The sequence below is a fragment of the Cornus florida genome, unplaced genomic scaffold, assembly GCF_030987335.1.
Source record: "Cornus florida cultivar Cherokee Brave unplaced genomic scaffold, ASM3098733v1 CherokeeBrave_3.0.0_Hap2_Chr07, whole genome shotgun sequence".
Taxonomy (NCBI): domain Eukaryota; kingdom Viridiplantae; phylum Streptophyta; class Magnoliopsida; order Cornales; family Cornaceae; genus Cornus; species Cornus florida.
The window spans coordinates 77,747,071-77,891,249 of NW_026775577.1; the positions used below are offsets into that span (position 1 = coordinate 77,747,071).

The 144,179-nt window shown below is 36.7% G+C and overlaps 4 protein-coding genes across 4 annotated transcripts; 3 read left to right on the forward strand and 1 right to left on the reverse strand.

Annotated features, from left to right (window-relative positions):
- The first annotated feature begins 7,533 nt into the window (after positions 1 to 7,533).
- On the forward strand, positions 7,534 to 8,439 carry LOC132266328 (uncharacterized). Its single transcript, XM_059767183.1, has 2 exons — positions 7,534 to 7,785; positions 7,873 to 8,439. The coding sequence occupies exons 1-2, from the start codon at positions 7,534 to 7,536 to the stop codon at positions 8,437 to 8,439; spliced, it is 819 nt and encodes a 272-aa protein (XP_059623166.1).
- Positions 8,440 to 8,672: 233 nt separating this feature from the next.
- On the forward strand, positions 8,673 to 9,931 carry LOC132266330 (protein ALP1-like). Its single transcript, XM_059767184.1, has 4 exons — positions 8,673 to 8,821; positions 8,908 to 9,404; positions 9,486 to 9,510; positions 9,580 to 9,931. The coding sequence occupies exons 1-4, from the start codon at positions 8,673 to 8,675 to the stop codon at positions 9,929 to 9,931; spliced, it is 1,023 nt and encodes a 340-aa protein (XP_059623167.1).
- Positions 9,932 to 28,635: 18,704 nt separating this feature from the next.
- LOC132267323 (uridylate kinase PUMPKIN, chloroplastic) lies at positions 28,636 to 60,604 on the forward strand. Its single transcript, XM_059768469.1, has 7 exons — positions 28,636 to 28,987; positions 46,632 to 46,779; positions 46,888 to 46,941; positions 58,334 to 58,425; positions 59,249 to 59,475; positions 59,709 to 59,885; positions 60,146 to 60,604. The coding sequence occupies exons 1-7, from the start codon at positions 28,770 to 28,772 to the stop codon at positions 60,253 to 60,255; spliced, it is 1,026 nt and encodes a 341-aa protein (XP_059624452.1). The 5' UTR covers positions 28,636 to 28,769; the 3' UTR covers positions 60,256 to 60,604.
- Positions 60,605 to 73,898: 13,294 nt separating this feature from the next.
- On the reverse strand, positions 73,899 to 75,184 carry LOC132267324 (protein MKS1). The gene has a single exon (XM_059768470.1). It carries the CDS (start codon positions 74,995 to 74,997, stop codon positions 74,335 to 74,337), a length of 663 nt encoding a protein of 220 aa, XP_059624453.1. The 5' UTR covers positions 74,998 to 75,184; the 3' UTR covers positions 73,899 to 74,334.
- Between the last annotated feature and the right edge of the window lie 68,995 nt (positions 75,185 to 144,179).

Genomic DNA, 144,179 nt, shown 5'->3' on the forward strand with positions numbered 1-144,179 from the left:
GTACTGCAGACTCTTGTGATCACTAAATAATCTGAAGGACTCACCCAACAGATAATGCCTCCAAATACGTAAGGCAAAGACCACTGCTGCCAACTCCAAATCATGTGTTGGATAATTAAGCTCATGAGGCTTAAGCTTCCGAGATCCATAAGAAATCGGTCGCTCCTCCTGCATCAAAACACATCTAAGACCCTGTAACGAAGCATCCGTATAGACAAGATACTCTATCCCGCTCTGTAGAGTAGCCAAAACCGAAGCAGAAGTCAACTTCCTTTTCAGCTCATCAAAAGCTCGCTGACAGTGCTCATCCCACACGAACTGTACACCCTTCTTGGTCAGATGAATGAGTGGTCCTGCTATCTTAGAGAACCCCTGGATGAACCGACAATAATATCCTGCCAAACCGAGAAAACTCTGAATCTCGGTAGGTGAAGTAGGCTGTCCCCACTCTACCACAGCTGAAACCTTGGCTGGGTCAACCGCTATCCCCCTTTCTGACACCACGTAACCCAGAAACTTCACTTCCCGCTGCCAAAGTTCACACTTCTCGAACTTGGCATATAACTGGTGCTCACGAAGCGTCTGCAAGACTATGCGAAGATGTCTAGCATGGTTATCCTCAGACTTAGAATAGATCAAGATATTATCAATAAAGACAATGACAAACTGATCCAAATAAGCCCAAAAGACTCTGTTTATTAAATCCATAAACACTGCAGGTGCATTAGTCATCCCAAACGGCATGACACGAAACTCATAAGAACCATATCTCGTGAGAAACGCTGTCTTAGGAACATCCTGCTCCCTAACCCTCTGTTGATGATACCCAGAACGCAGATCAATCTTAGAGAAGTATGTGGCTCCCCGTAACTGATCAAATAAATCATCAATCCTGGGTAGAGGGTACTTGTTATGAATAGTAACCTTGTTCAACTCCCTGTAATCTATACATAGGCGAAGCGAACCATCCTTCTTCTTCACAAACAGAACCGCTGCTCCCCAAGGTGATGTACTCCTACAAATAAAACCCTGGCTGAGTATCCCTCAGCTCTCTCATCTCCACTGGTACCATCCTATAGGGTGCCCTAGCAATAGGCGCAGTGACTGGAGCTAAGTCTATCACAAAATTGATCTCGCGACTAGATGGCAACCTTGGAATCTCCTGAAATACATCCGGAAAATCCTGTACAATCGGTATGTTATCCAATGATACAGTAATCCCCTCCTCCGTTTTCTCCTCCACATGGAACAAATAGGTACTACCGACCCAGCTAGAACGTGGTATAGCGACGACATACATGTCCTGACCAGGTATGGTAAACACAATAGACCTATCAAAGCAATTAACTTAGGCATGGTAGTAAGACAACCAATCCATCCCAAGTATCACATCATAAGTGTGCATGTCCAGGACCAATAAGTTGGCTAGAAATCTGAGTCTGCCAATATCTAGTGTCACAGGCCCATCACTCTCATGTATAATAGCTGTATCGCCCAATGGTGTAGAAATACCTTGAGGTCTAGTGCATACCCTCGTCTTCATCCCAGATAAAACAACAAAAGTCCTAGCTACAAATGAGTGTGTAGCACCCGTATCAAATAAAACACGTCCATGAAAACCATGTATAGGAAACTTACCCTCAATAGCCTGAGGTGCCTGCATATCCTGTGGCTTAGGGTTGTACACCCTGCCATAATGTAACTGCTGCGGTGTCTGTCCCTGAGGCTGCGGCGGTGCCGGTAAAGCCAGATGTGTTTGTCCCTGAATCCGTGGAACCTGTGGAACTGGTAAAGGCACTGGCGCCCTCTGCCCCTGCTGCACATGATGTCCCTGTCCTTGTCTCTGTCCCTGTCTGGCTGTAGGACACTGCCTGGAAGTGTGACCATACTCTCCACAAGTGTAACAACTACCCTGGAAAGTACCAAATGGCCTCCTATGTTGGTTAACCTGTGGCTGACCCTGTCCTGCCTGTGGTCCCCTATTCTACTGTCGCTGAACAAGTACCACATACCTGGGAGCATCCGAACCACCCTTGTGCTTCTTCCAAGGCTGTTGTCCCTGGAATCTACCCTTGTCATTCTATCGGTGTCCGTTCCCATTCCCTTTCTCAGCTGACTAGTTAGCAGAGTCTCTGTCACCCCGTTTCTCACCCTTGGCCTATCGGATGTCCACAGTCAACTGATACTGCTGTAGAGCGGCGTCTACCACCTGAGCATAGGTAGTATAGGCTGGACTACCTGTAATAGTTCTCTTGATAGACCACATCAGTCCCTTGACGAAACTGTTGCACTTCTTCTCTTCTGTATCCACCTCCTCCAGTGCAAAGAGAGACAAGCGTGTGAACTGCTGCTCATACTCTGCCACTGTCATATTCCCCTGCTGCAGATTTAGAAACTCAGTCTTCATAGCTGCCTTAACTGCATAAGGAAAGTACTTTTCATCAAAACGTGTACTGAACTGATCGTAAGTCAAAGCCATCCTCTCCTCTGCGGTGGTAACTGACTCCCACCACTGTAGTGCATCCCCAACTAGCTTGAATGTAGCAAATATCTGCTTCTAAACCTCTGTGCACTAAACCAAGCGAAGATGTCGCTCGATATCCTGTTTCCACTGGTGAGCTGCTCTCGCATCGGTGGAGTCTGTGAACTCAGGTAGACTCCCCTTTGTGAAAGAGCTCCTAGCCTTTTTCCAAGAATCCGTCAGAACCACTAGTGCTGGTACAGGTGCCTGCTGAACCGGTGGTTGATTCCGAAGTGCAGCTGTTACCCCAGCTTCTATAGCTTGAGCAACGAGGTCATTGAGGTGAGGAGGAATCTCTGGATCTCTAACCTGGTCCAGAGTCTGCTGAACATTCTCCTGTTCCTCCTGAAACTGACCCATGTTATCCTGAAACCCAGGTATTTGCTGCTCTTCCTCCCTCTGCTGATGCCGTAGGAGATACTGTTGCCTACGTGCCGCCCTCCTCTCCTTTTTAGATCCTTGCATGTTCTATCCGTTTCTGGCGTTAACCATCTGTTAACACGAAAAGACAAACATCAATACCATTTCTATACGAACCGTAAGGAATACAATGAATCCTAAACTTAAGCTCTAATTAAGAGAAAACGATACGCGGAAGACTTAATACGAAACATCCTAGAGACACTTGAACCCAGAGTGCTCTGATACCAATTGAGATACCCCTCGGATCCGAGACCTGGGTTGATCAGGCCCAGGCCCAAATTAGAGGGATATCAGACAATTAATATGTTATAACGAACACGGAATACTAAATGAAATAAGAATTAAATTTTAAAAGCTGAAAGAAAACTAAAAGATAACCCTTAATAATTTAAATACATATAATTCGATAATCCAAAACTCCATAAGTTAAACAACTCGGGAATCCATCTCCAGTAGACCCCTAATAAAAATCCCAAAACTGAATGAAAGTAAAGCTGAAGATAAAATCCAAATCTATTATCTGGAAAGAAATCCTACATCGTTGGTAGAGTGGAAGACCGTCTCTGCTTAGCACGAACAAGCTCAATCCTGGAACTGACGTACACCTGAAAAAGAGGAGTGGGTCAGGCCCACGAACAAGTTCTATCATACTACAATCCAAGCAGAGACTCGATACGCATGTACATACTAAATAGTTTAACAATAACTAATAATCCATACATAAATATATCCACACTACTGAACTCTCGCTAGACTATGAAGAGGGTCTCAACCTGAATAGAAAGTATCACACAAAATGCACCTGAGTGGGCATGAGTACCTAAACCTAAACAGGGTATACCTCAACCCTCATAGCCAGCTACACATCCAACCGCATATACGCCCCCTAACCGTCGACTCTGAGACTCAAGCTCATGTCACGGAAACATAAAAATATATTTAAATTCCGTTCCTAACCATATACAAGAAATCCAGTAAGTCGTGCGGTGTATTCAACCGCACTAACTCATATATATAAGGAGGATTTTATTTAATAACCCGTGTCCTTATTCCAAAATAGGTAGGACTTAGCAGTTCTGTTTTTAAGCTAATCCAAACCTAGTATGACACCGTCCCATACCAGTGCATACAATCCCATCCATCCAACAATTGATAAAGTATCGACCACAATAATAACTATATCAACAATTCCATATTAAGCATATTAAAATATATCATCAAACATGCTTAAATAATACCAACAGTGGATGAAGTATTGACAACCTATATATCAGTATCAACTACTCCATACTAAGCATATTAGAGTATATCAACAATCATGCTTAAACAAAAACCATTGCATAGTAGCCATTATTAGCTCACACCAACAGTATTTATAATTAACTATCAACTCCCAGTATTCACATAATTAACAGACCTGAAGTAGCAGTACCTCATCAATTAATTTTGTGGTGAGCATAAACACTATAAGCCATTAACATATTTTAAAATCCCAGTCTGACCACCAATGCACTACCTGCTAGAATCTAACGATCAACTAGTCTCTAAACAACCTAAGCACGACATAGATTTTTATGATGCTTATTCAGCACCACCATACCAAATTAGCAGTGATTAAATCCCTCTCATAGAATTTTCTAACTTATGGATGACAATTAATAAGCTAAATCCTCACAGTATGGAAGTTCATTAAAACTTTGTATACAGATTTACATAATTGACAACTAAGAGTTTGTTCATAAATTAACTGTCCGTTAGAGTTTAAAGTTTACTCTGGACAACCCTTTAAGCATCCATTACAACACCTTTTCTCCTTTGAAACTTCATACAACCCAACAACCATGGCTTCCTTACTAAAAATTGAAAAACAAAACAACAGAACGTAAAAAAAAACTGGAAAAACAAAAGAGGAGGTGGCTCAAAAACCCTTGGAGCCGCCTCCAAAGGCCTTGGAACCGCCTCCAAACCAAGAAGAGCCGCCTCCAAATCCAAGAGGAGTCGGCTCTCTCCCTCCTCTGCCTCGTGTTCTCCTTTCCGGCATCGTCTATTCCTCCGACACTACGCTGTTTAGGCTCCTATAAACTATAACTAGATCCTAGTAGGTTCCAACCCTTGTTTAAGTCCTTCTTACATTTACTAACATGGATTTAAATAGAAAGCAATGCAGGAAAGTTTCAAGTTTACACAGTTTATCAAATAAAACTTACGCCCAACAGTTTAAAATCATGGAAACAGATATTATATATTGTTTTTTTTTTTTTTTAAACATGTAATTCATCCTGGAACTATATAAGTATGCAAAGAACACGAAGCCTAAAGGAGAGAGTTAAGACAGAACTTGCCTTTGAGATCTTTGTTCAAAATCTCTACACCGTCTTCTAAGATCTCCGGCGAACTCAAATATTGTAAAACTTCCTCTGTTTCTCTCTCTGCTATTTCCACAGACGTGTTTTGGTTTTATTTGTTTTTTAAAAACCCTAAACAGACGTCTACTATATATTTATAGAGTTATACCAAATCCTAAATTAATTCAAGCCCCAACTGAAATCCTAACCGGCCCAAAGAAACTTAATTAAAACCTACGTCGGCTACAAACGTGACTTCTAAAACAAAACCCTAATTAAATACAATTAAATCACGACAATTAACAATTAAATTAAAACAATTAAACCATTATATTAAATTAAATTAAATTAATTCAATTAAAACAACTAAATTAAACCACTTAAACAAAAATAAAGAATTAAATACAACAATTAAAAAAACAAGTCATAATTCAAGTAATAAAACATTTAAACACGTCATGCAACTTAAACACCAATTTAAACAAGTAACAAACACATGATTTAAACAAGTAACAAATATATCAAATAAACAATTAAATAATTAAAAATTCAATTAAAAGAATAAATTGAATACCAGGACTATCCTTTTGAAATTAGAGGTATTACAGAGATTCTCTGATGTGTATAGTAGTCCGTTTGCACTATTAAAAAAAAAAATGGTTATTGATATTTTTGCATAATTGGTCGTAAAAGAAGAGAGTAAATACATATTTGTATAAATGACTGTTGTGAACTTTGTTTTTTTTTTTCAAACTTTTCTTTTTCCTCTCTCCAATTTGGCTTGGTTGTTTAATTTCATAGTCTGGCTTATCCTTTTAAATTTCTTCTTTAGGTGTATGCATTACATGTGTATTGTGCCCCCTAGGTTCTTCTTTTTTCTTTTTCTTTTTTGGATTCTTTATGTACAAAAACAACGGTCTTAAGATACCAATTTAATATGTAAATGGAGTGGAAAAATCAGAACTTTCATTTAGGAAGATGCCCCATTTTGGTTAGGGCATTACAACATTTACATGCATATAGCACAAGTTTGAAATGCTATGTTAATCTTGTTATATATTTGTTTTGGAACTTTTTTTTGTATACTTTGGTGGACGAGCTGACTTTCCCTGTGTAGTCTATTTTAACATAAATCTTCATCTGGGTTTATATATCTACGGCTGGAAGTTTTTGGACTTGTCACCTAATCTATAATGAAGTTGACTTTGTGTATATATCAATATATATGTTGGTGATGTTGCAATTCTAGGCTTGCTATCAAATCAAGGTTTTATGATTGAAGGAGGCTCCATTCTTCTGCCTCCAGTTTCAAATGCTGTATCTTTGTTCTGGCTTTTGGAGTAGGGTATTTGCTTTTTTGCTGTCTCGAGAACGTGTAGAATTTGCTTCTCGGGATGATTAGAAAGCGGAGAGCAATTAGGAAGTGTTGTTTCATTTAATTCACACCAATACCCTACGTGACCATGCTGTGTTATATGGGCTTGACCTTCTAATGTGAATGGTATTGATATGATTCTTAGATGCTTAAAATGTTTGCCACTAGGTCTAGGCTTTAAGATCCACATCTGGCTGGACTATCAGGTTGCAGATTAGATATTTATTGATGGCTCGATGCCTCAGTCGACTTCCTGTTATGAATCGTTATAATTTCGCTTTTAGTCTAATTTCGCATCCCATTTTTTTTTTGATAAGTCTAATTCCGCATCCTTAAAATACATCTAAGAAGAATCTAGTTATATGTTGTAGAGTCAGACTCTGATAGTTCCTTCCAATTCTTCTTTCTTACTTGTACTCCCAGTTAAGTTAATTTGCCGATTTGCCCCCCCTTTTTTTTAGACAATTTGTGGCTGGTCAATTTAATTGGATTACAATAATGTTTGCCCTGGTCTTGAAATGTCCGTGCACAAACTGGGGCTTCAAATACAGCAGTTCAATATTAAATCATGAATGCTTGGTTTTTACTCACTTTGTTATATTTATTCACATATATTAAAACAATGTATGTGGAGCCCGCTGCCTACTCTTGTGTGTCTTTTCTTAGAGTTTGATTCGTTTTGCTATTGCATTTCCAATTTAATATATATATTTTTTTTGTTATTAATTATAGTGTTGTTATTAATATGTTAGATGGATATGAATGTGGAACAATGCGGTGATAATCTCACAATTGAAGAAGTGGCTGAAGTTACGAATGATGGAAAATTGTTATGAGATGAGTCACTCATTGAAAAATTCATGAATATTATGGTGGAAGAAGTTAAGGCTAATAATCGTAGTGGCACAACATTTAGTAAAAGTGGTTGGAATAATTTGGTCAAAGAAATGAATGTTCAAACAGGGAGAAAATTTTCTTTAACCCAACTTTGGAATCAGTTTAATGGTTTGAGAAAAATTTATATCGAGTTTAAGAAATTATTATCGGAGACTGGCGTGGGATATAACCATGAGACGGGCATGGTTATAGTTGAGGAAGAGAGATGGGACAGGTTATGCAAGGTTAGTAATTTAATTATTAGTCCTAAATAAATAATAAAACCTTGTATATTATTGGCTATGTGATTAATATTGTGACAAAATTTGTAGGTTGTTGCGAATGCAAATAAGTTTAAAAGGCATGGATGTAAGCATTTTGACAAGATGTCGACTATATTTGGGGACACATATGCAACTGGGATGCATGCCCACCCGTCCACTACAGCACCCCCCGTAATCATTTTGCCCACTCCCAATGATGACGTTAATGAGGAAGGGGGTTGTGAGGTCAGTCCCCCACCTTTACGTAAAGGTAAGAAAGCCAAAAGAGATGCTTTATCTCCTGGTATAGCTGCACTCTTGTCAAACATGAATAAGAATTCTGAGAGGAGAGCCGAGAGAATGGAAGCTGCAATAAAGAAAGCAACTAAAGCATCTTCTACTTCTACTCGTGTATCTTCATGTGAGAAAAGAGATGATGAAGTTCTCTCTTCCTCTAAAAAGGATAGAGATTATGAAATGTTTGATGCCTCCATGCTCCTTTTACAAAAAATACCTGAAATTGAGATGGCCCAATTCGCTAAGGTATCGAAGTTATTACATGATTCTGAGAAGTGGCAGAAATTTTTTCTTTCGGCACCTGAGGATGTAAGAATTGGTTGGGCACTAAATGTTTGAGTTTTTCTTTATGGATAATTGTGTTTTGTGTCATCGTTTAACTTATTACTATCTCACATTTGGATGACTGTAATATCTTAAATACTTTTATTTCTTGGATGCCTGTTACTACTCAAATACTTTAATACCATTATTTAAATGTTTGTTATATTATTTAAATGTTTTTTTTATTATTGAATTGATTTGCTTATTAACTTAAATGTTTTGCTTGTATTAAATCTTTAAATAGGGCAATGGATATGTGGAACAATATAAGAAGAATAATTCAATTATATGACGATGAGGATGACAATGAGAGTGTCTTAATATTTGCTGCTATTTTAGAAGAGCAGAACTTCTATCAAAAGAGCCGTTGTAGGAATTTAATTTTACAAAGGGAAGCGTATGTTATGGAGATTCTAAACGGCCATAGAGAAAGATGTTATGAAAATTTTAGGATGTACCCTGAAGTTTTCAAACATTGTGTAGTACCCTGAAAGGTATAGGGCTGAAGGATTCTAAATTTTTAACTATATATGAACAAGTGGCAATCTTTTTGCTCACTTTATCTTATAATCAAAGGAATCGTGTTGTAGCAGAGAGATTTCAACACTCCACTGAAACCATTTCCAGACACTTCTATGCTGTGTTGCATGCAGTATGTCAGTTGGGCACCCATATCATTGCCCCTCCTGATTTTTCTATGATTCCGAATAAGATTAGAGGGTCTCCTCAGTTTTACCCTTACTTTAAGCATTGCGTTGGAGCTATAAATGGAACCCACATTACTGTAACTCTGCCAGTAGCTACACAACTTCCATTTCGTGGTAGAAAGGGTTATACCACACAAAATGTAATGGTTGTATGTGACTTTGACATGAGATTCACATATGTGCTAGCTGGGTGGGAAGGCTCTGCTAATGATTCGAGAATTCTAAAAGAGTGTATTGAGAACGAGGCAATGAATTTTCCAGCTCCACCACCAGGTATTATAATCTTACAATTTCACTTAATGTATGGTTAATTTATCATAGTGTATATATCTTTACGTATTCTAAACATTGCAGATAAGTATTATTTGGTGGACTCAGGGTATGCCAATAAGCTTAGTTATTTGGCCCCATTTTGAGGTCATACTTACCACTTTTAGGAATACCGTAGGAGTAGACCACCCCGTGGTCGGGAAGAAGTGTTCAATCATAGGCATTCATCTTTGAGAAACATAATTGAGCGATGCTTTGGGTTGTTGAAGATGAGATTCGCTATTTTGAAGGCAATGCCTCCTTATAAGTTTTCAACACAAGTATTGGTTGTAATGGCTTGTTGCACATTACACAACTTCATTAGAAATCAATATCAGCCTGATGATTTATTTGATGGTGACGATCCTCCTCAAAGTGATGGTGAAGACGATGAGATTGTTGAGCATGTGCTTCCGGCTCAGCTTCGAGAAATGGATCTGTTGCGTAATATTATTGCTAATCAAATCTGGAATTCTCTTGGGCACTCTTGATCTTCCTAAAACTGATGGTATGTTTTTTCTTTTATATGTAATATATTTGTTGCTTTTGTGGGCTTGTAATATGTATATATGTATTATATATCATTTTTGCTGTTATAATTTTGCTTTTATTATTACTGGCTGATATTGTTATTAATATTTTTCAAATTAAATTCTACCATTGCAGATATGAAGTGTGTTGATACTCTCTTGAAGGTGATGTGTGCTGTCATGAAGATGACATGTCCTACTATTGAAATTTGTTCCATGGAAGTGAAATTCGTGTTTTTTTAAGTATGTCTCCTGTAAAATCTTTTGAGTTTTTCTGATACCTTCCTAACAGTGAAGGAAAACATAAGGAAACATCTTTTTATTTGTTAAGCATCTTTTTCTTTGTTTTTTAATCCTATTGTTGAAATTTGTAAATGAATTGTGTTTGAACTTTGAATTATATCTCCTGTTTAATTTAATCTACTGTTTAATTTGTTCTCAATTTCTTTGTCAATTTTCCTAAAACAGAAGAATGAGTATGATTTGAGAAACTTCCTTGCAAGCTTCCATTCTAGCAGGGTGTTTTTTTTTTTTTTAATGACTCATTCATAGATGTTTTGTGAAGTTTGACTCCAAATAGATGGATTAGAAATGAAAAAGGTGATCTTAATATCTAGATTATAAGAACACTATAAAAAGATGGAACTCTACATGTCAAATTATATATATATATAAAAATATATATATATATATGTTTGTGTGTTCAAATTTCAATATATTTATTAATATATATATATACTATTTATATAGAAATAAATTTATAAATATATTTAAAATTTATAAAAATAAATTAAAAAATATGATAACCAAACATATTTTTTGTTTCTGTTTTATTTTTTTTTTACAACAGTTGAAGTTACCAAACATGTTTTGTTTTCAAAATTCTTGAAATGCATGGCTTACCAAACATGTTTTTCATGTTTCTATTTCCAACATTTCCAAAACAAAACATCATTCCCAAATGTACTTCCGATTTTTGCCAAAACACTTCAATAGTAAAAACGTTGTTTCTATTTTAGCCAAAAACAAAACAGTTAAAGTAAAACGCATGCCAAACGGGCCCTTAGTATGCTAGATCTACTTCTTGCATCTAATCTAACTTTAGAACAGTAAGTTGCTTATCTCTAGTCCTCTGCTATGGCCAAGGACCCCGTGATGATATCTTCACGTGCTCACGAAGTCCAACTATTTGCAATTTTCAATGCTTGAATGAAAGCGGTATTTACTTTTTCATTTTTAATTCTTCCCTTTTGATTTTTGTTTTTCATTTTTAATTCTTCCCTTCTTATTTTTCTCCTTTGATAACTTAACACTATATTTTGACCCACTTTATTTTTATATATTTCAGGTTCTTAAAAATTCAAGTCTCGGGTTGAGGATTTGCAACTTAGAGACTTATTTATCATCCATTCTTGGTTTATTTCAAAGTAGGACATTATTTTGTCATTTGTTCTTAGTATTATTTAATATGGGTTATCGGTTAATGGATTATGGTTAAGGGGTTCTTGAATTATGGGATTCCCAAGTTATACCTTTTGAAAAATTAATAGTAGTGGAATTATTATCTATTAGAAATTCTTTCAATGATTTATTTATTTTATCCTCTTTGAAATCCGTGCTTGTTAAATATTAATTTTTTTAATATCCTTGTTTTTTTAGCGTGGACTTGATCAACCCATATCTCTGAAATTAGGGGATATCACAATGAATTGGTTCTTCACTTTTCAAAACACTTAAACTTACTTCACACTTAAGTGAAGTACCTCAAAATGATAAGTATACTAAAAAGTGTCTGTAGTGACTGCACAACAACAATGACATTAGGTTTTTACAAGGAAAATCTCCCTTAACTAGAGATCAAAAACCTTGATTCCTGGCTTAACCAGTGTGAATCCACTAGTTGTGTTGTAAGATGATACACACCCAGATGTCTCACACTCTGCACACCCTTGTACAAGTTGAAATTCTAGCTTTCTCATTCTTTGCACGCACACACACTTTAGCTCACCTTTATGCATACTGCACTCCCCCCATCCTAACCACCCTTTTTTGGACCTCTTGAGCTCACACAACTCTTCAATTACATGAAAACCTATATAACTATATCATACGATAGGGTTTTACAAATGATAGGATTGAATACACATCTCAAAGATGAAAACACTTGAAGCCCTAATTCAACTTCTGTAGAATCTGAGGTTTGAGATGTCAATTCACAAATAACTAACTTGCCTTGTAGATACAAAATCATAAACAACCTCTGCATAGCTCAGAACATGGCATGCACAGTCTCAATACATCAAAATAGACTTACTCAACGGATAAAATCAATGATACTAGCAAGGTAGGTCAATTATTAGCTCAGATTAGAATCAAGTTTCAGCTCAATTTCTTAAACAGTGTTCAAGCCTTTGTGATTTCTTCAGAAATGAGGTTTAAACTGTCAAATCCAATTTCAGATTCAAATTGGACTTAAAATAAATTCTCCCAGACTTCTCTTAACAAGATACACTTGCATAATGATACTCACAAGAAAATATATCTAGGGAAGGCATGCCATTTATGTAATATACTTGAGCATACTAGGTATAAAGGATCAAAATCAGGAATAACTCTTGCACAACTCAGAACCCATCATACACTTACTTCAGGATAACAAAATAAACTTGCTCAAGTAGAAACCACAATTAACACAACAAGATACAACAATACAAACTCTGCTTAAGACTCAAATTCTGCTGAAAACCCTAACTAGCTGGTATAAAGTGTCAAGATCAGAAATGGTCAATTTTCAGCTCAGACCTTTACTTGCACATCCTCAAAATAGTATAGTCATTTAAATGATAAGCATAACAACAATATCAAGTAACAAACAGTAGCAATGCATCAATAAATTAGCTAAAATTGAGTATATTAGTAGCAATGCACCAATAAATTAGCTAAAACTGAGGTTTGAGAACTCATAATGAACTGCAGTGAACAAATAGGAAATAACAAGTTTTATTTTATTGGATACAAAGGGTGTTTAACCATCAAAAGGAAAAAAAAAAAAGGAGAAATTGATGATTATTTGTTTTAGGACTCAATTTGTAGAGCATAAGCAGTGGCAAAGCTACATTGGGACCAGTGGAGGTAATTGCCCCCACTGAAATTTTATTTTATTTGTATTTTTTACACATAAATTTTAATAATTGTAAAAGTGCCCTGCTAAACTTTTAAAATATTCATAAAAAAAACCTTTAAAAACTTACAAAAGTCATAATAATTCTTAATTGTTTTTTTTTTTTTTTTAACTCATTTGCCCAACAAATTTTTCAAAATTTAGAAAAGATCTATGTTTCAGAATCAAAATTTAGAAAAGACTCCTCATTTGCTAAATATTGACTTTTCTTTTATTTGTATTTTCTATATGCAAATCTTGATAATTATAAAAGTTGCCCAAATTGAGCTCCTAAAAAATTCAATAAAAAAAAACCCTAAGAAAAACAACCAAAATTCACAGAGCCCTCTCATTTTTTTTAAATCATTTGCCCCACAAAATTTTAAAAATTTAGAAAAGATCCACGTTTTTTCTCCTCTCGGCTTCGCAAAATTTGAAGAATCAAAATACAGAAAGAATATCACCGTTGCTATTTATAAGTATTATTTTGGTTCAAAATTTTCTTATCATATTGATGGTTGCCCCCACTAAACTAAATTCTTAACTCCCCCACCGTATGTAAGTGTGGTGATTATCAAGTCAACAGAGAAAGTTAATTGTATTTGGGTATGTGGACACACATGTTTGTGTTGGGAAACGTGCAAGATTTAAAAACTTTTCGAGGGATTTTAATTCATAGATCTTGATTCATCACATAGAGATAAGTTTTATGCAAAAATAAAACATGATGTATCATTCAATTAAAAGATTGAATACTTACATCAAGGTTTGAGTAAACCTTAGATCTCTCCTCTAAAGTGAATGTTCTCACTTATTGTAGATCCCTTTTGCTAGACACCTTTTCCATGGATCTCCATCTTCTTGGTAATGGTCTTGCCTTTAGGAATCACTCATAAGCCTCCATGAATGACCTTGGAAAATTAGTCTTGTGGGAGCCTCCATTAGATGAGAACACTAACCCTAATTTTCTAGAGAGAGAAAATTTATTTCTTTTTCCTTCTCATAAAAATCACCCCCAAAATATACATAGACCATGTATATATATAGGCAACATAAAGATAAGGAAAAGAAAACTATAAATCTTTCTCAATTTCTAATTCACATATCTCAAATCTAATATGATTCCAATATCAAATTGGGCTATGACTGAGAATCCTTTGGGCTTATTATTTTTATTGGCTACAATGAATTAATAATTGGCCCGGTCTATGGACCCAATTAAATTAATTCATAAATTAATTTCTACTCCACTAAAAGAAATTAATTGAACTCCAATTAAATAATTAATAACCTCTAAGTCAATGTTGCACTTTGACCCCTCTATGCATAATTAGTTATCGGATAAATAATGCCATCAATCCGACTACTTAATTAATATATTTATTTTGGTATCTTTGATTATTTTTGGCTTGATCACAATAAAACATTTGTTTGACAAAAATAATAATTTAAATAAACAAATATATAATAAATCATTTTGCCTAAAAACACACGAAGGCCTTCGAATTTACTTTGTGATCAACCATAATCAATACAAAATAAATACAAGTAGCAATGGTGCAAATATCGAAAATATAACCCTCTAACTATTAATTACATAACTACCCAAAGTGTCGGTCTAAGGATCCCGAAGAATCCGCCAAACAAATCAAAGTAATTATTAATTAATAAAAGAGTCTATAATTTTCTCATGCTTAAGAGTCAAATGCCATGACGGTGATAGGGAGCAATTGCATACGACGGCTCTCGCAATATATCTCAACTTAACGCAGATCCAGTTCAAATCTAATTTAATTATGAGTCCATCCATAATTACCGACTATGAACCATTTATAATTACTATTTATATATCATGCATTGATTGCCATCACATACATATATATAAATATTTCTTGTAATCACAGGGACACTATCAATTTCATAGTGAATCGAAACATAATACATTGAAATTACCAATTATATAATTTATAAATATTTCAGATATGTCAGGAACATATGTCACTATAATCCAGATAGGAATTTGCTATGCCAGGACATATAAACCCCAACAGCTCCTACTTGCCCTCATAGCTAATTTAAATTGCATCTAACTCCAATGTTATCCAGGTGATGATCAAAACTATTGATCGATGACACATTTGATAATGGATCAACAAAGTTGTGTTCCAATGCAATGTTCTAGCTACAAGTACATTTTCTTGCCGGACAATATCATGTAGAACATGATACTTCCTCTCAGTGTATCTTATTCCTCTATAGAACCTTGGGTCATTGGTTTGGACTACTTCTGCACTATTGTCACAACATAGCTCAATAGGCAGGCTAGTATACTCCACAACCTCTAAATCAATGAGATCAAACCAATAGGCTTCCTTTGCCGTCTTTAAGGCTGCAATAAATTCCACCTGCAGGTTTGAGTCAGCAGTTGAAATCTGCTTAACAATCTACCAACTGATCTCCCTTCCATTAAGTGAACATACACTAAGTCATGAAGCTCATAGTATTTACTTCTGATTGAAAATCAGAACTAGCATACCTGACTAGGACCATATCATCACATCCATAAATGAGTATGATATCATTGGTTCTCCTTAGATACTTAATGATATTTTTCACAATAGACCAGTTGTCAAGTCCAGTATTGGACTGATCTCTACTGACTATCCCTATTATGTAGCGGATGTCCTGTTTGGTATAAACCATGGCATATATGAGACTTCCATATACCAAAGCATATAATTCCAGTCTCATTAACTCAATCTCCTCTGCTAGCCTTGGAAAACTACTTACTAGAGAGAGTAATCCATATCAATAAAGCAAGAACTCATTCTTTGAGTTATGCATACCAAACCTGGTCAAAACTTTATTAATGTAGGATTATTAAGATAAGCCTATTTTCCTTTTAACCTGATCTTGCAAAAGCTTGATCCTAAGAATATAGCTTACGTCTTGAAAATTCTTCATTTAAAAGTAATTGAACAACTACCTCTTTATTGATGACAAAACTTCCACATCTTCTAAATGAGTAGGATGTCATCAATATATATAGAATCAGAAAAATAATGACATTCCCTTGTACACTCATGATTTATTCACTAAGAAATCTTCTGGTATCTTTTTGTAGATTAACTTGCCTTCCACAGGTATCACCTTACTAGAAAGTTCTACAAGATCCCAGAATTTATTAGAATACATAAATTCCAACTCTGATTTCATAGTAACTCGCCAAAACGATCTGTATCCATATCGGTTCACGCTTCCGTGTAGCTTACTGGGTCCAACTCATGTTTAACAGGGATGTCCATAACGGTCTCACCTAAAAACATGATTTTGTCGGATTGGATAATTATCCTCCCACTACATCAATGTACCGATGAAGGAATCTGTATACTAGATGATGCTGACACATCAATAGGGAATTCATCTGTAATTCTAAATCTCTATACAAAGTGTGTTCATATGTGGTACATCTGGTACTCATACCATATTCTCTAACACTAGGCTACTAGGTATGTGATTCATAATATGATTCTCCTATAGATAAACAGTGAGTGTAAACAATCAACTTTTATCATTGATATCATAAAATAATCCGTCCTAGTGACTTTTAGAGTAGCTATCAAATATGATCTGTTTCCAACTTACTTGTCCATATCAAGCGCACATGTGCAAGACTACCCCATATGTGCATGTGATTCAAACTAAGATTTAGTCAAAAACACAGCTCAACGGTATCCTTAAGACAGACTAAGATGGAATGCAGTTCATAATGCGCATCGATGTCATTAACGCTAAACTCTTAAATGAAAGAGATAATGTGGCATAACTGATCATAGATCTAACCATGTTAAGTGAAATTCTGTTATTCCTATTTGACACCTAAATGCATTTAGCGTCAATTGCGGAAAACTGGTACACAACACCCTCATTGACCATATAGTCTTTGCACTATCCCAAGAAATACTCATATCCTCGATCAGATTGAAGTGTCTTGATAAGTTTACCTAATATGTGCTCCACATCAGTCTTAACCTTCTCAGAATATACCAAGAGTTTAAGACTTGTGTTGCATCAGATAAACTTATCCAAAACGTGAGTAATCTTGCTTAGATATTCATAAGACCACAAGTGTCAGTGTGTACCGACTCCAATTGTCCTTTATGTCTATTTCATCTGGCTGATTAAGCCCTTAGAGTTATCTATCCTTCAAAACAGGATTCACAAGTTTGGATTAGGCTCCTCTACCTCACTAGATAATAAACCTTCTTTGACCAATCTTTGAATCTCATTTTGATTGATTACAACCCAATAATAGACACTAAAAATACAATAAGTCAGGAATAACAATTTTTCTCTTAACATTCAATCTAGAAGATGCAACATTAGTTTCTACATCCTGCAAATCTTAAGAGTTTGTGATTATAGTATATTAACCATTTTTCAATGCACCAGAAGCAATCGCATATCTATTCAATTTTATAAAACCAATTTTACAAAATAACAACACAGTTTTTATAAACCACAAGTGAAACAAAAATAAGATAGCGTCTAACTTCTGTGCATAAAGATAGTTCTCTAATACTAATATCCTCATACTCTCTAATTTCAGATGTAATACTCCCACTGACTTAGCTACAACCTAGACATCAGGTCAAGTACAAATATATTCCATATCATCGAGGCTTTTGGATTCCTGAAATCCTTGCAACGAATTGCAAAAATGTTTAGTGGCTCCAGAATATATCCATCAGGAATTAATAGATACAACCACATAACATGGCTCAATGATTAAATATATATTTTCCTATGCCACGTCATTGCTTAGACAGTTCGTCCTTTAGTGTCTTCGTTAGCAGCAAAAGAAATAATTTAATTTGCCCTCAACATACACTGCCTTATTCTCTTTAACTTTTTGGATACCCATGTTTTGTGCTAGCCTAGTCCTATTATCATCCTTCTTTTTTGCTTTGCCCGTCCACTTAGGCCTAGAAAAAGATGGTATAGACTAGGTTAGATTGATAGGAACGTCTATACTCTTGATTATCCCTTCATCTGTTACCAATTCTATAAGAATACCAACGAGTGTGAACTCAAACTGATTCCTTATTTTGTTCACTCTAATAGAGTTGAACGAGTTTGGTAACAAGGCAATAATCATGTCAACTTGAAATTTACCACCCAAGTCAGCCATATTGATCTCCAGCTAATTTTTAAATAATAAACAATCATTTTTCAAAAATCGATTTCATACTGGAGTTCCTTAGGCTATCTTGATGGTATTAAATTTGACACAGTATTTAGGCATATCCTCTATCTAATCTAACCAAAACATCTCATTGACATTTAACATGATGCTTAAAGAAAATAAAATAATGCAAATGTTAGCTTTGGAGCACATTCGAGATAAACTCTAGAATATTGCACCAAGTCATATCATTTGCCTCACCAAGTCATATCATTTGCCTTATCTAATTTATTAAAAGCATTAATATCAAATTCAGTATCTTAAAGTAAAAAGATTAGGTTTAGGAGTAATAAATACATTTTGTACCACCACGTTGTGAATAAAATATCTAAGTTTCTTTCCCAGTCATTATAAATGAAGTCCAATATCATAGAATATGTAAGCAAGCAGATAAAATGAATTAAACATAATAAATATGAATATAAATGCATTCATACAATATGCAAGGTGAATTATTAATACTGTCATGCATATTTAAAATTAAAATGAGTTTGTTAACCACATAATATAATAAATCTCAATCGAACAAGAGATCATTATCATTATTGGTGAACAATCCCTTTTAATTAATGCGGGGCCCTCAACTCTATAGCATAATAAATCAACCAATTAATATGTCAATAACTTATCCTGTTGGAGGAGTTCATTATTACTATTGTTGAGATTCATCTACTATTAGGCGAGCACTTCCATTAAAATAGTATATGGGTTCCTTAACCACTGCATGAAAAATCGGATAACCAATACGCCAATAACTTATTCGGTTGGCGAAGTTCATTATTGCTATTGGCGAGCAAATCCCATCATCTCCATATCTCTTAAGACAATGCCTTGTCTATCTATATGAAATGATTCCCGGTTATGTTTAGCCTTTCTAAAATCACCTAGTGTAGACCACTCCGTTGGGGAGTTAACACTATTGATTTTAGATTGATTGTATAACATTATTAATGCTCTAATGAAAAATAAAACATTAAATATCTTATCATTATAATCTAGACTTTTTAAATCATGCGTAGGGCCTTATTTTTTAAAGATCTAATTACAATGAATATTTAATATTATTATTTTTATGAGACAACCATTCTTGTAATATTAAGACTCTTCAAATCATGCGTGGAGCCTTGTTTTTGAAGATCTAATTATAATGGTTTTAATAACGAAGGCCATGGGGTAATGTATAAAAATCCCCGCTCCTACTCAATTTTTAATCATTCATAATGATATAATGCATGCAAAACGTCTTGATTTTAATCCAATTAAATTTAGAAAATATTTGGACTTAAATGATTCACTAATATTTAATTTGAGACACACTTCAAAAATAATTTACAAAAATAATTTTTCGTTTCCCAATAAGTGCCCTCTGATTAATTAGTAATCAAATCCAATTAATTTTCAAAATTTAACTAATATAAATCAAGTCATTTAATTAAATATTATGAATCCAATGCATGAATAATAATTAATCAACAATTATCTATCACATGCATCACATAGATCAATAAACAACAGACAAAAGCAAATTAAATGGCCAATGGAATCAGCTTTTAACATTTAAATACTATTCTTGTTGTACGGGCGTCTACCAACGGCTTGTTCACACCTGAAAGCAACAATTACGCGCCTGGAGAAGCCAAATAACGCCTAGGACGCGCCCGAAGGTAATGCACAAGAAGCTACGCGCCTTGGAAGGTTCCCAGCGCGTGCCACGCGCTCCCACGCACTTGCACGCGCTTGAGGGAGTTTGATGCGCATGGCACGCGCTCCCACACGCGTTTAGGAGTTGCCTGCGCGTGCCACGCGCCAGCACGCGCCTCCTGGCACCGCAAAGCTAGGCGCGTGTGATACACGCGCTTCTTCATTTGAATTGCACCATATGCACTATATTCACGCCCACACTTGATTAATCGCTGTCACCAATGAAGATCTGATGGTTGCTGGTGCGCGCGCATGTGGTCCGCGCCGCACCGGATCATCAACCCACCTTCCTGCGATACCCTTGCCGCCGGTGACTCTCCGGTCGCCGGAATGTCACCGATAATTTCAGAAAAAAATTAAAAAATTTCTAGAAATTAAATTAAGGCCCTAAAAATACCAAAAAAATTCTGAAAAAATTCTAAAAAATTCTGGAAGCCTAATTTAACCCTCTTGGACCTTCTTAAAGCTTCATAGCATCTTTTGATGAAGATTATATGGCTTTAAAAATATTTACAATTTGAAATACAATGGAAAAAATTAAATTACATCATTGAACTTTTAAACGGCCAAATCAAAACCTTAATTACATTCATCCAAAGATAAAATTATATTCAATAAACCTATAAGCTTCATCCATGGCCCAAACACACATCATCATCCATTCACAATTATACATACATCATCATGTATCAATATATTAAATCATACATCAATATATATATAATTTGGATCCATGATGATGATTTTCATAAAAACATGATCTCTAGTAATGAATCAAACCATGTTCTGATACCACTGTTGGGAAACGTGCAAGATTTAAAAACTTTTCGAGGGATTTTAATTCATAGATCTTGATTCATCACATAGAGATAAGTTTTATGCAAAAATAAAACATGATGTATCATTCAATTAAAAGATTGAATACTTACATCAGGGTTTGAGTAAACTTTAGATGCTTTCACTTATTGTAGATCCCTTTTGCTAGACACCTTTTCCATCCATGGATCTACATCTTCTTGGTAATGGTCTTGCCTTTATGAATCACTCATAAGCCTCCATGAATGACCTTGGAAAACTAGGCTTGTGGGAACCTCCATTAGATGAGAACACTAACCCTAATTTTCTAGAGAGAGAAAATTTATTCCTTTTTCCTTCTCATAAAAATCACCCCCAAAATATACATAGACCATGTATATATATAGGCAACATAAAGATAAGGAAAAAGAAACTATAAATCCTTCTCAATTTCTAATTCACATATCTTAAATCTAATATGATTCCAATATCAAGTTGGGCTATGAATGAGAATCTTTTTGTAATACCCCTAATTTAAAAAGGATAGGTTTGAAATTTATTTTATTGTTTAAATTATATTTTTATTTATTTAATTATGAATTGGTTTGTTTTAATTGAAAATTTATTTAAATTTATACCTTGTTTTAGTTTAATTGTTTTCATGGTTGTATTTTGATTGCATTTAGTTATTTTTTTTAATTAGGATTAAATGCTTTATTTGATTTAATTTAACTGTTTAATTGATTTAATCTAATTTAATAAAATGGTTTGATTAATTTAATTTAAGTGGTAATTATTTTAATTTAATTGTATTTTTAAATAGGGTTTTGTTTTAAAAGTCAGTTGTTGCCGACGTAGGTTTTATCAGGTTTCTTTGGGTCGGTGAGGATTTTCAGGAGGGTTGGAATTAATCTAGGGTTTAGTAAAACCCTATAAATATATGTGAGATGTCTGTATAGGGTTTTTAGAAAAACAAACAAAACCCTATTCACGTCTCTAGAGATAGAGAAGCAACATAGTAGTTTTGCAGTGGGAATCGTCGGAAAGCTTTAGAGACGGCGTAGAGATTTTGAACAAAGATCTCAAAGGCAAGTTCTAACCTTACTCTCTCCCTTATACTAGTGTTCTTTGCATATTAAATTGGTTCCAGGTTTATTATATGATTTTAAAACAAAAATAGATAGGCTATCTGTTACTAGGACGCAAACTGTTAGTCTTAGGTTTGGTTTGATAAACTGTTAAAGCTTGGAACTGATCTTGCATTGTGCTTGGTTAAATCCATATTAGTAAGTATAATCAAGGCTTAAACCAACATTAGAATTTACGGGGAATTACTTAGAAATTTCTGGTAATCAAAACGGTGATCTGTAGAAGGGTTTAAACGTAGCCGGAGAAGAGAACACAGAGCAAAGGAGGGGGAGAGCCGGCTCCTTTAGGGTTTCGAGCCGGCTCTACATGCTTGGAGGCGGCTCCAAGACACTTGGGAGCCAGCTCCAAGGCCATGGAGGCGGCTCCAAGGTTTTCCAGAGCCTGCTCCATTTGGTTATCTCCAGTTTTCCACGTTCCGTGAGGTTTTGTTCCAGTTTTCAGTGAGATGGCTTTATGGAGATTGATTTTCTAAGTTATCTAAATGGAATGGTTACTATAATGGATGGTTTAACAAGGGTCTGGAGTGGGATTAAGTTCCAAGGTATTAAAGGTTGCACCATGATTTTTACTAGTTTTCCTACACTCCATTTTGCTTGGTCCTGAATGTATTTTCATGTTATAATTTCTTCATTATGTTAAATTTTTATTTTAGTTCAATGAAATTGATGAGTAATGATTTTTTAATTAATTCTATATCATGTTGGAAATCAATGGAATTAATTTTTAGTTACAAGGTTGAGGTGTTAAAACAGTTGGAGTTTGGGATTGCATAAACTGCTAGTATTAAATTCTTGTGCGAAGTTTATGTTTTAATTAATTTTGGTAACTGAGCAATGAATTTAGTGGACTCTGGAATTAGTTGGAATCTAATTTAAACATCTAAGACTCTTAGGATTGAAACACAGTTTAACAGAAACTCACCGGAGTTGGAAACAGAAGAACAGAGAAGAAACGGCTTAAGTTTTCAAAGAGACGGCTCATAGAAGCAAAAAGAGCAGGCTCTTTGCAACCAAAGAGCAGGCTCCAAGCAAAGAAAGAGCAGGCTCTTTCCCGAACTTCTAGTGTGACGTATTCTGTGACTTGTTTGGCTACGGAACTCGGATTTTGGATTTTTCAGAAGCTGTAGGAAGCTATACTTGGGTGTTTTGAGATGTTCTAAGTCTAATTAACACTTGTGAGAGTGGATTAAAGTTTAATAAGCCAGTAGTTGTTTATAGCTTAGACATTAGTAAGCATCGACGAAAGTTGTCATTGTAGTGTAGAGGAATTATACTTCTACTAAATTTAATTTATATTCTCTGTGGATGGAAAATGGATTAATATGATGCTATTAATAGTGACAAGCATGGTAATTAATATAGTTAAGGTTATTGTACTTGTCATGGATTCGTGGACGAGAAGGATGAATTATCTGCATACTCAGTAATATGATAATTTATAATGGAGATATGGGATGAATATGATAACTTATATATTTATTTTATGTTCATCATGGTATTAATTGATATGTCTTATGGTTTTGGTTTGTCAATTACCGGAGTAGGCATGCTAGTCTATATCTCTATTTATGCTTATTACGGTTCAGTTGCTATGTGCATTGTTTATGTATGGTATCAACTATTGGATGGATTGGATTGTATGTACCGGTATGGGACGGTGACATACTAGGTTTGGACAACACAAGTTGCTAAGTTCTACCTATTTGGAATGAGGGTACGGGTTATTAAATAAATCCTCCTTATATGTATGTAAGTCGGTGCGGTTGACTACGCCGAACGACTTAATGGATTTCTTGTGGATGGATGGAATTGGAGTTTAAATATATTTTATGGTACCGTGACATGAGCTTGAGTCTCAGAGTCAACGGTTAGGATGCGTATATGCAGTTGGATGTGTAGCTGACTGTGGGGATTGAGGTATACCCTGTTTAGGCTTAGGTACTCATACCCACTCAGGTGCGATTTGTGTGATGCCTTCTATTCAGGTTGAGACCCTCTTCATGGTCTAGCGAGAGTCCAGTAGTGTGGATATATATTTATGTACGGACTATTAGCTATTGTTGAACTGTTTAGTATGTACATGCGTATCGGGTCTCTGTTTGGATTGTAGTAGGATAGAACTTGTTCGTGGGCCTGACCCACTCCTATTTTACAGGTGTACGACAGTTCTAGGCTTGAGCTTGTTCGTGTGGAGCAGAGACGGTCACTCATTCTTCCGACGATGTAGGATCTCTTTCTAGATGTTCGACTTAGATTTTATCTTCAGTTTTACTTTGATTCAGTTTGGGATTTTTATATTAGGGGTCCACTAGAGATGGATTCCCGAGTTGTTAAAAGATTGGAGATTTTGGATTGTAGGATTTTAAGTTATTAATATTTTAAGGTTTTTATTGAGGATTTCTTTTATAGTATCTTTCCGCTTATTCTTTTATTTCTTAAATCATTTTTTTGTAATCTGTGTTCATTTAAAATACTTTAATTGTTTGATATTCCCTCGGGTTTGGGCCTGGGCCTGATCAGCCCGTGTCTCGGATCCGAGGGGTATCACACTTTTGGGCTTATTATTTTTATTGGCTACAATGAATTAATAATTGGCCCGGTCCATGGACCTAATTAAATTAATTCATAAATTAATTTCTACTCCACTAAAAGAAATTAATTGAACTCCAATTAAACAATAAATAACCTCTAAATCAATGTTGCACTTTGACCCTTCTATGCATAATTAGTTATCGGATAAATAATGTCATCAATCCGACTACTTAATTAATATATTTATTTTGGTACCTTTGATTATTTCTGACTCAATCACAATAAAACATTTGTTTGACAAAAATAATAATTTAAATAAATAAATATATAATAAATCATTTTGTCTAAAAACACACGAAGGCCTTCGAATTTACTTTATGATCAACCATAATCAATACAAAATAAATACAAGTAGCAATGGTGTAAATATCGAAAATATAACCCTCTAACTATTAATTACATAACTATCCAAAGTGTCGGTTTAAGGATTCCGAAGAATCTGCCGAACAAATCAAAGCAATTATTAATTAATAAAAGAGTCTATAATTTTCTCATGCTTAAGAGTCAAATACCATGACGGTGATAGGGAGCAATTGCATACGACGGCTCTCGCAATATATCTCAACCTAACGCGGATCCAGTTCAAATCTTAATTAATTATGAGTCCATCCATAATTACCGACTATGAACCATTTATAATTACTATTTATATATCATGCATTGATTGCCATCATATACATATATATAAATATTTTTTTGTAATCACAGGGACACTATCAATTTCATAGTGAATCGGAACATAATACATTGAATTCACCAATTATATAATTCATAAATATTTCAGATATGTCAGGAACATATGTTACTATAATCTAAATAGGAATTTGCTATACCAGGGCATATAAACCCCAACAGTTTGATAAGTGATGCTATGAAAAGAGGATGATCAAGTTTGTTGGCATTTAAATTCAAAACGTGGAGTTTTGAATTTTAACATAGTGGAGGTTGCAACTGCCATTTAACAACCTTCAACTGCCGTGAGATGTTTATAAATCAATGGAGAGATTTCGTGCAAAGGATCGATCAAACATCTAAATTTACTTTCTTACAATGTAGCCTTAGGCTTTATTTGGTTAGATAGAATCAACTAGAAAAGAAAGAAAATAGAAAATTTTAAATTTTTTTTATAGTTTGGTTAGATAGAAAAGGAAAAATTCTAGAAAATTAGGATTCTTGTAACCCTTTATTTTTTCCAAAATATTTCCTTCACAAAACACTGGGAAATATTTGTGAAAGTATATTTTTTTATTTAGTGTTCCTATTTTACCCAACAACTTCCATTAATATTATTTTACCCAACAATTTCATTTTATATTTGAAAACAACAACATTTTTTTACTAGGTTTCAAAGAATTGGAATCCACTAACAACTTTATCATTGATAAATTTTTAATTAACTTGACTTCCATTTCTAATTGTTTTTCATCATGAATAATAATAATTCAAAAGATCTAAATTAATTGAAAACTTCATCATTTTTTAATATATTTTATTACTAATTCTTAATTTTTTATTATTTTATAAAATAAGAGTAATTTATGTATCCAAACTATAATATGATATTTTTCTACAATTTTCTTGAATAAATTTTCTTCCTAACCAAATACATACTAGAAAATCAATTTTCTTTTCATTTACTTCACTTTTCTTTTCATTCTCTAGTTATTTTCCTTTCTTGCTATTTCCATTTAACCAAACAGAGCCTTATTCTTGTATAAGAATTATATAAGAAGAATAGTGATACTTGTACTGATTTGTTACAGTGAATTACCTAACTGAATGTTTCTTATTGATTATTGGATTAATTACAACGATACCCCCTGAGGTTTGACATATTGATAGCCATATACAACTTAAATATTTTTTTTGGACAAAGACACCCCCTATGATAATTTTGATCCAAACAAATCTTTAAAACATTAGAAATGACGAGATTGCCCTTTAAAATTTAATTCATTTTTATTGTGAAATATCAAAACTCATAAAAAGTCAAATTTACCTTTATATATGAACATTATATACATTATTGCATATATATATATATATATATATATATATATATATATAAGGAAGAGCAGCAGGAAAGAGAGAGCACCAAATGGCACTAGTCGCCACCACCCTCATCGACGTTGGCATTAGCCGCCACCACCCTCATCGATACCACCACACCCAATTCTCCAACCTCCGCCCACCACCTAATTGAAGATAACCTATATATATATATATATATATATATATATATATATATATATATATATATATATATATATAAGGAAGAGCAGCAGGAAAGAGAGAGCACCAGATGGCACTAGCCGCCACCACCCTCATCGACGTTGGTATTAGCCGCCACCACCCTCATCGACACCACCACACCCAATTCTCCAACCTCCGCCCACCACCTAATTGAAGATAACCTAAGAAAAAACCCACTCCTTCAATTTCACCCACCACTGCCCTCGATGTCACCCACCACCACTCTCACCACTGCCTTCGATCTCACCCACTCACCACTGCCTTCGACTCGTACCATCTCTCATCAACCACGGTGCTGCCACCGCCACTATCTCTCATCAACCACGGTGTTGCCACCACTACCATTTCTTTGCACCTACTGCCACAACCACCATCTCGTCGAATTGTTCCACCTCTTACCACCATTACTCATCACCGTCATCGTCCACAACTAGAGCTACGACCACCCCCAAGTTTTGCTTATTCCCTTTCTTACACACACACACACACACACACACACATACATATACATAGATAATTGAAATTTCTTCTTCCTTCTCTTGCACACACACACATACATAGATACATATACACAGACGCGCACACATAACCACACCCCACCAAAAAATTGCACAGAAATTGGGGTTTTGTAATTTCTCCATCAAAATGAGGACAAATAATTGAAATCGCCACCACCACAACCACATATCTAAGCGCAAACGAGCCATCACTGTTGAGGACGATGACAACGACTCAACCTTCCTCGACCTTTGCCTCATCAAAGCTATCAACATATCCCAAAACGGCGTCGTAGGGCTATGATATCTCTCTCTTTCTATTTTGTATTTTGTGATATTTGATAACTCTATTTCAAGCACCATGGTGTTGGGTGTGGTGGCGGATATGGTAGGGCTATGAAATGGGTGGTGGTCGGTGTGAACTAGTCGTGGCGGGTGTGGTGGCTGTTGGTTTGGTTACTAGGGTATTTTGGTTAGTTAAAAAGAATTGTATTGGATAAATTGGTAATTGAATGTGTCAAAGAACAATAATGTCAATTCACAATGTGTAATGACCATTGGGGTGTCTTTATTAACTTTATCAAACCTAAAGGATGTCTTCGTCCAAAAAAGAGTTAAGTTGTATATGGATGTCATTATAGCAAGCCTTAGGGGTGTCATTGTAATTAACTCTTGATTATTTATGTAGAATATAAGTAAGTGGAGGGTCCTACTTCTTGCATAAATGATCAATTAAATTAAATTAAATTTGTTTGGTAATTCATTGCAACAAATCGATACAAGTATTATTTTTTTAAAAATTCTTACAAGCTCCTGAAAAATTTAAGGCCAAACAATCTTATAAAAATTTGTCATCAAATTAGCAGACTAAGACTCGGGGATTTTATAGTTTTTCACTAAATTATTAAAAAAATCACAATAAACATAATAAACATGGTAAGTTGATTGGGCTTCTTTAAGGGGGAGGTCCTATGCAATTGCGTAAGTTGCCTAGGGTTTGAGCCGCCCTTAGCGGCTATTCTTTGGACTTCTATAAATGACACGCTTATTTGAGTGTTAAATGGTTGAAACGTCAAATATATAGATATATATATAAAGGAAATAGTACTATCGAATAAAGGAAATAGAAAAAGAAAATATTTTCGTAAGAAAAAAAAATTTGGATTTTTCAATTCTCATTCAGGCACGCAGGAGATATTATTATAGAAATAGCACTTTCCACCAGAAAACGACATAATCTAAAAAATCCATAAATGAAGAGGAGAAATCACAATTTTTTATTTTTGTGAAAATAATGATTAAACAAAGCGTCCATAAATTGAAAGCAAGTCTGGCAGTGCGAATTGATAACTCGTTGTGGGGATTATTACCTGTGTGACTCCTCTTCTGTTTTCGGTTTTAGTTTCTGATGGCGCTATCTACTTCCTTTGGCCGCCCCATTTTATCTCAAAACACCGTCTCTCCTCAATTTTCTTCATCTTCACCTTCACCTTCCCCTTCTCTGTGTATCTTCAAACCCCACCATTGGAACCTAACGATGATGGGCTATCAGAGCTCGTATGGACGAGTGGTAATTAATTGCTCTTCTTCTGAAATGGGTTCCACCTCAGACTCCATGAATATCAGGTATCAGTGCTCACTCTTCACTCTTCATGTATGTGTATATGTGTTATGCATTCATAAGGTATGATGTTGTGTTTATGAGGGGTAATGGGTTGTTTATGAACTCTGTAAATGATTATGGGTTTTGGGTGCTTGTTAAATTTACTGTATGAAATGGTTTGAAATTTCAGGTTTTTCATGACTTTTGAGCTGGTTTTTGTGAAGAATATTTAACTTATTCAAAGAAAATTGCTCTTGTTTTATTTGAGTATCCATGATATATGAAAAATGCACATGGCCGTCAAGGTTTTGAGAATGGAATGAATGTGGGACTGGTATATGTTCGTATTTCAGAAGTGATATTATTTGATTTGCTTGGTAATTAAGATTGCAAGAGGAAGGACAACAAGGATAGTTAATGGTGTGTCAATAAGGAAGTATTTAAAAAATATATATACACACTAATACACACACAGGGGTCTCTCAAAGTTAGAACCAAGGTTGTTCTAGTGAGTGATGACTTCTGTATTTGACAATGATATCCTTGACTGGGAAAGTACCAGATCGAGGTTTCTAGATAGCCAAAAAATTGAGGGGTCCCTGTTTCTCTGAAAGTTGGCACTCAATGTCAGGTGGAAGGTGCTTTTAATCATTTTGAGGAGTGGAATTGTTATGAGCAAATTGCATGTATTATTGTGCTATAAATATAACAAATTTATGTTTGTGAAAATGGACTTTAATCCAACTACTATCTGTGTTGTGGCTAATATGTTTAGATTCGTAATTGTACAGATGGTTTATTTTGGGTACGTTTGTGCAAACCGAATGTTTATTTTGGTCAACTGCAACTGGATGCAGTTTGGAAAAACACAAATCGCTGTATTGCCAGACACAAAATTGTGGTTTGGTTAAAGCTGCTTAGGATTTTTTCTGGCCTAAAAACAGCTTTTAAAATGTGGATTTGGGAAAAATTTCCCCCCTTTGTCCTTGCTCTTCATGGTTTTTAAATTTATTTCAGTAATGTCCACCACATAAACCCACACCAAACCCCTATTCGGCTTGTCTTCCTCTCTTCTCTCTCTGTTGTGTCTGGCATATGCTATGGAATTCAAATGCAGCCACTTTCCACTAGCTGAAACTGACTCAGATATCATTTACCTCTCCGATAGCCATGTTTGTGATAATCTCAAGATAATTTTTCTTTTTTGCTTGATAGATTGATGTGGTTTTGTTTTGGGTAGCCTATTTTCATGTTTAAGATTTTGAAAAACTATATATAATTAGTTTTAAACTTTTTATGTAGTCTACAATGGCAATGTTTTCCTTTTAGTATTTTGTTGCTTTGTTGGGTTATTTATCTTGAGCTTATCTGAGCAAACTTAGATGTTATCAACCAGTCAAGTAATCACATATCACAAGTTTAAAATTCACATTTCAATGTTATTAATAACTTTTATATGCATCCAGCGAACAAAGAGTCTATTAGTTCTAATGGGCGACAACATTTCATGAACATAGCAGCCGAACACAAAATTGATTACCAGTAGAATCACATATGCGTAACAATCAGTAGAATCGCATATAAAATTGACTTGTAAACTTTGTTAATTTTTTTTGGTTTTCACAATCGTGGTCGGGACAGGAGAAGGAGATCAATGTTTGTGATCAACTTTAGCCGGGGGAGGTCAGAAAGAAATTTATGGTGGCAGGGGGAATTAGGGAGAGGTGTTATGAGGTTTTATATTAAGAGTTGAAAAATAAGTAAATAGGAAATTTAATGAGAGATAAATATTGTAAGTGAACGATTGGTAACTGTGAGAGGGTTTGGAACTGAGAGTTACTTCCCTATCACATGCTTTTCATGAATTTGAGTTTACTTGTACAAATGTATTAAAAATATCATCAATTAGATAGTCCTATATATATATATATATATATATATTTGGTAAATAAAGTATCCTTCTCCTGAAAAAAAAAAAACATGTACGTAAAAAGACCATCAATGAAACATATAGTAAGGATTTTTCATGTGATAATTTGAACTCTCATTATTTCATCATAAACATTTCATTTTGTAAGTCCATTTAGCAAAGCTCTATAACTTTTTATTATTTGAGTGTATATTTGCTCATCAAACAGTGAAAAATAAAAAAATTGTAATCTTTTTCTCCATTGACCTAAACTTCAATATAAATTTCATATCCCATATGAAATCATCTTTCTAAATTCAACAAAATTCGTTAAAAATCTTTACGACACAAGAAAAGTCACTGCTTTAGCATTCACGTCAATTATGTTATGTCTGTTTATTCTGCACCCATGTGAAAACAATCCTTACCAGCACTGCAGCTGTCATTGTTATTTAAAACCTTGATTGGAACTAAAGCAAAGTAAAAATGTATGGTAGAGAACAAGTTCTTAATTCGTTGCCCTTGTGCTTGAATTGGTGTTTTTGGATGGAGAAGAACTAGTGCATTTTAGAAGGATTAGAGTTGCTTGTTGTGAAGTTAAAACATTTTCTGGTGAGCTTCTTGTACCATTTGTCATTGGCTATAATAAAGTTACTCAGTTCCAGAGAAGCCTTTACTAATTTTTGGGAGAGCCATAATTGTAGTTCTTGTGTAGGTTGATCTCCATTTTGTTCAAAGCTTATGCATGCTATGTACATCCCCTCCAAAACTCTTTGATGGATTAGTTTATCTGTCACAAAGAACTACTGTTTCCTTTTCATTTTTTTGGTTCACTTTTTGAAACATACTAGACTATCTTTCAAACCCCCCCTTCTCTCCTCCACACACACACACAATCTCTCTTTCCCTCCTTCGCCACTATTCGAGTTCTTTACAAAATTCTCACGGATATTTGTTTCAATTAGCTATTGGAGTGAGTTATTCAACTTATTCCAAGGGACTGACATCTGCAGCACTTGTCCTTATCTTTCATAAAAATTAGCTAGCCTCTGGAATGTGAAAGGCAGAGCTTTTGGTATAATGAAGTTCTCTTAAGCAGGGTTAGATGCCTGAGATAATTGCAGTTTGCTATTGAAATGGGCCTCATAGCCTACATTCCCTGACTTTCCCAGTTAGGGGAATTTATGCAGGGTTGGTTGCTTGTTGCATGAGTAGACTTCACAACCAATAGCATCAAATTCATTACTTGCCAACTGGTGCAAACCAAGTTCCATGGCAGGTTTCTATGTCATCATCACCTAGTATCTTAAGGAATGTCACATCAGTTTAGAGGGTTAACATCAGAATGGAAGAATAATTTTAGAGCTTGATGAGAAATAGATATCTATAGAGATGATTTATTTAGCTGGAATTGAGATTGCAGGTTCAGCTGCATGTACAGTACAATGGAATTATAACCCCCATTGAATAAGGAAGGAAAAAAGAAGATAAGAAGAAACCTGGAGTCAAAATAATAATAAAAAAAAGAACTCCAGAAACATGATTGAGATCATGTTTATTGTGTGTTCAACAATTTGATCTGTCAATAGAAATAAAATAAAATAACAAAAAGATAAGAAGAAACCTGAAGTAAAAAAAAAAAAAAAAGTAAACTCTAGAAACATGATCGAGATCAAGTTACATATTTAACAATTTGATCTGTTAATAGTTGAGAAATGTATACTTTTTCCTCACTATAAATGGTCGTGCTGGTTTTCTCCCTCTCCCTCTCTCTCTCTCTCTCTCTCTCTCTCTCTCTCTCTCTCATTTTTTTTTTGGGCAACTTTTCTTGTTCATTTAAGTATTTACTTAGAGTTGAGACAATGCGCCCTCCTGAATAAGAAAAAGAAAAAGAAATGTTTAAGGTTAATCAGGAAGAGTGTACCCACCTATAACCTATGTAAATGGTTTTCTTGTTCACCTAAAGCCTTCACATCTAATTTAAAAACTGCTGAGGTTAAAATTTGTTCTCCATTGCTGCTTTGAGGAGTGGTTCCTCTCATTATATTGTATGATTATGTCCAAAGAAATCATAGGTGGTTTGAGTTCTGTTATCATGCCTCAACAGTGTCTCTCCATCTCAATCTTGTTATAATTTTGTTTCATATGTTGCCTTCTTTATTATCGATGTTTTCTACACGTGTTGGCAAAAGTTCCAAATCGAATTCCATGGTCTTGCTTATGACTCTCCACAACGCTTGGGTTCTATTCACCACACAAACATAAAAAATGCCATTAACTAGGGCTTGTCGTGGCCATTCAAGATGTTGGAAGGGGGAGAACAGGCATTATTTTGCAAAAAGTGGTTATCAGGCTTAAATCTGTTTGTCATACTTGTACACACAAATTTCGTAGTTTGCAAATAAAATAACGAAAGATGGGGCAAATAATAATTTTATTAATTTATGAAATTTGAGTACAATCCTCTGAGGTATTCTTTGCAAAAGAAAGAAAATATTCTCTGATTCGATCTCCTTTGTTGGTTGGATCCAAGGCTGTTGGAGCTTGATCTTAAATCCGGCTATTGACAATCTTCTTCAAGTATTTGTAGTTGAGGAAGACTGCCGATGATTTTTGATCGAGGGTTGACGAAGCTTGATCTCGAACAGTGTTGTTTGATGATTCTTCAAACTTGTTGAATTGCAGGGAAAGAACGGAACGATTTTGATGTGCTTGTTGTTCTTTGTTGAATTTGCGGAAGAATGGCACTGTTTTGATGTGTTGCTTGTTCTTTGTTGAATTTGAGGAAGAACGACACGACTTTGGATTGGATGTGCTTGTTGTTCTTCGTTTTCAGAGAATTTGTTGAATTTGTGGAAGAACGACACGACTTTGGATTGGATGTGCTTTGGTTGTGCTTATTGCTCTTCTTTTTAAAGGATTGGGTGTTGGGGATGAATGTCGGCTCTGTATTTTACTCTGGATTTCTGGACTTCTGAGTCTCTGAATTTCTGCACTTCTGAGTCTCTCAATTTCTGGACTTCCTCTTCCTCCATGCCTCTATTTATAGGCTTTTTGGATTAATAGAATAATGACATGTGTCCTCTCTTGATAAAGACATAATTATAACTGGGCCGAGTCGGTTATATTGTGATAATTATCCATAAAAATAATTATTTCAAATATATTTTATTAGGAATAATTATCTTTTGGGCTGGACTAATTAAATAATTTAAGTTGACCAAGTGTCGACACACAAAAATGGCAACCTAGGTGGCAGCCACTTCGGCGTTGACATGGGCAATGAAAAGAAGACAATTTGACCAACTCATGGTCCAATTTTAGGTCGACACATGGCAATGATAGATGATGAACAAAATTCTAACATGTGGACATTAGAGGAAGCTACACTTGTGCTAGTTGAAATATTACACATGGCAGAATTAAGAAGGGACAGCTGGCCATTTTAGTTCAGCCAGATAATAGGGACAGCTGGCCATCTTAATTCAACCACGAATAAAGCCTTGTTTGAGCCTAGAATGAAATTAGCCTATGAATACCTTAATGGATAAGGTAGTTCCTATAATTAAGGAGGCAATTGGCCAATAAAGTTTGCACGTAGAAGAACTCTTACAAATTACAAGGGAAGTGGGCCAAGTACTTGCTAAAGAAGGTGGGATAAGTTGGTTCCTAAATTTAAGGAGAAAGTCAGAATTTTTGTCAACTATAAGCACCAAGAGAAGTCTTATTTTAAAGGGAATGATGTTGTTGTTGCAGAACGTGGTATAAACATATATATACATTTATATGTATATATATATATTCGAACAAGCAGGCAAGGATGTGGGACATATGGCATCGCTGGAAGAAGACAGCAGTTCGTGGGTCTGGAAGTTGAACTTCTGCCGCTGGCAATGGGAATTCTTGGATAGTTTGCTTCCTATAATCAAGGAAGAGATTGGCTTAACAAGTTGGACATGTATGAAAACTGCTATGAACTACCCAACTCAGTTTAGAAGTCCCTATTAACAAGGAGTTCAAAATCAAGGAACAGCTAAGGAAGGTGGTTCCTAAATTCTAGGGATAATGGGATCGTGGTTTGTTGCAATGGACAAATTCTATTTCAGAAAAGGAATAAATCAGCAATAATTTAAAGATGTGGTACACACACACACACACACACACACACACACACACACACACATTTTCAGATAAGCAGTTGAAGGAACGTGGGATACATGGCAGCAGTGGAAGAATGAAACAGTTCGTGGGTCTGGAAGTTAGGATTCTCTCATTGGACATGGGATAAGTGTCTTGTAAAGAAGAAATAGGCAGTTACTTTATAGGACATGGGTCCTTCTTGTAAGGCTTGTAATGCCTATAAATAGTGTACTTAGGACTACATTTCAAACTCTCTCAACGACATCAATCAACATTCAATACCTTGTATTTCAATTCAAGCAATTTCAATACTCAATACAAGTCCTTTCAATTCCTTTACATTCATGCACTTACTTTCAGTATTGCATTTCAATTTAATAGATAGCATTGTAGTCTTAACTAAAAGTCCTTTCATTGAAGGCAAATCCAAAACCTCACAATTGCTTGATCATTCCAAAAGGATCTTCCTTTTTGTTTGACCTCTCTGAATCTTCCGAGATTCTGGAACGCCTGCACATTCGAAGTGTCCCAATTTTGTGGAAACACCAAGTTTGGCCAATTAAATATGAGACCCATATTTGATGGACCAACTTGCAAAGGAAAAAGTCCATGAAATTTTAATGTCTACAACACTGAAGTTTTATCATTAAACCAAGCAATTGCCCTTATAGTTCTTGAAATTTTTTCTAAGGTTCTCCACTTGGTCTTATGTCTGAAGCAAAAAAATGTCATTTTTTGTTTAAATCAAATTTTTTGTGTTAAAATTGAAGCACAGTGGGATTCATGAGGATTTGTACAATATTGTATGAGTTGTCACGTTGTACAGTATTGTATGAGTTGTCACACGTGTACAATTAGTATTGTATGAGTTGTCACACGTGTACAATTAGTATTGTATGAGTTGTCACTTCCCTTCATTACCATATATAGAATTACCATGTATAGGGTTTAGTTCTCCACTCACCTACTCCCGTAGCTTATCCTATATAAACACCATTGTGTTATTGTATGACTCACTCAATAAGATATACGTCTTCATGTATTCTCTTTCTCTCTCTCTCTCTCTCTCTTTCAACATGGTATTAGAGCGGAAATCAATCCCTCTTTAAATATTTTTTTAGTCTTATTCAGACTCCTATCTTGATTTCATCTTGGCTTTCTCTCTGCAATCTCTCCTCAGTGATCTCAGTTCTCGTCTTGGCAATCTCTCTTGGATCCCTCCTCGGCTCTCTCCTCGATAATTTCTCTCAGGTTCATCTCAACTAGATCTTGGTTCTCTTATCTCGGCTCCCTCTCGCTACTATATCTCATTTGTTCGGCAGCTCTTGTGATGGATACTAAGGAATCCCATCTTCTTGGGTCAATCACCATCACCAAACTGAAAGGCTCGAACTACCTTCAATGGTCTCAAGCCATAGAGGTGTTCTTACGGGCTCGAGGAAAACTGTCTTATCTTAAATCAACCAAACCCACCAGTGATGAAAATATTATTGAGGCTTGGGAGAAAGAAGATGGACTTGGTTATGAAACAGCTTGGAGCTTGAGATCTACAACAACGTGTCATTCCTAGAATCTGCCAAAGATATCTGGGAAAATCTCGGGGACATGTATTCTTCAGAGAAGAATAATTCTTGTTTTTATCAGTAGTACCAGGATATTTTTAATCTCTAGCGGGGAGATCATTCTGTTGAAGATTATTACTCAGAACTGAAGGGCATGTGAGAAGAATTGAATATCTACCAACCATTGACTACAGACATAGAACAACAAAAACGACATAGGGAGGAGTTTCGGGTTGCAAAATTTTTATGTAGACTTAAACCCGAACTCGCTCGGATCAGTTCGCAGATTTTGTCTGGAAAAGAGATACCCACATCAAGTGAGACTTTTGCTTGAGTTCGAAGAGCATCTATTCATGCCCCTGTGATTGAGAAGGATAACCACACTGCTCTTGTTGTTCCTACTGAGCGACATGATACATACTCGTGGCGGCAGAGGGGGTCGCAACAGCAAAAAGTGTACTCATTGTGGCTGAAACAATCACTATGTTGACTTCTGCGGGGCTCTTCATGGTAAGCCAGCTTGGGCTAATCAAGCTTCGGTTTCGGAGGAGACTACTCCCACTCTTGCGAATGAACAAGCCGTTCTCTCTAAAGTCGATTGTGATTCTCTGGTAAAGCGTGAGCGTGCAAATCAGCCCTTCTCCACCGCTACTAATGTTACTTCAGGTAATACGTGTCTCTATGCTTCATCTTCTATACCTTGGATCATTGATTCAGGGGCATCTGATCACATAATAGGTAACCCATATCTTTTTTATGATATTTCTCATGTTTTCTTACCATCGGTTGTTACTATAGCAAATTATGCCAAATCACCTGTTCATGGAATTGGTACTTTCCACACTTCGGGTCTCACTTTTTCACCAGTTTTATATATCCCTCAATTTCATTCGATTTATTGTCAGGTCGCAAAATCATATCAGATTTAAATTGCTCAGTTACTTTTTCTCCTTCCTGTTCCGTCTTTCAGGATCTCAAGATGAAGAAGACGATTGGTGGGGGGTTTGAGAAGGATGGTCTTTACTTTCCAGCTAACTACTGCTCTGACAGCCTACATTCCACCTCCCATTCAGCTTACTAGTGGCATTGCCGCCTTGGACATCCCTCTTCAAATAGTCTTCGAGCCTTGGTACCTTCTTTAGTTGATTTTTCTAAGTTTAATTGTACTACTTCCGAACTTACTAAACATCGTCGGGCTACTTTTAAGTCTCGTTTTGATTAAAAAAGTTTAAAACCTTTTGAGTTACTACATTCGGATTTTTGGGACCAGCTCGTACTATTGGTTTATTTGGTGCTCGTTATTTTGTGTTATTTATTGATGATTATTCACATTTAACTTGGGTTTATATTCTTAAAGATGGATCTCAAGTATTCTCTGTTTTTCAATCCTTTTATGCTGAAATTCAAAATCAGTTTGATGCAAAATTACTTGTTCTTAGAAATGACAATGCCCTTGAATATAAACTTAATGTTTTTCAAACGTTTCTTGAGTCAAAGGGCATTATCCATCAAACATCTTGTGTTCATACCCCCTCAACAAAATGGAGTTGTTGAACGGAAGAATGGCCCACTCCTAGCTATCGCTACATTTTTGGGCAGATGCAGTTCTGGTTGCTACTTATCTTTTAAACCGCATGCCTTCTAGGGTCCTTCAAGGAAAATCACCCTTCCAAATGATGTTTTCTGACAAAAATCCTTTTTCCATTCCTCCAAAGGTGTTTGGGTGTGCCTGTTTTGTTAATAATCTAAGCCCGGGACGAGACTAATATATTTTCTTAGGTTATTCTCGCACTCAAAAGGGATATAAATGTTACAGTCCAACTATTCGTAAACAATTTGTGTGTGCAGATGTAACTTTCTTTGAGGATGTTCCTTATTATTCCCAGGAAGGCAGTCGTTTGGAGGACTCTATTCTTCAAGAGTCTATTCTTCAAACTCCAGTTTTTTATTATGACATCCCACCAGCTCTTCGTGTCTATGCTCGTCGCAGGAAAAGAGTAGTTAATCATGTTCCAACGACTGAAGAAGTAAACCAGCCTTGCCACTTCCACCAGTTGCTTGGAGATTCTTCCAGCTCTCCGGACTCTAATCTTGATTAACCTATTGTTGTTCAGAAAGTTAAACGATCTTGTATCAATCACCCTATCTCCAATTTTGTATCGTATAAAAAATTGTCTTCCTCCCTTTAAGCTTTTTCTTTGTCATTATCCTCTATTGCTCTTCCTAAGTCCTATAGGGAGGCACTTGCTCATCCAGGGTGAAGGAAAGTTATAGAAGAAGAAATAAACGCTTTAAAATTGAATTATACTTGGGACCTTGTTTCTAAGCCGATACTCAGGTTGTTGGTTGTCGTTGGGTTTTTACTGTAAAATAGAAGCTTAATGGTACTGTTGACTGTCTCAAAGCTTGAATTGTTGCTAAAGGCTACACTCAGACTTATGGCCTTGATTATACTGAGACGTTCTCTCCTGTGGCCAAACTAAATTCTATTTGTGTGATAATCTCTCTTGCAGCTAATCTAGACTGGCCACCTCATCAACTTGATGTTAAAAATGCCTTTCTTCACGGTGACCTTACTAAGATGGTCTATATGACTTAACCACCTGGGTTTGAGTATAGGGGGAGTGTGTATGTCATCTCAAGAAGTCTATCTATGGCCTCAAACAGTCCCCTCGTGCATGGTTTGATAAGTTCAGTAAAGCAGTGGTAGCTCATGGTATGACCAAAAGCCAGGCTGACCACTCTCTCTTTTTTAAGAAAACGAAACGGGTATTGTGATTCTTGTGGTGTATGTAGATGATATCGTTATTACAGACAATGATAAAGATGGGATACAAGTTCTAAACCATCACTTGAGTTCTAGCTGGCTTACCAAGGATTTGGGCAAACTTCGGTATTTTCTAGGAATTGAGGTGGCTTGGTCAAAACAAGGCATTAGTCTTTCTTAGCGGAAGTATACTCTTGATCTTTTACAGGATACTGGATATCTTGGTTCGAAACCTGTAGCTACACCCATGGAGACTAATGTAAAACTTAAGGTGGATGATGGTGACCCACTCGATGATCCAGAGATGTATCGGAGACTTGTAGGTAAACTTATTTACCTCACAATCACTCGTACAGACATCTCTTATGCAGTCAGTGTTGTGAGCCAGTTCATGACTAGTCCTCGGGTACCTCACATGGAGGCAGTTGTACACGTCTTGAAGTATCTTAAGGGTGCTCCGGGACGTGGTCTGCTTTATCGATCTTCTGGACATCTCTGGATTGAGGGATATAGAGATGTAGATTGGGCGGTTCTCCTTCTGATTGATGGTCCACCACGGGTTATTGCACCTTCATAGGAGGAAATCTAGCAACTTGGAGGAGTAAGAAACTGTCAGTTGTGGCTTGTTCCAGTGCTGAAGCAGAGTATTGTGCCACGGCACGCACTGCTTGTGAAGTTACTTGGTTGAAAACTCTTTTACAGGAACTTGGGATTTCAGTCCAGTACCCAATTCCTCTCCATCGTGACAATCAGGTAGCTATTTATATTGTTAGCAATCCAGTCTACTATGAGAGGACTAAACACATTGAAGTAGATTGCCATTTTATTCGATCTAAAGTTGACTTAAATGAGATTGTTACACCTTTTTTCCTTCTGGTAGACAACTGACAGACATCTTCACTAAGGCGCTTCCCAAGAACTCTATTGATTCCATATGTAGCAAGACGGGAGTTATTGACATTTACTCTCCAGCTTGAGGGGGAGTGTTGTACAGTATTGTATGAGTTGTCACGTTGTACAATATTGTATGAGTTGTCACACGTGTACAGTTAGTATTGTATGAGTTGTCACATGTGTATAATCAGTATTGTATGAGTTGTCACCTACCCCTCATTACCATATATAGAATTACCATATATAGGGTTTACTTGTTCTCCACTCACTTATTCCCGTAGCTTCTCCTGTATAAACACCATTGTATTATTGTATGACTCACTCAATAAGATATACGTTTTCATATATAACACAGAAATTGGGAAAAATTGAAGTATATTTCATAACTTTCTAATACAAAGCAGCCCGACCTTTATAGGCTGAATACAATCAGATCAGAATCTAGTAAATTAAGGAATATACAACCAAATCCCTAAGATCAGGAAATAAAATAAGTCAACCTAAACTTTAATACACCAGCTATATTAGCCTATAATTAGTACAAAATCAGACGGTTAATACTTTCCAAATTTATCTAACAATTACATAAATCAAGTAATTCTCCAACACTCCCCCTCAAGTTGGGGAATAAATATCTTCCATCCCCAGCTTGCAGACAATTCTTTGAAATGCAGGACTGGCTAACCCTTTGGTTAGTACATCAGCTAGTTGTCCTCTTGTTGAGACATACGGAGTGCAAATTAGTCCATTATTGAGCTTTTCCTTTATGAAGTGGCGATCAACTTCCACATGCTTGGCGCGGTTATGTTGCACTGGATTATGTGCAATATTGATGGCTGACTTGTTATCACAATATAACTTCATCGGCCTCTCAACTGAAACTCCAAGATCCTTCAGGACTATTTTCAACCATAATAATTCACATATTCCTAAAGCCATGGCACGAAATTCAGCTTCTGCACTTGACCTTGCAACTACTGGCTGCTTTTTGCTCCTCCATGTAACAAGATTCCCACCTAGGAAGGCACAATAACCCGAGGTTGATCTTCTATCTGACACTGAACTTGCATAGTCCGAGTCTGTGTAAACTTCTAAGTTCAAGCACAATCCTCTCTTGAACAATAAGCCTCGACCTGGACTAGATTTTAGATATTGCAGGGTTCTGTATACTGCTTGGAGATGTACTTCCTTTGGGTTGTGCATAAATTGGCTCACTACACTAACTGCATAGGCGATGTTAGGCCTGGTGTGAGACAAGTAGATTAATCTTCCAACAAGTCTTTGATACATTCTTTTGTCAACTGGCTCATCATCAACAGCTTCTCTAAGCTTATGATTCGGTTCAATGGGAGTCTTCACGGGCTTACAGCCTATCTTTCCTGTTTCTTTCAGTAAATCAATCACATACTTTTGTTGTGAGACGAAAATTCCTTCTTTGGAGCGAGCAACTTCAATTCCCAGGAAGTATTTCAGCTTGCCTAGGTCCTTTATTTCAAATTCCGTGGCCAGCTTACCTTTAAGAGTTTCCCTTTCAACTTGATCATTGCTAGTGATAATAATATCATCTACGTATACAATGAGGACTTTAACTCCCCCTGAGTGTTTTATGAACAGAGTATGATCACCTTGACTTTGTTTGTAACCCATTGCTGACATTGCTCTTGTAAACCTGCCAAACCAAGCCCTGGGGGATTGCTTCAGTCCGTATAGTGCCTTCCTTAGTCTGCATACCCTATTCTTCTTCGGAAAACTGAATCCTGGAGGAGCTTCCATATATATTTCTTCTTCAAGATCTCCATGCAGAAATGCATTTTTTACATCAAACTGCTGTAAAGTCCAATCAAAGTTAGTAGCCAAAGACAATAAAATTCTTGCTGTGTTCATTTTTGCCACTGGGGCAAAAGTTTCTTGATAATCAACACCAAAGGTCTGGGTATATCCTTTTGCTACTAGCCTCGCCTTGTACCTTTCAAGAGATCCATTTGCATTGAATTTTACTGAAAACACCCATTTGCATCCCACAGTTTTTTTTCCCTTTGGTAATTCGATCATCTCCCAAGTCTTGTTCTTTTCCTGTGCGCCCATCTCAACTTTCATGGCTTGCTTCCATTCCCTGCTGTTTAATGCCTCAGACAATGTTTTAGGAACGGTTATTGAGTTTAGATAAGTAAGGAAGGCTCTATGTGAGGGAGATAATTTTTTAAAGGAGACAAAATGAGAGAGTGGATGTTGTGTACACCTTCGGGTACCTTTTCGAACTGTAATGGGTAGTTCTAAATCAGTCTCATCAAACACAAGAGTGGAATTGTTTACCTGATTAGTGTTTTTCTCTTGAGTGGTTTCTGTCCCAAGCATAGGTTCTGACTTTTGGGCTTACTTCAGATTAGTCTTGCCTCCCTTCCTTCTCGAAAAAACTTGAAGTGGTTTAGTGACTACTGGATTGATTGATGGAGTTGGATTTTTAGGAGGAGATTGTGGTTGAGATTCAGGAGATGTCACACTTGGATTTTGAAGTGGAGGAATATCAGAACTGGGATCGGAAGTAGGTAGTGAAACCTGGGAATGAATGTGATCCGGACTTGGAGAAGCCGCGGTAAGAGGGGAACCAAAGGAAACCGAGGCAGGAGCGGTTGCAGAACTTGGACTCAAAGATGGTGGTGACAATTTGGGCATAAGATCGAAATCGAGGACATCTGCATCATCATCCTTTTCATCACTTGTTACCTCCCCCTGAGGAGAAGGATGATGAAAGAAACTCTCATGTTCAACAAATGTGACATCAATTGAAATGTAGGTTTTCCGAGTAGGCGGATGGTAACATTTGTAACCTTTTTGAGTTGAAGAGTAACCTATAAAAATACATTTAAGTGCTCGGGGATCAAGTTTGCTTCGATTGTGTGCATGAACATAAGTAAAGACAACACACCCAAATACCCAAGGAGACAACCTGTTTGGAGTAAGGAAGTCTGGAAAATGATGTGAAAGTATTTCCCAAGGACTTCTAAACTCTAAGACTTTGGTAGGTAATTGGTTGATGAGATGAGTGGCTGTGAGAACGGCTTCCCCCCAAAAATATTTTCGAACTTGTCTTTGAAAAAGAAGAGCACAGGTAGTTTCGAGAAGATGTCCATTCTTTCTTTCGGTCACCCCATTTTGTTGGGGTGCGTCAATGCATGAGGACTCATGAACTATTCCCTCCTGATTCAAATATGGTAAAAGAATTTGGTTAAAATATTCTCTCCCGTTGTCTGTCCTCACCCTTTTAATTTTCACCCCAAACTGTGTTTTTATCATGTTATGAAATATTGGAAAGATATTGGCTACATCAGATTTTTGCTTTATGAGAAAAGTCCAAGTAACCCGCGTACAATCATCTATAAAAATGACAAACCAACGTGCCCCAGAATAATTAGCAACCCGTGAAGGACCCCAAACATCACTGTGCATCAAATAAAAAGGAACTGATGATTTATTATTGCTCAAAGGAAAGGAAACACGTTTGTGTTTGGCAATTTTACAAATATCACAATGAAGTTGTTTCAAATCAACATTTTTAAACAAAGAAGGAAACATAAGACTGGGAGTTCTAAAGGAAGGATGACCAAGCTGAAAATGATGAAGGAGAATTTTGTCTTTATTTGTGGAGGAATCAGACATTAGCACAGATGAACAACCAACTCCAGTACTCACTTTTCCACTCATGGGCTCGAGACAGTAGAGACCATCCTTTTCTTTAGCATGCCCAATCGTCTTCCCCAAAGCTCGGTCCTGAAACACACATGAATTTTTTGAGAAAATAAGAGTGCAGTTCATATCCTTGGTGATTTGTTTGACAGATAAAAGATTGGTTGTCAATTTGGGCACATGTAAAACATTTTTAAGACACAAGGAAGGTCCTAAGGATATGTCCCCCTGTCCTGCAACAGTGACTAAATTCCCATCAGCTATGGTGATCTTTTTATTACTAGGGCATGGTTTATAAGAAGAAAAAGATTGGGATGAGTTGGTCATATGGTTGGTTGCCCCTGAGTCGACAATCCAAGAGTGTGGGTGGATTAAAACATTATCTGGGACACTAAGAGCATGAGAACCAGAATACATACCAGAAAGTGCTAATGAATAGGCACCTGTAGGTTCTTCGAGTGAATCAAGAAGGGATCGGAGGCGATCAATGTCTTCCTTACAGAATTCTCTACTGCTGGAATTCGGTTGATCACTGGTATTATTAGTGCTATTTTGTGCAACGTGGGCTTGTCCCTTTTGCTGCCAGCTTCTTCCTCCGGAATTCCGGTTTGACTGATTCATGTTTTGTGGCCTTCCATGTAGCTTATAGCAGGTGTCCTTCGTATGACCAGTTTTCTTGCAATAGTTACATACTAGATTCTCTTTGAATGTCCTCTTCGGGTCAGATTTCTTATAATCAGTAGTAGCTGAAGACTTCTTCTCCAAAGTTTGCTCACTAGCAGCGGTTGTAAGGAGTGCCGATCCTTCCAATGGTTGCGAATCCAACATAACTCCTCTCCTGCTCTCTTCAGCACGAATAGTTGCGATTGCTTCATTTAGGGAGGATAATCCTTTCCCCAAAGTCTGAACTCTTACAGTATCGAATTCCCGATTAAGGCCTGCTAAGAATTCAAAGATTCGGTCTTTTTCTATGAAAGCCTTCAACAACACAGCATCCTCGTTGTTCTTCTTCTCGAGAACCTGGTAATAGTCCAACTCGTACCACAAATTTTTCAGGGTGTTGGCATACTCTGTTATAGTCTTGTTCCCTTGTTTTGTAGCAGCTAGCTTCACCTTGATCATGTACACTTGGGCTGCATCATTTTTCTTCGAATAAGTTTGTTTGATCGCCTCCCATATCTCTTGAGCGGTTGTCAAAAACATGACAGTATCACTTATGTCGGGTACCATAGCATTCCATAGCCATGACATGACCATTGAGTCTTCTTCGTCCCAACCAGCAAACTTTGGATCTTCCTTCTTAGGCCCTTTTCCAAGAAGATGGTTGAGCTTGCCCTTCACGTTTAGAAAGGTTTGAACAAGTTGAGACCACTTTAAATAGTTCGTTCCATTCAGCCTATACGCAGCTTGAATGGTCTGTAGATCTCCAGGAACCTGTTGTTGGATTGTAGGCTCTTCCGATTGAGAGCTGGTTTGTGTAACCTCTGACATCTCGTTTTTTTTCTTCTGTAAAAAACTAAACTCCAAGCTGTTATGAAATCTGTAAATGATGAAATATTTTATCCCAGAAAGAGCACCTAGGGCTCTGATACCATAACACAGAAATTGAGAAAAATTGAAGTATATTTCATAACTTTCTAATACAAAGCAGCCCGACCTTTATAAGCTGAATACAATCAGATCAGAATCCAGTAAATTAAGGAATATACAACCAAATCCCTAAGATCAGGAAATAAAATAAGTCAACCTAAACTTTAATACACCAGCTATATTAGCCTATAATTAGTTCAAAATCAGACAGTTAATACTTTCCAAATTTATCTAACAATTACATAAATCACGTAATTCTCCAACAATATATTCTCTTTCTCTCTCTCTCTCTCTCTCTTTCAACACTTCTCATATTACAGATTGGCGTGCTACTCATCTAATATTTTTTGCAAGTCGAATAATAATCAGAATACTTACATGAGAAGATCAGTGGGAGTTCACTGGGGACATATCTGATCTCCTCGCTTTGATTTAACAAATTAAAATTCTAAATATGCCCTTTCTATATGCTATCTAGTTATTTTACGTGGTTTTTCTATTTTTGATATTTATTTTGTGTATAGTTTAGGATTGCAAAATGAATTTCAAAATATGAGATGTTGGACGAGAAAAAATGTGCAGTTCTCAATCCCAGGCTATGATTTTGTCCCTTAACTACATATTTTTCTTTGCAAGCATCATATGTTGTTCTTTGTGCTATAAGTACTGAATAATGTTCACCTTGAATGTTTATTGTTGGAGGACTTGATGCCCTTAAAACTGTAGAAGATTTGTTTCTCTTGATTCATCTCTCAGTTTGAATTATGTGAGACAAGTATTCATTGATTTTCTGTGTAGTTGTTTAAAGAAGAGATAATGATCAATATTCTTTCTTCAGACTACATAGGTCATGATTCTGTGAACTTTGCCTTGGGTATTTTCTCTGTTTTCCATTTGGAATTTTAGACATTACATAATAATTCTCTTTCTTGAGATCACTTAAATACTAAAAGTCTTGAATGTTGGACATTTTTCTCCATAAACCGTTGGATTTAGATGTTATACGACAATATTTTATTTTGCACACAATTACATATTCTATCTTTGGATATTTTGCTTCTGACACTGCATTTTGGTGCTATCTTTTGGTATCTGCTTTATTAATTTCATGGTTTTAACAGGCAGTCTCAATTATCTTCTATATCTCCTTTTGGTATGAAATTGAATGAAGCTAGCACATCCAAACCCTCGTATAAATGGCAGAGGGTGTTGCTTAAAGTGAGTGGAGAAGCACTTGCAGGAGATCAAGCACAAAATATTGATCCAAAGGTCAGAATATGAAAGAAAAACATGCTTAACACTTTGGGATATCTTTACTCTTTTGATGGTTATGGGAGTCCTTTGATGGTTACAAGAGGCATCTATGTTCCAATGTAGGTTACAATGGCCATTGCAAGGGAGGTTGCATCTGTGACTCGGCTTGGGATTGAGGTAAATCTTTATCCCCTGCTTCTGGATAAGAAGTCTACCAATTATTGTATAATTTTAGATTATGAACTATTTTCATGTTTAATATTGGCAATAAAACTAGAAAGCTGGAGAAATGCGTTACAATCAAAAGGTTTAAAAATTGATAGGACTAAAATGAATTATATGGAATGTAAATTTAGTAAAGACCTGGATATTGATATTATATTGATCACATGCTTCCAAACCAAAAGATTATTCACAGTGACCATTTTTTTTTTCATAAGCAGGTATTGTATTGACCTCAAAAGATTTGGCAATCAGTACAAAGGGATCAGTGGGGGCATTCCCCTACATTACAAAATCAGACATAACAGAAAAATACCATTTCCAGTACATTGCAAAATGAAACCCACCCCATGCTCCTACTACATACAACCCAAAGCATCCAGCAATCTAAACCCATCAGCGTCAATCACTTGAAACCAAGTGGTTCTAGCAACCTCCACAGCAGATCTAACTGTGCCCTGATGATATCTCACCTCTCCCCCCATAAAGCCCATAAAACAGCAGTGAAAACCAGTTTTGTGAATCTAGCCCTGCTAGTATCCACCCTTGTATTCTGCATAAACCAGTCTAGCAACTGAGCAAAAGAATTACACACAGGAAGTGTCCAACCCATCAAGTCTGCAAACCAGGTTCAAACAGTCTTAGCAAAAGAACAGGTAACTAACAATTTGTCTCTTGAATCACTACCATCATGACAGAATGAGCACACAGCAGCCAGCTTAAGCCCCTGATGCGACCCGAGCATGTGCACAAAATAATGCACAACACTTTGAGTTTGGACATTAGTGTCAAGTGGGCATCATACTTTAAATTTATAAACCGCTTAACACCTATTCTATGTAGTATGAGTGAGAAGGGATTGTCCCAAGAGATTATACGTGTTGGAATTTAATTTTGACTCTAATGTATCAACTGATTGCAAAGGAGGGTTGGGTTGGTTGATTACACTAATGTGCAATGTAATTAAAATGCAAGTAAACTAAACTAATGAGAGATAGGGATTTAAGAGATATGAAGAGAGGTTTAAGGGTGTTGGAATCACCACTAAGCTCGTATAATTAACTACTTGATTTCCATTAATGGGGAATACATGGTTGCAATCTAGATGTGGCCACGAACATAAACACAATTTGCATGTAAAAAGTGTGGACTATCTAATGCAAGTTTGAATTGTTTACCTAACTAACAAGTAAACTAAGTGTACAACAACCCACCAAGACAAAGGCATAATCCATCAATTAGTTACATAGTTATTAAAAGCCCAAGGCGCATCGAGGCACTAAAGGTCCCTTGGAGCTTAGGCGCGAGGCGCACGGCGAGACGCCAGCCTGAGTGATGTGAGGCGCACAAGTAAAATTTTAAAACAATAATTCTTAGCAAAAATAACACAATTAAACAATGAACATCCAATAATAAAAACACTAAATTAGTCTAAATATATCACAATTAAACCAATAAAGCAACTAGAAAAATAGAACAATTAAACTAATAAAGCTATTTATTCATAAGAAAGATTCAAAAAAAGTAAAACATAAACCAATTAACCATATATTATAAATTTATACTTGATGTCTTAAGCAAAAGCTATCATTTGACTCCAAAATAGATCCATCAAAAGATACTTAGTAGCCTACCAAATCTATAAAGTATCATAGTCAATACTTAGTAGCCTACCAAATCTATAAACCAAGAAACAAAATATCAGTTTCAGTTTTGAGTTTTGACAAGGACTCCTAAAACCAAAGTTACCAAACAATCTTAAGGGACCTAAATATCATCCTCTTCACCAAACAACATAGTCTCATCATCGTCCCCATCAAAAGATTTGTAACTCTCAGCATCTTCTTCCTCTTTTGTGTCCTCAGAGTTTACCTCGTCATCATCTATGATTCGTAGTGAAGACGAGCATGAAGGTGTTGTCCTCTTTGTTGCCCTTGGAGCTTATCTTGATCTTAAATTATGGCTGGACTCTCCAGCCCCAGTAGCTCTAGCAACTGCACCCCATGTCAAAGAGTCATCTTCAAACACTAACTCATTTTCGGCATCTACATCTTCATCCATTATTCTAACCAACCAACCAACCAAGAAGTTGAAAATGATGGGAAAAAATACAACGAGAAAAAAAAATACAGGCCAGAGAGAAAAAAAAATATATATATATATATATATATATATAGCAAGACACGGGAGAGGTGTAGATGAAGAAAAAGAAAGAAGAAAAAAAAACAGAGACCCACAAGAACAAACACAGAGATGGAGAAAAAGATAGAAGAAAAAAAAATAAAAGAGACCCAGAAAAAGAAAGAGCTAGAAAAACACAAAACCAGATATATAGAAAGGAGGAAGAAAAAAAGAGAACCAGAAGAACAGAAACAGAGATGGAGAAAAAGAAAGAAGAAAAAAAAAAAAAAAAACAGATACGGAGAAAAAGATAGAAGAAAAAAAATAAGAGACCCTGAAAAAAAAAAATATACCAGTCTACTAGAGACCCAGAAAAAGAAAGAAGAAAATCAGAGAAATAGAGAAGAAGAAAAAAAGAGACTTAAAAAAAAAAAAAAAAGGCGAGATATAGAGATTAGAGCAAATGAAGAGAGAGAGAGAAGAGGAGAACTGGAGAAGGAAAAAAAAAAAAAAAAACACAAAACTGACCTGTTAAGTTGATTCGGTGATTCCTGGCCGGATGGAGGCAACTGGTAGCCCTCTCCTCTTCTCTTCTCTTCTCTCTCTCTCTTTCTTTCTCTCTTCTCTCTCTTCTCTTCTCTTTCCCACTCCCTCACTTCTTTATTTCTGCTGCAGCCTTTGCTCTTGACTGATTTGTTTTGTTGACTATTGGGAGACAATGGGTTGCTAAGTCACAAGAAGACAAATTTTCATTTTGTACTTTAAGTTTCCATTTTGTACTTTCAGTTTCCAAAAGCTGTAACCATATATATATAATAATATAAAGTAAACAAGCAAACACAAAGTACACGTAATACATCAAAGAAAACACACAAACAAATTATAAAAGGAGCACAGAATATATGAAGCGCGCCTCTTAAAATATCCAAGGCGCAACCCAGGCGCGCGCCTAGTGAAGGTCGTTGCGTCTGGGCTAGCATGAGGCGCATAAGGTGCGCCTGTAGGTGCCTTAATAACACTGATTAGTTAACAAATGTATCTAATGAGAGCTCACATCAATATAGAGAATCATGGAATTTGCAATAATAAGTATGGAGTATCAAATCAAGCATAGATTGTCTACTTACCTGCAAAACATTAATTAAATTCTAGAACAACCCATCAATTGTAAGCATAATCCATCAAATTAATTTACAAACCCATTCAATGAAAACCATGCTTAGCCATCACTAAATCCTTAATTAATCACACATAGACATGCAACCAACATAGAGAATCTAGCGTAGAGATCAATTCCCAAATAATCACACATAAGACAACATGTAATTAAAATAGAGAATCATTAGGAAAAATTAAATCAACAATCACAAGGCTAACCACTAATTACAACAATATATATAAATCCCCAAAAATAGAAATACAAGGGTTTAGATTACATAAGACTTGGAGCTTATCCAAGCCCTAAGTGAAGATCTAGCCCATGGTGGTAGAGGTGGTCAAAGGTGTCAACAAGGTCCTCCTCTAAGCATGGCATCATCATCATCTTCTTCTTCTTTGAAGCTCTTTAGAGAGAGAGTGTGTAGATGTTCTTCAAACCCTTGTGCCTTCACTTCCCCCTTTTCTTCTAATCCTAATTTCTAACCTTTCTAGAGAGAGAAAGCTAATGAAAATATAAAAATTACAATGTAAAATATGAATCTCCCTACAAAAATGGTTCAATCCCTCATTTATACAAGGCTTTTTGAGCCCAAATAGGTCAGAACTCGGCTTAAGGATCTCCCCTTTCAAGCACAGCCCGAGTTGGTTCGAAATGAGCTTTAGATCTGCTTTTTTTGGAACTTCTGCGAACAGTTTGATTGATCCAACCAACAATGTGATCGATCACACATCAGGTTGGAACCATCGATCGATCCAGGCTGGAACCATCGATCGATCCAAGCTGGAACCATCAAACAGGAAATTTTCAACTTCAGCCTCCTTTTGCTATAGCTTCTCACCAAGACTCAGTTTGACTTCCTAAAGGCTGTAATAGACCCTTTTTAGCCTCTTTGAACCTTATTGACCTGAAATAGACAAAAACACAAATTAGAACTAAAACGGGAAAGTAAGATAGATGAAAGGATTAAAATACCCTAACTTAAGTGCTAAAATGTGCAATATTTGAGCACTTATCAACCCCTTCTTCAGCAGATTAAACATGGAGGGATGCTTGTCTTGAATAATTAGACAAGCTATGAAACAGCACCTAGGTCTCCCCTTATTCCAACATAAACTTCTCCAAGGGACTAGAGCATGCGTACACCTGCTCCATGTTCTTTTATAAGAGAAAGCACCACCATCCCACTGTAGACAATCAATGCCATCGTAAATGTTCGGATTGGAAATATATCCCTTAACCTGCTGCATGTAATCCTCACATAAGTAATTTAAGTCTCATCTCCCTGTTAGGATTTGTATGCCCTAGCATAGCGAATTCTTACTCGGATCTTAATGAGAAATGACATTTATGTATTATAAAATTGCTGAATGCTAATGTATTATGTTTTTCGATTCATGATGGAATTGAATATGTCCACTTAGTTGTAAGCTAAGAAGCACGGATACGGATACAGGACACGAATACGACACGATACGGCAAATCTAAAAAAATTAGGACACGGACACGGCGGGGATACGGCGAATAGTGTGTGTGTATATATATATATATATAGTACTTTAAAAATTACTGAGTGTTACTATTTTTCATCAACCTCACAATGGAAAAAAATACACAAATCATAACTCATAACTAATAAACTATAAAAGAACAATGTTGCAGAGTTATAAAACCAAATAAAAAACAAGACATTAGAATAATAACTAATATCATTTAATCATCATTGCAACTTTACTCCAAATACAAAAGCATAGACAGAAAGGACTATTAACATTCATGATTGTTTAACATTCAGGACTGTACTGTTAGCACTTAGCATTCACAAAAACTTAAAGACTAGTCCCCAAAAAAGATACAAAAACAAGTCAGTGTACTATCATCTATTCCCATCCGTCATTTGACTTAGGACTTTACCATTTACAATACCAAAAGGATAGTCCAAAACAAAAAAAAGAACATATCAGCATTCATCTATTGTTGTTCATCATCAATTGTCGATGAATCTCATCATTATTAACACTTCCATCATCGGTAAATAATACCGCCTCTAATTCCGGCTCATCAAGTGAGAGGTTTGCAACCTCAAGCACCCCAACATCACCAAATGAATCAAATGCATCTCCTCCAATATCCCACATCTTAGTTCGTCCTTCATTGTACTGTGGGGTTCTCCTTGACAGAAGACGGAGATTACTATGAATGAAAACCAAATCTTCAGCCCGTTGTGGCGCCATCTTGTTCCTTCTCAATGAGTGAATAAAAGAATAAGTACTCCGGTTCCTCTCACAACATGAGGAGGAAGAAGGTTGGACAAGCAACTTCAATGCTAACTCTTGAAGCAAGGGGGCATATGAACCATGCACAACCCACCAACTTTTAGGATCCATGGTATATCTATCACATATAGAATCACTCTCCCCAAATTCCCCCGAGTTTGATGAAAAATTAGCATACTCCAATTGGACTTTTGAACACTCTTGTGGGTCACTAAAGTATTTTTTAAGGCACCTTGTTCTCTCTTGTGAGACCTCTAAATCCTTGTGTGGTGGGACTCGACTTCGGTCTTCACTAAGCCACACATCACTATAGTACCTAAAATAAATAAGAGAATGCATTTAATTCATAATTTAATTTCCTTAATTCTAAACTAAGATTAAAACTTCTTTAGTTTACAAATTAATATCTAATGATTTACCTTGGATTTAGTGAATCTGCCAAGCAATGAAGCGTAGTATTGTTCTTGTTCCAACGCGCTACAAGTATCCCATGCACCACTTCATAAAAGGAAGAACTTTCACTTTGTCGTTTTCTTTCATACCTATATATTGCCATCTTCACTTTTTCAATCATTGTATCCCACATATCATAAACTAAGTGAAGACAAGGCTTATCGGTATCACAAGCCCTTAGCATGTCATAAATAGGTGAAGTAAAGGAAAGGATATAATCAATCTTTCCCCACCATTGTTCATCCAATAGCTTCTCTCTCACATAATCGGCCTTTCTTACATCATCCTCCCTATAGCAAGTCCACTTGTCACTTATGACCATTGCTTGGAGACCACCTTTTATAAGTTTAAATCTTTTGATCATCACAATAACAGAAGCAAAGCGTGTTTCCGCAACCGAAAGCAACTTTAAGCTAACAAACTCATTGAAAATAGCTAATCTCATTGAATGTTTCATGATGAAATTCTTTATTATTGTAACCTCATCAACATAATCAAGAATCCAACCACACTCTGCATATGCAGTTTCATTCTTTTCCACGTTTTTTGCAACACAAATATTTTTGAGGGCAAGATTAAGAGTATGGACCACACAAGGTGTCCAAACAATGTGAGGGAATTGCCCTTCAATTAGTTGTCCAGCGGCCTTGCAATTTAGGGCATTGTCTGGAATTACTTGGATCACATTTTGGGGGCCAACCTCATTTATGACTTCCTTCAACAAATTGGGAATGAAAAACTTGTCTTTAATTCCACCGGAACAATCAACAGCTTTCAAAAACATGGGACCACCTTCTGTCACAGCCATAAAATTAATTAAAAGCCTTCTTTGTGGATCACTCCAACCATCACTTGCAATGCTAACACCCTTTGCCTTCCATGTACCCCTAATTGGTTGCAATAATCTATCAATATTTGCCTTTTCTTTTTGAAGTAGAGTGGTTCTCAATAGATTATAACTCGGAGGCAAATAACCTGACATAGGATTATTTGCAGCATAGTTGTATGAACTCACATAATACGGGTTTCTTGCTAGATGAAACAGCAATCTTGCCGAATAAAACATCCTAGCAATCTTTGAGTGCAATTGTCCCCGAGCCTCATTATTAAGTGCCTTCTCAATGGCACCCCCACTTGCCTTTATTTTCTTTGGTACATAAGCCTCTTGAGTGAGACTAATAGTACCACCCAAATGATGCACTAGACGGCGGCAAAGGAACTTTTTTTGGTTTAGAATTTTTAATTCTCAATTCGGCTTCTTCGATTGCTTTTTGCATTTCTGCAATATTCTGAGATGTGACTTTTGGGCATATGCGAATACCCATACCAGTGTTCTACAACAAGTGGGCTTTAACTCTTGTATAAGACCCCCTGAATTCGTTATTACAAAAGTGGCATTTGAATAAAAAATTTCCTCCACCTCCAATTTTTTCTAATTGTGTGACATAGTTCCAAAGTGGTTTGTTCTCATCTTGTTTGAATTGAGGAGTACTACTAGCAACTGATGTAGACAATGACATGTCTAATTCCCTGGACATAAAAAGAAAAGAAAAGAAATCCATACTTACAGCAGTCAGCAAAGAAAGAACAGTCAGCAAAGAATGAATAAATTCCTATTTGATCATAGATTCACAAGTCATATGCAACAGCTGAAATTAAATCAAAGATGAAATCCTATTCATTTACGGGTCAATAAGTCATACCAACTGAAATTAAAGCAAGAATAAATACAACAGAGAAGAAGAAGAAGAAAGAAATTAAGGTCTGTGAAAAAGGAAAAACACCAGAGAAGAAGAAAGAAAGAAAGACGGGTTTGTGAAAAATGAAAAAAAAAAAAAACAACAGAGAAGAAGAAGAAGAAAGAAATTGGGGTTAGTGAAAAAGGCAAAAAAAAAAAAAAAAAAAGAAGAAAGAATTTGGTTTGTGAAAAATGAAAAAAAATAAAACAAAGAAAAAGAAAGAAATTGGGGTTAGTGAAAAAGGGGGGGAAAAAAAAAAAGAGAGAGAGAAAAGAAGAAGAAAGAATCTAGGGTTTTGAAAACGGAAAATGAAAAAAAACAAAGAAAAGAGGAGGAAGAGGAGAGAGATAGAGAGAGACTGACCTGGAGGCTGGAGGGAGTCGCCTTTAATCGGTAGCAGGAAGTTGCAGAGCTTCGTCACTTTGAGAGAGCAATCCAGACGTCCTTTGAATCTCATCTTGTAATAGTGTAATGACTAGCCTTAAATATCTATTTCTTTTGTTTAAAATTACATATTAACCTTGAAAGTTTAAAATTATTATGTTCTGACCACATAAGTAAAAATTGTTAAATAATTTTATATGTTTATACTTTAACCCAACTTTCTTTTAAAAATTATCTTTTAGACCCTCGAAAATAAGACACGCGTGTCAGACACACACCCCTGGCGTGTCGGACGCGTGTCCGCGGAGTGTCCGTGCCGTGTCCGAAAATTTTAAAAAAATAAAAAATTTCAGACACTTTTTTTGGCTTGTACGACACGTGTCGGGGCGTGGCCGAAGCGTGTCCGTGTCAGATATGTGCCGGACACGGATTCTTTGCCTATTTTGGAGTGTCCGTGCTTCTTAGGTTGTAAGAGATATTTATATGTATGTGATGACGATCAATACTAGAACGTAAATAACAATTATAAATAGTTCGTAGTTGGTAATTAAGGATGGACTCTTAATTAACTAAGATTTGAACCGGATCCGTGATAGGTTGAGATATATTGTGAGAGCAGTCATATGCAATTGCTCCCAATCATCGTCATGACATTTGACTCTCAAACATGAAAGAAGTATAGATTCTTTTATTAATTAGTTATTACTTTAATTTGTTCGGAGGAATCTTCAGGATCCAATGACCGGCACTTTGGGTAGTTATGTAATTAATAGTTAGAGAGTTATATTCTCAATATTTGCATCGTAGCTACTTATATTTATTTTGTATTGATTATGGTTGATCATAAAGTAAATTCAAAGGTCTTTGTGTGTTTTAGACAAAATGTTTTTTATGTATTTATTTACTAAATTGTTATTTTTGTCAAACAAATGTTGTATTGTGATCAAGTCGAGAAATAATCAAGGAGTCAAAATAAATAAATTAAATGTGCGGTCGGATTGATGGTTACAATTATCCGATAGCTAATTATGCATAGAGGGGTCAAAGTGCAACATTCACTTGGCGGTTATTTACTATTTAATTGGAGGTTAATTAATTTCTTTTAGTGGAGTAGAAATTAATTTATTAATTAATTGAATTGGGTCCATGGTATAATGGACCGGATCAATTATTAATTCATTGGAGTTAAGAAAATAGTAAGCCCAAAGGATTCTCACCTATAGCTCAACTTGATATTGGAAGACCCATTAGATTGGAGATAGCACTTTAATTATTAGAGATTGAAAATTACTTTTGACACACCATGTGGCTATATATACATGATGACTTTGTATTCATTAGTTAGCTTTTTGGGCACCATTAATGTGTGAAAGAAAAATATCTCTCTCTAGAATATTAGGGTTTGTTCTCTCATCTAAAGGAGGCTCCCACAAGCTATAAGTCTTCCAAGGGTTTCATGGAGGCATATAGGTGATTCCTAAAGGCAAATCCATATTCAAGGAAAGAGGTGGCTTAGATATTCTAGATCAAGCTTCTATAAGTGATAGTCTTCACTTTGGTGGATTGTTTTGAGCTTTTCTCAAACCTCTATGTAAGTTTCCTAAACCTCAAGTTTTCATCATCTTCTTCTTGTGTAAAAGAAGCTCCTAGAGATGGATCAAGTTCTTTTGTTGAAAAGCCCTCTTATATTTTGTAAAATATCCATTTCCCTAACACTCTATCATGTATTGGCACCTGCAGAGTAGCATCCCTAGGGAAAGGAAACCATCTGACAACCCCATGACCAAATCTCTGCAAAAGAGTAAGGCCATTGCACCAAGGATCATGAAACAGACTTAAATTGGACTGAGAGCCAATTTTATAGGAAGTATGATCTCACATGGTGTCCCTTACAGATAAAAGACGCTTCCACACAGCAGGCTGACAAGTATGAGGAATAGCATTCCAATAGGATGCATTCTTCATGTAAGTGTTATAATAGCAGCCCACCCCTAGGGTGTCTTTCCTTTGAAGCAGGTCCCACACCATAGAGCAAGCAAAAGCTTTCTGAATATCAGCAATGGATCTCACACCAATCCCTCCTAGTAGAATTTGAGCAGGTTAGACAAAATGGAGTCAAGCTAGTGGGATTTTATGCAATAAATGAATAACAAATAAATTAAAAGATATTTTTGTATCGAAAATTTATCAAGCCGATTATTTTATATGGTTCATATCCAAGTTGCATCAATCAAGTCAGTTTATGAAGGTAAATCTTTTGAACAAATATAAAATTCCTCCTCAATTAACGTACCTGAACCTTCCCAACCAACAGATACAAACATAGATTTCATCCTTTCTCCCATAAAGCTTCTTTTCCTGAATTTTAGCTCTTCTCTTTCTTATTTATTCTTACTATTATCACTTTCTAAACCGGGCTGACAGAATGAAACCTTAATGTATCTGGTTCATATGCCTGGAACAAGAAGGTTTGCCAAAGTATTGAGCTTTTGGGGGGTGGGATGAAGACTTAGGTGGTATGGACATATCCAAAGAAGACCGGTACATGTTCTGGTGAGAAGAGGGAGATTAATTTGGATATAAGGTAGGGTGCAAGGGGGCGACCAAAGTTAACATGGGATAAAATTCTAATGAAGTTTTTAATTATTACTTATAAAAAAAAAGTGATAAAATGACTAGAAATGATTTTAAAAAGGTTGAATGTAATGGAGAGGTGACTATTAATAGAAAAGAACGGAAAAAGAAAAAATGTGTCCGACTCCATTAATATGAGATTAACTCAAGGATGATGATGATGATGTTATATTGGCAATTCCTGCACGTTTATATATGTTTTTGAATATAGTGACAAATTTATAATTTACGCGTTATTCAGTGTTCAAAACAACTTGGACTATGGGGATTAACGGGGAAGATTATAAATTATTTGCATGAGGTTCTAGAATGAAGTTAAGTGAAAGGCAATTCATATTCAGGAGAAAGGGAGAAGTAACATTGTAGGTCGTGGCTCTAAAATTGTTCAGATTAAGTGGTTTAATAATTTGGGGTTCTAGCCGCATCATTCTCTGCATTATTGTATTAACTCATGTATTTCAAAACTTCATGGAATTTTTGTCACAATAATCATAAAATGAAGTAAAATCTATTAACTCAAGAATTGGAAGCTTCTTTTTTAGTGTTCAAATATAGTAACTGAACATAGTTGGAAAATGTTTCAGGTTGCAATTGTCGTCGGTGGGGGAAATATCTTTCGTGGATCGTCTTGGGCTGGAAGTAGCGGTCTTGATCGTTCTTCTGCTGATTACATTGGGTATTCATCTTATTTTGATTTAAAGCTATCCTGTTATGAACTATTATTGGTTATTTATGCTGGTTTGCTGCTTATAGAAGGCTTTACCATGTTGCAAGTCATATTCTAATGCGTAATGGGTTGGTTTGCATAGGATTGAATTCTATATGTCTCTCTTCCTATTTATATATATATATATATATATAGAGAGAGAGAGAGAGAGAGATAGAGAGAGAGAGAGAGAGAGAGAGAGAGAGAGATCACACTACCCAGTCTCCAAGGGCAAAAATGTGAAGAGTTATTTGCTAATTAAGATTATAAATAGTCAGTTGGATCTTTTGGTACATGCTGGAGGTTGGAACCTGAAATGCTGCTAAAAAATATAAAAGATGTAAAATCCTGCAGCTTGCAAGTGTTTGAATAATTGCTTCCCGATCCTCCTGCTATATATAGAACTTTATAATTGTCCTTTCTTTTTGGGTATAGCCTGCATTGGGTATGTAATTTTGAGCTGGAATGATAACTTGCAGAAGTTTTTCTTTTCGAGGGTGGGGGAGGAAAGGGGATGGCTGGTTGTAGTGGGGAAGTTGATTTTATCTATATGTTTGGCTTTGTGCATGTGTTATTTAAAGCTTGAGTGGTACCTCCTTGCAAAATGTACTCCTTTTTATTTATTTATTTTTTGTGTGGACGGTGGGAGGAGACAAGGGAGGGCTTGGTGTGTAACTAGTTGTTAGACAGTCGACATTATCCTTCTCTCAAAATTGAGCGTTGTCTAATTATGAAGATGGCTGCCATTCAAATTGCTTCTTCACCTCTCTAATTGCATTACCCTATTATTCAGGATGTTGGCAACTGTTATGAATGCTATATTTCTGCAAGCGACAATGGAGAGCATTGGCATCCCAACACGAGTCCAGACTGCATTTCGCATGTCTGAAGTTGCTGAACCATACATACGTAGAAGGGCTGTTAGGCATTTAGAGAAAGGTAGGGTTGTGATTTTTGCAGCTGGAACTGGAAATCCATTCTTCACAACAGATACTGCTGCAGCCCTTCGTTGTGCAGAGAGTAAGTCCTTTTCGGATGCTATATACTGTACCTAGAGATTCGGGGATGTGCCTGAATTTTAAATATGCGAACTGTACCTGAATATTTTACCAACCCATATTTTTTTCTAACATATTCACAATATACTTGTGAAAATTACCAAATTTATATTTTATCTGGTAACTAATAATTCTGCATGGGTTAATAATTTTTTTTTTAATCTGCACTAATTTTGGCATTCATTTTTGATCCAGTTAATGCAGAAGTAGTGCTGAAAGCTACAAACGTGGATGGGGTATATGATGACGACCCCAGGCATAACCCAAATGCTCGCCTTCTCGATACTTTAACATATCAGGAAGTGATATCAAGGGATCTTTCGGTGATGGACTTGACGGCTATTACTTTGTGTCAGGAGAACAACATTCCTGGTATGGCTTTCGTAAGATGTATCTTATCGATTGTTTTGTTCAATATTATTATGGTTTGATATCTAAGAATGGACATTTAGATGGTGGCACTCTTACAAATGATGGAATATGTTAAAAGGTTGCAGTAGTATAGGGGAAAAGTGTTGACACATCTAAAAGAAAGATTGTGTCGAGGGTATGATTCTTTTGCTTACAATTAAAATAAATATCAGATGGAAAAAAAGCACTAATTGCACTAAGCTTGTGTTTTCCTCGTGCAGTTGTTGTGTTCAATCTTTCCAAACACAGCAACATCTCAAAAGCCATCATGGGGGAAAGGGTGGGCACATTGATTGGAGCAACCTTGAATTCAGCTGCAGCAATGACTTGATTAGGAGGGTTTATACGACGATGAAGGTTGGTTTTTCTTCTTGGTTTGGGTTCGAGGTTGTAGCTGCCAAAACAGTTCATCATCGAAACTTTCAAGGTTGGAGTTTTGCCATGGAAAGCATAATGTAGTATGCATTTGAAGATTGAAGATGAAAAATGAACACAGCAGTGCTAAATGTGAGCATCCAAGTTAGCTGATTGAGATGTTTATTGATGCTATGTAAAATATCTTGTGGAATGCAGAATTTTGTTCAAGTGTCTTTATCCTTTTTTCTGAACTCAAATTGCAGTGTCATGAAAAGGGTAAATTACAATACATGTTTCTGAAATGGCAGCTTTGATTTTCATTAGCCATGAAAAGGGTGGGGCATGTTTGGGGTTGTGGAACTAATAAATAATTTACAGAAGGGAGCTTAAATTGCCATGATATATGTAATATTTTAGCAACACAAATACATAGTGCATAGAAGCGTCACTTAGTAACAGTGTAAAGGGATGACCAAATGGGCAATAGCGCGCCTCTGGAGGTCAGGGCGTAAATAATAATAAAGTTGTAAATAGACCGGTTGGAGAGAAAACTTTATGAAATGTTCATCTCTAACCTAATTTTAATTTCGATTTTTAGCCCTAACCACTCAATTCACGTTAACCCATCTTAAACTCAATTTGAAACTCGGGTTGAAATTTTGCGTTAGGAAGTTAGATTAATTGACTTGTCTATAACCGATCTCCACATTTAAAATTTAAAGTATTAAGATTACTCCAAAATAATAATTTTTTATTTTTTTTAATCAACGGGGGGGTAACACGGCATGGTGCGTGTGAGTACCAAGTACCAATTAAGGGGAAAAAAAAAACACAAAGCAACATTTTTTGCAAAGCAAAAAAAAAAAAAAAAAAAAAAAAGAAAAACTTAATAAATTTCTAAAAAATTGTAAAAAAAAAATTAAGAAATAAATTCTCTTAAATGTTAACATACAATAAATTAAAATTTAAACAAAAAGAAGTCGAAAAGAAAAAAAGTGATCATAATTTGAATATTATATATAATATATTTAAAATAAAAAATATGTAAAAAAAAAAAAAAAAAATTTAAAATTCGGGTTCGGGCAGGGCTACTGATACTCCACAACTCAAGTCCGACCCTAATTAAGTTCGATTGAGATTTTTCAACCTACACCCAATTGTAAAAATGGTTGCTCAAACTCATGAAAAATTGGGCTGTCTTGAGTTGAGTTCGATTGGTCATCCAAATTGGCACTCTAATAATAATATATATATGTATATGTTTTTTCTTCGTGAATGTGTATATATTTCAGAAACAAAGAAGCATTAAAGTACATAGAAGAGAGATCCAAAAACAAGGACTTAAAAAAAAGAAAAAAAAGAAAGGTATTTTCATAATTCAATGTGGTAAAAAATTCATTACCAGCATAATTAATAATTTAACATGTAACCTATGCAAAATTAAGCATAACATGTTATCTAGGTAATTAAATTACAATTTTGGCAAAATTAATAATGAACATTACATCTTGTCAATTTGGTGTCAATTACAAATTTGGTATTTATATTCCACAAAAAGTAAACGAAAGGAACAGGGAAGGAAGAGAAGAAAACGTGCTAGACCACTGACCCGATGTACAATCTCATGGCCCACCAAGTTGCAAAAGGTCACTAAATAATTCAACATTTTTTTAAAAGAAAGAAAAAAAAAAAAAAAAAAAAAAAAAAACCTAAATGTAAATTTCTAAAAATTATAAAAAAAAAAAATTAGAAAATTAATTCTCTAAAATGTTAACATACAATAAATTAAATTTAAACAAAAAAAGTTGAAAAGAAAAAAAGTGATCATAATTTGAATATTATATATAATATATTTAAAATAAAAAATATGTATAAAAATAATATTAAAATTCAAGTTCGGGTTGGGCTGTTGATGTTGCGAAATCAAATAGAAAATACAAGAAATAGATCAAACACACACACAATAAGAACACATAGATTTTACTTGGTTCACCCAAAATCTAGAGTTACGTCCAAAGGTTGTAGGGATTTCACTATGATGATCAAAAATAGCGACGGAAACAGATAGTTTAGAATGAATAAATATTCTCGCACTAGGGCAACATAATAAGTGCGGCAATAACCCAAATACCCTCCAAAAAATTCTAGTTGGGGGTAAGCCCCTGAACCCCCACCTTCGGGCAGGGGGGCTCTGCCCCCTGCAACCCCCCCGCTAACTTACCGCGAAGTTGAATCTGCGAAATTGGGGCTTGGTGTACAGTATCTATAAGGCTCTACACTACCCATCAGTTGATACCCCAACTCAAGTTCAACCCTAATTAAGTTCAATTGAGATTTTTCAACCTATACCCAATTGTAAAAATGATTGCTTAAGCTCATGAAAAATTAGGTTGGTCTTGGGTTGAGTTCAATTGGCCTGCCCAAATTGCACTCTAATTAAAAAAAGATTTTTTTTTTTTTCTTCCTGAATGTGTATAGTATTTCACAAACAAAGTAGCATTATGTGTTTGGTAAGGTTTATTTGGAGGGATAGGGAAAGGAAAGAAAAGAAAAGAAAGGATAGAGTGGGAATGTGTTTGGGTGGGTTAAGTGGGGAGAAAAGAGAGGAAGAATTTTTTTTTTCTTCCTGAATGTGTATAGTATTTCACAAAGAAAGCAGCATTATGTGTTTGGTAGGGTTTATTTGGAGGGATAGGGAAAGGAAAGGAAAGGAAAGGAAAGGAAAAGAAAGAAAAGAAAAGAAAGAATAGGGTGAGAGTGTGTTTTGGTGGATTAAGTGGGGAGAAAAGAGAGGATAGGGAGAGATAGCTATCCCCCCCTATCCCTCATTTGGTTTCTCTCCCAATTTGAGAAGACAGGGAGAGAAAGAATAGTGAAGTGAGTGATTAATTAGTAATACCAAAAATACCTTCAACAAATCAATATACAGAAATGTGTGAAGTGGTTATGGAAGAGTAGAACAGTAATTTGGTCACTATCCTTTCTTTTCCTTTCTCTCCTCTATCTTATTCAAACAAGAATCACTATTATTTCTTTTCTTTTTTCCCCTATCTATCCAAATACGAATAAAAATTATTATTATCTGAAGATACAAGAAATTCCTTCCATCTTTCTCTCTCTAGAATTCTTGCATTTCAACTAAAAAAATATCTCTCCTTTCTTTCCATTACTTCTCCTATTTATAGATATTTACAAATGTTGATGGACTGCTGGATCTAGGCCCGTTCCTCCATGAGTCCTGGTCATCTTTGATGGGCTTATTCGCGTTCGGCCCATATGGCAGTGTCTTTTTATGGGCTTGACCCATCTGTATGGACCGGATGTCGCGTTTGCAAGTCATATCCGGCCCATGTCATCTCGGGCCTCCTCAACTGCCCCCATAATTACCCCTTGTTTAATAAGGGGGTAATTATTGAAGGCGTCTCATCATGACGTTGACGGCTCGAGAAACCCACATGGGGGAACGGACGGTCAGATCCAGAATTAATGTTCCGGGGCTCGATGAATTTCTCGCCTTCCTGACGCTTCGGCCCTCGGGTCCCCCTCGCCTTTATAAGGCTCTAGAATACCACTTCATGCCTTTTTACCGTCTCCATCATCAGTCAAATCTCTCTCTTTTTAGAACAGTGCTAAGCTTTTTCCGGTGAAATCCTTCAAGAGTCATTCTTCCAGCGGTCTTGCAGTGCTCTTTGTTGCTTTCTACCTCAGAGGTTAGTTTTGTTCCTTTTTACTTTCGGCAGGCTTCTTTTTACCCTTTTAGATCCTTCAAACACTTCCACCATAGTTGTAGATCTAGATGTTCTTCGTATGATACTTAGACTTCCTGACAACATCCAAGTTAGGGTTTGCCCTAAGGATGTTAATATTATGACCGGTGCCGGCCTCCTTCCCGGCGAAGTTTTATTTTCAAACCTTCAACTGAATGTCGTTAGGTTCCCTCTGCACCCCTTCTTTAATTATGTCTTCAATAGACTGGGGATATCCCCCCTGCAGGTAAACCCCAATTTCTTTAGAATCATATCTGTTATGCTACTGTTGATTCGTGACAGAAGTCTGGACCTTGACCTCATAGATCTTTTTCTGTGTTATAAGGTCAGTAAGATCCGAACTAACGAGCCTTTCTACCACCTCTACCCGATCGACAAGATGTCCATATGTACGGACACAATCAAATCTGAAAAGGGTTGGAGGGATAACATCGTGGGCATTAGTGGGGCCTGGTCTTCGCTGGCTGCAGAGGATTACCCAATCCCGAGCGCCTTTGGCGTTTGTTCTGTTTCCTCATATAAGAAATTCAAATCTCACAAAAACGATTGTCCCTGCGAAACATGTGTTCCTCGCTTTTGTACTTTCTTATGCCGCTCCTTAGGAATACCTTGTGATGACTTGAGCTACAGTATTTGCAGGGATAGGAGTAATTACTTGAAGAAATACGTTCTGAACGATATTCCTTCCTGCTCAGACCTCCTCACTTCAGACAACCTTCTAGCGCTCTCATCCCTCGGCTGTACCATGAGCAGGCTTCAGATTCCATCCTTTGGCAGGAAGAAAAATACTCCCCCAACCACTTCTGCTGCTGGGGCAACCTCCTCTCCTGCATCAGCCTCTTCCTCAGCCACCATCTCTGACACCATCCCGAGCACGGTGGCTATTGATTCTGTTGTCAGCACCCCTGCTACCAACCCGAGCGCGTCTCCACAAATCACTACAACCCCTGCTGCCGCTGGGGGCGCTCGGGACAAAGAACGAGGCAAAAGGCCTCATCCTGACGGTGGAGTCGACCCTGAGGAGGAACCTCTTATAAGAAGGACCCGGGTCTCTGGGCCGTGTGCTCTCTTGCATCGTCCAGTCAGAGCTCCTGCCTCCTCCGGGCCTGTTGCAGCTGGTGCCTCTGCTTCTGCTTCAGCCTCCCCTTCTCTTCCCACTTTACCACCATGGGCTCCTCGGTACACCCGAACGGATGGGACGTTCGTGAAGCCGAACGAGACCATACTAAAGGATGGCCAGACCGCCATGGCGTATTATAGGAGCATGTGGACTCCGAAAGACCTTGAGGCGGCGAAAGGTCTATCCCAGAAGGATGTGTTCAGCCGCTTTCCCCAATCTGCCATGGAGGTGACTTTTATTTTCCAACTCATGAATCCTCTCATATTATTTGGTCTTGCCTTCGTCCGACCAGACTATCGGTTTAACCATTATTAATGTATATCTATGCAGACTTTGTTCGGAATGATGGCTATGCAGAAGCAGGTTGAAATGGGGAACGCCAGGGCCCGTAAGTTTTCTGATAGCCTGGAGGTGGCCAATAAGGAAAACGACCTTCTCGCCAGCAAGAATACCGAGGTATTGGCTCGGCTTGAAAAAACCGAACAAGAAAGAGATGTCTTGAAGAAGGAAAATGACTCTCTTCAGGATGAGAAGGATGCCCTCCAGCTTGAAAAGAGTGTCTGGCAGACTGAGCGTGATTCAATCAGAGACGAATAGGCAGAGCTCCAGCGCCTTCTGGCTGATGAACAGTCTGCTCGGATGGCTTTTGAGAAGAGAGCTCTGGACGAGCGTACTGCTCTGATTGATACCATCAGCAGAGTGAACGGTGGGATGCTGGCTCTTCATGCTCGGTTCTCAAGGGTCGGCGCTCTTAGATATGCTCAAGGATTCCGAGAAGGTTTCTCCGACCGAGTTCCGGATGAGGGACAGACTAGCTCAACTCCAGATGAGGTCGATAAGGATTTAGGGATTGACCCTCTGGGGGTCTATGTTGACCCAGAACCCACCGAAGCGGAGCACATATTTGATGAATGTTAGGACATTGCTTCCTCTAGGATCACTACAGCTCCTCCTACCGCTCTGCCTCTAACCGCTCCTCAATTGTCAACTGTGGTATCTCCCATAGCCACTGCTGACGTTGGCCCCCAGCAGAATGACTCTGTTATTCATCTTGATTCCCCACCTCGTGAGGGTGAGATGGCTGATGGAACTGAGGAGGCGGACCGGCATAACCAGGAGGCTGTCGGTACTGGGGCAGCTAGCTAGGACTCCTCCGGACTCTTCGATTCCATACTTTTTTGTAACAATATGACTTGAATACTTCATTTTTTTGTAAATCCAATGCTTATCATGAATGAGATGACATAACTCTTTTTCTCTTTTTCCTTTGTGTTACGCTCTGTTCAAACCCATTTTCAATATATATATACCTTTTCTCTCTTTTTTTTTTTTTTATATTAACTTTGTCGCGTGCTTGTTTATGGCAAGTGCTTGGCGTTCGGCTTGTGGTGCCAACTGCCACTTATCTTGCTTAAGTGCCTGGCGCTCGGCTAGAATGCCACTTGCCACTTGGCTTTTCATTTTTTAGCAAGTGTCTGGCGTTCGGCTTATGGTGCCAGCTGCCACTTATCTTGCTTAAGTGCCTGGCGCTCGGCTAGAATGCCACTTGCCACTTGACTTTTCATTTTTTAGCAAGTGTCTGGCGTTCGGCTTATGGTGCCAGCTGCCACTTATCTTGCTTAAGTGCCTGGCGCTCGGCTAGAATGCCACTTGCCACTTGGCTTTTCATTTTTTAGCAAGTGCCTGGCGTTCGGCTTATGGTGCCAGCTGCCACTTATCTTGCTTAAGTGCCTGGCGCTCGGCTAGAATGCCACTTGCCACTTGGCTTTTCATTTTTTAGCAAGTGCCTAGCATTCGGCTTATGGTGCCAGCTGCCACTTATCTTGCTTAAGTGTCTGGCGCTTGGCTAGAATGCCACTTGCCACTTGGCTTTTCATTTTTTAGCAAGTGTCTGGCGTTCGGCTTATGGTGCCAGCTGCCACTTATCTTGCTTAAGTGCCTGGCGCTCGGCTAGAATGCCACTTGCCACTTGGCTTTTCATTTTTTAGCAAGTGCCTGGCGTTCGGCTTATGGTGCCAACTGCCACTTATCTTAAGTGCCTGGCGCTCGGCTAGAATGCCACTTGCCACTTGGCTTTTCATTTTCTTTTTATTTTTAGCAACCCATTGAAGAGGAAAGTTATTTTTATAAATTTCAGGAATTTGCACATTCATACGTACTTGATTGACAACAAACAACACCCAATAAAGCCGAAACTTAGCTTTTATTGGTAGTACCTATTCAGAGACATGGCATTCCAGGGCTTGCTGACCAACCTTCCCGCCATGGTTTCTAACGTATATGCTCCCTTGCCTATGACTTCTGCAATTCTGTATGGGCCTTCCCAGGGTGGCATCATTTTTTTGACTATCCCCACCTTTCTTTTCAGAACCAGATCGCCAGGGGCAAAATCTTTGTGTTTCACTCTTTTGTTGTGACTATTCGCCAATACTTGCTGGTATGATGCTAACCTTATTGCTGCAGCGTCCCTCATTTCGTCTATCATATCGAGGTTCAATCTTAACATCTTGTCGTTCTGATCTCGACTCCATGCTAAGCTTCTAATAGTTGGGACCAAGTGCTCAACCGGCATAACTGCCTCGGTACCATATGCCATTGCAAACGGGCTCTCCCTAGTCGGCCGCCTTGGGGTGGTTGTGTAAGCCCATAGGACGTTCGGGAGCTCATCCAACCACTTCCCTTTATGGTCCTCCAGCTTCTTCTTAATGCAGGCGAAAATTGTTCTGTTTGTAATTTCTGCTTGTCCATTGGCCGGAGGATGACTTACTGCAGCTAACTTATGATTAATTCCATACTCCTCCAGCAGCTCTCTTACTTGCTTGCTGTCGAGGTTCGTGCCATTATCCATGACTATTGATCTTGGAACGCCGAAACGGCAGATAATATTGTTCCAAATAAATCGTCTCACATGAGTCTGAGTCACGCTAGGATATGGTTCTGCTTCCACCCACTTAGTGAAGTAATCCGTGGCCAGTAACACATACTTGTTCTGAGCTCTTGCCGTTGGCAGAGGACCGACCACATCCATCCCCCATTGCGCGAAAGGCCATGGCGAGGCCATTACGTGCAATTCCTCAGGTGGTTGGTGGATCAATGGTCCATATCGTTGGCATTTATCGCACCTTCGAGAGAACTCCTCCGCATCTCTTGACATGTTCGGCCAGAAATACCCTTGTGTCATTGCTTTATGCGCTAACGATCTTCCCCCAGAATGATTGCCACACACACCTTCATGAATAGCTCGCAATACCTGCTGCGACTCTGCGGGGTTGACACACTTCAAGTATGGGCCAGAGTAGGATCTTCTGTACAGCTGGTTATGCACGATGGCGTATTTTGTAGCATTCTTTTTGAGTTTCCTAGCTTCATCCCTTTGCATAGGCAAAACGCCATCTCGAATATAAGTAATGATGGGGTCAATCCAACTCGGTTCATACGGTATGACGTTGACTTGCCAAGGGTCAGAGTCCAAAGGTTCTTCGAAAATAAATGGCTGGGTTAATATTCCTATTGGAATCACCCTCGCCAATGTTTCACCGGAACTCGAAGCACTACATGCTAACCGGTCCGCATCTGCGTTTTGTTCCCTCGGTAACTGTATGAATTCAATCTTTGCAAAGTCCTTGGCTTTATGTAGAACGGCAGAACGATATGCCTCCATCATGTCATCCTTGGTCGCGTACTCACCATTTACCTGCCGAACAATCAACTGTGAGTCACTATAAACAGTCAAACTTCTGGCCTGTAGCTCTCTGGCCAACTTTAACCCATTCAGCAACGCCTCGTATTCCGCTTCATTATTGGTGGCTCGGAACTCAAGTCTGAGTGGTTGACTCAAAGAAGTACCCTCTGGGGTTTGCAGTTTAACCCCAATTCCAGCCCCCATCTGGTTAGAGGAGCTATCCACATAAAGTTTCCAAGAGCCGCACCTGAGGTCTTCTTCCGTATCTTCAGAGTCACATTCTAGCAGGAAATCGGCTACCGCTTGTCCTTTGACAGCTGTTCTCGGCTCATATGTTATGTCAAATGAACTTAACTCTATGGCCCACTTTGTCATTCTGCCCGAGAGTTCTGGCTTGTGCATAAGCACTCTGATTGGAAAAGTTGTTAGAACAGCTATAGGGTGGGATTCGAAATAATGCCTCAACTTTCTTTTTGCATTTACCAGTGCAAGTATCACCTGTTCGGCCTTCGAGTATTTTCGTTCTGCCTCGGTCATTGTTTTACTGACATAAAATACCGAGTGTTGCACGCCTTCCTTGCAACGAATCAGAACGGCACTTGTCGCAACACTAGATACTCCAAGATACAAAAATAACTTTTCTTCTGGATCCGGGGCTGACAGGACTGGTGGATTCTGCATATATTCCTTCAAATGGGTCAATGCTTGTCGTTGCTCATCTCCCCAAACTTGTCTTCCATGACTCCGAATCGTGTCAAAGAACGGCTTGCAGCGGTCTGACAATTTTGAAATGAATCGACTTAATGCAGCTATTCGTCCTGTGAGGGCTTGCACCTCTCTGATCGTCTTTGGCTCGGCATTCTTAATCAAAGCCTCTGCTTGAGCGGGGCTAACTTCGATGCCTCTGCGGTTGACCACGTGTCCCAAAAACTGACCGAAACTCACACCGAACGAGCACTTGGTTGGATTGAGCCTCATCCCATATCGCCTCAGCACATCAAATATATCTTGTAGATGTTTCAGATGATCATTCTTCTTCCTACTCTTTACCACCATATCATCAATATAGACTTCCACAATCTTTCCTATTTGATCCTTGAAAATTTTGCTAACAAGTCTTTGATAAGTTGCTCCCGCGTTCTTTAGTCCGAAAGGCATAACTTTGTAGCAGTATGTCCCTCGCTCGGTTACAAAAGAAGTTTTTTCTTCATCTGCCGGGTCCATAGGGATCTGATTATAACCTGAATAAGCGTCCAGAAAGGTTAAGCGTTCATACCCGGTGGTAGCATCCACCATTTGATCAATCTTTGGCAGCGGGAAGCTATCCTTCGGACATGCTTTGTTCAAATTGGTGAAATCAATGCATACTCGCCATTTCCCATTCTTCTTCTGCACGACAACGACGTTGGACAACCAATCAGGGTAGTGTACTTCTCTGATAAATCCCGCATCAAGCAGCCTATCAACTTCCTCGGCTATGATTTGGTTGCGTTCTGGAGCAAATCTTCATTGCTTCTGTTTTACTAGTTTGAGGTTGGGATTGACATTCAAGGAATGACAGGATACGGAGGGATTAATTCCAGGCATGTCTAGGTGACTCCATGCAAATACATCGACATTGTGAGACAAGAAGTCAGCTAGCTCTTGCTGCTCTTCCCTGGTCAGTCTTATTCCTACTCTGGTAGTTCGTTCTGGCCTGGACTGATCGATCTGCACATCCAGAAGGGGCTCTTCGGTCAAGTCAACTGACTCCTCCACCCTGTTCTGCTTGGGCGGAGGTTCCTGTAATTGCTATCTGGGGCTTGCCGGTCGGACGGGCGCCTTCCCTTTCCCAGCATACTTTAGTGTGACGGAATAGCACTCTTTGGCTGCAACCTGATCCCCACGAATGTCTATCACCTTATTTCCATCGGGTCCGAGGCACCTCATGACCTGATGCAAAGTTGAGGGTATTCCTTGGACTCTGTGAATCCATCCTCTTCCCATCAGGAGATTGTACGAGGGGTGAATCTCTACAACCACAAAAGTTTCCATAAGAGCTCATTCTGCAGCTTGAACTTCTACTTCCACCATTCCGACGGGCTCCACCCTCTTGCCATCGAATCCTAACAAGGGATTTCCAGTGGGCTTGAGCCTCTCTGGTTTAATCTCGAGCCGATCAAATGTGTCCCTTGGCATGACATTCGCACTGCTCCCGGGATCGATCAGAACTCTGCGCACCAGGCAGTCCGCCACTGTCAAACTGACTACCAACGGGTCTTCATGGGGGATTTGAACACGCTGCAGGTCTGTCCTGTCGAACTTTATCTGTATCGATGTGATCTGCTGGTGTAGAGTATTCACACTGCTGACCCTTTTCTTCATTTGTGCCTGCCGTAGGCGCGCTAGGAGCAGCTCATCTGAATCTTCGCTGGGCTCGGGTCGACCGTGGATAGCATTGATTATACGAACTGGTTGTGAATTGTGGGAGCTTTGTTTATGGCTCCTTTTTACTTGTTCCATCGGTCGATTCTGCTCTGTCGCCGAGCCTTGAACATAACTCGCGAACTCCCCTCTAGCTATCAACATCTCCACTTGCCTTCTCAAATTCCTGCATTCATTAGTCTGATGACCGAAATCGGAATGGAAAGCACAATGTTTAGTCTGATCCCTCTGTTCGAGGGGTTGCCTAATTAGCAGTGGTGGATGAAACTTATCTTTGTTCTCCTGATATAGCCTCGCTAGAGTGACCTTCAGCGGAGTGATCAGCTTTTCCTCCCTGAACCTCTTTTCTGCCTTCCAGGAGGTCTGACGCTGCGGCTGAGCCTGCTTCTGCCTGATCTTTGCCTTGGACTTTTCCTCGGTCGACACGAGCGACGCTGTCCGAGCATTGGCTGCCTCCTCTTCTTCTAGGCGCACAAAGCCGTCGGCTCTTTCATTGAGTTCATCCATAGTCGTCGGCGTGTTCACTACCAGACTGGTATGGAACGGAGTGCCACGTGTCATGGCTAACTTGAAGGCTTGAACCGCTGTAGAAGGGTGGCATTCGATCACCATACTCTTAGTGAGATTAAACCTGGTGAGAAAAGCCTGGAGACGTTTATCTTTGTGCTGTCTCATTGTGAATAGGTTTGAGATGTCCTTTGGCGGACGCTTGTTCCCATAGTACTGACTTATGAACCGATCGCACAGATCTCAGAAGCTACCAATGGAGCTCCTAGGCAAGTTCTTGAACCAGCTGAGCGCCGGTCCAGCTAGGCTTGTAGGGAAACATTTGCACATTAAAGCGTCGTTTTCCGTATTCAGGGCCATCTTCAACTGGATATGGTACACATGATCAATCGGATCGGTTGTTCCGTCAAACAGAATAAATACTGGCATAGCAAACTTCCTTGGATGCGGGGCATTCAGGATCTCGTCAGTGAATGGTGAATCAACCGTTCGAGCCACGGATCAGAGTGCTTCATTCTCTCTTTGGCGCCCAGTGGTAGCTCTGTGAGCTACGGTTCTGCTCTCCGAACCGCGATGAGTGATTGTAGCCATGGAGGGCCGGTAGGACGGATCGAACGACCGTTCCTCTATGAGCTCTCTTTGCCAAGGCGACGCAACTTGGCGGCGATCAACCTCTATCACCTCCTCTCGGTTGAACCTTTCCCGATGCGGATCGAAGGTCGTGGCTTCGTTCTGTCTGATCTGCTCATGTCGCGGATCAACGTGAGTCGATCCTTCGTGATCCTCAACTCGACGAGCATTTGGCGGCAAATCATCCATCCTCCTTTCATCACGGTGGAGAGCTGACTGACTGTTCTCGTCCTGCTCGCCTTGATGCGCGATATTAGATTGAACACCTCCTTCTCCGGCCGGAGGTGGACGCGAAACCGCGGGCATTTGCTGATGTTGCATTCCAGCTTTCAATTCTGCATTCTCTTTTTTGAGAGCCTCGATCAAGTTCATCAACTCCTCAAGCTTTGTTTGCTGGACAGCCTCCATCGGATTGGAGCTTTCACCTATCATTATTCCTGAACGGAGTAAAGGCATTAATCTCAAGTTCACGAGTAGATCCGAGCTTCGTGAGTGGGAATTTTTCAGATCTGGTTTCGAATTCTCCGAATTATGCTCACGGTTGACGAGATCTGAATTGTCCGAATTCTAAATCCGTCAGATCCTGCCATAATCGAACAACTCGTTGTTGCGTAGATCTGAAGCCACTTCTGCCAAAGCAACAGGAACTAAAATTCCTCCAGAGTAGGTCACAATCGCTCAGATCTGGATCCAACTCCCAAAGATCGAGTCTTGATCACCCGGATTGGTCTGAATCCACGCGATATTAATCATTGATCAACCAATCTTCCATGATTCCCACAGACTGCGCCAATTGAAGATACAAGAAATTCCTTCCCTCTTTCTCTCTCTAGAATTCTTGCATTTCAACCAAAAAAATATCTCTCCTTTCTTTCCATTACTTCTCCTATTTATAGATATTTACAAATGTTAATGGACTGCTGGATCTAGGCCCGTTCCTCCATGAGTCCTGGTCATCTTTGATGGGCTTATTCGCGTTCGGCCCATATGGCAGTGTCTTTCTATGGGCCTGACCCATCTGTACGGATCGGATGTCGCGTTTGCAAGTCATATCCGGCCCATGTCATCTCGGGCCTCCTCATTATCCTTCTTTTTTTTTTTTTTTTTTTTCTTTTCTCTCCTAACTAATACTTACATTTTTTTTTTTTATCCAATCTATCCAAACACACACTAAAGTACATAGAAGAGAGATCCAAAAACAAGGACTTAAAAAGAAAGAAAAAAGAAAAAAAAGAAGAAAGGTATTTTCTTAATTCAATGTGGTAAAAATGTCATTACAAGCGTAATTAATAATTTAACATGTTACCTAAGCATAACATGTTATCTAGGTAATTAAATTACAATTTTGGCAAAATTAATAATAAACATTATTATTATTATTTTTACAAGGCAAAAAAGATTAAAAATTAAATTAATAAGTGGAAAAAATCAAAATTCGACACTCTCAAAATCCACAAAAAACATAACTAGCGGACTATCCAAGCATATACTTAATAATGAACATTACATCTTATCTATTTGGTATCAATTACAAATTTGGTCTTTATATTCCACAAAAACGTAAACGAAAGGAACATGCAAGGACGAAGACCACTGACCCGATGCAGTCTCATGGCCCACCAAGTTGCAAAAGGCCACTTAAATAACAAAACCAACTACAAGTTGCAAAGCCCATTAAAAAACAAACCAACCGACCTCTCATTTCACGAGTAAATTGATTGAAGCTACACAAAGAGTGAGTACTTACTTTTTACCATAAAATTCAAGTAATTAAATACAATTATACGGTTGGCAATGACTTTCTTCTATTCTTTCCTCAAAGTCTCCCTCTCTCTCTCTCTCTAGAAAAATAGGTTAGTGCTTGAATTTTTCTCTCACTACTGTATTACACACACTCTCTCTCTCTAGAAACTTTACTAAAAGTCAAGAAAATAGGTTGAATAGATCATAGGATGATGAGGGAGAGGGTGAAAGCATGGGAGTGGAAAGCAAGGCTGAAGGACTTTGTATGAACATGTTCCCATACATGAAAGGACTTAGATCATTCAAGAGAGAGTAGGCATGTGGGTCAGATGACGGCGAGAAGAACCCACACGGTATAGGAGCTAGAGTCGCCGGCGCCGGCGACAAGATCCCCGGAATCTGCCCCATTTCGACCCCTTCAAAACTACCCATCAGATCACCAGTTCTTTCTCTCTCCTTGTCTCTCTCCTTCGGGCTCGTCCTCTCTATGGAAGCTATCCTGGCCGCCGGAGAGATATCGCCGCCGCACGCAGCCGGAGAGATATCGCCGGAAGAGGACGAAGCGCCGGTTAGACGTTGCACCAAGTCTTTGTAATCGCTGACGGTGGTGTGGATGACTTTTGGGGAGACCGAGAAGATTATCAACGGCTGGTTTCGCTGAGTCGTGAACGCCTGCTGCGGCGGAGGACGTGGTTGTGGTTGTGGTTGTGGTTGTGGGGCTACTGGTGGCTTCTTGATCTTGTACGAGTCTTTATTGACTTTAAGTGGGGTGGGACGAGGACCCTGTAGTTCTCTTCTCGTCGGAGATGGCCTGTCGGCGGAGTAAAAATCCGGCAGGTCCATGATTAATGAAAAAAGCAATGGTAGGTGGGAGAGAAAAAAAGAGGGGTTTTGTAGATAAGAAGAAAAGGTGCATGTATGTGTGTATTTTTTGTGACCATTTAACAGCAAATAAATGTAAGAGGTGACGCAATGTAAGTGCTGACCCCAAAAGTGGACTTTCGAGGAAGGGAAATGTTTCTGCGTAGGCTTCGTGTTTTGGTCCTATGTTTGGGCTGTGTGGTCAATTATGTAAATAAAATAAGGTAAAGTATATTCGTACCCTTTGAAATTTGACAAAAGAACATTTAGAGAAAAATTTACTTATTTTTTGAATAAAAATATCATCTAAAGGTTCAAAAATGGATAAAGACACCCCTTTACATGAAAAATTGACCAAATTACCTTTTGACAATTTAAGTGACTTCTTTAACTTTACAATTTAATAAATTGGATCAATCTACCCTTATGAATAATTTATGCATAAAAAAAAATTAAAAAAAACACTTTATATTTTTCACTTTTTTATTTTTATTTTTATTTTGTTATTTACATTATAAATGTCCCAACTTCTTAAAAATGTAGACAGCTAAAATGATTTTTTGATTCAATACATATATTTCAAATAAATTATATTTTATTATTACTTTTTTTCTTTTTCTTTTTTATTTTTAAATTAAGATATTTAATTCTTTCATCTAAAAAAATCAAACTAATCTCTTTTCCTTAAAAATAAAAAATATGGTACAAGTATAACTTTATGCATCTTAAATTATATATCAAATATTATGCATTTCTCAATATAAAAGAAAATAGGTACTAGTATAACTTTATACATCTTAACTTTATGCATGCCTTTGTTTTATTATTTTTTTCCCTTTTATGTTGGAAAATGCATAATATTTTATATATAATTTAAGATACATAAAGTTATACTGGTACCATATTTTTTATTTTTAAGGAAAAGAGATTGGTTAAAGTTTTTTAGATGAAAGAATTAATTTAAAAATAAAAAAGAAAAAGAAAAAAAGTAATATCAAAATATAATTTATTTGAAATATATGTATTGGATCAAAAAATCATTTTAGACGCCTACATTTTTAAGAAGTTGGGACATTTATAAAGTAAATGACAAAAAAAAAAAAAAAAAAAAAAAAAGTGAACAATATAAAGTTTTTTTTTTTTTTTTTTTTTTATGCATAAATTGTTCATGAGGATAGATTGGTCTAATTTATTAAATTGTAAAATTAAAAAAGTCTCCTAAACGATCAAAGGGTAATATGATCAATTTCTCATATAAAGAGGTGTCTTTGTCCATTTTTGAACCTTCAGGGGGTGCCTTTGTCCAAAAAATAGGAAAGTTTCATCTGAGTGTCCTTTTGCCAAACCTCAGGGGGTATGGCTGTACTTTACTCATAAAATAAAGAGTTAAATGTTTTTTTTTTTTTTTTTTTTTTTTTTTTTAATGACATACAGAAAGATTTTATAAATATCATAGCATCAAGGTCATGAGGATCTTTGCGTGCTATCTTAAAGCACAGAGACAAATACGTGGATCTTTGCGTGCTACCTTCCTATCCAGATCTACCTTGGGAAGGCTTGGAGCCTACATTACGATAACAACAGACTATATAAATTGGTATAATGCTAGTGACAACATCCAGAAGGCATGCTTTATCTTCCACCGTAGTATATAGCACATACCAGATGTAGTGGCCCATCCCATAAGCACTCCAAGATCCAAAACCATGGCAGCCCATAACACCAAAATATCTCCAACTTGCACAACATCGCCTAAGGATAGATTATGTGCAACAGAGAGAACAAAGTCCTCCGGAAGAAACTGAATTCACCAATCCGTAGGAACATGACTCTGGGAAAGCTAGACAACAACATTAACCACCTCGTACCTCTGTCTATAAACAGAGTTGACCCAAGCCGAGGGGAGAACCTGGAGTACCATACAGATATCAAAGTGACAAAAAAAAAATGCTATCAATACATAGCATAATACAATCTCATAAAGACATAGCACCACTACCAAGATTCCAGCAACAACACTGTTCAAGACCAATTCTGTAGAACCCTTAAAAACTTTTCCATTGCCTCCAAAATATATGGGAACTGAAGAAAAGGAATTCTTGATACGCTTTAACTCGAATAAATCGGGAGGAACCTAACGTAAATCCACGGATCGGCAAGGAGAGAGAACCAAAGAACCCACTACAAAACAAAGATAACCAAAAATTCCATTTGGGAGGTAAGCCATCAAACCATTTAAAGCCATATCAAATGGACCAACATTGAAAATTAACGCAGAATGGGCCTTATCAGTCCCAAGAAGAGACCCTAAAGGTGCCAAAAAAAAATAGGCCTCTAATACAGAATACAAAATGACCCACTTAAAGGCATTAGGAGAAGTGGGTCCATAAGAGCTCCCAAGCAAGCATCGACCCAAAAAATCTCTTTCTTTGCGTTTCCCTCATGTAAGGAAAATAATAAAAAAAAATGATGTGACTGTGGGCCCAGATGCAGACCATGTGTTGACAAAAGCAATACATACGTTGTGATACCCCTCGGATCTGAGACACGGGTTGATCAGGCCCAAGCCCAAACCCGAGGGAATATCAAATAATTAATATTTTATAATGAACACGGAATACAAAATAAATTAAGAAATGAAATTAAAGCTGGAAGGAACTAAAAATAGAATCCGCAAAATATTATAATTATTAAAATCCATCAAACCCAAACTCCAAAACTCCATCAGTTTACAACTTGGGAATCCATCTCTAGTGGACCCCTATTAAACATCCAAACGGAAGATAGAACAAATGTAATAAACGTCCAGAAATAAAACTATAGAGAGAGCCCTACATCGTCGGAAGAGTGAATAGAGACCTCTGCTCAGCACGAACACGTCTAAGCCTGGAACTGTCGTGTACCTGAAAAATAGAAGTGGGTCAGGTCCACGCGCAAGTTCTATACTACTACAATCCAAACAGAGGCCCGATACGCATGTACATCCTAAACAATTCAACAATAGCTAATAGTCCGTAAATATATATATAGTCACACTAAAGGACTCTCACTGGACTACAGGCCGGTCTCAACCTGAATAGAGGTAACATGCTAAAACGCACACGAAGTGGGCATATGTACCTATACCTAAACAGGGTACACCTCCAACCATCGTAGCCAGCTACACATCCCGATGCATATACGCTCCCTAGCCATCGGTCCTGAGGCTCAAGCTCATACCGAGGCACCATAACAGTACATATATAAAATCCATCCAAAATCCCTGGTATTGCCGCTTAACAAGTAGTTGCCATGACAATACAAATCCACGGGACTTAACTTTTAGTTAATCCCATCCTTATTCCAAGTAGGTGGGTAATGGTATTGTTTTAAAACCAAACCCATCCTTAGTATGCCACCGTCCCATACCGGTGCCTACTTTCCAATCCTCCAGTAGTCAATAATACCAATAAATCAAGCATATATCAACTAAATTCCAACATCCAACATTCAATGTTAGCAGTGATAAAATAAGCATTGATAAACAGGGTCACAACAACAACATATACATACCCAATTTAAGTTGTTCCCTTTAGTCTGATATAAAGACAAAATTAATTAAAACTTCCATTTAACACCTTACAAATGACATACAGATATGTAGGGTATGTATCACAAAATCCTAACCTCTACAGTTGATACTAACTGTGATAATGTAAGCATCAAAACAATATTCACAGTATGTATGTAGACATGTTCAAATTATAGTGTTCCACAAAACCGATCTAGTGTTAAACTCAAATCCTCCTAGTATTTAAGTTCTAACAGTTGCTATTACAGAAGTTAAGATAGCTATCATCTACACCCATCCTTCCAATAATTTATACTAGCAGTGGTAAGGAAAAACGTGAACCACAAAACCACAATGCATCCACAAACATGCTTAGTCTAGGTTGAACAAGCATACAACACTATTGTAACTACCAGTTTCATAGCAAAACAGATATCATTTTAGTTTGGTTTAATCTTCATTAATCCTGGAATCATTTAAGAGTGCAAAGAGTATGAAGCCTAAGGGAAAGAGTAAGGATAGAATCTTGTCTCAGAAACTTTTGTTCAAAGTTTCAACGTCGTCTTCTTAAAAAATCCCGGCGAGTTCCAAAACCCGGTTACTGTTCATAGGTACGAAACACTGTTCCCGAGGTCAAACTCTGATCTCCACCGTTCAGATTGTGTATCACTGAGTCGTGAACCTCTCTTCCAAAATTCAGCTCGATCGGACCACGGACGAAGCGGGATCGGATGTTTGATGAAATCTGGGCAGAATGGAAAAAAAACTTGTGCGACCCAGTTACTGTTCACTAGTACGAATCACTGTTCCCGAGGTCAAACTCTGATCTCCACCGTTCAGATTGTGCGTCACTGAGTTGTAAACCTTTCCTCCAAAATTCAGCTCGATCAGACCACGGACGAAGCGGAATCGGAGCTTTGATCAAACTTTGGCAGAATGTGAAAAACTGCGTTTTTCCTTCTCCACTTCCACAAAACGTGTGCTTTGTTTAAAAAAACCCTACACAGACGTCTACCTTATACTTATAGAGTTTTCCTAAACCCTAGGTTCATTTAAGTCCAACTCACAATCCTAACCGGCCCATCCAATTAACGTAGAAACTTACGACGGCTATAATATAAAACCCTAATTTATACTGTAATTAAAACCCTAGTTAGATGTATTTACCTAATTACCCTATTCACCATTAAATACTTAACAAATAATCTAATTGAACAAAATAATAATTAGTAAACCCAATTAAACCAAATAAGACACACATAGAATAATTAAACCAATTACACTTAAACTATTAATGCCAATTAAATAATTAAAACACTAACAAGTAATTCCAATCAAATAACTAAACCAATTACACTTAAACCATTAATGCCAATTAAATAATTAAAACACTAACAAGTAATTCCAATCAAATAACTAAAAATAAATATCATTTAAATAAATTAAATCACCACAAAAGAAAACAATTAAGCACCTAATAAAAAAATAATGACACATAATCAAATAAAATGCACTTAAATAATAAATTAAATACCATTAAATACCAGGAATATCCTTTTTAAAATTAGGGGTATTACACACGTTTGGTTGATCAAAGCTACAGAAGGACGTTGACTAGATGGAGACCGAAGACATTATGGAATCTGCCGACGTCGGCGCCATCAACAAGCACCCAACGATGAAACGAAAGAACACCGATTGTGCACGCAAGTGTAATAAGTGTTTTAAAGTATGCGGGAAAGGTCCATGACCCCCAATTATGCTTAATGCAAAATCCGACCTATCAAACCTCAACAATGTCTTAAAATTGAAATTTAAAGCCTACCATCGAGAATAACATGCAACCATGATAATTTATGTAATGTGAACATTCTAGCAAGTGCAATATACATAACAAAATGCATCTCAATGGTCCATGGCCTCAAAATACTCCAAACACAAAATATGACATGCTTGAACCCTAAAATCATGAAAAATACCCTTTTTAAGCACTTTGTGAAGTCAATCATCATAAATGCATTCAAAAGACCATGTGGCCCTTGGCCACACGTCACATATGATATAAGAATAGTGTGAAAAATGATAAAACACACTTCCCATGATCAAAGCTAAAAATGACATGCTAAAGCTTTGTATTTTTCTATTTTTCACATATTTTAAGTTCAAATTGTATGAAAGTAAAGCATAAGGTCATTGGCCCCTGGCCCATCACATACATGTCAAATAAGTATCAAAAGGGTGTGTTAAGACACTTAAATGATGTTTTAATAAACCCAAAATAAAGCAAAATCATGCTAGTAAGTGCATGAATGGAAATACTCCAATCTCATCAAGCCACAAGCAAGCTTAAGGATGTTGTACATCCCTAAAGCATGGTTCTTTACCTGAAAAATGTGATACCCCCGGATTTCCGGATGCGGGTTGGACAAGCCCACGCCCGATTACCCAAGGATATCAAACCAATTAGCACTAAATGAACACAGAATACAATTAAGATAAACGAGAATAAATAAAACTGCTGGAAAGAAACTAGAATGATAATCCAAAACTGAAACCTCAGAACTAAAATTTTATAAATAAAGAATTATTCTGATACATCTAACTTCTCCATTTCTAATACAACTAGGGAATCCACCTGGTAGACCCCTAATTAAACCAATACTGGAACGCGAACAACCGAAAAGAAGTCTAATGCTAAACCATAAAGAAACCCCTACATTGTCGGAAGAATGAGAAGCCGTCTCTGCTCAGCACGAACAAGCTCTAAGACCTGGAACCGTCCGTTACCTGAAAAATAAGAGTGGGTCAGGCCCACGAACAAGTTCTATCCTAACTACAATCCAAACAGAGACCCGATACGCAGATACATCCTAGATGTCTCAACCATATCTATATAGTCCGTAATTGATAAATATATATCCACACTATAGGACTCTCACTAGACTATGCTGAGGGTCTCAACCTGAATAGAGGCAACATGCAAAAACGCACCTGAGTGGGCATAACTACCTAAGCCTAACAGGGTATACCTCAACCAACACAGCTAGCTATGCATCCTACTGCATATACGCACCCTAACCGTCGACTATGAGACTCAAGCTCAGATCGCGGTACCATAATTTATATATATAAATTCCCATCCAAACCAATGTAGTGCCGCTCAACTGTTTGTTGCCATGACACGGCATAAAATTAGGATTTAAATGTTTTAATTAAATCCCTAACCCAATTATATATATAAGTTCTCTTCAAATACAATGTTGTACCGGTCAACTGTTCATCGCTCAAGACACAACATGTACTTCGGATTTAAATGTTTTAATTAAATCCCTATCCTTCCTAATACAGAAATATAGACAACCATCCAATGTGTCGTTCAACTGTTTTAGTTGATAGGACATGAAACCATGTAGGATTTAACTGTTTTAGTTAATCCATTCCATATGTATGAATGGGTAAGAATTAGCGTTGTGACCTAATCCGTCCCTCCATATGCCACTGTCCTATACCGGTGCATACATGCAAATGATCCATAAATGATGCAACATTTTATACAGTACATCAAATAAAGTCCCCATTATCCATATAATTGATAAACACAGAATTTAAAAAAGTCATCAACTAAAAATCCAGAATCCATCCATGTAATTAAACGAGACAAAGTTTACTAATTCGTCAAGTTAAATTATAGCATCCATCCAGGTAATTGACAGAAAATATATATTTAATTCTTCAATTAATTCCAGGTTAACTTCCAGGTAAAATAAAGAATCTAAGTTTTAGTTTGGTAATTTAAATCCAAACCATAACCCAAATAACTTCAGGGTGGCGCTTACTAATACTGCCATTAACATCCAAACCTAAACCAACGTATTGCAGAAATAGTTCTAATAGTCCAGCAATTAAAGTCCAAGTAAAAAAAACCCAAGTATTAGCAGAATAATAAAAACCCAAGTATTAGCAGAATAATAACTCATATTTCATCAATTAAAATTCAAATCCCAATCCATCTAATTGTAGAACAAGTCTTGATGTTTCATCAATTAAAATTCTCCCTTACTCCATGTAATTACAGAAACAAGTGTAATGTTTCGGCACTTAACTTTCGGGACATACCTGGCCAAATTTGATAAATAAATAGCTATACTTAGCATCTAAATCCAGATTTATAATTATGCCATAATCTACTAAGTTGCTAAAATAAAGTGAACCACTTGATTTTCTTCCATCCGTTAAACACATGCAAAGTTGTTTATTTTCCTACCAATTTAAATCTATTAGCTTGCAAGTATAATTTGGACCATACAAAACATTAAACCCACTTAAACTAGTAGCTAAGAACTCCCATTATACTCCCAAACATTCCAGACTACTCAATCAATCCAAACAGCACCCAAGAAAAACCCAGAATGCGTAGAATTAACCAAAATAGGAGAGAGCCTGCTTTTAAAAGGCAAGAGTAGGCTCTTGCAAGCATGGAGCCGGCTCCATGCCATCTTGGAGCCGGCTCTTGAATGATGGGAGCCGACTCTTCAATTCCTAGAGCTGGCTCTTCATCCCTCTGAGCCTCTGATCTCCTCCAGTTCCGTTTTCCGACCATCTGCTTCAACACCGGCCACTTCCACTCCTTCTGTTTGTTTTTAAAACTGGTCCTAAGAGTCCTAAGTATGTCCAGAACCATCCCATACACTTACTTAAGTCAATTTGCATCAACTAAAAACCTTAGAACATTTATCGATCAAATATGCTTAGGAAGACTAAACACTGAAACCAAACCAAACTTGCATGGACTATAACAAAATAATTCACGCACACATACAGATAATTGATCTAGCAAACACTAAGCATTTAAGATTCAATTTAATAATCCATTAAAGCCCTAGAGACAATCTACGGATGCATAGAACACGGGCAACGGGAGAGAGAAAGGAAAGAACTTGCCTTGAGTTTCAGATTTAAAACTCTAATTCCACCGTCTCTGAATGTGCCGTTACTGTTTTAAACTATAGTCCCTTCTCTGTTGCTCTTGGTTTCACATATGAGCAACTTCTCCTTCCTCCTCCATGGTCCAACCTAGCTTTCCCCTCCTTGACAGACTTTTACGATGCTCTCTTTTTCCCAACCCCTAACCAACGTGATCACTGTATTTATAGACGTAACACACTAAACCCTAACCCTTGTTTAATTAGAGCCACAGCCTTAACATAAACCTTAGTCGGCCCATATAATAACCTAGGTTATAATATACACGGCTGCCTATACGCGAATAGTTTTCCAAAGCTATAACTGTAACTTAAATATACTACCTTGATTTTAACCTTAGAGGAATCCAAACAGTGAATTAAATTACAATAGTGAATTAAATTAAAACAAATAAACAAGTAAGCCAATTAATTAAATAAAACAAAATACTATTAATTAAAACAATTAAACAAGTAATCCAATTAATTAAAAAACACAAAACACTGCGTTTAAACAATTAATTAAAAACAAATAAAACACCCAAACAAAAGGCCAAATAACCACATAAGAATGCAAAATTACAATAAAACCTCTAAAATAAACTACCGAGACTATCCTTTAAAATTAAGGGTATTACATTCTTCCCCCGTAACAAAAGGAATTCCGTCCTCGAAATTCATGAAACGTTGAATTATATGCTTTTAAAATTCAATTCCATTCTCGTGTGGACTCAGTTCTATCAGTCTAAATATATTTTTATTCATAACTTAGCAACTAACCCATGCCTCCCTAAGTATAGTTATTTATATGTTGGCAAATAAACCATGCCCCCTTTTTGTATCTTGTTTTATACCTTTGCAAATCAACCATGCCGACAATTCAAACATGTCTTTGTTCAACCATTTACCGATTTTAAACTTAACAAAGAACTAACTCACCCATAGTCCCCCCATGCACCTCATACGCATCACATTAATTTAAAACCAACCTATCCAGATAGAATTAAACACGTCCTACATCATCCGGTTCATTTGACCAGATTCTCGATGTCCTGATGTACCTTATAATCGTCCGAGTGCATTGAAAAAAAGTGCCGATGTTAAATCGCAATGCATTCTGACAACACCAACAACAACTAATAATCCTCCATTAGTACCTTAAGCTCTAGTTGAGTAAGATAACGCCTCCACAAAGATTAACCCCAATATTTGCAGTTGACTTCCGTAATTTTCGTGATAATAGCCAGTGTTATTATTATACTGGCTAAACTTGAACTGCGAACTCAACAAAGAATAGAAAGATATGAATATTCTAGTAGTTGTTGGGAACGTCCACTTCCCTATTCCCTTCCACCAGATAGAACTTAATGCAAAGTGTGAATCACCACGTTGATGCATCTAAGTCGTCTTGTAATCCCCTCTATCCATATGCACTGATGTCCCACCAGTGCGACATAAACCAGAATTAACCAACATACCAACCAAAATCCTTACCCTTTGTAAAAGTCAGCAACCCTTCATCCGAATCCATGAAAATGTTCTATTATTTGAACATAGAGAATGTCTACAAGGACCTAGTAACCTTGAATGGTCTATCTCGATCATATTAGAAAGGGTGTCCAAATCACCACGTCCTGCTACTTGCCGATCCACCAAACAACTGCTTCATACCATGAAGCATTTTGTTTTAAACTGGGATGAACAAAGAACTAAGAGATGTGAATCTCTCTTCTTATATCCTCCTTCCCGTTAGTGAAAGTACCAACTGGTCTGGTACCACTAGCTTTCGTCTACACCCATTGCTTACATCAAAGCATCGTCAAAAGCGAACCCTACAACTGTATCTATGTATCACCAGTTAGTGATAAACTTACCGATAATAAAATCAACCGGTAATTCCATTTATCGAAAGGCAACTCATTATGACTTTTGCACACACATCGTGCACCGCTTCCTTATATAGGTGTTTGGTCTCGCCTTCCTGTCCTTGACATACCCTACTTCTTTAATATAGGTAAATGTCAATTCGACTCCATGTCTCGCTTCAAACAAATATGAAACTTTTCCCATCCTTCAGAGTCATCAGTGTCATAGTAACAACTAATTGTTGTGACTTACGACTCTAAAAAAAAAAAATTTCCACATTTTTATACAGTGTAGAAACTTTGGTTCCTCCTTCGAGTGCGACACCAACAACTCCTCCAAATGACACCCTCGTAAAAATAATGTCTAAATCACAAATAGACTAATAAAGCTTTTATCAGTCCACTATCCTCCCTCGGCGTCATGCTAATAAGTATCTACCAGCACAACATTCTCCATCCGAACCATAATGGCATTACAATGATCTTTACCTACCACATCCTGCTTAGCTTAGCAATTTTTTAATTTTTTTTAGCATTATTCCTTTCTTGCTTAGCTCCTTTGCTTGATGGCTTCTTTTCTTGCTTCCTAGCTCAATGCTCCTTGTTAAAGATGAATAAACACAATAAGTAACAAAAAGAAAAATAAAAATAAAGTAAAGACACGATCAAAAGAGTACTAATTCCTAATAAATTCCACAAATACGACCCTGCCTAATCCTCGGCAACGGCGCCAAAATTTGACGATCGAGAAAAAAGCCGCTTGATATACACCACAATAATGTAGTGAATGTGCGGTTCAAGAAAAGCCTTTTAGGTCAAGTTTAAATTTTTGAAACCACTACGACCACTACTAATAACGTAGCAAGGTGAGTAGGGATCGTCCCAAGGGATTGGAGTCGTACAAGCTTGTGGAATCACAATTAGGGTTAGTAGGTCAAGTGATCAAACAAATGGTTGGTTGATTGATTAAACTAGGGGGCAAATTAAACTAAATAATTGAATGCAATAAGGAGTAAGTAAGAGAGAGAGAGTTCTTGGGGTTTAGAGGTCACCACCAAATAATGCTTTTCTACACCCTTAATAAGTGACTAATGAGGGAAATGTGTGTTGTAATATTGATGTGTGTGTGTGTTTGGTTGATTCAATTAGCAAAGGTGACCAATTAAGCATACATTGTCTCATCAACATGTGAAAAGCACAATATATCTAGCAATTAAGTATATATTGTCTAAATAGCATGTGAAAAACACAATATATCTAGCAAGTCATTAATCCTTTCATTAAGCTCACAAGCCAAAAACACTACAAGGTTAGAGACTTATGCTACTTGCATTCAAAAGTATGGAACATCAAACAATAAGTATGGATTGTCCTCCCATCTAACAACTATGCTACCACTACACTACAATTAAGCCGATGACATGAAATTAAACTAATTAAGCTAAGGGAGAGCCACAATCCATTAAGAAATGAGCATGAACCATCTAGAAAATTACAAGAGCATTCAATTAAGCATAATATTTTGACAATCTCTAGATCTATGGCATTAATACACATAGACATGCACCAATAACACAAGAAATAGAGACAAACACATGAATATCTATTCTAGCATACATAGACATATGGATAGAATGAAATGATCAATTGGAAGCATTAAACCACATAAATCATTGAATAAACAAGATATATATATGTAAAAGTGCCAAAACATGTATTACAACATTAATCCCTCAATAATACACAAAATCAAGATGTAGAAATCATGCTTAGGGCTAACTCTAGCCCCAAGAGGATGTCTAGCCACTCATGGTAGTGCTTCTCCAACCCTCAAGGGCTAACTCCATGGTAGAGATTTGCTCCTTGGTTGATGAAGAGTCTCCAATGGTGTCTCTAGCCTCCTCATCCTCTAAGCTTGCTCTCCAAGAGTTCTTACAAGGTATGAGATGATATGATGTGATATGGTATGATATGGTGTAAAAAGTAATCCTTATCTTTATATAGGTAGGTCAAATGACACATAAAATGAGTTGGGGTCGTGCATAAAATATTCCCCAATGATTGGATAAAGGACAACTTTCAATGAGCTGGAAATTTAACTTTTTCGCACTGGAGGAAGTTCGATCGATCGAACCTTGGACTTGGATCGATCGAACATGGCTGAGATCTATCGAACTGAAGTTGGATCGATCCTCAATGGTGGCACTTTTTGGATAAAGACAAATCTGAGATATTTTGGAGATATTTTTGGGAAAAGGACAAAAGTGGTTGGTAGGGTGGTACAACTAGATAAGATCAATCATTTGGATAAGGACAAGGTAGTTCGATCGATCGAAGAATGATGTTGGATTGATCGAACTTTTGAGATCTCTAAAAATGTCATCATAGCTCTGATCCATCTTGAAGTGCTGAGATCGATCATGTTGGATCAATCGAACTTTGATCTGAGGTCGATCGAAGATATTGATTTCCACCTTTTTCTTCCTTTTGCTTCCACTTGGCTCTTTTCTTTGATTTATCCCAGAATTGCTTCATTTCTGCTCTTATTTGGCTGAGTTAGCTTATTTTCGGGATAAGTACCGAAAATGGAAATAATACGAAATCAATCTAAGATGGTAAAGTAAGATAGATAATGGTACTAGAATGCCTAAGCTTAAGGGGTTTAAATACGCACTTTTCAGCGCTCATCACACCCCCAAACTTAAATATTGCTAGTCCCTCGCAATGAACTAGAAAATAAAGGAATGAAATGAACAACTATACAAGTATGAACTGGAAAACAATAAATGGATAACGCCACTTTCGTGGGGAACACGATTGCACTTAGCACATACAACAAGCCTTTTAAACCCCTAGGTTACCCCTAGTGGACGAGTGAAGTCTCGTGAGGGTTTCCAGAAATGATACCCACCAACATTATGCTCATTCTTTCAAAAGAGGTACCAATATTGCAAACAAGCGTTGGGAGAAAACTACCTCAAGTATGGAATTTTTCAAACATTTCTAAGCAATTTCCCAAAATTTCAACAATTAGCAAGCAAGTATGGTCCTCCACACATCAAGAAAATGATCATACAAATCAAAACAACTCGAGAATCCTTTTGAGTGGACCGACATCAAATATATTGCTATCTTAGCCAACTAGAGAATTAATCACATCCTTACCCTCAAACTAGTACACAAATCTAGTACCAATCATCAAGACAAAAACTGGTCATTTTATTAAAGCTTTATTGTTCTAGGTGCGCTTATTCTTTTCACTCGATTTTTTTATTTTATTTTATTTTATTTTTTTATTTATAGGATCAAAGATGGAAGCATAGTGTAATGTGTTGATCTATTAAGCTTTCTTGCGATTCATGAGGTCGAGCGTTAGGTCAATGACTCCCAAACCAGACGGCTTTAGGGCATTAGGCGTTCAAACACCCCTACGGACTTACAAGCTCAAATCAACTAGGTTACAAATCAAGACAACCTCCATCTAATCATTTCCCACTTCTCACCTTTTGGGAGAAGTCCTCACTTTTTATTGCTTTTGTAACTTTTTTTTTTTTGAATCACGATTATTAACCTAGAGTTTGGGCCCTTCACCTTTCAACGTAAGAAGTTCAGTGCTTAATGAGGCTAGAATCCCGGCTACTTAGTGAAAAGGGGTTGTTATCCACTTTTATCAAGAATGAAAACTTTTAATGCACTACTAGCTCAATTGGGATATAACCAATTCAATAATTAACAAAGCATGTACTCTACAAATGAATGCTAGTGTGCGCCGGTGCTAGTGTAGAATTCTAAAGTGAATCTCAAAACAATCACAAAATCAAGATGATGTGGACCACAAGTTCAAGAAGATATCAAATTTTCAAAAAATTTACTCCTAAATGTCTTCCACAAGGCATACAATGAGTATTGGACTCTCAAGTCATGCAATTGTTAAATTTTAAGCAATATAGTCCTCAAAAGATCAAAATCATAGTTAGATATGGACCAATCATAGAAAATCTCTCAAATACACAAGTCATGCTCAAATTTTAAATTTAAAAACAAACACTATAACATACACTATTACCCCCAAACTTAAACGACACAATGTCCTCAATGTGCAAAGAGAACAAAATGAAAGAGTATACCGGTGCAATTAAGGTAAAGAATGGCTAGAACTGAAGTATCCAAAGTGGGTGGCATAGCCCATACTCCCACAAATTGAATCAAAACTAAAAAAAAATATAACCATATATACATATATACAAACATGCTTCAAGCTCATCAATGGTGGATTTCATCATCAATATATCATGGATTCAACATTTAAAACATGTATTGAACAAGTTGAGGCTTGAAATCACAAGATATGGCTCGGATCTTACCTCAAGTCGAGAGAGAAGATGAGAAGAAGATGGAGATGAGAATCCGAGAGGAGAGAGAGAGAATCAAAGTTTGGATCTCGCCGGAGATTCGCCGGAGAAGATGATGAAGATAGGTTAGTGCAGTGGTGACAGGAATGAGGGACAAGGGTTTGGAGGGGTGGATCGATCTAATGAATCGATCTTGAGACCCTCCAGGTCTATTTTTAAAAACTTTTCCCGATTAGTTCGATCAATCGAACTGAGATTTCAGATCGATCGAACTTTGATGATCTCTCTTCAAAGTGTTTTTGGAATTTTTGAATTTTTTTTAAAAAATTAAAAACTAAAATTAAAAATTAAAATTGAAAAATAGAAAATATTTTTGGATTTTTTGAAAAATAAGAATAAAATAAAATCTTTTTTTTTTTTTCAATATAAAATGAAATAAAGTAAAATAAAATAAATATTTTTGGATTTTTGAAAATTAAAAAGTCAAACAAAGTCAAAGATGGTGAGATGAAGAACTGAGATTGATCTAAGAAAATGTTCGATCGATCAGATAGAGAGCAAAAATATGCAGGTTTTTGGTTCAAAATTTTGGTTAAGTGTTGGAACTTGCAGATCGATTAAACTTTGAAGTTAGATCGATTGAAGATCTTCAGATCGATCTTAAAATGTTTTCGATCGATGAGACAGAGAGTTGAAATATGCAGGTTGATGCAGGCTTAAAATTTTCTAAGTGTTGGATCTCAAGATCGAACTTGAGGTTGGATCGATCTAAGGTTTTCTGATCGATCTGAGAATAAGTTCGAATGATGGGACAGAGAGGTGATTTGGATGCAGGTGGATGCAGTTTGAAATTTTTTCTAAGTGTTGGATGCAGATGGAAGTTCGATCGATCGAACTCTCATTTGAGATCGATCGAACTTATGTAGAATGCTCAATCACAACACAAAATTTCATGCAATCCTAATCACAGTTCCTAGCAATGCATATGAACCCAAAAACAAGTATCTAGACTTCGCAAGAAATGAAATTTAAGATAGAAATGAGGGAGGAATAGGGTTTTGACACCCTACGAAATATCGTGCTAGTCTTTAACGTCTCTAGCAAGACGTTGGGCTCTTTTAGCCTGGATAAAAGATCTTGTTATGCATCCCCTCCTTATTGGGGTGATAGATGCTTTGAACTCCACTCAACAAACAGTTTTTTGAAGAACTTGTTGGATTAAGCTCAAGAGAAAATTTTGATCCCTTGTCAATGCAATTACAACCTTTGGGCTTCCATGCCTTTTCAAAGCAAGAGTTTGAAACAATACTTAGAGAATGCAAGGTTGAAGATGATCCTTTTGAAGTTTTGGTCTTACACAAAAGCTCACTTCCTTGACATTGAAGATCATAACATTTATCTACAATATTAACTTCTTCTTCATATTTGTCAAATGAATTGGGTGTTGGGTTGAAGATATTCAACTTCACCTTCATGTGGCCAAATGAGATCTTCATTATCCCCGTCTTACAATTGATATTGGCATTAGCGGTTGCCAAGAAAGGACGGCCAAGGATAACAGGAATTTGGCTTTTAGGATTGGGGACCAATTCCATGTCAATAACAACAAAATCAACGGGGAAGAAGAATTTGTCAATCTTAATCAATACATCCTCAATTATACCCCGAGGCTTCTTAATGGATCGGTCGGCAAGTTGTAAAACTACCGACGTTAGTTTCAATTCACTTAGGCCCAATTTGACATAAACCGAGTGTGGAAGAAGGTTAACACTTGCTCCTAAGTCAAGAAGTGCCCGATTAATGATATGATCACCTATAATGCATGAAGTAGTAGGTGAACCGGGGTCCTTAAACTTTGGTAAAGTGTTATGTTGCAAAATCGAGCTTACTTTCTCAGTCAAAACCACTTTTCTTGGTGCTTGGCTCTTGTTCTTCCGCTTTTGGGTGCATAAGTCTTTCAAGAATTTGGCATAAGCCGAAATTTGCTTGATTGCATCCAAAAGTGGAAGATTGACTTTCACTTGCCTAAACATTTCCATGATTTCATTGGTTTTTGCCTTTTAATTGTCTTTTGAAATGAATCCTTTTAAGATATCCAGAAATGGAACTTTTGGTTCAAAACTCTTTTCAGCATTTTTCTTTGAAGTCTCTTCAATACAAGAATTTTTGAAATCACTTTTTTTTTTTAAATCATTTTTCAACAAAATCTGATCAAACTCATTTTTCGGAAAATCTTTCTTCAAATCATTTTCAAAATCACTCTTCAAATCACATTTTGAAGTTTTCTCATTCATAAGATCATGTATATGCAATGAAGGAGGAATGGGATGTGAAACGGGATGGGTGACAACTTGAGGTTGCACCGGTTCACTTTCTTCATTGGACATTTCAACTTGATTGTCCACAATCCTACCACTCCGCAAGGTAGTCAGCGCATTAACATGTTCAATGGTGTGGCCTTCCGATGAGGAATGGGTTTCCACAACACATTGTTGCTTAGGTGGGGCATTCATTGGCATCTTTCCCTTCTCTCTTGCATTAAAAATGTTTGCTATTTGCCCTACTTGGGTTTTTAGCTTTGCAATGGATTGAGAGTGGGAATGAAGCAATTGTGTGTTAGCCTCTAAAGTGCCCAAAGCATTCAAAACTTTTTCTTCAACGGCGGGACTTCTAGTATTTCCTTGGGAATAAGATTGGTTGGGAAAATGAGAGTTAGCAAATTGATTCCCTTGTGATTGATAAGGTTTATAACCTTGGGATCTTTGGTTTTGAAGTGGAGGTGGAATGTACTTCCCTTGAAAATCGCCTTGGGAAGGGTTTGATCCCTCTCTTTTGTTTTTCTAAGAGAAATTCGGATGATTTCTCCAACTTGGATTAAAATGAGTACCATAAGGATTGTTTCCTTGGTTCACAAAAGCTGCATTGACTTGTTCATTGGGTTCATTTTGCACTTATCCGTGAGGACAATGAGAAGTAGAATGAAGAACACTAGAACAAGTCATACATGTTTCATTTGATGTACGATGAGAATGGTTAGGGAAGGAAGATACTTGGTTCGCCGAGTTTTGGTTAATCAAAAATAGATCAAACCTTTGAGATGAAGACTTCATTTCAGTGGCTATTTCATTTGAATGGTCGACTTGATGTAAGCCAACACTCTTCCTACCTTGTGAATTTCTACCATTCTTGGATGATAATGTTCTATGCAAAGAATTTTCACTCATGCTCTCATAAAGTCGCCACACGTCATCCTCATGTCTATTAATGTATGAGCCACCCATGGAAGCATCAACCATGCCTTTGTAATTGTCTGATAAGCTCTCAAAGAAATATTAAACTAATTTCCATTTGGGCATGTCATGATGTGGACACTTCCTAAGCAATTCATTGAAGTTTTCCCATGCCTCATGAAACCTTTCTCCATCCCCATATGAAAATTCTCGAATTGAGGTTCTCATGGCATTGGTCTTAGAAACCGGATAGTACTTCTTCAAGAACTCTTGTTGCATTTCTGCCCAAGAAGTGATTAAAAAAAGCCTAAGATTGTTAAACCAATACTTTACTTTGTCTTTTAAGGTGAATGGAAAAAGTTTGAGTCATAAGACCTTTTCCGGCATGTCTGTATATTTTACGGTGGAACATACTTCTAAAAACTCGTCCAAATGCTTGTAAGGTTCTTCACTTGGAAGTCCATAATAGTTAGGAAGCATTTGAATGGTTTGTGGCTTAATTTCATAGTGATGTGCTCTAAATGGTGGCAATTGAATGCATGTGGGTGCATTGTATTCATTAGGCACATAGTGATCTCTTAAAGTAAGTGGAGGATTAGTAATTTGAGGTGCAACATGGGCACCTTGATTTTGATTTCCTTGAATGATGGGAGGTTATGGAACATACATTGGCGTTGGCATTCTAAATGGAACTTGGCCTTGTTGTTGTTGTGGTTGGTGAATGAATGGCCTAGGCATGTCTAATGGTGCTTGAATGTTCTCATGATGCACATTTGGATGGAGGATACCTTGTTGGTCTATGTGACCAAGGTCCTTTACATGCTCTTCATTATGGCCTTCCATTGATGTAATGGATTGGGTAGAACTAGAACTTCCTATTCCCCTAGGATTTCTAACTACGGATTCAAGATGCAAATCAAGAAGGACAAGAGTTGGTCTTAGTGATCTACGACCATGAATGCACAATGTAAAAACACACAAACATAATGAATGAACAAACACTTTGACTTCACAACAATTCAATGAATCTTCCTCCACAAACACTTAACCCATACTCCTATACTTTAACAACAATGATGCAAAGAACAAATAAGAATGCGTCTATGCGGGCTCACGATTTATCTAAGAATTTAAAAACAACAAGCCTCCACGCGGGCCGATGATTTAACTAAGGGATTGAGTAGGAAAAAGCTTATAAAGGTCCTATAGCACTTCAACTCCAAATGTATAGCTTAGCTTAGCAACTTTTTAAATTTTTTTTAGCATTTTTCCTTTCTTGCTTAGCTCCTTTGCTTGATGGCTCCTTTGCTTGCTTCCTAGCACAATGCTCCTTGTTAAAGATGAACAAACACAATAAGTAACAAAAAGAAAAATAAAAACAAAGTAAAGACACGATCAAAAGAGTACTAATTCCTAATGAATTCCACAAATACGATGTTGCCTAATCCCCGGCAACGGTGCCAAAATTTGACGATCGAGAAAAAAGCCGATTGATGTACGCCAAAATAATGTAGTGAATATGCGATTCAAGAAAAGCCTTTTACGTCAAGTTTAAATTTATGACACCACTACCACCACTACTACTAACATAGAAAGAGTGAGTAGGGATTGTCCCAAGGGATTGGAGTCGTACTAGCTTGTGGAATCAAAGTTAGGGTTAGTAGGTCGAGTGATCAAACAAATGGTTGGTTGATTGATTAAACTAGAGAGTAAATTAAACCAAATAATTGAATGCAATAAGGAGTAAGTAAGAGAGAGAGAGTTTTTGGGGTTTAGAGGTCACCACCAAACAATGCTTTCCTACACCCTTAACAAGTGACTAACGAGGGAAATGTGTGTTACAATATTGATGTGTGTGTGTGTTTGGTTGATTCAATTAGCAAGGGTGACCAATTAAGCAAACATTGTCTAATCAACATGTGAAAAGCACAATATATCTAGCAATTAAGTATATATTGTCTAAATAGCATATTAAAAGCACAATACATCCAGCAAGTTATTAATCCTTTCATTAAGCTCACAAGCCAAATACACCATAAGGTTAGAGACTTATGCTACTTGCATTCAAAAGTATGGAACATCAAACAACAAGTATGGATTGTCCTCCCATCTAACAACTATGCTACCACTACACTACAATTAAGCTAATGACATGAAATTAAACTAATTAAGCTATGGGAGAGGCACAATCCATCAAGAAATGAGCATGAACCATCTAGAAAATTACAAGAGCATTCCATTAAGCACAATGTTTTGACAATCTTTAGATCTATGGCATTAATATACATAAACATGCACCAATAACACAAGAAATAGAGACAAACACATGAACATCTATTCTAGCATACATAGACATATGGATAGAATGAAATGATCAATTGGAAGCATTAAACCACATAAATCATTGAATAAACAAGATATTTATATATATAAGTGCCAAAACATGTATTAAAACACTAATCCCTCAATAATACACAAAATCAAGATGTAGAAAGCATGCTTAGGGCTAACTCTAGCCCTAAGAGGATGTCTAGCCACTCATGGTAGTGCTTCTCCAACCCTCAAGGGCTAACTCCATGGTAAAGATTTGCTCCTTGGTTGATGAAGAATCTCCAATGGTGTCTCTAGCCTCCTCCTACTCTAAGCTTGCTCTCCAAGAGTTCTTACAAGGTATGAGATGATATGATGTGATATGGTATGATATGGTGTAAAAATTAATCCTTATCCTTATATAGGTAGGTTAAATGACACACAAAATGAGCTGGAGTCGTGCACAAAATATTCCCTAATGATTGGATAAAGGACCACTTTCAATGAGCTGGAAATTTAACTTTTTCGCACTGGAGGAAGTTCGATTGATCGAACCTTGGACTTGGATCGATCGAACATGGCTAAGATCTATCGAACTGAAGTTGGATCGATCCTCAATGGTGGCGCTTTTTGGATAAAGACAAATCTGAAATATTTGGAGATATTTTTGGGAAAAGGACAAAAGTGGTTGGTAGGGTGGTACAACTAGATAAGATCAATCATTTGGATAAGGACAAGGTAGTTCGATCGATCAAAGAATGATGTTGGATCGATCAAACTTTTGAGATCTCTGAAAATTTCACCATGGCACTGATCCATCTTGAAGTGCTGAGATCAATCATGTTGGATCGATCGAACTTTGATCTGAGATCGATCGAAGATGTTGATTTCTATTTTTTTCTTCCTTTTGCTTTTACTTGGCTCCTTTCTTTGATTTATCCCAGAATTGCTTCATTTCTGCCCTTATTTGGCTGAGTTAGCTTATTTTCGGGATAAGTGCCTTAAAATGGAAATAATACGAAATTAATCTAAGACGGTAAAGTAAGATAGATAAAGGTACTAGAATGCATAAGTTTAAGGGGTTTAAATACGCACTTTTTAGCGCTCATCACTTCCGCATCTGGATTCGTTAATGGGTCAACTTTCTGGTTATCACTGACGTACCGGGTTGAATAAAACTCAGGTCATGACACGGCCATTCTTTGCCATAGCTGCACTAGTATACTCTTTCCTTTGTTCTTTTTGCACATTGAGGACACTGTGCCATTTAAGTTTAGGGTTAATGGGTATTGTTACAGTATTTGCTTTCAATTCAAAATTTTAAGCATGACTTGTGTATTTGAGGGATTTGCTATGATTGGTCCATGACTAGCTATGATTTTGATCTTTTGTGGACTATATTGCTTAGAATTTAAAAATTGCTTGACTTGAGAGTCCAATACTCCTTGTATGCCTTGTGGATGCCATTTAGGAGTAAATTTTTTGAAAAATTGATATCATGCTTGCACTTGTGGTCCACATCATCCTGATTTTGTCATTGTTTAATGATTCAGTCTAGGATTCTACACTAGCATAGGCGCACATTAGCATTCATTTGTGGGGTACATACTTTGTTGATTATTGAATTGGCTATATCCCAATTGAGCTAGTAGTGCATTGAAAGCTTTCATCTTGATAAAAGTGGATAACAAACGCTTTTCATTGAGTAGCCGGGATTCTAGCCTCATCAAGCACTGAATTTCTCATGCCGAAAGGTGGAGGGCCCAAACTCTAGCTTAATAATTGAATGCTAAAAAAAAAAAAAAAAAGTTGCAAAAGCAATAAAAAAGTGAGGACTTCTCCCAAAAGGTGAGAAGTGGGAAATGATTAGATGGAGGTTGTTTTGATTTATAGCCCAGTTGATTTGAGCTTATAAGTCCTTAGGGGTGTTTGAATACCTAGTGCCCTAAAGCCGTTCAGTTTGGAAGTCATTGACCTAACGCTCGACCTCATGGATCGCTAGAAAGTTTAATAGATCAACACATTGCACTATCCTTCCATCTTTGATCCTTAGGATTTAAAAAAAAAAAAAAAAAAAAAAATCGAGTGAAAAGAATAAGCGCACCTAGATGAATAAAACTTTAATAAAAGGTTCACTCTTTGTCTTGATGATCGATACTAATTTGTATGCTAGTTTGAGGGTAAGGATGAGATCATTTCTCTAGTTGGCTTAGATAGCAACATATTTGATGCCGGTCTACTCAAAAAGGATTCTAGTGTTGTTTCGATTTGCATGATCATTTTCTTGATGTGTGGAGGACCATACTTGTTTGCTTAATGTTGAAATTTTGGGAAATTGCTTGGAAATGGTTGAAAATTTGGATACTTGAGGTAGGTTTCTCCTAATGCTTGTTCGTAATATTGGTGCCTCTTTTGTGAGAATGAGCTTAATGTTTGTGGGTATCATTCCTAGAAACCCTCACGAGACTTCACTCATCCACTAGGGGTAACCTAGGGGTTTAAAAGGCTTGTTGCATATGCTAAATGCAATTGTGTTCCCTACGAAAGTGGCGTTATCCATTTATTGTTTTCTAGTTCATAGTTGTATAATTGTTCATTTCATTCCTTTACTTAGTAGTTCATTGCTGGGGACTAGCAATATTTAAATTTGGGGGTGTGATGAGCACTGAAAAGTGCGCATTTAAACCCCTTAAGTTAGGGTATTCTAAAATATTTATCTATCTTACTTTCCCGTTTTAGACTAATTTTGTGTTATTGCCCTTTTTAGGTGTTTATCCCAAAAATAAGTCAATTCAGCCAAATAAGAGCATTAAAGAAGTTAACTCAAGCTGAATGGAAGAAAGGAGCAAAGTGGAAGCTAAATAAAGCAAAGTGTGGAAATTCAGCATGTTCGATCGATCACAGCATTTCTTCGATCGATCGAAAGTTTATCAATCTAAACAGTTCAAGATAGATCCAAGCCCTTGTCTTTATCCAAAAGAATCCACCAAGTTCGATCGATCCAACATTTCTTAGATTGATCAAAATTTGATCTTATCCACACTTACCACCCACCTACCACTTTTGTCTTCTTCCCAAAAATATCCGAAAATATCTTAGATTTGTCTTTATTAAAAAATGCGCCACCAAGGATGATCGGTCTCTGCAGTATTCGATAGATCTTAGCCAAATTCGATCGATCTCAACACAGTTCGATCGATCGAACTTCCTCAAGTCCGGAAAAAAATAGATTCCAGCTGATCAAAAGTTGGCTCATGGTGCAATCATTGGAGGGACCTTGGTGTACGAGCCCAGACCATTGGTGTGACATTTAACCTACCTATATAAGGATAGAGAGCCACTTTTAGAGCATAGTTGTTATTCATAACTTATAATTTTCTTATCCTGGAGAGGAGGTTGGAGATTAGAGAACTTTTACACATTTTGGGAGTACTTCCATTCTTCTAGGGTTTCCATCAAGAAGGAGGTCATTCCTACCATGGAGATAGCCCTTGAGGGTTGGATGACTACTTCAATGAGTGGCTAGACATCTACTTGGGGCTAGAATAGCCCCTAAGTTTGCTTCCTAGACTTAGTTCTTTGTATATTGTTGGGGATTTATTTGTAACAATGTTTTGATCTTGGATTTATATATATATCTTGTGGTTTCTACTTGATGTGTATGGATCAATGCTTTCAATTGATTATCTACTTCTAACCATATATCTATGTATGCTAGAATGGATGATTCATGTGCTTTTCTCTAGATTTAGTGGAATTTATGCATGTCTATGTGTATGGATGAAGTTAATCTAGAGATGGTCAAAACATAGAGCTTAATTGAACACTCTTGCAATTTATTTGATGGTTCACACTTGTTTCTTGATGGATTGTACCACAACTTTAGCTTACTTAGTTAAATTTTATATCTTTAGTGTAGATGTAGTGTAGTTGCTTTAAATTCATAGATAGGTGGACAATTTACTCTTGTTCCTTGGTGTTCCATACTTATGAATGCATTAGGTGTATATTGCTAGATAGTTGTGTGTGCATGAATTGTGGTTTCATTGAATGGATTTTGGTCTCATTTAATAGGTTGTGCTTTCCATTTGATTGGGCTTGACAATCTATGCTTATTTGCCATCCATGCCTAGTTTTAATTAATGTCACACACACACACACAAGTTACAAGTCAATCTCCCTATTAATGTACAATTGCTAATGTCTAGTGAAGCCAAAAACTTAGTGCTAAGCTCTAGTACCCCAAGTCCTCCCCTCTATATCTTTCTCTACTTTATTAATCATTGAATTTTGTTTACTTTAATTCCATTTGCATAATAGCTTAATCAATCAATCCAACCAATCTTTGATCACTCGACCTATTAACCCTATATATTATTTCCATTGCAAAGGCACCCACAATCACTTGGGACGATCCCTACTCACCCTAGCTATATTTTTAGTTAGAGGTAGTGGTGGCTTTTATAAATTTAAAACTTGGCCACATTGCACACTCATACTCTTAGTTCATATCTCTTTGCAAACTTTTGGTGCATCGGTATGGCACACACCATGGATGTTCTAATGTAACTTAGGATGATCCCTCAGTCTCACCTTAGATATAGACATTAGGTGGCATAAACTACATGGATTGATTTATATCAACTTATAAAGACTTGTAAAACTTTAGGTTATACGCATGTTCATTTCATACGAGTAACTTGTTTACTCAACCTCGTTGTTGGGACACTTTTCAGGTAAAGAGCCATACTTTAGGGATGTACTACATCCTTGAGCTTGCTTGTGGCTTGATGAGATTGGAATATTTCCATTCATACACTTACTAGCATGATTTTGCTTTATTTTGGGTTTATTATGTCAAGACTTGTAATTTCTATTTAAAATATGTAATAAGTGTCTTAACACATCCTTTGAGACTTATTTGACATGTATGTGATGGGGTCAAGACCAATGACCTTATGCTTTACTTTCATGCAACTTGAACTTATGCTTAAATATGTGAAAAATAGAAAAATACAAAGCTTTAGCATGTCATTTTTAGCTTGGATGGTGGGCAGTGCGTTTTATCATTTTTCATAGTATTATTATATCATATGTAACATGTGGCCAAGGGCCAAACGGTCTTTTGAATGCATCTATGATGATTGACTTCACAAAGTGCTTAAAAAGGGTATTTTTCATGATTTTGGGGTTCAAGCATGTAATATTTTGCGTTTGGAGTATTTTGAGGCCATCGTCCATTGGGACACATTTTATTATGTATATTGCACTTGTTAGAATGTTCACATTGCATAAATTATCATGATTGCATGTTATACTCAATGGTTGGATTTAAATTTCCATTTTAAGGCATTTTAAAGGTTTGATAGGTTAGATTTTGCATTGGGCATAATTGGGGGTCATGAACCATTCCTGCACACTTTAAAACACTTATTACACTTGCGTGCACAATCGTTTTAGTTCACAACTTCATATTTGATCATTTGAACACTTGAAGCAAACTTGCGTTTTTGGATTTTTTGTTAAAACTGATCTCAAGGGCATTTTGGGAATTTCACGTCAAAAATAAAATTTTCTTTCGACATGGTCAGCTTGGAAAAATTATTTTAAGGGGGGGTTTATTCTTCGTGTTTTTCTAACAAATATCATTTTGTGCCTCAAAACGGCACACGATTTTCAACATTTTTTGCCTAGTACTGCTCACGGCTGTCAAAACACTGTTCACGGCCGCGACGACATTAAAACTTTGTTTCAACTTTTCTCTTCCATCTGAACTCCGAATCAAGTGATTCTTGAGTCTATCTTTATTAATTTTTCATTGTCTATCCAATGGTAAGCTCGGTAGCACCCATGAGTTTCTAAAAATTACAATTTTGCCCCTAGGGCTAAACTTGTCCATTTTTAAAAAATTCGCTTCCGCATTTTTTTTCTTTTAAGTTCTGTGGTTTCATGGGGAGCCATGTTTTTGTTTTAGGGATGACGTACATCTCTTGAGACTTTATTTGCATGTGAAATGACCATCTTGCCCTTGGGGGCATACCTGGTTTATTTTCACCATTTTTCTTCCGCATTTGTTTTCATTTCACCGACTTCGTGTTTTATCTTCACTTCCGCATTTCGGATTCGTTATCGGGTCAACTTTCGGGTCACATTGACATATTCGGGTTGTGAAAATTCAGAACGTCACATATAATATCAGAGCGTCTGGTTTCGAAAACTTTGGACGACGAGTTTGGGTGTATTTCATGCTTTTGTTGACTTACTTTGAAATGTTTACTTGCTTCTTGTTAACATGCTTATGTGCTTATATGACAATGTGCTTAAAAACTTTACTTTAACTATTTTAGCATAACGTATGTGTCTAGTTGCTTTAATGTGTTGTGTATGCTTGTCTGCCTTAGCATGTTGTATATATATTGTATACCTTAGCATGTTTACGTGCTTATGTGACAATTCGTTTAGAAAATTTCATTAACCACCTTAACATGTCGTATATGCTTAGTTGTCTTAGCATGTTGTGTATTCTTATTTGCCTTGACATGATTGTATACAACATTTCTTTATGCCTTATATTTTCTTTTGCATATGTTAACATACTACATGTCTACGTGCTTCTTAATAACATGTTTGATGTCATGACATGTTTACATGCTTAGGTAATTATGTGTTTAAAAGCATTCGTTAATCATTATAGCATGACTTGTATGTTACATATGACAGTATACTTTACATTTGTTTAGCACTTGTATGCTTACATGCTCACTTGATTAAGTATTTTGGAAATATTTTGTTTAACATATATGCCTGTCTACTTATATACTTAGGTGTTTAATGTTTCGTTGTATGACTTAACATGATTTAGGTGTCTATATGCCTATGTGTTTAAAATGATTTAGCATTCTTTAATTGCCTTACCATATTGTTTTATTATGCGTGCTATGTATGTATGCTATTTATCTAGTATGATTTAAATTTTTACGATACATATTGTGTTAGTTTTTACTTCAATAACAAATAACCACTCACAATAGCACGAATCTTTTTAGGATAGTACTATAGAGAGGGTGTCGAACCCACAGGGAGATGAGTGTACTTTGTTTTGCTTTTAACTAATCTTTATTGGTTTAGGTTGAATTGATTGATTGGTTGTCACGATTATAAACTGAAATTAAATTAAAATTAAACTAAAGTGATCAGAGAGAAAAAGGTCTCAGGGCTTCGACTTCACCACAACCTTCGTACTATGGTTAACTATTTCAACTCTGGGGATTTAACAAATTATATTTCAAATGAATTGAACTCAATAACATTCGTTCAATTCAGTTTTTAAAGAAAGATGTTTTAGAAATTGCAATTAACTATAACTTATCTGCGATTAGCATGGACTATCCACTTACCTACTCTAACTATTTTAACTAATTTTATAAACAATCTATCTTTCCTAAGCATAGACTATGAAAATATTCATTTATAAAAAATATTGGAACACCATTACATGACCTACATTCTTATGTTTGGCAGGGTCCGCCAGATACCGTCCAATAAAAATGGGTTGAGAATAGAATACGAACAGTTATTTCTAAGACAAGGTAATAACAATTCAAAAACTATTTAGAACATTAAAATCCAATTGAGTTATCTCAATTGCTCATAGTCATGTAATCAGAAACATAATATATATTAAAAATAACATAGAGTTAAAATAATCAAACCATAGTACTAGATTGGGTTACATCAGTGCCATAAGAGAGAAATAAGCTACTCATGACGATGCAAAATATCTTCTGTGTTGCGGTCATCTTCATCGTCATGGACGACACTTCTTTTCTCAGGATCTTCACTTTCTAAGGTTATGAAAACCCTAAAAGCCGCCACTATAGTATCAGCCTTCTAAATAATACGAGAAAAATGGACTTCTTCTATCAAGGCCTGTGCCTTCTTTTATAGAAGAAAATAAAGGTTTGGTGGGCTTTTAGGTATTCTGGCCCATCTGGAGTGAAATACAACTTAGAAAAGAATAATCTCGTAACTTTAAATTTGACCTGTCCTAAAAGACTCAAGCTTAAGAAGTAGAGCTCGAGCTTTAAGGCTCAGGCTTGAGCTTTGGGAAGAAGGCTCGAGCTTCAATGATTTATTGCTCGAGCTTCAAAAAGATGGTGTTTGATCTCCAATTTCATACTTAGTTAAATTTCTTCAACTATTTTCTGAAGCATCTTTTTCTTCAACTCTTAGAATATTTTGGGATTCTCTTCTTTTAACATTTCTCGATCCAAGCTTCATAGGGCTCGAGCTTTAGGTCCCAAGCTCGAGCTTTAGGTACTCAAGGCTCGAGCTTTGAATGATGGTGCTCGATCCTTGAGGTCTGGCACGAGGCCCTAGGAGCTTAGTTTTTCCTTTAAAATCAACTCTTCAAATTTCGATGCCTTATGCTCGAGCTTGAGGGCCAAGGCTCGAGCACCTTGAGGTTAGGCTCGAGCACCACTGAGTAGGGCTCGAGCTCTGAAGGTGTAAGGCTCGAGCTTCAATGCCTTATTGATTTTTCTTCTTTTTCTTACAGGGGTCAAGCCTCAGGATTTGGGCTCGAGCATTGGTACTTGAATTCTTCCAAACTTCACCATTTAAGCTCTCGGCTTGCTTTGAATGACCGGCAATGACTCTGTAAGCTTCAATATCAATCTTTTCATCATAAAGTCCAGGTTTTAACCATTTCTCTGGGAAAGTACCTATAAACACACATTAAACATAAATCAGTCTAACAATGGATAGAAGAATCATTTAGGCCTTCATATACGTATATTTAGGGGCTCGAATATGCAATATTCAGTGCTCATCAGTTCAGAGCATAACGTATAATGTATGCTAGATTAGACCTTTATATACTTGTTGCCATATACGCTGTTTGCCTTAATTTTTATCTATTTATTTTATGACAGAACATGTTTTTATGAACTATTTAATACTTGTATAACTGTGCATACTTATACAGTTTGATTAAGTACATTTTTGGCATAACACTTAGGACCTTAAATTGATAATTGCACAAGCATGCTAATTGATGGTTTTATGCCATTACATGTTATATGTCTTAAACTCATGGACTATGCTAAGTGTTGAACATGATTAAGTGTTAAATATTCACGTTAACTTGTGATGAGTTGTGAGCATACTAGTACAACTTGATTTGTTTATTTTGACTATTAGCTAATTATAATGTGATAAAGCATGCTAGTTGTTATGTTTACGCGCGTTATGCTATATGATAAACATGAATATGTTCAGCATGATAAGATTTCATTTTTGATAAAGCACTTAGGATATTTAAATGATGTTTATATGAGTATGCTATTTGGTAGCCTTAATGATCACATGCTATATGTTTCAAGCCTCGTGATGTATGTTAACCGACCAATATGATTAAATATTAATGCAAATGTTGACTTGGTGTTAGTTTATGAACATATTATTTCTTGCTTACCCTGATTATTTTGACTTATATCTACTCGCTATGTGAAAGAACATGTTATATCTAGACTATCTGCTACTTGTACAAATACGTGATCTTGTTGCCATGACGTATGTTGAATGTCTACTATGCCTAACTGTATAAATGAATGTATTCGACATGTTTAACCTGATTGTAGTAACAACATGAGGTGTAGTCTAGTGCGGTATATTATTTTAAAATTTTATATATATATGAGTTGCATATGATTTTGGTAGTCTTCAGATTAGTTCGTATTCCATTTAATTTTGAGCATTGTTATATGTAGTCATCCTTACATATTTATATGCCTTCATTTTTAGCATGCCTTAGAAACATGTTTAGGATATGCGACTATATGTTGGTTTATGTGATGATAAAAATGATGCATTTCTCACATGCGGTATTTATTTATCATGCTGGTATCCTTAGTGATGTTTAGCATGTCTTTGTTTATTTGGGTCCCTATGGGATATATGATATGTTTGGTTGTCTTACGTGGACTATATGACATGCTTATAGAGTATTATTTGGGTCATGCGTTATACTATATGAATATGTACTACGTAAGAGTCGAGTACATGCATTGATGCATTGAACTGCATTATAGTTTCACACATGATGTATATTTATTCCAGGATTTGTTATACGGTCACTATATGCGTAACTATTTCATGATGAGAGACATGGTTCTCTATTATTATTTTGTTTATGCCTTGGGCTTATATGGGATTTTTAGAAATGTCAAGCATGACGGGAAAGGGTAAATTTTAGGTGTTTAATGATTTCTATTCGCCTAACTTGTTTTTGTATTGATGATACCATTGTGTATATTTGTGCACATATGTGTTTATATACCTTAAAATTACTTGATTTAAATGTCTATTTAAATAGTTTAGACATCTTGTTGCATTATAATGCATTGAGATCATTTTCATCATGTGTGGGTCATGGTATGTGTGTCACTTTGGCCGTCAGTTCATTATGGTCATTATTGAGTTCAAGAATTATGTATGCATGGCATGCATAGCATTTTTTATGGATAGATGTTATCCATAGGGTGTGGAAGGGCACTCATTTATCTTTACAAGTGCGGAATGTGATTCCGGTAATCCCAGCACATCATCATTGCAGGTGCGGAATGTGATTTCGGTAATCCCGACACATCATCTTTGCAGGTGCGGAATGTGATTCCGGTGATCCCAGCACATCATCTTTGCGGGTGTGAAATGTGATTCCAATAATTCCAGCGCATTATCATTATAGGTGCGAAATGTGATTCCTGTAATGACCCAGTCATTTGACTCCCTTTCCTTTTTCCTGAAATTTTACGGATAATTTTTTTCCGTTTAATTCTTTTTTCTGAGATTTGTTTCTCGTCATCATATCGAGTGCTCAGAATTAGCTTCTAAGACTCTTTCGTGTGGATTGACAACTTCCTTTGAGGACCGAGTCATTTCGTATTTTTACTTTTCGGGACACTATTCACTTTTGTCCTTTTCCCTATTTCATCCTTTTCCCTATTCTGTCTTTTCCCCGTTTGCTAGTTTTTGGCACAACCTCACTTTTCGTGCTCGGGGTGGGTTTTTGACTTCACGTGTCTTCATCTTCAGTGGTTTCCTCAAAATACGTATCTTTACTTTTGTAAGAAAGTACTCTAGTTACTCTAGGTGTCCATAGAGGTATGGATGCACAATTCTTTGGAATTATTTTCTTTTCTTGGAGTGTTTTTCGTAAATATCTTTTGAAGATATTTTATTTCAAGGGCATCTAAGAAAATATCTTTTGGAAGATATTATCATTCAGGGGCAGTTTCGCAGTTAACCCTTTTTGTAGGGGCCATTGTGCAATTAACGAAAGTTATTGCAAAATACCTCGTCTGGGTATGGATCCTTGTACGAGATTCATTTTCACTTTTTGTCGACTTGTAAATTCATAGAATTTCTTTCTGGTCATTTTTCTCCAGTTTCAGAGTTTCTGGACCTAGTTGCCGCCGAACTTGTTCGGGGCATAACTTTCTGTTCGGGACTCAATTTTTGATGCTGTTTCTTCCGTTGTTCATATTTTCTCATTTTGAATCTTTTTCGTTCTTGGAGTTTTTTTGTTTGATAGCGTTTACTCAAATTTCACTTTTCCGGACCCGACGGGGCCCTTTCGAGGCACTTTTTGAGACTTACTATAAATAGAAAGTCTTAAAGTGAAAAATCACTTTTTCACTCATCTTCTCCAGCTTTTGGCCGGCAGCCATGGGAGCTCCTTAGCTGCCACCCTTTCTCCTTCTCCTCCACTTGATTTCCTTGGTAGAAATCCTTCGGCCTTTACATTTGTTGTTCGCCTCGTCGTGCTCTACTATTACCCCTTATTAGAAACCATTTCTGACCAAATTTTGAGTTCGGGATTGAGGTCAAGTTTGGATTTTCATGGGGCTTCCTTCGGATTCATGTAGATCAGGTTGTCCCTGACAAAACCAAGGAGTTTCGGTGGGCCTTTGAGGTTTTCATCTCAAATTGAGGTAGGGGGTGTTATAATTTACTTTCTTGCTCTATTATATGCTTGTGATACTTATACAACTCAATTGCATGCTTGGATATTAAATCTAGAATTTTTGATTATTTATTTTCTAGTATGAAATTTAATTTTCCCGGTGAGTTATAGCACGTTTTAAACTTGTGGCTTGACATTATATTACACCTTGATATATTGATTAACATATATTAAAATTAGAGCATTTGGATAAGAAATGAAGATTTTATTTAATATTTATCTTGAATAAAATATTAATTCATGTGGCCTTAACTAGCTTGAAATCAATGTGTGATAGCGTATTATATTTGGCATTAGCATGCTCTTCAACATAGTTGAATTTGAAACTAATTGGAGGTGTTTTGAAAATTAGTAATTATTAATGAAGTTGATTAATTAATTTGCCTCGAGTGCACTATTCACTCAATTTGAATTCTGACTTGATATTCTTGATCTACATGCCATATAGCTTCACATATATTTGATTTAGAATATTCGGTGAGGTTTCCAAACCGTTCATTTAATTAATTTCCTTGTTTAAGATTTAATCCTCATGGTGATATACAACTTGGAATTGAATTGTGGCATGCTAGAAAATTAGGCTTTGGTATGGTTGTTCACATATATTAAATTGGGATTAATTGCATGAGAATTTCAACTTTTATTTTATATTTAACCTTAGTAAAAGTTTAATTCACATGGTCGTAAATTGAATGAAATAAACTTGTAATGTGATATTAAAGTAGGCCTTAAAGAGTTCTTTAACCTATGTTAAATTGAGGACATTTGGAGTTGATTGAAAATCTAAAGAAAAATTAATTAATGAGCTTAATTAATTTTATTTTAAGTATGTTGGTCACTTAAATTGATATTGGATGTAATAGGTTGATAATCCCTTGAAATGTAGTCCGTTTAATCACCTTGTGAGCATATTACTAATTTGATGTAGAATTAGTATTTGAGGCGTCTTGAAATGGTAATTGGACTTAGTATGATATGTAATATCATTGTCTTGTATAGCTTGTGTAAATATATCTTGTATAGGTATATAGCTTATTAGAATATTACAATTATTTACCTTGGAAGCTAGTTACTAAATTGGGACTTATTTAGTACTTGTGGCTTAGGATGGTAATGAGGTTCAATTGTTGAAAAATATTCTTGCTATGTGTATAAATTGTATATTGGGGACACGACATGTCATATGCTATATAGACTTAAATTCTAGGACATGAATTGTGTGAATTCAACCTTACTTGTGCATGGAACGTGGTAACTTACATTTGATTTTGTATAAGTTTTGAACTTATTGGTTTTGGAAGGCTTGTGGGGACATAATTTATGTGACGGTTAGGGCTTGGCTCTATTACGGAGACAAAAGTCTTCTAAGTCATAAGTGCGCACTAGGTAGTACCTTGTGGGTCGTATTAGCCCAGAATAACTTATGGACGTACGCACTAGGTAGTGCATTGTGGGTCGTAATTACCCGAAAACACTTGCTTAGTCTAGTGACCGCATGTACTAGTCTTCCCACTATTTGCTTTCGCATTCAATTCCAAGTAACTAATCATAGATTACTTATAACTTGTGAATTGGTGCTTGCTTCGTGTATGTTGATCTCATTTAGTATACTTGGGACTATATACTTGTTTCGTGTGTTTGATTTCATTTAGTATACTTGGAATTGTATACTTGCGTCGTGTATTTTGATCTCATTTAGTATGCTAGGACTAGTATACTTGTTTATGTATTCAAGCCTATTTTAGTGTACTTGAACTTGTATACTTGCTCCGTGAGTTTAGATCGTATTTAGTGTATTGTGCCATGTATACTTGTCTTATGCGTATCTCATTTAGTTTAGTATACTTGTGTTTGTATACTTGATTTATGAGTTCTCTGTATATATCTCATACTTGTGTATGTGTACTAGATATTGCTTATCTCGTTTAATATGATTCAGTATACTTGTGAGCATGTGTACTTGTAAATCGTGTATCATGTTTTACTATGGCTTAGTATACTTGTAAATGTATGCTTGTGTATCGTATACCCTGTTTTGATATTGACTTGCATACTTGAGCATGTATACTTGTAGGCCATGGTTTAATTCAATTGCATAGGTAGCTTAAGATGCTCCCTGAGTCTGACCTTTGACATACATGTTAGGTGACACGATCCCTTTTGAAATGATTCATGTTGTCTAAAAATCTTAAAGAAATCGAGTCGTGCATGCTCATTCTCTATGAATAAACTTGTTAGTCTTGTTTATTCAACCCGAAGTTACTGGGTGTTTTGCAGGTAAAGAAGCCTTGTTGTGGGATACACAACACTCCTAGACATGCTAGAAGTCTTGAAGTATTTTGATGACATTGAATATGCACATGTTAGCATATCATGTTTGCCTTTTTTTATTTTGACAAAACTTGTATTCTTGATTCTATGTATGTAAAGGGTACATAAGTACACTCTTTCAATGTATTTGACATGTATGACATGAGGCCAAGGGCTATAGACTTTAAACTTCAAGTGTATGTATTTAAACCTCAAGTTTTGCCCTTGAAATGTAAACTTTTCCAACCTTGAGGTTTGATATGTGAAATTTTGTAAATGGAGTGTAATGAGGCCATAAGTCATTACAACACGTTTAAATATCCATATTACACTTGCGTGCATGTTCACATCATCACACACTTGCATATTTTGTGAATTGAATATGCCATGGGGGATTCCAAATAGGCTTTCAGCCTTAGGTGCATAACAGGTCCATATGCACATTCTTGAGCCATTTCGCTCAACCGAAATGCTAGTTTGGTCGACCGATTCTCCTTTGATTTCTTATGTTCATCAAACCATCTTTTCCATTTGGCTTTTGCACTGTTTGGACCTATTTTGGTTGACCGATGGGTTATATCGGTCTACCGAACCAACTAAGCCTTAAATACTTGTTTTTAGCATGATTTGTGTTCATTTCGGTCATCTAATGGGTTATTTCGGTCGACCGAAATAGCTAGATCCCGAGACTAGCCTCTGTTGAGTTTCAGCACTGAACTTCCAACTTCGAATGGCCATAACATCTTCGTTTCTAACCCAAATGGTGTGATTCTTGATCCTAAATTCATGATCTTGAAGTCAGATTTCCAATGACACCAACAATGCATTCAAAATCCGATTGTGGTGAGAGATATTCATGTTTTAGTGAGAGGGTATCAGTTTTCGCTTAAACCGGGAAAGGGCGTTTTGTGGGATTCATGTCCAAAGTTTTTAGAACCTCTTGGAATGCTGTGAAATGAATTGTTTAGGTTGTGTGGACCTTATTTGACTTATTTAGAATCAAATCTCTCTTCTCAGTTGTAAATTGACCATTTTGCCCTTGAGTAACGGGTTTCGCTCATTTTTCTTCATCTTGACGTTTCTCCTTCGTTCGAACTCGGAATCATGCAATTCTTGAGTCCATCATGATTTGTTTTTCGTTGTCTTTCCAGTGGTGTGCTCGGTGGCACCTGAATATATACATTATGAAATAACCTTTCTAACCTCAGGTTCATTCTTGTTCATTTTTGAAACGTCGCTTCCGTTTCTAGTTATTCCTTTGAGTTCCGTGACCTTATGGAAGGTTATCTTGGGGTCTTAGAGGTGTGTGGTGCCTTGTGAGACCAATGACTTGTTTTTTGCTTCCACATCTGGATCCGTTATTGGGTCAATCTTCGGTTCATCATTGATGCACTGGCCTAAAAACCAGGGCCGTCACAAGTGGTATCAGAGCGTCCGGGTTCGAATACCTTAGACGACGAGTTTTAGGTGCATATCATGCTCATGTTGTTTTGCTTTGATATGCCATTAGTGTCATTGCATCTTGATAACATGTCTTGTATGATAACATGTTTACCTGTTCAGGTGTTTTGAGACATCTATCTTTTGTAAAGCATGCCTTGCGTGTATGTATGCTTCCTGATAACATGATTTGGATTTCTATCATGTCCTAGTGTGATATCATGTCTGTGTGCTTATGTTAGCATGACTGTATGCGATGTATATCGGCATACCTTACGTTTTTCATTCGCAAGTGTTGTCGTACTATGTACCTACGTGTTTTTTGATAACATGTTTGATTTGATAACATGTCTATTTGCTTATGTGGCAACTTGTTTACTACTTGTGTGTGTAGATAGTTATGCTATTTTGCAAGCTACTTGTTTACTTTATGTCAGGTTTTCACATTGTCTCTTAGGATCTGTCGTATCCCTTGGATGCGTTCTTGTTTTACGAGTTTCTTCCTTGGATAGGAGAATTTCATTCCATAAGGACCCATGTAGGGAACCTTCTTGTCTGTTCTGACGGTTGATGCGAGTAAGGCTCATGTGAGTGTAGAATCATAATCTTTGTCTGGTAGAGTGAGACATGGGCCAGGGAGGCACCATTTCATTTCCTTTTTCTTCGTGGCTTCTAGATTTAAGGCCTTAAGCGTAATGGTGCCAGTGTCATTGTTGTCTGAGTTTTAGGATTAGCTACCCCAACTCTTGCAGATGCCTAGTTCCCGTGGTGCTTTTGGTAATGATCATTTTTGACATTGATGTCATTAGTATCGATAGGTTTTTTTAGAGTTGACCTGGTTCGGGGCATGTTATGAACTAGTGCCTTATAAGTGTGGACGGGTTTTGGTTACTATTCGTACTGCCTTGTCACTCTCTTCTTCTATCCTATTTCAACGTTTCGTTGTATTGGGATTCTCTCGGTAGTTGACATTGATTTAACATGCCAATTCATATGAGGTGTTGTCATAGTTCGGGTTCCGCATTCCTTCGGTTGATCTTGGACTTCAGGAGTTGTCCCTCAGTGCTTTATGAGCTGTCTTTGGTTCGACCTTTTGTTCGGTCCTTGTTCTGTTCTCCTTCCGGTATGGTCCAAATTTCGGGGACGAAATTTCTTTAAGGAGGGTAGGTTGTAATGACCCAGTCATTTGACTCCCTTTACTTTTTCTTGAAATTTTACGGATAAATTTTTTCCGTTTAATTCTCTTTTCTGAGATCTGTTTCTCGTCATTATATCAAGTGCTCAGAATTGGCTTCTGAGACTCTTTCATGTGGATTGACAACTTCCTTTGAAGACCGAGTCATTTTCGCATTTTTACTTTTCTAGACACTATTCACTTTTGTCATTTTCCCTATTTCGTCCTTTTCCCTATTCTGTCTTTTCCCCATTTGCTAGTTTTTGGCACAGCCTCACTTTTCGTGCTCGGGGTTGGTTTTTGACTTCACGTGCCTTCATCTTCAGTGATTCCCTTGAAATACGTATCTTAATTTTTGTAAGAAAGTACTCTGGTTGCTCCTGGTGTCCATAGGGGCATGGATGCACAATTCTTTGGAATTATTTTCTTTTCTTCGGGTGTTTTTCGTAAATATCTTTTGAAGATATTTTATTTCAGGGGGCATCTAAGAAAATATCTTTTGGAAGATATTTTCATTTTGGGGCAATTTCGCAGTTGACCTTTTTTGTAGGGGCCATTGTGCAATTAACGAAAGTTATTGCAAAATACCTCGTCTGGGGCCTGGATCCTCATACGGGATTCATTTTCACTCTTCGTCGACTCGTAAATTCATTGAATTTCTTTCTGGTCGTTTTTCTCCAGTTTTAGAGTTTCTGAACCCGGTTGCCGCCGAACTTGTTCAGGGCATAACTTTCTGCTCGGGACTCGATTTTTGACGCCGTTTCTTTCATTGTTCATATTTTCTCATTTTGAATCTTTTTCATTCATGGAGTTTTTCCATTGAAGCGCGTTTGCTCAAATTTCACTTTTCCGGACCCGGCGGGGCCCTTTCGGGGCACTTTTTGAGACTTACTATAAATAGAAAGTCTTAAAGTGAAAAATCACTTTTTCACTCATCTTCTCCAGCTCTTGGCCGGCAGCCATGGGAGCTCCTTGGCCGCCACCCTTTCTCTTTCTCCTCCACTTGATTTCCTTGGTAGAAATCCTTCGGCCTTTACATTTGTTGTTCGCCTCGTCGTGCTCTACCATTACCCCTTATTAGAAACCATTTCTGACCAAATTTTAAGTTCGGGATTGAGGTCAAGTTTGGATTTTCATGGGGCTTCCTTCGGATTCATGTAGATCAAGTTGTCCCCGACAAAACCTAGGAGTTTCGGCGGATTCGAAACACTTTTTTTTCGGTGGGCCTTTGAGGTTTTCATGTCAAATTGAGGTAGGGGGTGTTATAATTTAATTTCTTGCTCTATTACATGCTTGTGATGCTTATTCAACTCAATTGCATGCTTGGATATTAAATCTGGAATTTTCGATTATTTATTTTCTAGTATAATATTTAATTTTCCCGGTGAGTGATAGCATGTTTTAAACTTGTGGCTTGACATTATATTACACCTTGATATGTTGATTAACATATATTAAAATTGGAGCATTTGGATAAGAAATGAAGATTTTATTTAATGTTTATCTTGAATAAAATATTAATTCATGTGGCCTTAACTAGCTTGAAATCAATGTGTGATAGCATATTATATTTGGCCTTAGCGTGCTCTTCAACATAGTTGAATTTGAAAGTAATTGGAAGTGTTTTGAAAATTAGTAATTGTTAATTAATTTGATTAATTAATTTGCCCCGAGTGCACTATTCACTCCATTTGAATTCTGACTTGATATTCTTGATCTACATGCCATATAGCTTCACATATATTTGATTTAGAATATTCAGTGAAGTTTTCAAACCTTTCATTTAAATAATTTCCCTGTTTAAGATTTAATCCTCATGGTGGTATATAACTTGGAATTGAATTATGGCATGCTAGAAAATTAGACTTTGGTATGGTTGTTCACATATATTAAATTGGGATTAATTGCATGAGAATTGTAACTTTTATTTTATATTTAACCTTAGTAAAAGTTTAATTCACATGGTCATAAATTGAATGAAATAAACTTGTAATGTGATATTAAAGTAGGCCTTAAAGAGTTCTTTAACCTATGTTAAATTGAGGACATTTGGAGTTGATTGAAAATCTAAAGAAAAATTAATTAATGAGCTTAATTAATTTTATTTTAAGTATGTTGGTCACTTAAATTGATATTGGATGTAATAGGTTGATAATCCCTTGAAATGTAGTCCGTTTAATCACCTTATGAGCATATTACTAATTTGAAGTAGAATTAGTATTTGAGGCATCTTGAAATGGTAATTGGACTTAGTATGATATTTAATATCATTGTCTTGCATAGCTTGTGTAAATATATCTTGTATAGGTATATAGATTGTTAGAATATTACAATTACTTACCTTGGAAGCTAGTTACTAAATTGGGACTTATTTACTACTTGTGGCTTAGGATGGTAATGAGGTTCAATTGTTGAAAAATATTCTTGCTATGTGTATAAATTGCATATTGGGGACATGACATGTCATATGCTATCTAGACTTAAATTCTAGGACATGAATTGTGTAAATTCAACCTTACTTGTGCATGGAACGTGGTAACTTACATTTGATTTTGTATAAGTTTTGAACTTATTTGTTTTGTAAGGCTTGTGGGGACATAATTTATGTGACGGTTAGGGCTTGGCTCTAGTACGGAGACAAAAGTCTTCTAAGTCATAAGTGCGCACTAGGTAGTACCTTGTGGGACGTAATAGCCCGGAATAACTTATAGACGTACGCACTAGGTAGTGTATTGTGGGTCGTAATTACCCGGAAACACTTGCTTGGTCTAGTGACCGCATGTCCTAGTCTTTCCACTATTTGCTTTCGCATTCAATTCCAAGTAGCTAATCATAGATTACTTGTAACTTGTGAATTGGTGCTTGCTTCGTGTATGTTGATCTCATTTAGTATACTTGGGACTGTATACTTGTTTCGTGTGTTTGATTTCATTTAGTATACTTGAAACTGTATACTTGCGTCGTGTATTTTGATCTCATTTAGTATGCTAGGACTAGTATACTTGTTTATGTATTCAAGCTTATTTTAGTGTACTTGAACTTGTATACTTGCTCCGTGAGTTTAGATCGCATTTAGTGTATTATGCGATGTATACTTGTCTTATGTGTATCTCGTTTAGTTTAGTATACTTGTGTTTGTATACTTGATTTATGAGTTCTCTGTATATATCTCATACTTGTGTATGTGTACTAGATATTGCTTATCTCGTTTAATATGATTCAGTATACTTGTGAGCATGTGTACTTGTAAATCGTGTATCATGTTTTACTACGGTTTAGTATACTTGTAAATGTATGCTTGTGTATCATATACCCTGTTTTGATATTGACTTGCATACTTGAGCATGTATACTTGTAGGCCATGGTTTAATTTAATTGCATAGGTAGCTTAGGATGCTCCCTAAGTCTAACCTTTGACATAGACGTTAGGTGACACGATCCTTTTTGAAATGATTCATGTTGTCTAAAAATCTTAAAGAAATCGAGTCATGCATGCTCATTCCCTGTGAATAAACTTGTTAGTCTTATTTATTCACCCCGAAGTTACTGGGTGTTTTGCAGGTAAAGAAGCCTTGTTGTGGGATACACAACACTCCTAGACATGCTAGAAGTCTTGAAGTATTTTGATGACATTGAATATGCACATGTTAGCATATCATGTTTGCCTTTGTTTATTTTGACTAAACTTGTATTCTTGATTCTATGTATGTGAAGTGTACATAAGTACACTCTTTTCAATATATTTGACATGTATGACATGAGGCCAAGGGCCATAGACTTTAAACTTCAAGTGTATGTATGTAAACCTCAAGTTTTGTCCTTGAAATGTAAACTTTTCCAACCTTGAGGTTTGATATGTGAAATTTTGTAAACGGAGTGTAATGAGGCCATAGGCCATTGCAACACGTTTAAATATCCATATTACACTTGCGTGCATGTTCACATCATCACACATTTGCATATTTTGTGAATTGAACATGCCATGGGGGATTCCAAATAGACTTTCAGCCTTAGGTGCATAACAGGTCCATATGCACATTCTTGAGCTATTTCGGTCGACCGAAATGCTAGTTCAGTCGACCGATTCTCCTTTGGTTTCTTATGTTCATCAAACCATCTTTTCCAGTAGGCTTTTGCACTGTTTGGACCTATTTCGGTCGACCGATATGTTATATCGGTCTACCGAACCAACCAAGCCTTAAAAACTTGTTTTCAGCATGATTTGTGTTCATTTTAGTCATCCAATGGGTTATTTCGATCGACCGAAATAGCTAGATCCCGAGACTAGCCTCTGTTGAGTTTTAACACTGAACTTCCAACTTCGAATGGCCATAACTTCTTTGTCTCTAACCCAAATAGGGTGATTATTGAGCCTAAATTCATGATCTTGAAGTTAGATTTCCAAAGACGCGAACTATGCATTCAAACTCCAAATGTGGTGAGAGATATTCATGTTTTAGTGAGAGGGTGTCAGTTTTCGCTTAAACCGGGAAAGGGCGTTTTGTGGGATTCATGTCCAAAGTTCTTAGAACCTCTTGGAATGCTGTGAAATGAGTTGTTTAGGTTGTGTGGACCTTATTTGACTTGTTTAGAGTCAAATCTCCCTTCTCAGTTGTAAATTGACCATTTTGCCCTTGAGTAACGGGTTTCAGTAATTTTTCTTCATCTTGACGTTTCTCCTAAGTTCGGACTTGGAATCATTCAATTCTTAAGTCCATCTTGATTTTTTTTTTTTTGTTGTCTTTCCAGTGGTGTGCTCGGTGGCACCTGAATCCATACATTATAAAATGACCTTTCTAACCTCAGGTTTATTCTTGTTCGTTTTTGAAACGTCGCTTCCGCTTCTAGTTATTCCTTTGAGTTCCGTGACCTCATGGAAGGTCATCTTGGGGTCTTAGAGGTGTGTTGTGCCTTGTGAGACCAATGACTTGTTTCGTGCTTCCGCATCTGGATCCGTTATCGGGTCAATCTTCGGTTCATCACTGACGCACTGGCCTAAAAACCAGGGCCGTCACAATTCCAATGATTCTAACACATTTATCATTTTTACATCATGACATGGGTTTATAACTGTATTTCATGGCGTTCATACCATCTTGCCATTCATTCATTGTTGCATGGGGTTTGTGACTAGCCGTCGGGATCGTGATGTGTGAGCTATGTAGTGGACTTGTATTTTGAGGATTTGGTTGTCCATGATTGAAATTTTATTCAGCTTGATGACTTTTGTGAGTGGCCTTGTGGTAAGACTGTTTTAGGATTGTGTTTTTTGCACGGTTTTATAATCGTTGATGGTTTCTTTGAAGAGTTGGCTTTTGAACTATTTTGGGAGACTTATCGACACCTTTTGTTTTCTGATTCGTTGGGGATTTGTCACAATGGTGATAGGTGACTATTTTATGGTGACTGCTCTCTTCGATTCTCTTTGGAGTGATTTTGTTTTAAAGGATGGGTTCAAGGTGTGATGTTCATTTTGGTGACATATTGTAGTGAGGAGACTTTATGTAGAGGATTTTTGGTGTAATATCTTATAGTGAAAATCATTGCAACTTGGGAGACATCGGTACCTTTCTAATTTTGTGAAGTTCGAACCATTTCGGTTTGAGGACACAGACTTGTCAGGCTTTGGATTCATGCTTGGGAGTTATTTAATGGTGGTGTTTTGAGGAGTCCTTGATTTGATCAAAGTGACTTGATTTAGAGGTTTAAAGATTTGGAGTCGTCATTTTTTTGAGTATTGAGGATTTAAGGCCTTAAGCGTAGCGGTGCCTATGACATTGTTGTCAGAGTTTTGGGATTGGCCAAGGTGGACCGACTGGACATCTTTGGATCATACCCCAACTCTCACAAAATGCCTGGTTCCCGTGGTGCTTTTGGTAATGATCATTTTCGGCATTGATGTCATTTGTATCAGGAAGTTGGGGCAGGTTGTGAGCTGGTGCCTTATACTATCATGCTACTGTACCAAGTTGTGTGTTGTAGGCGGGTACTAGTTGTCGTCGATGCTACCTTACAAACGAGTAAGTGTGGGCAGGCACTAGACATTGTTGTTACCACGCACTTAAGTATGTATAGGCGGGTTCTGGTCGCTATTCATTTTGCCATGTTGTATTTAGCTAGGTACCTCGATTCGATGTGTTGTTGTTCAGAGTACTTTTGGTGATGGTCATTGGATTTGTGTGTTGATTCATTTAGAGATGTGTTTCACGATTCGGTGGTTTCATGTCCTTTAGTTTGATCGTATGATTTTTGGAGTTGTCCTTTGAGACTTGATGATGTGTTTCTGGATGTGACTTTGTGCTTAGTACGTCCAGGTTTTGTTCTCCATGGGATGTGCCTGATTTCGCAGACAAAATCTCTTTAAGGAGGGTAGGTTGTAATGACCCAGACATTTTCCTTCATTTTCATTTTCTCAAATTTTACGGACAATTTTTTTCCGTTGGTTTCTCTTTCCTAGTTTTCTTTTTTCGTCACTTTTTCACTATCTTTTAATTTTGCGTAACCTATCGGGTCATGCTCAGATTTGATTCTGGCCTTGCATGCATTCATTTTACTTGGTTTCCATGTGTTATGCATTTTTATTTTTATAGAAAAGCATGCTAGATGTTTACTTTTGCCCATAAGGGTATAAATGCAAAGATTTTTGAAAATTGTTTTCTTTACTTGGGGTGTTTTTCGTAATTATCTTTTGATAAAATTTTGTATTTAAGGTTCTTTTAAATGTATCTTTTGAATGGTACTTCATTTTGGTCTTTCTGAGAAATTCACTTTTTAGTTCTTCAGTGGGGGGGCATTTGTGTAATTTTGGAAAGTTTTTAGAAAAGTTTCTCGTTTTGTGTTCAAACTTTCATGAGGGGTTTATTTCATTTTTTATTGACTCTAGAAAATTTAAAATATTTTTTGGATTTTTATTTCATTTATTTTGAATTTTAGAACCCCGTTAGTCGTTAATCTTGTCCGGGGCACATCTTCACGCTCGAAACTCGGTTTTTGACCCTGTTTCTTCCGTTGATCTTAGAATTCCATTTCAAAACTTTTTCATTCACAAACTATCTATATTTGAGCACGTCTTCATAGATTTCATTTTTTGGATCCAGACGAGGCCCATTCAGACTGTTCGGGACACCTTTTTAACCTATTTAGGGTAGGTGGATGAGAGAGAAAGTCACTTTACTTTTTCTTCTATGTAAAAGTAACAGCAGCCAGCCACCATTAAAGGAGCTTGGAGCTACCCTCTCTCTCTCTCCTCTTTTCATTTACTTCCTCTTTGATCCGGCTCTTCGCGATTTAGACTTTTTTGATGTCCTCGATGACGCGGTGATTTCTATCCGATCGGTTTTCAATTTGTCGCACTTTGATTGTTGGGTCGTGAGTTCAAGCTTGGATTTGGATCTTGTCACTTGAGGATTTCTTGCTCTCCTTGTTGTTCCCGTCAAAACCCCAAAGTTTTGTCGCATTTTGGGGAGCTTGATTTTGGTGGGATTTGAGATTTCATCTCAAAGTGAGGTAGGAGGTGTTTCATATTTATAATCTTAGTGTTTTACATGTTTTTGAGGTTTATATAACTTATATGCATGTTTAAAGTTTAGATCTAGAAATAGTTTTTATTTGAATTAAATGATGATTTAATTTCATACTTAAAGCATGCTTAGATTTAATTAAGATTATGATTTTTGGAGAGCTCATGACTTGTAATTCATCATATATTATTTTCAAAAATTTTGGATGACTTTTGAAATCTAGAGATTTTTAATTAGTTAAGTTAATTAAAAATTAATTAAGTGTTTTAGTGGTTTAATTAGACTTTTGATTTGATATTTGAGTTATTTATGGTATGTTGCTTGTTATGTGTTAATTTCATGTCATTTGGTGATATTTTGCTATCTAGAGAAATTAATTAATTTATTTAATTAGTTTCCATTTAATGAAATTATGATTTATTTGCATCTTTGATGTTTTCAAGACCTATTAAGTTACATGCCATGGAAGTTGAGGACCTAGGGTATGTCTTGTCTGTTTTCACAATTTGATTGTGTATGCTATTTGACTAAGTGCATTTAGTATATGTGTATATACTTGGTGTGCACTATTTGTTGGTTTTGGAAGCTTGGGGATGTCGTAAGATTGACTATGACTAGGGCTCGGCTCTAGTACGGGGGATTTGAGAGCCCTCTATTTTAAGTGCGCACTTAGGGGCAAGCACCCATGGGATAGTAACCCAAATGATGCTCAGTGTTGGTTTTATTCCGACGTGACGTCCAAGTTTCCACTTGTTTGATTTCGCATTTAAATTCCAAATTGTTTACTTTGTGAATTTATATTTTGTTATTTGACATTTGATGTTTCAATCTTGTTTAATTACTTATTTATTGTGGTTTATGATATGGATGTTCTAATGTAGCTTAAGATGATCCCTTAATCTCACCTTGGACATAGACGTTAGGTAGTATGAACCACATAGATTGATTTATATCAACTTATAAAGACTTGCAAAACTTTGGTTATACGCATGTTTATTTCCTACGAGTAACTTGTTTACTCACCCTCGTTGTTGGGACATTTTTGTAATACCCTTAATTTTAAAGGATAGTCTCGATAGTTTATTTTGGAGGTTTTATTATAATTTTGCATTCTTACGTGGTTATTTTGCTTTTTGTTTCGGTGTTTTATTTGTTCTTAATTAATTGTTTAAACACAGTGTTTTGTGTTATTTAATTAATCGGATTACTTGTTTAATTGTTTTAATTAATAGTATTTTGTTTTATTTAATTAATTAGCTTACTTATTTATTTGTTTTAATTTAATTCACTGTTGTAATTTAATTCACTGTTTGGATTCCTGTAAGGTTAAAATCAAGGTAGTATATTTAAGTTACAGTTATAGCTTTGCAAAACTATTCGCGTATAGGCAGCCGTGTATATTATAACCTAGGTTATTATATGGGCCGACTAAGGTTTGTGTTAGGGCTGTGGCTCTAATTAAATAAGGATTAGGGTTTAGTGTGTTACGTCTATAAATATAGTGATCACGTTGGTTAGGGGTTGGGAAAAACAGAGCATCGTAAAGGTCTGTCAAGGAGTGGAAAACTAGGTTGGACCATAGAGGAGGAAGGAGAAGTTGCTCATAGGTGAAACAAAGAGCAACAGAGGTGGAACTGCAGTCTAAAACAGTAATGGCGCATTCAGAGACAGTGGAATTAGAGTTTCAAATTTGAAACTCAAGGCAAGTTCTTTCTTTTCTCTCTCCCGTTGCCCGTGTTCTGTGCATCCGTAGATTGTCTCTAGGCTTTAATGGATTATTAAATTGAATCGTAAATGCTTAGTGTTTGCTAGATCAATTATCTGTATGTGTGCGTGAATTAATTTTGTTACAGTCCATGCAAGTTTGGTTTGGTTTCAGTGCTTACTCTTCCTAAGCATATTTGATCGGTAAATGTTCTAAGGTTTTTAGTTGATGCAAATTGACTTAAGTAAGGGTATGGGATGGTTCTGGACATACTTAGGACTCTTAGGACCAGTTTTAAAAACAAACAAAAGGAGTGGAAGTGGCCGATGTTGAAGCAGATGGTCAGAAAATGGAACTGGAGGAGATCAGAGGCTCAGAGGGATGATGAGCCGGCTCTAGGAATTGAAGAGCCGGATCCCATCATTCAAGAGTAGGCTCCAAGAAGGCATGGAGCCAATTCCATGTTTGCAAGAGCCTGCTCTTGCATTTTAAGAGCAGGCTCTCTCCTATTTTGGTTAATTTTAAGCATTCTGAGTTTTTCTTGGGTGCTGTTTGGATTGATTGAGTAGTCTGGAATGTTTGGGAGTATACTGGGAGTTCTTAGCTACTGGTTTAAGTGGGTTTAATGTCTTGTATGGTCCAAATTATACTGGCAAGCTAATAGATTTAAATTGGTAGGAAAATAAACAACTTTGCATGTGTTTAACGGATGGAAGAAAATCAAGTGTTTAACTTGATTTTAGCAACTTAGCAGATTATGGTATAATTATAAATCTGGATTTAGATGCTAAGTAGAGCTATTTATTTATGAAATTTGGCCAGGTATGTCCCGAGAGTTAAGTGCCGAAACATTACACTTGTTTCTGTAATTACATGGAGTAAGGTAGAATTTTAATTGCTGAAACATTAAGACTTGTTCTGCAATTAGATGGATTGGGATTTGAATTTGAATTGATGAAATATGAGTTATTATTCTACCAATACTTGGGTTTTTTTTTACTTGGACTTTAATTGCTGGACTATTAGAACTATTTCTGCAATACGTGGGTTTAGGTTTGGATGTTAATGGCAGTATTAATAAGCGCCACCCTGAAGTTATTTGGGTTATGGTTTGGACTTAAATTACCGAACTAAAACTTAGGTTCTGTATTTTACCTGGAACTTAACCTGGAATTAATTGAAGAATTAAATATATATTTTTTGTCAATTACCTGGATGGATGCTGGAATTTGACTTGACGAATTAGTAAACTTTGTCTCGTTTAATTACATGGATGGATTCTAGATTTTTAGTTGATCGACTTGTTTAAATTTTGTGTTTATCAATTATATGGATAATGGGGACTTTATTTGATGTACTGTATAAAATGTTGCATCATTTATGGATTATTTGCATGTATGCACTGGTATGGGATGGTAGCATATGGAGGGACGGATTTGGTCGCAACGCTAATTCCTACCCATTCATACATATGGAATAGATTAACTAAAACAGTTAAATCCTACATGGTTTCATGTCCTGTCAACTAAAACAGTTGAACGACACATTGGATGGTTGTCTATATTTCTGTATTAGGAAGGATAGGGATTTAATTAAAACATTTAAATTCGGAATACATGTTATGTCTTGAGCAATGAACAGTTGACTGGCACAACATTGTATTTGGAGGGAACTTATATATATAATTGGGTTAAGGATTTAATTAAAACATTTAAATCCTAATTTTATGTCGTGTCATGGCAACGAACAGTTAAGCGGCGCTGCATTGGTTTGGATGGGAATTTATATATATAAATTATAGTACCGCGATCTGAGCTTGAGTCTCATAGTCGACGGTTAGGGTGTGTATATGCAGTTGGATGAGTAGCTAGCTGTGTTCGTAGAGGTATACCCTGTTAGGCTTAGGTAGTCATGCCCACTCAGGTGCGTTTTTGCATGTTGCCTTCTATTCAGGTTGAGACCCTCAACATAGTCTAGTAAGAGTCCTGTAGTGTGGATATATATTTATCTATTACAGACTATATAGATATGGTTGAGACATCTAGGATGTATCTGCTTATTGGGTCTTTGTTTGGATTGTTGTTAGGATATAACTTGTTCTTGGGCCTGACCCACTCTTATTTTTCAGGTAACGGACAGTTCCAGGTCTTAGAGTTTGTTCGTGCTGAGCAGAGACGGCTTCTCATTCTTCCGACAACGTAGGGGTTTCTTTATGGTTTAGCATTGGACTTCTTTTCGGTTGTTCGCGTTCCAGTATTGGTTTGATTAGGGGTCTACCCGGTGGATTCCCTAGTTGTATTAGAAATGGAGAAGTTAGATGTATCAGAATAATTCTTTATTTATAAAATTTTAGTTCTGAGGTTTCAGTTTTGGATTATCATTCTAGTTTCTTTCCAGCAGTTTTATTTATTCTCGTTTATCTTAATTGTATTCTGTGTTCATTTATTGCTAATTGGTTGGATATCCTCGGGTAATTGGGCGTGGGCCTGGCCAACCCGCATCCGAAAATTCGGGGATATCACAGTTGGTATTAGAGCACTCCAGGTTGTAGTGTCCTTAGAAGTGTTTTCATTATAAGACTTTCACGTTGCGTCTCTTAAAAACTTAGAGCCATATTAGGATTCGTTGTACTCTCGTTACAATTCGTTAGGAGGAGTTGATGTCAATTGAAATCTTTAGATATAGAGTGGTTGACATGAGGAGGAGGATAGGGTTCAAGGCGAAAGCGGCACGGACCCAAAGAAGTAACGGAATAGGTTATCGAGTTCTTTGTTTGAAGCGGAACTTAGGATCGAAGGTTTAGTTCCTAGGTTGGCATTACTTAGAAAGTATATGCCAAGAATGGATCAGGGTGTAGGTGCTAGGTCACTATATGTCGGGGCCAACACAATTTTGATTGTTCTTAAAAAGGAGACAAGCGAACAATAAGAGTCCGAAGAGGATCCTAAGGGAGAAGATTTCTGCGTATTAAAAAAAAAAAAAGAAAAAAAAGAAAAAAAAAAGGGATGTAGAAGTTTAAGGATGAAGGAGCGCACAAGTGTACTCTCATTCACCAGCAGTATAGTGAATGGTACTAATGGAAATGGTGTGAACCAATCTACATATAGTTAAAGTTTTGTATCATTTCTCCGGGAGTTATTTGAAAAGTACTCTTTAGGAGTTTGGAAATCGGATGGAGTTCTTACCAGAACAAAGACGTGATTTTATATCACATTCCGGAGAGTATGGGGATTAGGTTGTGACATTCTAAGTTGCTTTATAAAACCACATTAGATGGTTTGCATTCCACATATAAGGAGGATGAGGGGAAGCCCTTTGGTATTTGTTTAGGCATCCGATTGTGTAATTAAGTTATGTTTAGCGGATCGGTTTTAAGGATGGATGATTACCAACGAAACTATGGAATGAACTTTTGTGAATTTGAGTTCAAAGGAGGTTTTCTTCTCTAGAATAGAGGACGTCTGCAACGACTCGGTCATTTGCATTCCTTTCCTTTTTCCTGAAATTTTACGAATGAATTTTTTTCGTTTAATTTTGTTTTCTGAGCTCTGTTTCGTGTCGCTTAGTGTCATCTTGAGTGCTCAGAATTGGTTTTTGAGACTCTTTCATGTGAATTGACAACTTCCTTTGAGGACCGAGTCATTTTCGCATTTTCACTTTTCGGACATTATGCACTATTTCGTCCTTTTCCCTATTCTGTCTTTTCCCCATTTGTCACATTGTTGGCACAACCTCACTTCTCATGCTCGGAGTTGGTTTTTGACTTCACGTGCCTTCATCTTGAGTGGTTTCCTCGAAATATGTATATTTACTTTTGCAAGAAAGTACTATGGTTGCTCCGGTGCCCATAGGGGCATGAATGCACAATTCTTCAGAATCTTTTTCATTTCATGGGTTGTTTTTCATAAATATCTTTTGAAGATATTTTCATTCTGGGGCAGTTTCGCAGTTAACCTATTTTGTAGGGGCCATTGTGTAATTAACGAAAGTTATTGCAAAATATCTCGTCTGGAGCCTGGATCCTAGTACGGGATTCATTTTCACTTTTTGTTAACTCGTGAATTCATAGAATTTCCTTCTGGTCATTTTTCTCCAGTTTCAGAGTTTCTGGACCCGGTTACCTCCAAACTTGTTCGGGGCATAACTTTCTGCTCGGGACTCGATTTTTGACACCGTTTCTTCCATTATTCATATTTTCTCATTTTGAATCTTTTTTGTTCATGGAGTTTTGCTGTTTGAGCACGATTGCTCAAAATCCAATTTTCCGGACCCGGCAGGGCCCGTTCGGGGCACTTTTTGAGATTTCTATAAAAGGGGGATGAGATATTTCATTCTCCATCTTCCCCACTCCCCTTGCACGACCTGAAGCAGCCATGGATGCCCATGGAGCTGCCACCTTCTCTCTCCTCCTTTGATTTACTTTTCCTAAGTGAAAAGTCTTCGGCTTTCACGTTTTTTGTTTCCCTCGACGTGTTCTACCATTCCCCCTTATTAGAATTCATTTTTGACCATTTCTTGAGTTTGGGTTTGAGGTCAAGTTATGATTTTCATGGGGCTTCCTTCGGATTCATGTAGATCGTGTTGTCCCCGACAACACCTTTTGGTTTCGGTGGATTCAGAACACTTTTTTTTTCGGTGGGCCTTTGAGGTTTTCATCTCAAATTGAGTTAGGGGGTGTTATAATTTACTTTCTTGCTCTATTACATACTTGTGATGCTTATTCAACTCAATTGCATACTTGGATATTAAATCTAGAATTTTTGATTATTTATTTTATAGTATGAAATTTAATTTTCCCGGTGAGTTATAGCATGTTTTAAACTTGTGGCTTGACATTATATTACACCTTGATATGTTCATTAACATATATTAAAATTGGAGCATTTGGAAAAGAAATGAAGATTTTATTTAATATTTATCTTGAATAAAATATTAATTCATGTGGCCTTAACTAGTTTGAAATCAATGTGTGATAGCATATTATATTTGGCCTTAGAATGCTCTTCAATATTGTTGAATTTGAAAGTAATTGGAGGTGTTTTGAAAATTAGTAATTTTTAATTAACTTGATTAATTAATTTACCCCGAGTGCACTATTCACTCCATTTGAATTCCGACTTGATATTCTTGATCTATATGCTATATAGCTTCACATAAATTTGATTTAGAATATTCGGTGAGGTTTTGAAACCTTTCATTTAATTAATTTCCTTGTTTAAGATTTAATCCTCATGGTGATATACAACTTAGAATTGAATTATGGTATGCTAGAAAATTAAGCTTTGGTATGGTTGTTCACATATATTAAATTGGGATTAATTGCATGAGAATTGCAAATTTTATTTTATATTTAACTTTAGTGAAAGTTTAATTCACATGGTCGTAAATTGAATGAAATAAATTTGTAATGTGATATTAAATTAGTTCTTAGCATGTTCTCTAAGATATGTTAAATTGAGAGCATTTGGTTAAGTTTGAAAATCTAGAGATTTTAATTAAACGAATTAATTAAAATCTATTTTGTGGTCCCATTAGCTTAATTAAGATTTTAACTTGATATTTGTATTAGCCATGACTTCTTTACTAATATATATTAATTGTGGACCATTTAAAGTTGCTTTAGAACCTTGGTAATTAAATTAGCATGATTTAATTAGAGTTCTACTTTGTTGTTCCAATAACCTAATTGAGTTTTAGAATAGATATAGGTGATGACCATGCCATGTTCTTTAATATATATTAATTTGAAGTTATTTGGAATTGAATTAGAATATAGGGAATTTAATTATTTTTATTTAATTAAATTCTATCTAATTTAGCCATGGATTTAATTGTGTTTGAAAGTTGTTTCTATATCAAAATCCTGGACATGGACTTGTTGTATATTCATTTGGTTATGTTTTGGGCATTGAATAACATAGTTGCTATGTTTATACTCATGAGAATATGTTTTCCTTATTGAATATATTGTTGCCTTATGTAATGATTTGCACATTTCGTATTTAACATCTTTCATGCATAGCGTGTAACGAATCGCACACTGAGGATTCGACATTCATCATATTATATTAGTTGTGGACTTAGAGCATGTATTGTATAGGGTTCCAAATTTGGTTGTGCATGGTAGATAGTTGACTATCTTGTATATACATGCTGATATATACGTTGTTGCATAACTTGCTGATTTTGAAAACTTGGGGATGTCGTTGTTTGGTTACGGCTAGGACGTGGTTCTAGTACGTGGGATAGTCCTTCTATATAGTCTAGTGCGCATATAGGGAGGTTACCCATGGGCTAGTAACCCTAAAGTAACCACATTGTCGGTTTGATCCGGCGTGACGTCCAAATATCCACTTTATTTGATTTCGCATTTCATTTCAAGTTGATAACTAGATGATGTTATGACTTGTTGTTTCTTACTTGTTTTCTCGTTTTAAGTTTCAGGATGTTTACTTTTAGAACCATGCTTTACACGTTGTATTAAAAGTTCTAATGTTGGTTAGATGGCATCGATATACTGATTTGTGTTTTGATGTTCTAATGTATTTTAGGAATGATCCTATAGATTCAATTGGAACATAGACGTTAGGTGGCATGACCCACTTTTGTTGTTTTCGTGCTTTAAATTTCATGCTGATAGCTTTAAGAATTTGTATTTTGTTGCCTTGTATAACATGCTTTTATGTAGCTAGATTGCATTGAAATTGTAATTTGTGTTTTGATTGTTCAACATGGTCTAGGATGATTCCTCAGACTTATTTAGAACATAGACATTAGGTGGCATGATCACTTTAGTTGTTTCTGTATTCTAGATTGCAAGTTGATACATTTAAGAACCTTTATCTTGTTGCTTTGTATAACGTGTTTCCATATTGTTTGAATTGCATAGATAATGTGATTTATGCTAGAAATGATCTAAGATAGTTTAGGATGATCCCTGAATCTAATCTTTGACATAGACGTTAGGTGACATGATCCCTTTTTGAAATGATTCATGTTATCTAAAAATCTTAAAGAAATTGAGTCATGTGTGCTCGTCCCCTACGAATAAACTTGTTAGACTTGTTTATTCACCCCGAAGTTACTGGGTGTTTTGCAGGTAAAGAAACTTTGTTGTGGGATACACAACACTCTTAGACATGTTAGAAGTCTTGAAGTATTTTTGATGACATTGAATATGCACATGGTAGCATATCATGTTTACTTTTGTTTATTTTGACAAAACTTGTACTTATAGTTTAAGCCATGTAATGTGCACTTAAGTGCACCTTTTGACACTCTTTTGATGTGTATGTAATGAGGCCGGAGGCCAATATCATATATTATGTATGTTATGCACTTTTACTTACAAACTTCATTATGGAAATATTGAAAATTCATGAGATATTATGTCATTTTCGCACCGGTGCGTGCATTGTGTATGTAATTCATCCTTTAGCATTCATTTGCCATATGTGAGGTGTGGCCAAGGGCCAAACGCCATTTAGTTTTCATTTTTGCATTTTAGTTCACATATTGCATTTTTGGGCTAAATAGTAAAATCTGAGCCTTCAAGGGTTCATTTTCAAATCGGGTTGTGCAAAGTGTGTTCCGGCATCTCTAATAGGTCTCATTTATCTTGTATGAACTGTTGCCAAGGGCCAAACGGTCATTTGAAACCATTTCCTAATTTTGGTTTCCATATTTTCAATTTCAAGTTCATTTTTGCCTTTTTGGCCGTTGGGGGGTCGGATTTTGACTCGGCCATTTCCAGTAGCCACGAACCATTCCCGCGCGCTCAAAATCACCATTTATGTCTGTGTGCGTGATCGTTTCTGAGAAAAACCCTTTCCTTTGTGATTTGAGCCTCCTATGAAATCATTTTTCAATTTTGTTACATAATCTGTTCTAGGGGCATTATAGATTTTCACATCAATTTTATTTTCTTCTTTCGACATGGTCGCTTAGAAAACGTGATTTTAGGGGGGGGGGGGGGGGGTTTCTTCTTCGTATTTTTCCAGAAAACATCGTCTTGGTATCGGAAATCCATCGCAAATTTCAGCTTTCTATTTTTTTTTATTTTTATTTAGCAGCTTTTTGGACCTTCATGACCAGATTTCATGGAGGGAAATTTCGGGTATTCTACATTGCGTTTTTTTTATAATTATCTCATAATTCAAGTAGAAAACTCAATTTTGAGGGAGGTTTCTTCTTTGTGTTTTTCCAGAAAAATTCATCTTCTTGCCCGTTTTTGATCTCAAATGTAGACAGATCATGTAGCAGCTTTTTGCCCTCCTGTCCAGTTCTGTCTAGGGGCATTTTGGAGATTTCATAATTATTTTTTTTCGATTCTGTTCATGTGGTCAGGTAGAAAACTCGATTTTAGGGGGGGTTTCTTCTTCATGTCTTTCCAGAAAAACTCGTCTTGGCCTCCGTTTCAAGCCTCAGTTCTAGAATCTCACATTTTTTTCATGCTATCAGCTTGTGCATGCCATTGGGTGCTGGTGGGCTCATGCATGGGCGCCGTGTGCGCCATGGCCTTCGTCGGGCTGCCACAACGTCTCAACTTCAAACCCTCGTTTCTCCCTCATCCGGACTCCAAATCAAGTGAAATTTTTTTTGAACTTGACTAATTTTTCGCTATCTTTCCAACGGTATGCTCGGTTGCACCCGAATCTTCCTAGATAATTACCAGTTTACCCTTTTAGCCTTAAGTGCTCGTTTTTCTTCGTCAGGCCGTTTCTCCTTCATCCGGACTCCGAATCACATGATTCTTGAGTCCATCCTGATTATTTTTTTTGTTGTCTTTCCAGCAGTGTGCTCGGTGGCACCCGAATCCACATTTTTTAAAAATAACTATTTTGCCCCTGGGGGCTTATTTGTCATATTTTTGATCTTTTGTTTCCGCATCAGTTCTGATTGACTTCCATGACCTCATGGAAGGTCACTTTGACTTCTTAAAGTCTTGTTTTCTGTTTTCGCTTTCGTATTTCGGATATGTTATCGGATCATCCTTACGGTTCATCACAGGACACGCTGGCCTAAAAACTAGGGTTGTCACGATGTTTTAAGTAGAATTATATTTTGATTGTTTTGTTGTATTGTGTGTATCTACGTGTTTCATTTTTGTTATTATGTGTTGCATTTTGTCAGTACGTGTTTCATTTCTGTTAATTAGTCCGGATTGGGAATATGGATTAGTTGGGGACACAAATATGTGATCGGCCAACTATTAGTTTGATGACATGGGTAATAGCGCTATGTACGCTAGGATTTGTGAATGTATGATCATAGGATTGGGTAGAAATACAAACTTCTAGCCAATTTGTTAGACCTGGATATGCATCAATATGGTATTCTATTTAGGATGGGATAGTTAAACTATCAACATGAGTCAAATAATCTACAATGATTAGATTCATATGCTCTATGCTAGGTAGGGATTCGTAAGTACAACGCTATAAAAAAATGGTGATTGTTAATGCTTTGGGGATTCATATATACATTTGGAGTTGAAGTGCTATATGACCTTTGTGAGCTTTTTCCTACTCAATCCCTTAGTTATGCTAAAAAATTGCTAAGTCAAGCTAAAAAAATCTAGAAGGCAGGTGTATGAGGGGAGTTTTGGTCAACCGAACTGGACATAAATTTGCTTAAAACATGTGTTTTTGAGAGGAGGAAGTTTCGGTAGACCAAAATTGAGTTTCGGTTGACTGAAATGACCTTGAACAATGAAAAAGCCTACTGGAAGCTTCATATATGCATGGTAGTCTATTTAACGACCCCGTCTCCAGTCATTTGCTTGTTTCGAGTTATATTTGAGCTATGTATATATTTCATTTTGCCATGGGTGATATTTTTGTGGTAGCATTCCCATTGTTGTCATTTCATTGAGTTTTTCATTTTAGTTTTGCTAAGGGACTAGCAAAATGTAAGTTTGGGGGTATGATAAGTGCCGGATATTGCATATTCAAGCGCCCTTAGTTGCATTAGTTAAGTCCATTATTTGATTATTCTATATAGATTATCTTCATTTGCATGTTTTTATATATTTTCAGGTTCATTGGCCAAAAAGGAGCAAAAATGATGTTTTGTTCAATCTTTGAATAACAATGTGCTCAAGGCTAAAGTTCTGGCAGCAGTGGAGTCTGACTTTGCTTGCCATTTTTTACCTATCAAACTCGAGAACTGGACTTCCATTAACACATGCTGTATTTAGAGCTTTGAATTAGCTTTCCAAATCTTCAAACGGTTTATCATTTGGAGTTCGGAGCAGAAAGTTATGGCAGTTTTACCAAAGTAGGTCAAGAGAAAGGAGCATTCTGCCCAAACTTCGAGCGCTCGAAGTGCTTATTTAGAGCGCTCAAACTTTGAGCAGAATGCTCTCTTGGATCCATCACTTCAGCCCACTTGCTCCTTGATTCCCTCATTTCTAATTTCCATCTTTATGGGTTGGTTGGAGATGTCTTTTGGTGGGAGTTAACCCTTGTTTGGTAGGGGTTTGGTAGGATAATGTCTACAAAGGAGGGGGAACCACATATCATATATCATATATCTCATCTTGCAAGATTCCTGGAGAGAGAAAGAGGAGGAAAAGAGAGAGTTCTTGAAGCTACAACAAAGGAGCTCGAAAATGGAGGGATCTTCCAAGCTTCTTCCTTCTTCTAAGGCTCCCATGGGTAACTAAACCTCTATCTAGGGAGGTAATGAGGCCCCTCCCTTGAAAGCATGTTCTAATTTAGGCTATATTTTGGGGATTACAATGTATATTTTATGGTCTTTTCATAACCAAGAGCACTTCATTTCTTGTAATGAATGTTGATATTTGTATGGATGATTTCTTTAAGTTGATTATCTTATTTTAGATGATGTCTTATATTAATCATATTGTTTAAGTTTTCATGGTGAGAATGGAGACAAGGTTATGAAATGGTTCAATGGCATGTTGATAAGTACTTTGATAGATCATTGCTTAGGGTTCCCCTTTGATGGTCTATGCTTGATTCTTAGCTTCATGTGCATTCATCATTTAATTTAGGGCTTGATAATCCTTGACTTAGTGAGCATGTTCTAGGCTACATTTTAGTTTAGGTAGTTGATCATGTGAATCTTTGATGGTTTATTCTTGCCTTTTTATTTAATGAACTTCTTGAGGATATTATAGCAACCAAGTGTTATTACGTATCATGACCATAATATATTGTTTTTCGCCCAATTTAGCTCTGATCTAGCATGTGTATAGGGATGGAGGCGGATTCACTTCCCTAGTCCTCTTTACTTGTATTTCATCTCCTTTAAACTCTTACAAACTTTTAATTTTATGCACCTTACTTTCATAGCTTAAGTGACAATCAACAAATCCTCTATGAACACCCCGTATCATTCTAAAAAGACTCTAGACACTTAGGTTACCATAGATTAACGCAGTCCCAGTGGTTCGACTTAGCCGACCAATAGCCCTATTTTACATTGATTCGTGCTATTGCGAAGGTTGATTTATTATAGATCGAATTCTCAACCGACCAACGGGTTGAAAAATTGTATACTTGAGGTAGTTTTCTCCCAATGCTTGTTTGCAATATTGGTGCCTCTTTTGTGAGAAAGAGCTTAATGTTTGTGGGTATCATTTCTAGAAACCCTCACGAGACTTCACTCACCCACTAGAGGTAACCTAGGGGTTTAAAAGGCTTGTTGCATACGCTAAATGCTAGCAATAAATCGCGTTATCCATTTATTGCTTTTTAGTTCATATTTGTATAGTTGTTCATTTCATTCCTTTGCTTTATAGTTCATTGCTAGGGACTAGCAATATTTAAGTTTGGGGGTGTGATGAGTGCTGAAAAATGCGCATTTAAACCCCTTAAGCTTAGGTATTCTAGGACCTTTATCTATCTTACTTTCCCATTTTAGACTAATTTCATGTTATTATCCTTTTTAGGTACTTATCCCCAAAATAAGCTAATTCAGCCAAATAAGAACTTAAAAGAAGCTAACTCAAGCTGGATGGAAGAAAGGAGCAAAGTGGAAGCAGAATGAAGCAAAGTGTGGACATCAGCATGTTCGATCGATCTCAAGAATACTTGGATCGATCGAAAGTTCATCGATCTAGACTCTCCAAGATGCATCCAAGCCCTGTTGTCCTTATCCAAAGATCCCACAAAGTTCGATCGATCCAACAATTCTCAGATCGATCGAAAAGATTCCATCTTATCCTGTTGTACCACTCTACCTACCACTTTTGTCTCTTTCCCCTAAATATCTCAGATCTGTCCTTATACAAAAAGGCGCCACCATGGGAGGATCGATCCAACCAAAGTTTGATAGATCTCAGCTATGTTCCATCGATCACAGCACAGGTTCAATCGATCAAACCTTCTCAAATGCGAATTAAATCAATTTTCAGCTCATTAAAAGTTATCTCATTGTACAATCATTGGAGGAGCCCTTGTGTACGAGCCTAGACCATTGGATGTGACATTTGAGCTACATATATAAGGATTATAAGCCACTTTTATATAGAAGTTTTTGATATGCTTTTTAGACTAAAGAGATACAATTCTTAGAGAGGAAGAAAAGAGAAGAGGAGGCAAGAGACACATTCTTGAGAGGTTTTCCATCTACTTCAAGAAGAAGAGCACTTCTACCATGGAGATAGCCTTTGAGGGTTAAAGGACACCATTCATAAGTGGCTAGACATCCTCTTGGGGCTAGAGTTATCCCTAAGTATGCTTTCTTTACCTTGATTTATGTATTTTTTAGGGGATTTGTGTTGTAATACATGTTTTGACATATTTATATACATAGATCTTGTTTATTCATTGATTTATGTGGTTTAATTCTTCCAATTGATCATTTCATTCTATCCATATGTCTATGTATGCTAGAATAGATGTTCATGTGTGTATCTCTATCTCTTGTGTTTGTTGATGCATGTCTATGTGTGTTGATGCTATAGATCTATATATTGTCAATACATAGTGCTTAATAGAATGCTCTTGTGGTTTATTTGATGGTTCATACTCATTTCTTGATGGAATGTGCCTCTCCCTTAGTTTAATTAGTTTAATTTCCATGTCATTAGCTTAGATGTAGTGTAGTTACCTTAGTTGTTAAATGGGGGGATAATCCATGTTTGTTGTTTGATGTTCCATACTTATGAATGCAAGTAGTATATTTCTCTGATTATGTGATGTGTTTGGATTATAAGCTTAAAAAAGGATTAATAACTTAGTTTGATGTATTGTGCTATTCATTGTGTTATTTAGACAATATATACTTAATTGGTCATCCATGCTTGTTAAAACAACCACACACACTCACTATTGTTGCAACATATGTTTTCCCCCTCATTAATTGTGAATTGAGTGTGTATAGAAAGGTGATGCTTAGTGGTGATCTCTAAGTCCTAAGACCTCTTTCTCTTATTTTCTCTGTCCTTTAATTACTTGTTTTACATTGAGCTTGCCTAATCTTAATTGTAGTTTAATCAACTAAACAATCTACCTTTGATCACTCGACCTATTAACCCTAAGCATTGTTTCCATTACTAGTAGCCCTCTAATCTGTTGGGACGATCCCTACTCACTCTTGCTACGTTAGTAGTAGTGGTGGTAGTGGTTTTTTTATAAATTTAAACTTGACCTAAAAGGCTTTTCTTGAACTGCATATTCACTACATTATTTTGGCGTTCATGAGCGACCACCTTCAATAGTTAATTATCTTGTATATACATGTTGATATTATATTGTTGCATAACTTGTTAATTTTGAAAACTTAGGGATGTCGTTGTTTGACTACGGCTAGGACATGGTTCTAAGATGGGGGATTATCCCTCTACAGTCTAGTGCGCACATAGGGAGGTTACTCATGAGCTAGTAACCCTAAAGTTACTATGGTGTCGGTCTGATCCGGCGTGATGTCCAAGTATCCACTTTGTTTGATTTTGCATTTCGTTTCAAGTTGATAATTAGATGATATCGTAACTTGTTGTTCTTTAATTGATTTCTTGTTCTGAGTTTCAAGATGTTTACTTAGAGGAATCATGCTTTATGCGTTGTGTTGGAAGTTCCAATGTTGGTTAAATTGCATCGATATTGTGATTTGTGTTTTGATGTTCAAATGTAACTTAGGAATGATCTTATAAATTCATTAGAATATAGAAGGTTAGGTGGCATGATCCACTTTAGTTGTTTTCGTGTTTTCAATTTCAAGTTGAAGACTTTGAGAATCTATATCTTGATATTTTGTATAATATGTTTCCATGATTATTGTAGTTGCATGAATGACGTGATTATGCTAGAAATAGTCTAAGGTAGCTTAGGATGATTCTTTAGACTCATTGAAACATAGACGCTAGGTGGCATGACCCACTTTAGTTGTTTTTGTATCCTAAGTTGCAAGTTGATACTTTTGAGAACCTATATCTTGTTGCTTTGTATAATATGTTTCTATGTTGTTTAAATTATATGAATGATGTGATTTATACTGGAAATGATCTAAGGTAGCTTAGGATGATCCCAGAGTCTCACTTTGATATAGACGTTAGGTGGCATGAGCCCCTTTAATATATTTCACCTTAAGGTGATATAATTGTAAAATGCTAGGTCGATGCATGCTCATCTCCTACGAGTAGCTTTATGTTACTCACCCACATAGTAGGGACATTTTTCTGGTACAGGGACCTTGATTTGGGAAGCACACTAAGACATGGAAGTTTCGTAGGCTTGAAATATCATTTTCATGAAAATGTTGGCATGAAATCCTATTTGTAGCTTTGTATGTCAAAGCTTGTATCTTTGATTTGATATAGGTAATGTGTACATAAGTACACCTTTTACGAAGTATTTGACAGGTATGAGATGAGGCTGGAGGCCAATGACTATTATTTTGGATCCTATATAACTTTTGACTTCAAGAAATATTATGGAAATATTGGAAAATGACAAGTCATTGTTTCACATGCTTGCATTGGGTGTGGGAATTCCATTTTTATTATTTCATAGGGTCTTATCAATCATGTATGAAGTTTGACCAAAGACCAAATGGTAATTTGAAACCATTTCATATTTTTGGATTTCAAATTTACCATTTTGAGTTCATTTTCGCCATTTTTGGCCGTCAGGGGCTTGTATTTTGCATCGGCCATTTTTGAGAGCCACGAACCATTCCCGCATGTTGAAAAACACTAAATACATTTGCGTGCATAATCATTTTAGCCTAGAAATGCATTTAGGGTCAAATGAACACGTGGTGCAAAGTTACATTTTCCTTGTTTTTGGCCTAGACTGATCATAGGCGTTCTGGGCATTTCACAGTGCATTTTTTTTCTTCTTTTAACATGGTCGGGTATAAAACATGATTTTATAGAGGGTTTCTTCTTCGTGTTTTTCAGAAAATGTCGTCTTGGTACCGGAAATCCCTTGCAAAGTTTAGTTTTCTGCTATGCGTGTAGTAGCTTTTTAACACTCTTGGCTTAAACTGATCTAGGAGCATTTTGGGAATTTTCTTCAAGAAATAAATTCCGTTCTTCACATGGTCACTTAGAAAACATGATTTTGGTGGGGGTTTATTCTTTGTATTTTTCCAGAAAATGTCATCTTAGACCCGAAAACCCAGCGTCAAAATCTGATTTCTTGTGCGCACCTGCACTATTTGAAAAAGTCTGTTGTAAGGGCATTTTGGGGATTTCACGTCAAAAATAAATTTTTCTTTAGACATGGTCAACTTGTAAAAATTATTTTAAGGTTGGGTTTCTTTTTTCGTGTTTTTCCAGAAAACATTTTTTAGTACCTCAAAACGGCGCACGAACTTCACATTTTGCCCAGGTTACTATTTATTGTTGTCAAAACACTATTCACGACCTCGGCAATGTCAAAACTTTGTTTTAACTTTTCTCTTCCATCCGGAATCCGAATCAAGTGATTCTTAAGTCTAACTTGATTAATTTTTAACTGTCTTTCTAATGGTGTGCTCGGTTGCACCCAAATCTTGCTAAAAATTACTATTTTGCCCTTGGGGCTAAACTTGTCCGATTTATTTATTTATTTATTTATTTTTTTAATTTCTTCCGCTATGCTTTCTTATGAGTTTCGTGACTTCAAGGGAAGTCATGGATGTGTGTTGGGAATGATGTATATTTCCAAAGACGTCGTTTCCATGTAAAAGACTATTTTGCCCTTGGGAGCTTATTTGGTCTTTTTCTGATCTTTTCTTCTGCGTCGGTTCTCATGGAGTTCTGTGGCCTTATGAAAGGTCTTTTTGGTATCCTAGGGGTGTTGTATATCCCTAGAGACTTGTTTTCTGTTTTCGCTTCTGCATTTCGGATCCGTTATCGGGTCAAACTACGGTTCATCACAGGACGCACTGGTTTGAAAAACCAGGTCCTTCACAGGTGGTATCAGAGCTCCTAGTTTTGAATACCTTGGATGATGGGTTTTGGGTGCATATCACATTTTTGTTGCTATGTTATACGTGTGTATATGCTATTTGTTAACATGTTTCGGTATTATAACATGTTTATGTGTTTCTTGATAACACGTTTGGTATTATGACATGTCTCTATATGCTTATGTGTTTAAAAGCATCCTTATTTGACATGTACATTTATTTGCTTAAGTGCTTAATTGTTTAAACAGCTTTCTTTGATTGCTTTAGCAAGACCATTTGTTGCATACCCTGTCTTGCTTTGTGTTTGGTACATTCATAGTGTGAGTTGCATTCGATCATAATAACTCGTGTTATTATTGATCTCATTTCCTTTCCATGTATATAGTGTCACAGTCTTGACTCGCGGAGCATAGGGTTGTAGTATTCGTCTAGCGAGATGAGACGTAGGCCACGGAGGCACTGTTTCATCTCATTTTCTTTCGTCTTTTTGTGAAGTGGTCATGGTGGTATTAGAGGTGTTGGTGTCATATCATAGGACTTTGTAGTGGTCTTGACGTCGTGATGTCATTGAGGTCTTTGTTTCTAACGTCATGAGACGATGAGTCAGGACTGACTCAAATCCTTCCTTAGGGAGCTGGGAAGTTGCCTTGTGAGCCTCAGGGCGAGGTTCTCATGTCTGGTCTTCTTAGGGAAATGGTTTTGGGATTTGGATGGGTGTGTTAACCTAGAATCCTTCTTGTGTTGCCTTAGTTAGCTCTTACAGGCTACGGTTGGGAGTGAGTGGTTTTGTGTAATTAATTACGTTGGTGCAATTAATTACTCTCCCTTGTCATTGGAGACTTGGAGGCGTTGTGTTAGGGTTCTGGTAGAATCCTGTAGAGTTCCTATCGAGCTTGTTGGCATCTTAGCTTGGGGGTTTTCTCATTTATGTCTTGTAACGGTTAGCCTTAAGGCTGCCCATTCCATTGTTGCCTTGTTTCTTGTGGTGTTGGGATTCTAGCAGGGTATGAGCTGATATTGGGAAGGACTTGCTGACTCTATGTTTAAGAGACCTTAGTGGTCATTAGGTGTAACGACCCGCAAATTCTTAACCCGGTGCGTTAGTGATGAACCGGAAGCCAACCCGATAACGGACCCGAAATGCGGAACCAAAAGAAGCTAAATGACCTCAAGAGATGTACATCATCCCTAAGGCCCCAAAATGACTCTCCATGAAGCCACGTAACTCAAATAAGCCAAGTAAATGAAGCAACAATGCCTAACCCAAAAAGAGATGAACTAAGGGCAAAATGGTCATTTCTCACTGAAAAGGGTGCCACCGTGCACACCATTGGAAGGACAACGAAAAATGAACAAAATTAGACTCAAGAATCATCTGATTCTGAGTCCGGGCAGAAAAGATATGAAATTCAAACACCCGATGCGAAAGTTATGAAGAATTGACTTAACATTTTCCAATATTTTCATAATAAACTTTGAAAACAAAAGTGCATCGAAAACGAGATACATGTCATTGGCCTCTGGCCTCATCTCAAACATGTTAAATACATTGAAAAGAGTGCACTTACGTACACTTTACATATACGAATCAGTAAATACAAGTTTAAACAAATAGGGCTACAAAGAGGCGTTTTATGCTAACACTTGCATAAAATAGAAACTTAGAAACTGTAAGCCATCCAAGGAGCAATGGAATCTTCAAATCCTGAGTCCTATACTTGAAATATTCCCCAATATCGTAGGGGTGAGTAACATAAAGCTACTCGTAGGAGATGAGCATGTATCGACCTAGCATTTTACAATTTTATCACCTTATGGTGAAACATGTTATAGGGGCTCATGCCACTTAACGTCTATGTCAAGATGAGATCCAGGGAGCATCCTAAGCTACCTAGATCATTTATATCATAATCACATTGATCATGCAATTCAAACAACATGGAAACATGTTATACAAGGTAACAAGATATAGATTCTCAAAGTCTTCAACTTGAAATCCAAAATACGAGAACAACAAGTGTGGGTCATGCCACTTAATGTCTATGTTCAAAATGAATCTATAAGGTCATTCGTAAACTACATTTCAACATCAAAACACAAATTATGATATCGATGCAATTTAACCAACAATGGAACTTCCAATACAACGCATGAAGCATGCTTTCACAAAACTACATCTTAAGCTCAAAATAGGAAATCAAATAAGGAACAACAAGTTACGGTATCATCTAGTTATCAACTTGAAATGAAATACGAAATCACACAAAGTGGATACTCGGATGTCACGCCGGATCAGACCGACAACATAGTTACTTTAGGGTTACTAGCCCATGGGTAACCTCCCTATGTGCGCACTAGACTCTATAGAGGGACAATCCCCCGTACTAAAAACCAAGTCCTAGCCGTAGCCAAACAACGACATCCCCAAGTTTCCAAAATCAACAAATTGTGCAACAACGTATATATATCAACATGTATATACAAGATATTAACTATTTACCAAGCACAATCCAAAATTTGGAAACTTATACAATACATGCTTAAAATTCATAACTACTATGGTATGTAAGATGTTAAATACAAAGTGTGCAATTCCTTACACATAGCAACAATATATTCAATAAGGAAAAACATATTCTTATGAATATAAAAGTAACAACTATGTTATCCAATGCTCAAAAGTAATCAAGTGAACATACATCAAATCCAAATCCATGATTTAAATATAGAAATAACTTCCAAAATGCAATTAAATCCATGGAGTAATAAAGTAGAATTTAATTAAACATAAATAGTTAAATTCTATAAATTCCAAGTTAATCCAAATAATCTCAATTTAATATATATTTAAAGACATGTCATGGTCATCATATATATAACATCAAATGACAAGTTAAGTGATTAAAACACTTAAAACAAAATTAATCAAACTAATTAATTAATTTCCTCTAGATTTTTAAACAATTCCAAATGCCCTCAATTTAATCTATGTTAGAGAACATACCAAGGCCTATTTAAATACCACATTACAACTTGATTTAATACTTGATACAACCATGTGAATTAAACTTTCACTAAAGATAAATATTAAATAAAAGTTGTAATTCTTAATCAAATAATCCAAATTTAATATTTGTTAATCAACATATCTAAGCATAATTTCCTAACATGCTACAATTCAAATAAAAGTTATACATCATCATAAATTTTAAATCTTATACAAAGAAATAAAAATTTCTAACTTTCTAGATTTGATACAATGCATACATATATGTTGTATAATCATGGCAAACACACAATACAACACACAAATAATCCAAAAACATTCCCTACCTTAATTGGATTGAAAATCCCAATTGCCACAGAAATGAAATCGCCCCAAATTTTTGGTCCGAAAAACAGATTTTTCAGCTTGCTACCTTCAACTTGTAAAATTCATAAAAAATTCAATTCTAACCTAAATTGAATGAATTCAAAGCCCAATGAAAGCTTAAACACTTTAATTTGATAATATTAATTTAGTTTAACAAAATACTTTCCCAATTGAAACAGTTTTGACTCACAACTTTGAAACAAATTCTGCCCAGAAAACACATTTTCAGCCTGTAGCTTCCAACTTTGAAAATTCTTGAAAAATTCATTTGACATCCAAATTGGGCAAACCTAATTTATTTTGGAAGAAAACATATGATAATGTAAAACTGGAAATTTAAGCCATGATCCAATGTCAAAAGGTTAGTGAAATAAATCATCTAAAAATATGTTTTCCAGCTGCAATAAAAACATGGACAGCAAATAGTTTCGGATTTTAAAAAAAATTTAGAAATGCTCTAAAATCGTGAAAAAATTCTGAGTAGTGTAACACCTATGGTAGAAGTTCCAGTAAAAATGTCAAGGCAATTGAAGTAACATAGCTCCATATGAAAATTCATTTCTGGATCGAAAAGGAAAAGCTTCAAATTTCCAGCAACTAGCTTGCAACTTCAAAAATTCATAACTAATTCATTTTAAATCCAAATTACATGAAACCAAAACTAAATGAAATCTAATTGAGTATATTTTCATATTCTATATTTAATTTGACAAGTTTAATTTCAAGTTAAAACAGTTTAAGGGCAAAATACAAGTCCTTCTCTTCTATGCATGTAAAACACTCAATAATGACATAAAAATACTTCAAAATAATTGATCAATACCTCACTAGAGAATTGAATCTCTAGATACCAAAGCAAAACTAGGAGTTAGGCAAGATCATTTAAGGGTTTTGAAGAGGAGGATGAGGGGAACAAAAAGTATTCCAAGCTTTATGGTCTAAAGTAAGTGGAAGGGCCTCAAAGGTCAAGGTCAATGCCTAAGGCTTCAAGTTCCATCCATGACGGCTAGGGTTTTCTTGTAAGGAAGAGAATAAAATAATGTGGTTAAGTGTGAGTGGAGGAAATAGAAATCCTCCACTCACTATGTGCTCTTACACCATGGTTAACACACACATCTATGGTCAATTGCACAAAAACCCTCCTTTAAAACCATAATCCCAAAGTGGCCCAAAGATATTTGCAAGACTAAATTGTGAACCTACACTTGTCACCAATCCATGGCTCCTTCCTAGGCTTAATCCCACACCTACACTTGTCAACCATCCAAGCCAACAAGTGCACCAATCCTAGGCCAACAAGTGGGTGAATCATCACCCTCCAAATGTCATCATCCAATGCATTAAAGTGTTTCCACACAAATGTCAACAAGTGGACCAATGAGAGTGTGACACTTGTCACACTTTTTTAAAATTGTAAAAAGGTCCTTTTTGAAAATATTCTCCAAATTTAATTGCAAAATAGTGCCCAAGATGAAAAATAATTACTTTATTTAATTACACTAAAACCCCACAAGTTAAGAATAATTACACTAAAGTATGCATTAATGCCCCTTTATGAAAGAAGTAAGCAATCAACATGCTTTTCTAGAAAAGTAAAAATACCACGATCATGGAAATCAAATATCATAAATGCATGCAAAACCGGAATCAAATCCAAGCACAAAAAGTGAGGTTGTGCAAGGAAAAAGGATAAACGAGAAAAAAACAAAATGTGAATAGTGTTCGGAAAAATAAAATATGGAAATGACACAATCCCCAAAGGAAGTTGTCAATCCAAGAAAAAGAGTCTCAGAAATCATTCCAGAGCACTCGAGACGACATCAAGTGATAAAAAACAGAACCCAAAAAGGAAAAGACAACGGAAAAAATATATCCGTTAAAATCTGAGAAAAAAGAAAAGGAAGAAAAATGACCGGGTCATTACAACCTTCCCACCTTAAAAAGATTTCGTCCCCGAAATCTAGCCCCAACAAAACAAAAAGGCGAAACCAGGATAACTACGGAGTACATCTCTGAGTATCCTTCACAACATGCTACGAAAGCAATCCCAAAACTGAAGACAACGTACAACCCCATGTCATTCAGACCCACGTGCTCACGACAGGACAACCCCTCAAAAGAAAAGTGATCACATGGCCACGCCACAAGTCGAAAGTCACACACAGAACTTAAGGCCAGACGAGGGAACGGAAGACAACAATCGAAAGCACTCCTCCTGACGAACCATCATAAGGAACCAAAAACAACCACCAACAGAACTCCAAGATATCCATGAATCAAATCAAAGTACTAAACAAAGATGACATGGCAGTACGAATAACGACTAGAACCCGCCCACGACGTACTCAAATGTGTGGCAGTAATGACAATTCCTAGTGCCCGCCCACACTTACTCGTCAGTAAGGTAGCATCGACGGCAATTAGCACCCGCCCACAGCACACAACTTGTACAGTAGAATGACAGTATAAGGCACCAATTCATAACCTACCCCCACTAGGTTTACCCATGAAACCTCTCGATACAAATGACTTCAATGTCAAAAATGATCATTACCAAAAGCACTACGGAAACCAATATTTTGTGAGAGTTGAGATATGGTCCAAAGATGTCAGGCCGGACCATCCTGGCCAATCCCAAAACTCTGACAACAATGCCATAGGTACCGCTATGCTTAAGGCCTTAAATCCTCAATACAAAAGGACCAACAATTTTAACATCTCAAAACACTACTATCAACTACATCAATTACGAATCCAAAGTCTAACAAGCAAAACAGCATCTCCAAAATCCCAGATATCATCCTAAAATAGATCAACTATAAGACTACTTACCGTAATCAAACATTGGATCAAAATCCCTATCACGGATAACTAGATCCTCGAAATACAAGTCCACGAAGTGGCACACACATCAAAATCTTGACAACCAAGGTTATAGAACGAGTCTCTTAAAATCGTACTTGACAACACCAAGCTAAATCAAA

Excerpts from the sequence above, each read along its gene's own strand:
- LOC132266328 (XM_059767183.1), top strand. The coding sequence starts at position 7,534 with ATGGTGGAAGAAGTTAAGGCTAATAATCGTAGTGGCACAACATTTAGT. Across the intron at positions 7,786-7,872 it reads GATGGGACAGGTTATGCAAG|GTTGTTGCGAATGCAAATAA; the intron begins GTTAGTAATTTA and ends CAAAATTTGTAG.
- LOC132266330 (XM_059767184.1), top strand. The coding sequence starts at position 8,673 with ATGGATATGTGGAACAATATAAGAAGAATAATTCAATTATATGACGAT. Across the intron at positions 9,405-9,485 it reads TTTTCCAGCTCCACCACCAG|ATAAGTATTATTTGGTGGAC; the intron begins GTATTATAATCT and ends TAAACATTGCAG. Across the intron at positions 9,511-9,579 it reads TATTATTTGGTGGACTCAGG|GAGTAGACCACCCCGTGGTC; the intron begins GTATGCCAATAA and ends GGAATACCGTAG.
- LOC132267323 (XM_059768469.1), top strand. The coding sequence starts at position 28,770 with ATGGCGCTATCTACTTCCTTTGGCCGCCCCATTTTATCTCAAAACACC. Across the intron at positions 46,942-58,333 it reads TGACTCGGCTTGGGATTGAG|GTTGCAATTGTCGTCGGTGG; the intron begins GTAAATCTTTAT and ends AAAATGTTTCAG. Across the intron at positions 59,886-60,145 it reads TCAGGAGAACAACATTCCTG|TTGTTGTGTTCAATCTTTCC; the intron begins GTATGGCTTTCG and ends TTCCTCGTGCAG.
- LOC132267324 (XM_059768470.1), bottom strand. The coding sequence starts at position 74,997 with ATGGACCTGCCGGATTTTTACTCCGCCGACAGGCCATCTCCGACGAGA.